We start from the raw sequence: 144,179 nt of genomic DNA on the forward strand, positions 1-144,179 counted from the left end.
TAAGAAACTTGCTTGCTCTGGGCTACAAGATTCTGAAAAATGAGCCCTCAAGCAGGAAGAGACAAAAGTCTGACTTATAGAGGGTAGAAACCTCCTGGGTAGGGAAAGGCCTCAGCCCATCTGTCAGCCTGGGAGGGAAGAAGGGCTGGCAGGGCGGGGCAGGGCGGGGCTTCCCTTGGAGGCTTTGGGCTGAGTCCCTCCTCCCTGGTCCCCCATTGGGTCAGTGGCTCCTACAGCCCTGCCAGTGAGGGACAAATGAGAAGAGCTGTTGATTTTTTCCCCCTTGGCCATTCAGCATTTCCCAACATAAATACTGAGAAAGATCCTGCCCTCTCCTCACTTCTCTGGACTTGGCCCTGGGCTAGACTTGGTCCCCTGGGGGTGGGAAGGGCCATGGGGGACTTGTTTATGCTCAGGGTGGCTGTGGGCATATGCTATGCAACCTTCAGTGCCTCTGCCTGGTAAGTCCTTCCCTCTCCCTCCCCCCCACCCCCCCTCCTCACCAAGGAAGCTTCTACTACCTCATCCCCATTCACCATTACCTCACTTTTTTCTCTTTTTGGTAGGTCAGTGAACAATTTCCTGATAACAGGTCCCAAGGTAGGATGATCTCCTGCTCCTGTTTTTACCCATCCAGGTTCCTAAGGGAACTCTTTTGGGGAAGGAAAAAAGGGGAAGGGAGATAGTGCCAGAAGTCACCCACCCAGAGGAACCTATGATTGATTATTCCCTAATGGAGAGCTAACCCATTTGAGTCTTGCTTGCACCCTCTGACCCAGATGACCTGACTAGAGCCAGGGTTGAAGCTCACATCCTTTTCCCTCTGCCAGGCCTATCTGACCTACACCACCAGTGTGGCCCTGGGTGCCCAGAGTGGCGTTGAGGAGTGTAAGTTCCAATTTGCTTGGGAACGCTGGAACTGCCCTGAAAATGCTCTCCAGCTTTCCACTCACAACAGGCTGAGAAGTGGTAAGTTTGTGCACCTGTACAAGGGGGTATATGTCCATGAAGTTGGGCTTGAAGTATATATGTATGTGTAACATGTATGTGTACAGTGCAATGAAAAAGTTAGCAGTGAGCTGCCACTTCCTTGTTGTGTGACCTCAAGTGAGTTACTTCTCCCTCTCTCAACCTCAGTGCTGTCATTTGGGTCAATAAGGTCAGCTGTTTAGCTCACCAGGAGTGTTGTGAGGGTTGAATGAGGTGAATACAAAGGTATCTCTATAGAAATGTAATAACTCTATTTTTTAATGCATGTCTGTATTTGTGTTTGTACACACTTATCTTGTACTGATTTGCATGAAACAAAAGTGGGGAAAGGGCTCTGTGTTTGCAGCCCCTAAGGGAGTTTCAACTGTCATAAAATCCCAACAACAGAGAAACTGAGAGATCACACATTGAGCTATGCTTCAACTTGAGTGTATGTGTGTGTGTGTGTGTGTGTGTGTGTGTCTGTGTGTGTGAGCAGTTGTTTGTAACTATGTATAGTAGTTTGCATGAAAGTTGTTTATGTAGAAACTATTAATGAAGAGTTGCCTGAGAAAACTAGGGGGAAGGAAGTAAAGAAGATAGGAAAAAAAGTATCTTCCTGTGGGGTATACAAATAGGATGAGAAGTAAAATGGGACAACGTTTATAAAGAGTTAGGAAGATACAAGCTCAGTAAGTGGTAGGTATTATCATGATGATTATTACATGGCTCCAACTCCATGTCAGAGAGAAGAAAATACCCTTCTCACTTTCATAAGCCAGCCTCATAGCTCTGAGTCCTCACTGCCTAAGGACAAGAAGCAATGGCTAATGAACAGAGGCCTAGGCTGGATATCAGGGGGATAGTGTCCTGGTCCCAACACCATAACTGGTGAGGAGAGTGGCCTTGGTCTCATCACTCTACCTCTGGGTTTTACTTTCCCCGTCTGTAGCATGGGGATGCTCGTTCTTGCCTGGATGAAGTAAGGATGCTGGAAAGGCATGCACTGTTCTCTCAAGTAGAAGAGCATTCTCTTAATAAACCCAAAGAGGGAGGGGGACAGGAGAGAGAAATGAAATGGCATTTCTTTTCCAAAAACTCTTCTTTGGGTCATCAGGGTCCTAGTTTCCAGCCCCCTCTTTCTTTCCAAAGCCACCAGGGAGACTTCCTTCATTCATGCTATCAGCTCTGCTGGAGTCATGTACACCATCACCAAGAACTGTAGCATGGGCGACTTTGAAAACTGTGGCTGTGATGAGTCAAAAAATGGAAAAACAGGTAAGTTGTGCTCTCTGATGGGGGTGGGAAGAGGTGAAGGGTATAGAGCTGAGCATAGGCTAAACTCTTCCAGGGAAAGGCTGAGGGACACAGCTTCTTCAAACCCTTAGACTCTAGCAGCAGCTTCATTGGTGGGAGCTCCTAGATCTAGACCCTCGTAAGAACTGAGCTGGATCCATGATTCCGGGACCAGCAAGTAGCACCAAGCTCTAAAGCCAACAAGGCATCTAGGAAGGAGGAGGCCAAAGAGAGTTTAAAGCTAACCCTTGTATTTCAGGCTTAGAATGACTTGTGCATAATCCAGAGCTACCCAATTATCTGCAGACAGCCTAAGAGACTTAGATTTGTCACTAATGAGGGAGGAGGTGGCTCTAACAAGACTACTGTAGCATAATGGTACAGAATTCTAGAATGTTTGAACTGCAGTGAACATTTGAGATCCTCTAGGCCAGCCCCAGCGTGCCTACCTTTACTTTGGGTATAGAGTTGAACTGTCTAGAGTTGGGGAGTACCTGAAGGGTGGGCAGTTGGCTTTGGGAATAGGACTCCCCCCGACCCCCACCCAAAATACCTCCATTTCCCTGTTTCACCTTTTTCCTTTTTTTTTTGGCCGCCCTGCGTGGCTTGCAGGATCTCAGTTCCCTGACCAGGGATTGAACCCCGGCCTTGGCACTGAGAGTGCGGAGTCCTAACCACTGGACTACCAGGGAATTCCCTCCCTGTCTCACCTTTAGCTATAGCTATACACACTTCTAGGACTCTTGGGGATGGTCTGTCTATGTCAGCTAAAATGACCTTGACTCTTCTCCAGGGACTTAGCAGGAAGCCATACACAGAACTTATTCTTTCCTTATGTGTAGGAGGCCATGGCTGGATCTGGGGAGGCTGCAGCGACAATGTAGAGTTTGGGGAAAGAATCTCCAAACTCTTCGTGGACAGTCTGGAGAAGGGGAAGGATGCCAGAGCCCTGATGAATCTTCATAACAACAGGGCAGGCAGGCTGGTACGTATAAGAGTTGACCAATGAGCCAACAGGCTCAGTATTTACAAAAGCCTCACATCCATACAGACCTTCACAACTTACCAAGAGCTGTCTCATACATGTTTCATCCTCACACCATCCAGCAGGACTGGGATAGCTACCCCCATTCTCTGGATGACAAAGCCAGTTAAGGCAGAGCCGTGGCTTGGCCAAGGCAATACAACTAACAAGTATCAGAACCAGGCAATGAACACAGATCTTTTAGTCTAGTCCTTTTATCACTAAACCTTATATGCTAACTCCTTCTACAGGCAGGTTTCTGAGAACACAGAACAAAGGCCTTGCTTTCATGACTTAAAATTTTAACCATTTCAACTGCATTTCTAGGAAATTAACAGGGGTTTATCATACAACCTATGTCCTAATGTCTTTCTGGGCTTAGAGGGGTTGGGACTGATCTAAGCTTCTCTGGAAGGTCTAATCTCCCTCAAGACTTTTGGTGGGGTAGCAATCCTTGGAATGTCCTGAACTGAAATCTGGAGTCTAGTTGTATTAGAAGCTAAGAGCATAGAAATTTCCCTTTGAACCTATACCTAGATGTCCTGGTTGCCCATGGCAAAGGGAAGAGGTTTTCAAGACAATTACAACCATGGGTAATCACCTTGGGGGTAGGGGTTCAGAGCTTCCTTCCCTCCGGGAGAGGGCCCAAAAGACAAATCCAAATACCCACAAATACTCTAGCCCCCAGCTTCAACACAATAACAGTGCCAATGATCATGTTTTTCATTTTTAATTTACAAATTACTTTCTTGATCATTCTTATTCTTATGGGCAGAAAGAGAAACAAGCTCACAAGTGATGAAGTTAGGCCTTCAGCCTAGGTTACCTGACTTCAGTAACCTTCTCAACACTTGCCTCACTTCTTCCATAAGAATCACTCAGGGGAACGTTAAAATCACCAATACCATGGCCTTTAAACCTCTGAACTTCCTAATTGAGAAGATATGAGGTAGGGCCCAGATCTTCTTACGGGCCTCCCTCATAATTCTAATGTACTCTAAAGTTAAGAAGCACAACTCTAAAATATTCCATTAATTACTAGCCTTTGGTCTTCTCTACCCAGAGCCAATCTCCTTTTGTCCTCCCTCTCTCTTTCTCTCTGTGAAGGCAGTGAGAGCCACCATGAAAAGGACTTGCAAATGTCATGGCATCTCAGGGAGCTGTAGCATCCAGACATGCTGGCTGCAGCTGGCTAACTTCCGGGAGATGGGCAACTACCTAAAGGCCAAGTATGACCAGGCACTGAAAATTGAGATGGATAAGCGGCGGCTAAGGGCTGGGAACAGTGCCGAGGGCCACTGGGCACCCACTGAGGCCTTCCTTCCTAGTGCAGAAGCTGAGCTGATCTTTTTAGAGGAATCGCCTGATTACTGTACCCGCAACTCCAGCTTGGGCATCTATGGCACAGAGGGTCGGGAGTGTCTGCAGAACAGCCACAATACATCCAGGTGGGAGCAATGCAGCTGCGGGCGCTTGTGTACAGAGTGTGGCCTGCAGGTGGAAGAGAAGAGAACTGAGGCTATAAGCAGCTGTAACTGCAAATTCCAGTGGTGCTGCACGGTCAAGTGTGACCAGTGTAGGCATGTGGTGAGCAAGTACTACTGCACGCGCTCCCCAGGCAGTGCTTGGTCCCAGGGCAAGGGCAGCACACGATAGCACCCCACAGGAACTTACTTGCTCAGTTGCATGACAATGGAGGGGGGACACAGCTTTTCTCTGGGAGAGAAGAGATAAGAAAAACAATTGGAAAGTCACAGGGTTGATCTGTAGTCCTCTTGATATCTGCTGTACATGGGAAAACGGAGGCCTAAGATTATACAGCATGTTCCTGACAGAGCTGAAATGGGAATCTGGGCCTCCTAACTTGGGTAGACCCCATTTCATCTTTCCTACAAGTTACTTCCTGGTCTTTCTGCCTGTAATTTTGCAGTTTGCTGAAGGGGGAGTTTTGGTTTGGGGTCCATATCCAAAAAGACCTTCAAAGTACTTGCCCCTGGAGTTTCAGACCACGTCCAACCCAGCTGTATGGCTGAGAATCAGAGAATGGAAGCCAAAAATGAGAGTTCTGTCCAGAGTCCTGAAGGAGCAACCTTCCCCTACTCTGGCAAGCTCCAGAAAGACCAACTACAAGTTCATACAGATAAGTGGGGCAGAGGCTACATACCTGCCTAGAGAGAGGTATATAAAGTGTTGGGTTTTTTACCTCAATATGCACTTTTGAAAAGTTCACCCCACCCAACCCTGGGGAAACCAGTACCCAATATAACCTCATGACTTTTCCAGCTCAGAAACTATCTCTGGAGCCATGGAGAAGGGATGGTTACAGTAAGTGGACAGATGACTACAACTTACCTGCTCAAGGCCCCCCAAGAGGGATTTTCCCCCAAAGAGCTGTAGAACAACTCTCTTTTGTTATTTTCCCAGATTGGGAACTCATCTTCATTCTGCAATAAATGCTTCTAGAATATATATTTAATTGAGACCTTTTATTTCTCTCCTTGGAAACCTTAGGATCAGAAAGGGAATGAGAAACCCTGCCTCTATATCCCAATTATACACAAGGCTAAAAGGAGAAACTGGAAATATCCAACCCCCTTGATATCAGTGTTTGACAGATAATAAAATTGAGACCCAAGAACTGGCCTATAGGAAAAGAATCCAGATTTCTGAATTTGTAAAGTATTATTTTAATGCAACCTAAGCAACTTGAGGAACAAGCAAGCCCTTCGAACTTGAATCATATTCAAAGTGTGTTTGCTCTCTTAACTTGGGCTTCCTGGGGTGTCTGTACACCAAGGACCTGGGCCCCAAGGCAAGAGACTAGGAAAGTTGTGGATTCTACCTTCCTCATTTACACTTCTACATCTTCTACTGGTAAGCTTTGGGGGAGGAGTAGTTTCCCATAAAGAGAGCCCTAGGGGCTCAACCACTGGTCTCCTAAATCTGAGCATCCTGGCCTTTGGAGTCTCCCCTCTCTGCAAAGGTCAAACACCCTGCAGGGGGGACGTATTTCAAATATGTTGAATAAACAAGTAAAATGACTGGTCACCAAGAGTGGGGAAACATTCTTAGCTTAATGTTTTAAATTGAAAAACAATTTAAATGTTCAACATCAGGGCAAACAAGTTAAGTCATGGCTATACAATGGAATATTAGCCATTAAAATAATATTCTGAAAAATATTTAGTAACATGAAAAACATGCATGATATAATTAAGTGAATAAAGTAAATTACAAAACAGCATGTTCAGGATGAACCCAATTTCGTTTTAAAAATAGGAAAATATTAGCTATCATGTAATACCAAAGTTGAGTGGTTTGTTTTCCTTTTTGTGTTTTTCTGTATTTTTATATTTGTCTACAATAAACAAATATTTTTGTCATCAAAAAAATTAATAGTAAGTTATTTTTTTAATGTCAGCAGGGAATAACTAATCCATTTTTTTGTTTGTTTGAGTGAAAAGAAAGGTGAAATGTTCATTAAGGAAGTTGGCATCTCAGGAGAAAACATAAGCAGGCGCCTTGAAAGTCTACCCTGGTATCTATTACTTCTGTGCATTTAAAACTATCACAGATGCCAGAAGCCAGAGATAAAGAGAAATCCATAAAAATGCAGCCTATGTCAAGGAAATGGAAGATTTCCTCTACCTCCCTCCTTCTAAGGAAGGTTAAAAAAAAAACACTACAGTTAGCAACGAAGAAGTGTGTGTGTGTGTGTGTGTGTGTGTGTGTGTGTGTGTGTGTGTGTGTGTGTGATGGTGGTGGTGGTGGCAGTGGTAGAAGGGAGAATGGAAGAGATATCATCCAAGCACAAAAATTGTGGTGAAGCAATAGGCAACCAAAAGAAAAGATTATTTCCCTGGGGCTCAGACAAAAAAAAAAAAAATTATCTAGCTTGATGTTGAACCCTCAAAACCCTCAATAAACATAGACAATAAACACAGATGCCAAATTACTCATGAAACCTGAGTTGTAACACTGCCAAGGAACTGAACAAACTAGACTTTTCTCTTTATTCATAACTGAATCTCCATCCAAAGACCCCAGGTATCTGATGCTTTGACATTTTCCCCAGGACCTTGTTGACATTCCCAAATAATCTTATGGGAGAACAATTGGGAATTCCATGAAAAGTTTGCCTACTTCCCCAAAAAGCTCATAGTCCCACTCCTCCCAAGCCTCTTCCAACCTCATTCATTTTACCCTCATGGCAATCAATCACATCAACCAATCTTCCCACATGGACCCTGGGCCAGAAACTAAAGGAATTTGGATTTCTCTGCATCCATCACCTTCCTGTCAAGGACTCATTCCAAGGCATTACAGTGGCATTCAGATTCATTAGTTACAACCCTACACTCCTTCCCTTTTGGCTCATCCTTAACAAGCTGGCTATCATTAAGGTGACAAAACAGTAAAAACCCCGTGTTTGATAGGTCCAGGGCCCAAGACAGGCAGGTTGGCAGCCACAATCTGATAGTAGATCTTGAAAAGCTGCTGAAAAAGGAATTGACTCAATGAGAGAAACCTGTCCATGAGCCTAGTCCCACTTCAGTAAATCCAGGCACTGATTCACATTGCCTGGAGAACAGAAGTCTGTATTTTCTCAGTCTATGCTTGCCAGGCCCCTACAAAACTTTTTCTCCTCCTCCTCCACCTCATCTTCCTTCTCCTTTTTCTTCCTGTCTGATCTTTGCCGTGGGCAGAATTAAGAAAACCCTAAGGCCTATTCCCAGAGTTTCCCATGGTCCCCTGCCAGTCTCCTCAGGGCTTGCTGGTGGGTGATCACAAGGGTGGAAAGGGAGTAACTGAGGACCTACTAAGTGTCAGATGCTTAATATATACTATCTCCTTCAATCCTCAGAACAATCCAGTTAGAGTTACAATTATTCCCCTCTTACTACTGTGGAAACTGTGGCTCAGAGAAGTTAAGCACCCAACCTAAAATTAAACACATGGAGGTAGATTTGAATTCGGACCTATTACCACATAAATCTATACTCTTCCTTTATACCACTTACACTCTGGGACCCCAGGGGTCTCTTGCGACATTCTCCAGCTGTCATGACAGCTTTGTAGAATGACTCCATTTATATGCAGTGAAAGGTGTCCTTTTCCTCCCTCTTCTACAAGTAGAAGAGTCACATTTCTCAGCCCTTCTCCAGAAAGAAGAAACCTAACTTTTGACTTGCAAAGGCCTTCCTTAGAATGATAAAGCAGATAGCCTGGCTCCTGCTGACTTGGGAGGGCAGAATCCTGGTTCTCCAGGGGGTACTCAAAGAAAAAGGCTAACCATTGTGGTCTACATTAGAGGTCAAAGTTTCAAAGGAATGTCAAAAGAGGGGTGTTTATTTTAGAGGCTAGAGGAAAAAAATACAGGAAAGACAGAAAGACAAATTTCTAGCCCCAGATCACAAACTACTCATATCATTGATCACAAAAGACAGTGACCAAAGGCCCAGATAAAGAGGTTTGAGGTGTGGGGGATGAAATGAAAAGAAAGACCAGAGCAAAGACTTCCAGAAGAAGTTAAAGACCTTTGGGTAGGACTAGTGCTCTACACCATTTTAATTCGGTTGCATTCCCTACCAGAGGAGGTAATCTAGGTTTAGAGGAGGAAAGTTCCCCCGCACCCAGTATCACCAAGTGAGATAGCTGAACGTTAGACTCCAGGGCCCTGCACACTCTCCATGGCTGGTGCCCTGCCAACCCTGCCAGGCTGCCCTTTTTATCAGGAAATGAATGTATGATGACCAATGAAAGCACTGAAGAAATTAGGCCCAGGCTCTGGGAAGCCTCAGACTGCACTTGGTCAGTGAGGGAGGAAGGAGGCTGTGGGTAAGAGAAGTGGAATATGGGTAGGGGGTGGGTGGGATGTGGGTAAGGGAAAGGTGATGCGCATTCCTCTCAGATTCTCAGATACCTGCCTAGGCCTATGATAGGACTAGGGGATCCTAAAATGGCCACTTCTTCATCAGGAGCTTCTTGCAATCTATAAGAGATCACTTGATTCAGCTACCTGCTTCTTAATAGGAGAGCTCCTAATCTAAGGCCTAAGGAAGAGAAGCACATTTTACACTCTGTGTTGAAAGACCATCAGAGAGGGAGGGAGAAGCTAGTACTTCCCTCCCTGGGATAAAGTGCCTATTAGGACATTTGCTGCATGCCTAACCTGAATCAGCACTGCTATATTTTATTTTATTATTTATTTATTTATTACATCTTTACTGGAATATAATTGCTTCACAATGGTGTGTTAGTTTCTGCTGTACAACCAAGTGAATCAGCTATATGTATACATATACCCCCATATTCCCTCCCTCTTGAGCCTCCCTCCCACCCTCCCTTTCCCACCCCTCTAGGTCGCCACAAAGCACTGGGCTGATCTCCCTGTGCTATGTGGCTGCTTCCCACTAGCCATCCATTTTACATTTGGTAGTGTGTATATGTCAGTGCTACTCTCTCACTTCGTCCCAGCTTTCCCTTCCCCACCCCACCCCCGTGTCCTCAAGTCCATTCTCTATGTCTGCATCTTTATTCGTGTCCTGTCACTAGGTTCATCAGTACCGTTTTTTTAGATTCCATATACAGGCATTAGCGTACGGTATTTGTTTTTCTCTTTCTGACTTACTTCACTCTGTATGACAGACTCTAGGTCCATCCACCTCATTACAAACAACTCAATTTCGTTGCTTTTTATGGCTGAGTAAGCACTGCTATATTTTAAGTCTACGAAATCTTCTAGGACCTCTCATTATGGATTGAGGCCTTCAAAATACTCCTTTTCTCAAAGCCAAATAACCCTAATTACTTCAGTTTTTCACTAATTCTCTCTCACACACTTTTTCTTAGACCGTCTTCAAATGCACACCAGCTTTGGGTTTCTGTGAGGGGTTAGGTGAGGGTGTGAGCCAGAAACCCTTGTCAAACCTCAATTGCCATCACCTCTTTGCCCTCAAGTATCTGAAGAATCTGCCTATGCTTGGCTGTCACAGAGCTTTGATTGCCCCATCAGGCCCCACTTGCATTTCTCCATGGCCCAAGTTCATTTCTAACCCCTTCATTTCAGCCAAGTAGCCTTGATTCCCAGCTGCATCAGCTGGAACCTCAGTCATCAGGGTCCTCCTGTGCTAGAGGCTTGCAGGCAGTGCAGGGCAAGAACATGAAACTGACAGGACACACTTCCTTCTCTGCTCTCACCCGTGAAGCATTTAGCTACTTTAAAAGTCCAGTTTTATTTCTGTGCTGATGATTCCAAAATCCCCACTTCTGTGCAAGGTCTAGGCACCACAGCTCTAATATTCCACGGGATGTTTCAACTTGAGTGACAGAATTGATTTTCTCTATGATTCCTCTGCTTCCATCAGTAATCCAATGAAACTTTGAGTGACTAAGGCCTACTAATGAGTCACCCCTCACTTGTCCCTCTGCTCAACTCTTCATATTGTACCAGAATTTTGCACCAACTCAATAACTGATATTTTGCCCCTCAACTCTCCACCTAACACAATGCTACCATACTTATCTTACTAGTACACTACATTCAATTCATCATTACCTGATTAAAAACAAAAAACCTGCAATGTCCTAGAGAATACAATTCCAGTTCTTTGGCCTGACATTTCAAGTCTCCTAAACTTGACACTATCTTATTGTAAACATTAAAATTTTTTTTCTATGAATATAATCTCATAAAAATCCAAAAAATTTAGAAGTAAACAGATCAAAAAGTGAATAATACCTTCACTCCCTTCTTCCCCCAGCTCACTGCCCTCCCCAGAGGTAACTGTTCCTATTTTGCTTTTCCAGTTTTATTCCTTGCTTCCTCAGTTCCAGCTAGACCAGGTTATGACAATTCTCTGTATATGCCGTTCCCATGCAATTTCTGTATCCCAGTTGAGACCATTTCCCTCCCTGAGATACCTTTGCCTCCTCAACTTCAAATACTCCCTCCTTAAGGTCTATCTGCTCTTTGAAATGACCTGCCATGTATCTGAAAGAATCTAAATTTCACTGCCTATGCTATCTAGGCATTATGTGTTTCTCTATGCCTCAACAATAGAGCTGACAAGTCTCCTCCTTGGAGGTAGGGCCATGTTACCCACCCTGGTGCCTCTGCAAGCCTCTCATGACACTCTGCATTTGGTGGGTGATTACTGCTCTCCAGACACTAGCCAGTCTTGCCCAAAGGTGGTGTTAAGTGTACAGGTCATGGAATTTCAGAGATGGAAGAGACCTTAGAATTCATCTCCTACAAACCTCTCACTTTACAGAAGAGGAAAGACATTTGCCCAAGGTCATTTGCCTAGTTAAAGGTCAAGTTGAGGATAGACATCAGGTCTCCTAATTCCAAGTTCAAGCAATTGCTAGGACCTCTGCTCTTGGGGGTGGGGGGAGTGGCCCAAAATACTCTCAGGACCAATCAGCTAGGCAGTAACTCAGACAGGTAACAGATGGGGGAGGTCTTGTATATGGTATGTGATATTAAAAAATTTTTAAGTTTAAAGAGAACACTTGAGGTTCCCAAACATACCATTACCACTTGAGCCCAAAGCAAAGGAAAAAGCCAGCCCATTCATTCCCCCTGCTACACTACACTTCATGGCATGTACCCCTTTTCCCCCTCCTTGGTATTCACCTTAAATCGGCTTCACCTGAATAAAAATGTTGACGGGCACAAAATCAGAGTCATCTTCGATGCTGATATTTCTAGAAATCCACTGCTCTTCCTATTGCTTCATGGTTTATGCCTGCTGTCCCAAGTATAATTGTAATTGCGCCTCCTTTCACTCTGAAAAGTGTACTGTTTGATGGCAATTATATAGCCCTCCTATTTATAACCCACTTCATCCATTCAATAAACATTTCTTGACCACATACTCTGTTATAGGCATAGCACTAATGCGAGAGATGAAGAAGTTCATGACATTGACAAGGCCTCTGCCCTCATGGAACTAGCATTTTCATGGAGGACACATACAATGAACAAGTTAAAAAACATATTATTACAGATTGAGTTAAGTGTCATGATGGAAATAGTAGGGTTCTTATAACAAGGTGGCAACATCTTAAGAAAAAGTGGTCAGAGAAGGTTCTCTGTGAAGTTGACATTTAAAGTTATACCAAAGGAACTAGTTATAAGAGCTTCAAGAAAACATATTTCAGAGAGAAGCATTAACAAGCAATAAGGCCCAAAGCAGAAAAGAGCTTGGAAAATTCCAGGAACTGATAAAAGTTTGATATGACTGGAGAATGCTTTGCGTGTGGTGGCATGAGATGAACTTAGAGAAGTAAGCAGGGGTCAGATCATTGAAGACCCAATCGGTCACAGTAAAATGTCTGAATTTTGTTCCAGAGAAATGGAAAACCATTAAAAGATTTTAAGCTAGGGGATGATAGGATCCTATTTACCTTGTAAGAAAACTGGCTGTTATCTGGAGATAGTCAAGCGTGGAAGGCTGAAGACAAGGAGGCAGTTGTATTAAGACAGGCAAGAGCTGATAGTGACTTGCACTAAGGTAGGGATAAAGTGAACAGAGGGAAGAAGGAAGATGGGCAGTATGTATAAAAGAGGTAGAACCAATAAAATTTGCTGATGGATTGGATGTGATGGGTGAGAGAAGGGGAAGGATCTAGGGTGACTTCCAGTTTCCTAACTTTAGTAACTGAGTGGCAGGTGGTGCTGTTTACGGACATAGGCAAAATGAGAGGACCAGGTTAGGGCTAATGGGAAGATGGGGATCAAGAGTTCCATTTCAAGCACATTAACTTTGAAATTTTTCTGAGACATTCAAGTGGAAATATCAAGCAGGCAATTGGCTATTAAGTCTGGGAAAGATACTAAATAAACTAGAAAAGAAAATTGAGATGGAGATGCAAACTTAAGAGTTGCCAATACAGAGAGAGTTTCTGAAGCCATGGGAGTAAATGAGATTTCCTAAAAGGAGTAGGAAGTGAAGGGAAGAGGGCACAGGTCCAAAGAAGCACCACACCTCTCCCACTGACGTCCACAAGTGCCTATTGAATAACCTGAGCAACTGAGCCTCTTTTTGATTTTAGGAACAGATGGGTACAGATTTGCCGGCAGGTAGGGAAATATAAGAGCTAACCTTTGTGGGGGGCCTCCATCAATCTATTCAATCAGTAAATGTCTTTTATGGGTCATGATGGACTGTGCTAGGTGCCTGTCTGGGAGGTAAACACGAAGGGACACGTTTCCTCCCAATCAAGAAGGAAAGCACACCTATGCCCATAAAAACGTGGTGTGATAAATATTCTAATAAAAGTGTGTGTACAAGGGGGCTTCCCTGGTGGCGCAGTGGTTGAAAGTCCGCCTGCCGATGCAGGGGACACGGGTTCGTGCCCCGGTCCAGGAAGATCCCACATGCTGTGGAGCGGCTGGGCCCGTGAGCCATAGCCGCTGAGCCTGCGCGGGAGAGGCCAAAACAGTGAGAGGCCTGCTTACCGCAAAAAAAAAAAAAAAGTGTGTACAGGGGCAGTAGGAACATAGGGATGAAAGCAGCCAATCTCTGCCTGGCCCAAAACTGAGGCAAACTCATCCAAGTAGTGAGAGGAGCTGAACATTAAAAGGGTGCTCTGAAGCCAGAAAGGCTTCCTTGCACCCTGTTTGTTTCTGTTTTGCTTTAAAACAAATCTCGTACTTCCTAGAATCAAGGTAAAATCATGACAGGTTGGTAGGGGTAAAAAAGGAGGCTTTGGCTCTCTGTCCTTTGACGACAGAGACTAGCCCTTTCCAATGAGCCTTAATCAGGTGTAGGGTGGGGGTAGGGGTTAGAGGAAAAAGTAGAAGAGAGTGGTTTATGGTTGTACACACACACACACACACACACACACACACACACACACACACACAAAGCAATAAAATACTTTGCCCTGAGCTGCAGAAGGGTCATAATTGGTATGATAAGCTATCATTTAACATGAGGAGGAAATTGAAGTTTCATTTCCTTGCTTTTGTGGCACCCCTTGAATTGGGTTGATGACACCATTCAGTCAGTCAGCATGAGGCCTGCCTTACCAATTTTGTTTTGCAAAACAAAGCCAGTCACGGTCAAACTCAGTTGGTCAATTCCACAGATTAACATGAGAGACCCCTGGAAAGCAAGACAGCTGGGCTAGCTCTGGCTGGGAAACGACAGGTTAATCCTAGGCCAGCTAGGCAGGGCGCTTTCATAAGATCTTTCAGGCTCCTGGCACCCTCCCACTCCTCACCCCTCCAAGAGCTTCCCACACTCACCAGTGTCCTGCGATTGACTCTAAATAATCTCCAGAGTTTGAAGGACAGGGCTGAGCTGAGAGTATGGATGCATTTCCCCATTGTGCCATATGTTGATTGTCATCTTCTCGTCTTGATTTTTTAGACGCAGACTGGGTAGTATGGTGTGACAGAAAAAAAGCAGGCAGGAATCTATATGAGCACAAACTGGGAAGAATGAAATTTTCTTTAAAAATTGACAATACTACAAAATTTCTCTCAAATTCTGGGCTCCAATAGGTGTACCTACTCATTCCACAACCTAAAGAAAACAGCAAGGACGAAAATTTTGTTAAAGTTCTACTGAACAGCCAGACAGTTTTGCTGTCTCTATGGCTAAGACATTAGAAAAGAATCGTTGATTCTCTTAGAGAATGATTCCCATTCTGATTCTTCTCCATGTCCAGAAAGTTGCTGAAAAATCGAGGCCACTTTAGAATAGATCACAATCTGGAGAATTTCAAAGCTGCCATTTAGGTGAATAATTCCATTTTTCTCTCTTTCTGAAGTCTGATGTTTCTGGTGAAAAAACAATTCTGCCAGTAACACATAAGGACTATCAAAAAGCCAAGAAAATCTGCACATGCAATGAAGTTGCCTGAATAATAATGGGGTTCATGTTCCAAAAGGAGATTAAGGTAATGTTTAATTTTAGTTCCCTGAAGGTTGTCTTACATTCTTCCAAAAGGATTTATTCCTGCAATCTTCTGTGACAATCAACACAATTTAATTTTGAGGTAATCAAGAGAGGTAATTTAGTATTGTGGGAAAAGTGCTGCTGATTTTGCCACAGATTTTACTGTAAAGCCATGCAAATCACTTTCTGTGCTTCAAAATCTTTACTATAAAAAAGAAGGGAATTTGATTAGATTACATTAGATATTCACAACATTTTTTTCAAATTCTAAAATTCTATTCTGAGCCTCTAAATTTTTCTATCCTGACAGTTCTGGCCTTTATAAGATGTCCCATGCCAATTGCCATACAGAATAAATTAGAACCCCTTCTGGTTTCATGAAACATATAGCCTGTAAAATAGCAATAGTCAGATGTTCTTCATGTACACAGAGTCTTATGATTAGATTTTACTCATTTGAACTTAGTGCAGAAGGAAGCTTCTTTGTACATTATATTTTACAAGGATTTACTATTAAATTACCACCACAAGTAAGATGGCAGGTGGAGGTTTTTAACTGCTTATGACAATAATATTTTCAAGTGCTTCTTCTCAAGGGGTTCCTGGTATAATGAATAGCACTCTGGTTATGAGCCAAGAACATGGATCATCAGCCATTAGCTTTATTGTGACCTTGGGCATGTCTCTTAGCTACCCTGAGCCTTGTTTGCTTCAATTATAAATAAAGGGGTTGGATTAGGTGGTTTAAAATTAATTAGTGGGTTTCCCTGGTGGCACAGTGGTTAAGAATCCGCCTGTCAATGCAGAGGACATGGGTTCAAGCTCTGGTCCAGGAAGATCCCACATGCCGCGGAGCAACTAAACCCATGTGCCCCAACTACTGAGCCTGCACTCTAGAGCCTGGGAGCCACAACTACTGAGCCCTCGTGCCACAACAACTGAAGCCTGCATGCCTAGAGCCCATGCTCTGCAACAAGAGAATCCACTGTTATGAGAAGCCCATGCACCGCAATGAAGAGTAGCCCTTGCTCACTGCACTAGAGAAAGCCCACACAGCAGTGAAGACCAAATGCAGCCAAAAATAAATAAATAAAGTTCCCTTTAAAAAAATAAATAAAATTAGCAAAGCTTTTTTTTTTTTTTATAAAGTTGATGTGCAAGAGCATGTAGTGGTTAAGTGTAAATAAAGGTATCAGTGCCTTTAGTAATACGGAGAATGAAAAGGGGTTTGGAAGCACTTTCTGAGTGAAGAAGGAAGAAAACCTATGACTGTCAGCCACAAAAAGCAATAGCATAAATGGAGTAAAGCCCCAAGTCCCACTTCATTAATTTATACACAATAAATCCATTAAATGAATGAACTTGGTTTATACACAACACTCAGTTGGCCCTATGAGAAAAACAAGAAGTTTCCCATGTCTATGAAGAACCACCATTAAGTAATGGAAAGGCTTTAGAGCCAAATATAATTAAGTTCAAAACCCCAGCTCTAATAATTCCCAGATATGGCCTCTACATCAAATCGTTTTAACTTCAAGATTGTTGTGAGGATTAAGATAACATAAGTGAAAGTGCTTAGCACAGTGCTTGGCACATAATAGGTAACGACAGATAGTAATCCTTCCATTAATGATGCGAAGAGAGTCCATATATAAGTTTAAAGAAAAAGACCTGAGGTAAAAAATAATAGCTAACTTTAACTGAGTGCTTACTCTGTGTCACAAGGCACTGTTAGGTACTTTTACACATTTAATCCTTAAAACAACCCTGTAAGGTGGGTATTATCATTATCCCCAGTAGAGAGATGAGGAAACAGACTCAGAGAGGTTAAGCAAATTTTCCCACAGTCACAGAGCTAGGAAGTCATGGAGTTATGATAGAAAACTGCTTTGCTGTTTCCAAAGGCCAAATGCTAAACCATTTCACCATATGTCCAGTACATTATGTCAAAGGAGTATATTATTAAGTGCCAGATAAGTCAGCAAGTAAGCTCTATTAGAGCAAAACTATATGAAATTGTCTCCTAGGCTAGGAATTATACAAGCATAAAAGAATAGGAGAATCTTCAGTGTTTGTGATGTAGGATGGCAGAGTAAAGCAAAGAATGGCTTTAGCAAATGAACAGAATTAGGAATGGGCAAGGTGAGCAAACTGAATACTCCAGCTAGAACAGTGTCCATACGGCAAGTTCTGAGGATATATGTTTGGAAAGATAAGCATTGACCAGTCTATGGGAGCCCTGAATGCCAGATTAACAAATATAAAATATTTTTCCAGCATATTATGTATATACAAGATAATAAGTATTTGTTGATTGTCACAAAGTAGTGAACATTAATTTCAAACAGCTACCCATGGAAATAGGAAACCTGTTTTCTATACGGACAATGTCTATTCAACTTGGGTTCCCCTGACCAAACTGAATAGGAAGAAAACATGTTGGCACACTCTTTTTAACTCTTTCACTCTGTGATGTTCTTCATAATTTCAAAATCTTTTTAAAAATCATATTGCAATATAACTGACATATTAAGATCTTTATAGCAGCTTATGGTCAAGAATACTGAACTCACTGATAAAGATAAAGGGAAATGATCAAGATGAGGACAGGAAAAAAGATAAGGAGACTTTTAAAATAATAGAGCTCTAAAAAGGAAGAAGAGTATTCTAAGAAGATACCAGGGCATGGAATCCAGTGAAAAGGTCAGCTCAGATGGCATAGGAGATCCCAGGGTCAGGCCTCAGACCTAGGTAACTACTGAAGAGCTGAGGACAGGTTGAGGGCACCCAGACCTACAGGAAGCTAGACAAAGGGTCTGGCTTCCTAAATACAAGAGTGTGTTCAGGTTGGACGTACAATATTAGCAACAGAAAGAGGAATATAACAACGTGATTTTACTAATGTGCCTAAAAATATTACATTTTGACTTAATTTAGTATATTGTGTTTTTTACCACAAAGATTACAATGGTTTCAAATAATCCATTTTCTCAAACCATCCCTGAGAGGCACGAAGGAACTCATAATGGTTTGCTACTTAAGTGTTGAACTTGTATCTCTGAAATGTGCAAACAAGTTAGACTAGAACTTGGGGGTCCTAGTAAATATTTTATTTTAATTGAACTTTGAAAGACTGAAGCTTTAAAATCTAAAAATTTTCATCTGGGATGTTTAGTCTGTAGCTAGTCATCGGATGGTTAGAAGTTTGGCATGACTAATTCTTCACAGTCCATTTGCTAAATGACACATTATAAAAGCAAGCACCACTGAAAAGGATGTGCTTGTTTCCAAAGCTTCAACCTCATTGTAGACTGACTGTTTTATGTGGGTCCGTGGCTAACCGTTTTATGGTGCAAGAGGCTCTAACCACATATATATGTTAAAGACGCCTTGAAATGTTCTCACATTGGCAAGGACTACGAACACTAGATAAAGACCGGAGAGGCTGTCATTCTGGCCCCAAAATAAAGGCCACCCAGAAGGATTAGGATTTTATAATCCTGATTAAAATAAGATTTATTAACCCCTGAGATGCTTATTCTTAAAAAATAGCTTTACCCTCTCTATCCCAAAATTAGAAAACTTGAGCTGAAAAGTAACTAGATCTCAGTAGAACAGTTGAGAATGCTTACTAAGTAAGTTCAGTAGGGCTGCTTCAAAACTAAAAAGTTGAGCACTGAGAGATCCAAACAATGATGACAGAAAGTTTAAAGAAGGATCCAGAAATTGTAGTTTAGGTTGATACATTGTTGGTAGCTGTGTCTTTAAAGGACTTTGTCTATTTCACCTAATTTGTCAAATTTATAAGCATAAAGTTGTTCCTACTATTCCCTTATTGTCCTTTTACTACTGGTAAGGTCTGTAGTGATTTGACAATATTGGGCTAAGTAGAATTGTTTGAGAAAGAAAAAAAAGGGAGGGAAATTTGAGATTGCTTTATGTGAAGCCATAACTTTTCCAAGGAGCATTCCATCGCCGTCTCAGCCAAGAAATGCAGATGAGGCAAGTGGGGGAAAAAAGGAATTTTTTTTTTATGGTTCTAGTGATGGGCTGTTGGTTGGATTAGCTGCCCATTTGTCTGCAAGCTGCTTTCTCCTCCCATTCCGAGCTCCCTGCCATCACAGTGCAGCTGCTGGCCAGGAAGCCTGAGGAAGGGGCTCCCTCTGGAGCTGATGGCAGTGGCACTTTGGAAAGTGCTGGCAGGGGGTGGGCTATAAAAAACAATTTGGTCTGGGAACAAAAGGCATCAATCACAGCAGTGTCATCAACCCTTGATTTGGATGAGGGGAGAGAACTTTCTGGGTCATCCTGGAAGCAGGAAAGGAACAGACATCATATTTAGTAATCTCCTCTTTCCAATGGACTAAAGTATGTAGTTAATTTAATAGGAAAACTATGCTGGACTGGTCCACAAAGATTTTTTTCTTTAGTCATGTCCTTCAATGAGGTGGGAGAAAGCTATCTCCCTTACGGTATTTATCTGAAATTGCCAAAAATCATTGGACTCTACATTTAGAAGTGAACTTCTCTACTAAAGGCTCTCATAAGCCAGGGAGTTTCTGAGATTTAGTTATAACTTCTGTAAAGTAAATGAAAGGTGCAAAGTTAGTACAGTGAATGTTATTAGTAAGGGGACTAACAAAAATAAAGAACCCAAGATAAGCACCTAAAGTCAAAGAAGTAGCAAACAAAGAAGAACTGAGCCATCTCTGAATGAAAATTCAAAGCTTAATCTAAATAGTTCCTACATAGAGTTAACAACAAGAGAGAAGTGGCAGTATTTCTGAGATGGAAAAGTACTTCTAGAAAGTATCTGTGACACTTTCAAATCAAGCTAATCTGTGGCACCCTTAAGCCAGGGCAGATAAACTATTGCCCTGGGTTCTCCAAATGGGGGGAGGGGGGGCTTCTACATGTCATCCCAGATCTAAACTTCTAAAGAAGTAAAGAAAAATCTAAACTTCTGTTTAGTCCCAAGTCATAAGAGCTGCATGCTTGCTTGCTTTTTTCTATGATCTCTTTGAGTCCTAGAGAAAGAAACCAAATGAAGTGGTATATCTTTTTTAACCAGAATACCACACTATCATTCAGTGCAAGAGAAATGCATTAAACCACCACTACTTAACAATAACAGATGTGTACACAGGACTTTGATACCACCTGACAGGTTATGTCAGAAGGCAGTCTTCTCATTTTCTTATTCATTCTATGCTATACTTTCCAGTTCTGGCCCATGAAATAATGACCTCAAATGTGTCCCAAGTTTAAAAATCCTATGGCTAACTACATTGTTTTCCATCTGCATGTATTTTTATCTATTTTTCCTCCAAAATGTATCTCAAATTAGTCTGTTTTCTCTATTTTTTCTTCCACTTAAAAAAAAACCCAAAAACAAATGGCAGGTCTGGCGACTGAAGCTGACTTCCAGTATAGAAGTTTTCTGCCATACACAGTGCTGCCTCTTTTTTGCACAAGAGGAGGCTCTTGTGGTGGAAATGACCTCCTGAAGCTGGAATCTCATTGTAAAAACGATTTGCTTTTTCCTATATGCTCTTGACCATTGCTCAAAATATAGCCATCCACTATTTATCTTTGTTTTTAAGATTTTAGTTTGTCTTCCCAACATGATGTTAAAGGTGTTTTGAAATACAGTGGGCACACCAGTCCCAGGAGGAATATGTCCAAAAATTCATATAAACACCATGACTGAGAACTTGTAAAACATCATGGCTCTAGATAGCTTAAAGATAGTCTATTAATAAGGAAGTGTTGCTAACCCTTTTAATGTTGACAACCATTAAAACATTTATCTTTTTAAACCCTTAAAAAATGACAAAAGCAGTAATAGGAACACTGTAGAAAAATTAAAATACAGCTAAGCAAAAATAAGAAAAAAAAATCAGTGTATTCCCACCATCCAGAGATTACATAATAACATTTGAGTGGGCGCCCTTCTACATCTTATTCCACACATATACACATATATGTATTTCTTTATCAAAGTAAGATCTCACTGGGCTTCCCTGGTGGCACAGTGGTTAAGGATCCACCTGCCAGGGCTTCCCTGGTGGCGCAGTGGTTGAGAATCTGCCTGCCAATGCAGGGGACACGGGTTCGAGCCCTGGTCTGGGAAGATCCCACATCCCGCGGAGCAACTAGGCCTGTGAACCACAACTACTGAGCTTGCGCGTCTGGAGCCTGTGCTTCACAACAAGAGAGGCTGCGATAGTGAGAGGCCTGTGCACCACGATGAAGAGTGGCCCCCACTCGCCACAACTAGAGAAAGCCCATGCACAGAAACAAAGACCCAACACAGCCAAAAAATAATAATAATAAATTAATTCTTTAAAACTTTATTAAAAAAAGAATCCACCTGCCAATGCAGGGGACGCAGGTTCAAGCTCTGGTCCAGGAAGATCCCACACGCCACGGAGCAACTAAGCCCGTGCGCCACAACTACTGAGCCTGCACTCTAGAGCCCGTGAGCCACAACTACTGAGCCCATGAACCACAGCTGAAGCCTGCGCACCTAGAGCCTGTGCTCCGCAACAAGAGAAGCCATGGCAAGGAGAAGCCTGTGCACTGCAGCAAAGAGTAGCCCCCGCTTGCCACAACTAGTGAAAGCCCACACACAGGAATAAAGACCCAGTGCAGCCAAAAATAAAATAAATAAAATAAAATTATTTTAAAAAAAGTAAGATCTCACTGTACATATTGCTTCGTAACATGTCTTTTTCGTTAACAATCTTTACCTTCCAAGACAACACATTTTCATTGTATCTAATACTCAGTCTAGATTCAAATCTTCCCAGTTATCTCAAAAATGTCCTTTGCAGGGCTTCCCTGGTGGCGCAGTGGTTGAGAGTCTGCCTGCCAGTGCAGGGGATACAGGTTCGAGCCCTGGTCTGGGAAGATCCCACATGCCGTGGAGCAACTAGGCCCGTGAGCCACAACTGCTGAGCCTGCGCGTCTGGAGCTTGTGCTCCGCAACAAGAGGGGCCGCGACAGTGAGAGGCCTGTGCACCGCAATGAAGAGTGGCCCCCACTCGCCGCAACTAGAGAAAGCCCACACACAGAAACAAAGACCCAACACAGCCAAATATAAATAAACAAATAAATAAAAATTTTTTTAAAATGTCCTTTGCAGCTTGTCTGCATAAATGTGGGTTCAATCTAGAAACTAGTGTTGATTCTGATTATGTATCTCACATCTCTGTTAATCTAAAAGAGTCCCTTTTCTCATAATACCAATTTGTTGAAAGACCAAGGCAGCTGTCCTACAGAACATCACATCTTGTAAATTTTTGCTTCTTTATGGTATCATTCAGATGGCCACATTATTTCCTACTACTGTAAGCAGGAAGGTGGGCCTAAAGGCTTGATAATTTTAAGGTACACATGTTTGGCTAAAACACATCATAGATGATTAGTATATGTCATTTTTATATCAAATCAAGAGCTATATAGTATCTGAATGTTTCCCTATCAACAATGTGAAAAACTGATCACCAGCTTTTTTTTTTTTTTTTTTTTTTTTTGTGGTATGCGGGCCTCTCACTGTTGTGGCCTCTCCCGTTGCGGAGCACAGGCTCCGGATGCGTAGGCTCGGCGGCCATGGCTCACGGGCCCAGCCGCTCCGCGGCATGTGGGATCTTCCCGGACCAGGGCACGAACCCGTGTCCCCTGCATCGGCAGGCGGACTCTCAACCACTGCGCCACCAGGGAAGCCCTGATCACCAGCTTTTGATAATAACATACAGATCTTTTTTCCCCAACTTCATTTGTGAATAGTTTTAAAGCACAGAAAAGTTGAAAGAATAGTACACTAGAGTGCCCACCACCTAGACTGAACAATTGTTAATATTTTGTTAACTTTGTTTTATCTTTACATGTATAAAAATATTTCTTGCTGAACCATTTGAAAATAAGTTGCAAACATCAAAAAAATTTCCCCTAGAAATTTCAGAATGCATAACCTAAACATGATATTCTCCTTTTATGGCCATATCATTTTGACCCTTTGAAATTTAGCAATTATTCCCTAATATCACCTAATATTTAGTCCATATCTAAATCTCCTTAATTGTCCCCCCAAAGGTCTTCTATAGATGTTTTTTTAGGCAAGAGCTACTCATTGCTTTTGGTTAAGGTGTTTCTTTGGTCTTCCCCATTTCCATTTTTTGTTTTATAATGACATTGCCTTTCTGAAGAGATGAGGCCAGTTTAATTATTTACTCTTAAAAAAGTCTTTTACAACTTGGATCTTTTTTTAAGTAAATTAGGGGCCTCACAGGATGCAGGACTTTCAGTGATACAACCAGAAATTAGTTGTCATGCTACTGTCGGTCACCCTTGTAGGACACTTATTAATGTTGAGGAAATAATTATATATGACTGGTTAAAACTATAATTGAGTTCTAACCATTTTCATTTTACTAAATATAGGTAGCCCCCCTTTCTGAAAGTTCACTTGATGCCACTTTGCTCTTACGAAAGACCTGCATTCGTATCTGTTTTCACTAACCAAAAGAAATCTGAAGAGGATTTTTGCTTTTATGATAAAAGGCAAAAAGGGAAAACAGAACTATTTGTTTTGCAATGAGCCAATTCAGAGGCAGTGCGCTCACTGAGCGACAAGAGTAGCACCACGAATGTCATTCCTAGGGAACTACACTCAGCATCCCAGCATCAAGCCGTGATAGCTTTGAACTGTCAGTGAACACCTGGCCTTTATCCCAATTGATTCTGTGAATCTGTTAGCAACTTGTGAACTAAGGTAATTGATTCTTCACATTACACCCTTTCAGCTTACGAAAGGTTTCATAGGAACACTCTACTATTGGATACCGGAAAAAACCCGTAATTATTTATATACTTATACTTTTTAAACTCAGCTGTCTGAACTATGCATTAATTATGCATGTAGATATAGGCTAGGGAAAATATAACGAAAATTCCATATCTTCTCGAAATTAAAAAATAATAAGCAATATCCTACATCAGCCTTCTATTACTTAATGCTTACATCATTGTTAAAATCATATCCTAAATCGACAGCCATTGCAACACAATGAGCTCCTCCTCACCAGGGCAAGTGAGAGCCAGATGGGCACTGGATGACTGTGACTCACGGAGGAAAAATAACTAAATATGGGAAAGGATATCCTAAGAGACCGAGAAGCACCATCATATGCATTCTTCGGGCAAACTTGCCAGAAGGAGCACAAGAAGTACCCAGTCACCTTCTCAGAGTTTTCCAAAAGTCCTCAGAGAGATGGAGGACCATGTCTTGCACTGTAAAGCTGTGCAAAACTTGTTTTTAAACTGTATAGTGTCTTTTGTGTATAGTTAACATACTACCAAATGTGTCTTTAGCTATCCCTGTCCTGGTGGTATTTTCAATAGCTACTAACCTTGCCTAGTACATTATGGAGGTTGTAAATTGGCAGAGAAATTTAAAGTAGGTTCTTGTTGGTGCACAGCAAAAATCAGTTATATATAGAAATGGTATCTTATTATCTTTGGTTGTCTCTGTTGCATCCTATATGAATTGTTGTTCTCTTAACTGAATACCACTTTGTAACTGTAAAAATAAAAAGTTGCAGTTACTTTGTTGACATTCTAAATCCTGCTAATACAATTTTCTTATTAAAAAAATCATACTCTAAACCAATATTTTACTTTAGATAATGTTATCTGCTGCATGAAATAGTTATTCTTTTAAAATTTATTTTTAAGAAATAATTTATGTCACATGTAGTTACTTAAACCCTTAGGAGTTACTTCTTTCTTAAGTAGAAGCATGCCTTTTACAGTGAGATAGTTCGTGATTTGTTCTTTGAGAGCTTTATTTTAATAAGGTTCTTCTGCAACTGGATGATGACAAAGTTTGGGTTTGTTGGGATTATTTTTCAGCAACCAATCAGCCAGCCAAATCTATGGAAAAAAGAAAAAAAAAACCCTTACGTTAATTAATGATTACATATTTCTTCAATATATACTATTTCAATTCAAAAACAGTTTCCAAAATCACTTTAAGAATAATAAGAAAATGAGCATTAAAAATTGAAACAGGGGGTTTCCCTGGTGGTGCAGTGGGTAAGAATCCACCTGCTAATGCAGGGGACACGGGTTTGAGCCCTGGTCTGAGAAGATCCCACATGCTGTGGAGCAACTAAGCTTGTGTGCCACAACTACTGAGCCTGTACTCTAGAGCCCGTGAGCCACAACTACTGAGCCTGTGTGTGACACAGCTACTGAAGCCCATGTGCCTAGAGCCTGTGCTCTGTAAAAAGAGAAGCCACCACAATGAGAAGCCCGCCCACCACAAGGAAGAGTAGCCCCCACTTGCCACAACTAGAGAAAGCCTGTGCGCAACAACAAAGAGCCAACACAGCCAAAAATAAATAAATTAATTAATTAAAAAAAAATTGAAACAATAAGTTTTACATTATGCAATATTGTCAAGTATAGATCCAAACTGGAAAGGAAGGTAAAACTATGTCCATTCACAAATGACATGACCCTATTATATATAGGCAGATCTCCATCAGTTTATTGCATTTTGCAGATAGTGCATTTTTTTGTACAAATTGAAGATTTTTAATCACTCTGCACTGAGCAAGAGCAAGATTATTGGCACCATTTTTCCAACAGTATTTGCTCACTTTGTGTCTCCATGTCATATTTTGCTAATTCTCACAATATTTCAAACATTTCCATTATTATTATATTTGTTATAGTGGTCTATGATCAGGGATCTTTAATGTTACTATTGCAAAAAAATTATGACTCACTGAAGGTTCAGATGATGGTTAGCATTTTTTAGCAATAAAGTATTATTGCACACTTAACTGACTACAGAATAGTGTAACCATAACTTTTATACCCATTGGGAAACCAAAAAATTGGTATGACTTGCTTTACTGCAATACTTGCTTAATTGTGGTGGTCTGGAACCTAACCCACAACATCTCCATGGTATGCCTGTATTAAAAAATCCCAAAGAAAGCTTCTAGTGTTAATAAATTAATATGGCAAAGTTGTAGGTTACAAGATCAATACACAAAAATCAGTTGTGTTTCCATATATCAGCAATGAATGATTCAAAAAGGAAATTAGGAAATCACATTCATTTATAATGGATTTGAAAAAAATATCTAGGAATAAATTTAACCAACTTGTGTCCTGAAAATTATAAAACATTGCCAAAAGAAATTTAAAAACCTAAATAAATGGAAAGACATCCCATGTCCATGGATAGATTTAATAACATTCAGATGCTAAGATGTCAATATTACTCAAAGTGATCTATAGATTCAACACAATCCCCATCAAATTTCCAACAGTTGTTTTTGCAGAAAAGGAAAAGACAATCCTCAAATTCATATGGAATTTCAAGGAGCTCCAAACAGCCAAAACAATCATGAAAAAAGAAAAAAATCTAGTTGTAGAATTTGTTCTTCCCAATTTCAAAATCTTCTATAAAGCTACAGTAATCAAAACAGTGTGGCATATAGATATACCTATAGATCAATGGAATAGAATTGAGAGTCAGAAATAAACCCATATATATATGGTCAACTGATTTTTGACAATCGTATCAAGTCCATTCAGTGGAGAAGATATAGTTTCTTCAACAGATGGTACTAAGAAACTGGATTTCCACATGCAAAAGAATGAAGTTGGACCCCCTATCTCGCACCATACATGCCGTGCAGCATGGTCAAAAAAGATAAAATAAAAAAATAAAATGTATGGTACTGGCACAAAAACAGACACATAGATCAATGGAAAAGAACAGAGAGCCCAGAAATAAACCCACACTTATATGGTCAATCAATCTATGCCAAAGGAGACAGGAAATACAATGGGGAAAAGACAGTCTCTTCAATAAATGGTTTTAGGAAAACTGAAAAGCTACATGCAAAAGAATCAAACTGGACTACTCTCTCACACCATATACAAAAACAAACTAAAAGTGGAATAAAGACTTAAATGCAGACAGGAAACCATAAAATTCCTAGAAGAAAACACAGGCATTATGCACTTTGAAATCAATCTTAGCAATATATTTTTGAAAAATTTTATTGAACTACAGTTGATTCACAATGTTGTATTTTTAGAAATATATTTTTGAATATATCTCCTCAGTCAAGGGAAACAAAAGCAAAAATACCCAAATGGGATGACATAAAACTAAACAGCTTCTGAACAGTGAAGGAACCTATCAACAAAATGAAAAGGCAGCCTACTGAATGGGAGGAGGTATTTGCAAACAATATACCTGATAAGAGGTTAATATTCAATATATACAAGTGACTCATACAACTCAACATCAAAAAAACAAAAAATGAATTTAAAAATGGGCAGAGAACCTGAATAGACATTTTTCCGAGGAAGACAAACAGATGGCCAACAGACACATGCAAAGATGCTCAACATCGCTAATCATCAAGGAAATGCAAATCAAAACCACAAGGAGATATTACCTCACATCAATTAGAATGGCTATCATCAAAAAGAAAAAATAACAAATGTTGGCAAGGATATGGAGAAAAGGGAACCCTGGTGCACTGTTGGTGGGAATATAAATACTTGATACAGCCACTACAGAAAGCAATATGGAGGTTCCTCAAAAAGTTAGAATCAGAACTACCATATGATCTAGCAATTCCGCTTCTGGGTACTTTTCTGAAGAAAACAAAAACACTAATTTGAAAACATATATGCACCCCTATGTTCACTGCAGTATTATTTACAATAGTCAAGATTTGGAAGCAACCTAAGTCAATATATGAACAGATTAAAAAGATGTGATAGAGGGCAGACAGCAGAAGCATGAAGAACTACAATCCTTTAGCCTGTGGAACAAAAACCACATTCACAAAAATATACACAAGATGAAAAGGCAGAGGGCTACGTACCAGATACAGGAACAAGATAAAACCCCCAAAAAACAACTAAATGGAGATAGGCAACCTTCCAGAAAAAGAATTCAGAATAATGATAGTGAAGATGATCCAGGACCTTAGAAAAAGAATGGAGGCAGATATCGAGAATATGCAAGAAATGTTTAACAAAAATCTAGAAGAATTAAAGTACAAACAAACACAGATGAACAATACAAAAACTGAAATGAAAACTAAACTAGGGCTTCCCTGGTGGCACAGTGGTTGAGAGACCTCCTGCCGATGCAGAGGACACAGGATCGTGCCCCAGTCCAGGAAGATCCCACATGCCGTGGAGCGGCTGGGTCCGTGAGCCATGGCCGCTGAGCCTGTGCATGCGGAGCCTGTGCTCCGCAACAGGAGAGGCCACAACATTGAGAGGCCCGCATACTGCCAAAAAATAAAAATTAAAAAAACTACACTAGAAGGAATCAATAGCAGAATAACTGAGGCAGAAGAACGAATAAGTGACCTGAAAGACAGAATGGTGGAATTCACTGCTGCGCAACAGAAGAAAGAAGAAAGAATGAAAAGAAATGAAGACAGCCTAAGAGACTTCTGGGACAACATTAAACGCAACAACATTTGCATTATACGGGTCCCAGAAGGAGAAGAGAGAGAGAAAGGACCCGAGAAAATATTTGAAGAGATTATAGTCGAAAACTTCCCTAACACGGGAAAGGAAATAGCCACCCAAGTTCAGGAACCACAGAGAGTCCCATAAAGGATAAACCCAAGGAGAAACACGCAGAGACACGTAGTAATCAAATTGGCAAAAATTAAAGACAATGAAAAATTATTGAAAGCAGCAAGGGAAAAACAACAAATAACATACAAGGGAACTCCCATAAGGTTAAGGTGATTTCGCAGCAGAAACCCTACAAGCCAGAATGGAGTGGCATGATATACTTAAAGTGATGAAAGGGAAGAACCTACAACCAAGATTACTCTACCTGGCAAGGATCTCATTCATATTCTATGGAGAAATCAAAAGCTTTACGACAAGCAAAAGCTAAGAGGATTCAGCATCACCAAACCAGCTCTACAACAAATGCTAAAGGAACTTCTCTAAGTGGGAAACCCAAGAGAAGAAAAGGACCTACAAAAACAAACCCAAAACAATTAAGAAAATGGTAATAAAAACATACATATTGATAATTACCTTAAACGTAAATGGATTAAATGCTCCGACCAAAAGATACAGGCTTGGGGCTTCCCTGGTGGCGCAGTGGTTGAGAGTCCGCCTGCCGATGCAGGGGACGCGGGTTCGTGCCCTGGTCTGGGAAGATCCCACATGCCGTGGAGCGGCTGGGCATGTGAGCCAAAAAAAAAAAAAAGGAAAAGATACAGGCTTGCTGAATGGATACAAAAACAAGACCCATATATATGCTGTCTACAAGAGACCCACTTCAGACCTAGGGACACATACAGTCTGAAAGTGAGGGGATGGAAAAAGATATTCCATGCAAATGGAAATCAAAAGAAAGCTGGAGTAGCAATACTCATATCAGATAAAATAGACTGTAAAATAAAGAATGTTACAAGAGACAAGAAAGGACACTATATAATGATCAAGGGATCAACCCAAGAAGAAGATATAACAATTATAAATGTATATGCACCCAACATAGGAGCACCTCAATACATAAGGCAACTGCTAACAGCTATAAAAGAGGAAATCGACAGTAACACAATAATAGTGGGGGACTTTAACACCTCACTTACACCAATGGACAGATCATCCAAACAGAAAATTAATAAGGAAACACAAGCTTTAAATGACACAATAGACCAAATAGACTTAATTGATATTTATGGGACATTCCATCCAAAACCAGCAGATTACACTTTCTTCTCAAGTGCACACGGAACATTCTCCAGGAGGGATCACATCTTGGGTCACAAATCAAGCCTCAGCAAATTAAGAAAACTGAAATCATATCAAGCATCTTTTCTGACCACAACGCTATCATATTAGAAATCACTTACAGGAAAAATATGTAAAAACCACAAACACATGGAGGCTAAATGATACGTTACTAAACAACCAAGAGATCACTGAAGAAATCAAAGAGGAAATCAAAAAATACCTAGAGACAAATGAGAATGAAAACACAATGATCTAAAACCTATGGGATGCAGCAAAAGCAGTTCTAAGAGGGAAGTTTATAGCTATACAAGCCTACCTCAAGAAACAAGAAACATCTCAAATAAACAATCTAACCTTATACCTAAAGGAACTAGAGAAAGAAGAACAAACAAAACCCAAAGTTAGCAGAAGCAGAGAAACCATAAAGATCAGAGCAGGGCTTCCCTGGTGATGCAGTGGTTGAGAGTCCGCCTGCCGATGCAGGGGACATGGGTTCGTGCCCCGGTCTGGGAAGATCCCACATGCCGTGGAGCAGCTGGGCCTGTGAGCCATGGCCGCTGAGCCTGCTCGTCCGGAGCCTGTGCTCCGCAACGAGAGGGCCATAATAGTGAGAGACCTGCATACCGCAGAAAAAAAAAAAAAAAAGAAAAGTCTTCCAACAAACAGAAGTCCAGGACCAAATGGTTTCACAGGTGAATTCTATCAAACATTTAGAGAAGAGCTAACACCCATCCTTCTCAAACTCTTCCAAAAAATTGCAGAGGAAGGAACACTCCCGAACTCATTCTATGAGGCCACCATCACCCTGATACCAAAACCAGACAAAGATAGTACAAAAAAAATTACAGACCAATATTACTCCTGAATATAGATGCAAAAATCCTCAACAAAATACTAGCAAACAGAATCCAACAACTCATTAAAAGAACCATACACCATGTTCAAGTGGGATTTTTCCCAGGGATAAAAGGATTTTTCAATATACGCAAATCAGTCATTGTGATACACCATATTAACAAATGGAAGAAGAAATACCATATGATCATCTCAATAGATGCAGAAAAAGCTTTTGACAAAATTCAACACCGATTTATGATAAAAAACTCTCCAGAAAGTGGGCATAGAGGGAACCCACCTCAACGTAATAAAGGCCATATACAGCAAACCCACAGCAAACATCATTCTCAATGCTGAAAAACTGAAAGCATTTCCTCTAAGATCAGGAACAAGACAAGGATGTCCAATCTCACACTCTTATTCAACATTGTTTTGGAAGTCCTAACCACGGCAATCAGAGAAGAAAATGAAATAAATACAAATTGGAAAAGAAGAAGTAAAACAGATGACATGATACTATACAAATAGAATCCTAGAGATGCCACCAGAAAACTACTAGAGCTGATCAATGAATTTGGTAAAGTTGTAGGATACAAAATTAATGCACAGGAATCTCTTCCATTCCTATACACTAATGTTAAAAAAAATCTAAAAGAGAAATTAAGGAAGCACTGCTATTCACCATTGCAACAAAAAGAATAAAATACCTAGGAAGAAACCTACCTAGGGAGACAAAAGACCTGTATGCAGAAAACTATAAGACACTGATGAAAGAAATTAAAGATGATACAAACAGATGGAGAGATATACCATGTTCTTGGATTGGAAGAATCAATATTGTGAAAATGACTGTACTACCCAAAGCAATCTGCAGATTCAATGCAATCCCTATCAAATTACCAGTGGCATTTTTCACAGAACTAGAACAAAAAATCTTAAAATTTATATGGAGACAGGAAAGACCCCGAATAGCCAAAGCGGTCTTGAGGGAAAAAAACGGAGCTGGAGGAATCAGACTCCCTGACTTCAGACTATACTACAAAGCTACAGTAATCAAGACAATATGGTACTGGCACAAAACCAGAAATATAGATCAATGGAACAGGATAGAAAGCCCAGAGATAAACCCACGCACTTATGGTCAACTAATCTATGACAAAGGAGCCAAGGATATACAATGAAGAAAAGACAGTCTCTTCAATAAGTGGTGCTGTGAAAACTGGACAGCTACATGTAAAAGAATGAAATTAGAACACTCCCTAACACCATACACAAAAATAAACTCAAAATGGATTAGAGACCTAAATGTAAGACCAGACACTATAAAACTCTTAGATGAAAACATAGGAAGAACTTTCTTTGACATAAATCACAGCAAGACCTCTTTTGATCCACTTCCTAGAGGAACGGAAATAAAATAAAAAATAAACAAATGGGACCTAATGTAACTTCAAAGCCTTTGCACAGCAAAGGAAACCATAAACAAGACGAAAGACAGCCCTCATAATGGGAGAAAATACTTGAAAACGAATCAATGGAAAATACTTGCAAATGAATCAATGGAATCAATCAGTCTCCAAAATTTATAAACAGCTCATGCAGCTCAATATTAAAAAAACAAACAACCCAATCCCAAAATGGGCAGAAGACCTAAATAGACATTTCTCCAAAGAAGACATACAGATGGCCAAGAAGCACATGAAAAGCTGCTCAACATCACTAATTATTAGAGAAATTCAAATCAAAACTACAATGAGGTATCACCTCACACCAGTTAGAATGGGCATCATAAGAAAATCTACAGACAACAAATGCTGGACAGGGTGTGGAGTAAAAGGAACCCTCGGGCTGCACTGGTGGCGCAGTGGTTGACAGTCCACCTTCCGATGCAGGGGACACGGGTTCATGCCCGTCTGGGAGGATCCCACATGCAACAGAGCGGCAGGGCCTGTGAGCCATGGCCACTGAGCCTGCGCGTCCCGAGCCTATGCTCTACAACGGGAGAGGCCACAGCAGTGAGAGGCCTGTATACAGCAAAAAAAAAAAAAAAAAAAAAAAAGGAACCCTGTTGTACTGTTGGTGGGAAAGTAAATTGATATAGCCACTACAGAGAACAGTATGGAGGTTCCTTAAAAAACTAAAAATAGAATTACCATGTGATCCAGCAATGCCACTAATGGGCATATACCCAGAGAAAACCGTAATTCAAAAAGACACGTGCACCCCAATGTTCACTGCAGCACTATTTACAATAGCCAGGTCATGGAAGCAACCTAAATGCCCATCAACAGATGAATGGATAAAGAAGATGTGGTACATATATACAATGGAATATTACTCAGCCATAAAAAGAACAAAATTGGGTCATTTGTTGAGACGTGGATGAATCTAGCGACTGTCAGAGTGAAGTAAGTCAGAAAAACAAATATCATATATTAACGCATATATGTGGAAGCTAGAAAAATGGTACAGTTGAACTGGTTTGCAGGGAAGAAATTGAGACACAGATGTAGAGAACAAACGTATGGACACCAAGGCGGGAAAGCGGCAGGTGGTGGGAGTGGGGGTGTGCTGAATTGGGTGATTGAGATTGACATGTATACACTGATGTGTATAAAACTGATGAATAATAAGAACATGCTGTATAAAAAATTAATAAAATAAAATTCAAAAAAAATGATGTGACCTATGTACACACACACACACACACAATGGAATATTACTCAACCGTAAAAAAAAGAAAATTTGTCATTTGCAACAAGATGGATAAACCTAGAAGGTATTACACTAGTGAAATAAATCAGAGAAAGACAAATACCATATGATTTCACTTATGTGTGGAGTCTAAAAACAAAACAAATGAATAAATATAACAAAACAGAGTCATAGATAGAACAAAGAGGTGATTGCCGGAGAGAAGTGGGGTTGGGGATAAGTGAAAGAGGACAGGGATATTAAGAGATATAAACTTCTAGTTACAAAATAAATGTCACAGGGATGACATGTACCACATGGGGAATATAGTCAACAACATTTCAATAACTTTGTATGGTGACAGGTGGTAACTAGACTTAATCATAGTGATCATTCTGTAGTGTACAGAAATATCAAATCACTATGTCATGCACCTGGAACTAATATAGTGTTGTAGATTAATTATAATTCAGTAATAAAAAAGGAATTCATACAAAACTCCAACAGATAACTGGACAAAAGATAAACAGACAATTCACAAAGGAGGAAATACAACTAAACATAGGGGGAAATGTTTAACCTCACCATTGTGTGAGGTTAAAACAACTGAATGGAAGTTAAAACAATTGAATTACCATCTTTAATCTATTTTTCCTCTCATCAAATCAGTCCCACTCCCACTCCAGTGTTTTTAACTTAATAAATTTATTTTAAAAAAAGAAAGCAATGTGAGAGTATGTATTGTGACTGAAAATATTCACATTAGAAATAATAATGCAAAACAAAATTAAGAAAATTCTGAGAAAAGAGTAATTGAAAGGTTTAGAACTGACTTTGAAATATATTACAAACCTATAAGACTTAAAGCAATGTGGTACTTACAAATGAACAGATGAAATTAACAAACAAAAAAAGAGAGAAACCCACTAAATGCATGTAAGAACTTAGTATATATTAACAGTGCGTTTTTAAATCGATGAAGAAAATACATACTGTTCAATAAATGGTTTTTGTCAATTGAGTAACCAAGTGGAAAATAAAATAAAATGTGGCTCTCTACCTCACTCCCTATAGCAAAAAAATATTCCAGATGATCAAAGACATATACGTGGGGGGAGAAAAAGGAAATATTAAAAAGTACTAGAAGGCAGAATGAGAGAATGTTACTTATAATCTTGAAACAGAAAATGTTCTTCAAATAGAACAGAAACCTGGAAGGCATAAAAGAGCTCAACAAATATAGTACAAAAAATTAAAATATATCATGGAAATAGTGATAAACTGAGAAAATCTACTAACCAACAAAATATGTTGGTTAAAATATGTTTAATTTCTTAAACATAGGGAGTACCAATACAGTAAAAAAAGACCTAGATGATCAAGCGCTGGCAAATGGACAAAGGCCTGGGGTAGGAAGTTCACAGAAAAGGAAATGCAAATGGCTTTAAGTAGCATATACTAAAAGATAATCAAACTCACTCATAACAAAAGAAATACAAATTAAGTTACTAGATAACCGTTTTTCACCTGAGATTGGTAAAAAAAAAAACAAACAAAAAACCCACAAAACTTGAAAAAACATCAGGTACTCTCATTCACTTTTTAAAATTTAATTAATTTATTTTTGGCTACATTGGGTCTTTGTTGCTGCACGTGGTCTTCTCATTGTGGTGGCTTCTCTTATTGCGGAGCTTAGGCTCTAGGCACGCAGGCTTCAGTAGTTGTAGCTCACGGGCTCTAGAGTGCAGGCTTCAGTAATGGTGGCACATGGGCTCAGCAGTTGTGGCTCACGGGCTGTAGAGTGCAGGCTCAGTAGTTGTGGCTCTTGGGCTTAGTTGCTCCATAGCATGTAGGATCTTCCTGGACCAGGGCTCGAACCTGTGTCCCCTGCATTGGCAGGTGGATTCTTAACCACTGCGCCACCAGGGAAGTCCCCTCTCATTCATTTTTGATCAGAGTATAAAATGGTACAACCACTACAAAAGGTAATTTGGCAATATTTATCCAAATTAAAAATGCACATATCGGGCTTCCCTGGTGGCGCAGTGGTTGAGAGTCCGCCTGCCGATGCAGGGGACACGGGTTCGTGCCGCGGTCCGGGAGGATCCCACATGCCGCAGAGCGGCTGGGCCCATGAGCCATGGCCGCTGAGCCTGCGGGTCTGGAGCCTGTGCTCCGCAGTGGGAAAGGCCCCAACAGTGAGAGGCCCGCGTACTGAAAAAAAAAAAATGCACATATCAAAAACATCAAAATAACATTCTTTTTGACTTAGTATTTTCATTTGTAGGAATTTATTCTACAAATAAATGGTATGCTGACAAATGAATGAAGATATTCACTGTAGCAGTTTATAATAACAAAAGAGTGGAAACAACCTGAACAACCATCCATATGTGACTAATTAATAAATTGTAGGGAATTCCCTGGCGGTCCAGTGGTTAGGACTCCGCCCTTCCACTGAAGGGGGCATAGGTTCAATCCCTGGTCAGGGAACTAAGATCCCACAAGCTGCGCGGCCAAAAAAAAATTTAAAAATTTGTAGAAAATCCATAAAACAGAATGCTATAAGTTGTTCTTTTAAAATGGGGCAATTTTGTTTATGGTGCTATTTAATAATTTATAATACATATTAAGTATATAAGGTAAAAAGTGTCAAATAGTGTGTTTAGTAGCTAGCATTTGTATCTATATGTGTTTTTAAGTACATATAAATAATAAGTATTTTATTTTATGCTTATATATGTATAGAGTTTCTCTGAAAGGATATACTAGAAGCTGGTAACAATAATCAACTCCAAGGAACAACTGGGTAGTTGAGGAAGAGGAATGGAATGGAGAGTTACTTTTCACTATATATCCTTTTGGAACTTTTTAATTTTATACCATATTCCAACATTGCTTATTCAAAAAATTAAACAGCTTAAAAAATGTTTTTTAAGGGATAAAAATTTTTTTTAATTTCATGTTTTGAATTAAATTTGACTTTTTGATCTCTTTCCAAATGAAATAATCTCAATGTGTGAAAAGTGTTATACTCAGAGATGTTTATTGTTACAGTATTTATAATAGCAAACAACTCAAACAGCAAAAGAATGGTAAAGGTAACAGAAGAAACATCATGTAACTATTAAAATAATCTCTACAAAATATATACTTAAATATAGCAATATTTATGGGATATGTGTTTATATGTAGTGATATAAAAAAATAAAATCTGGGCAAAGAAAAAAAAACAGGACTAGTTTTTTTGAAACTAAACAGGATTAGTTTCATTGGAGATATAGGCTTTAAAAACCAAACCAAACAAAACCAAAACAAAACAAGACCAGTAATAGCAGCAGCTAATGTTTGAGCACTTACGCACCAAGCACCTTAAGAATTTTACATGCACTAATACATTTAATCCTAACAATATCCCTACTAGGTAGACAGTTGCCAATATACCTACATCTTATTGATGAGAATAAAGAGACTCAGAGAGAGGTTAGGTGTCTGGAGTCAGAGCTGAATCTAAGCAAGATGACTTGGGAGACCATGTTTAGGAAATGGAACCAGGAGTATCTTTTTCTTCTCTTCTTTACATTTTTCAGTAGTTTCAGGTTTCTTACTAAATGAAAATATACTATTTTCACAATGAAAAAAGACATATTAAAGAAATAACCTGTCAATCTTTTTCTTTTTGGTAAAAGTGGTAATGTTAGTGGGAAAGATTAAATCTTTTGTCTTCCAAAGGGGATTCCCTTTGAGAATGCTAACAAAGGCTAGAGATATTATTTTGGTACGGCTGGTATTAAAATAACCTTCCTTGATTATCTCAGATGGGTGGGAGTATCTATAAAGAAGGACCCCGGCTGACACTTGGCCCTGGACAATCATCCTAGGTCCTCATGCTCAACCATTCTTCCCCCTGAATGAGCAATGTTGAGGCCTCTAGGTATGTGAATAAATGTTTTCTGTTAAAAAAATTTAGATAGCATGAGAAACAAAAATGTTGAACACAATTCAAGTAAATAATTTTATCATTTGATTATATAAATTATATACAAAAACAATGCTCAGCAATGAAAGGATGCAATGACTGAAAATGTACTTAGGAAGAATTTTTTTTTAAGAGTTAAAACACAGCAAGAAAATAAGTACAACTGACCCTTGAGCAACATAGGTTTGAACTGCGGGGGGTCCACTTACACGCAGACTTTTTCCAATAGTAAAAATCTGGCTGAACTCAGGATGCAGAATCACAGATACAGAGGAAATGAGGATACGAGGGTCTGCTATAAGTTTTATGTCAGATTTTTGACTGCACAAAGGGTCAGTGCCCCTAACCCCGACTCTCAAGGGTCAACTATAATCAAAAGTTATATAAAATGAAGTATCTAAAATGTATATAAAGTTTTTTTAAATGACTCTCAATATGTTTCAAAGAATATAATATTTTAACTATGAAAACTATAGACAATATTGTTTAGTATGAATAAGAAGATTTCTTACAAAAGGATCTGCTGGTTTTTGCTTACAAAGCTCTGCAAGTCCATTAAGCAGAGTTGGCATTACATGCACATTTAAATAGTCCTTAGCAGCTTGTCCAACTGGAATGGGCTCAACAATCACTGCAAATACAAATGATTAAAGCTAATATAAATGATGAAATATTACACAATCATTAAAAAGGACACCTTCAAATAAATTTTAATGGCATGAGAAATACTTAAGAGTTATTTTTTTTTAAAAAGGAAACAGAACTATATACCTAATATTTTGTTCAAAAACACACAAGCACACACATATAGAAAATAATAAGACTCATAAGACTGGCAAAAAAAACCATTAAAATGCTGACAGTGTTCATACATAAGATTCCGATGATATTTTCAACAATCTCCTCTTCTGCATTTACATTTCCATGTTGTTTACAGTAAATACATAATGGACAATGTTATGAAAAAGAAAAATATGAAGAATGTGTATAATCTAGGAGATTAATTCATCACAAAAATTAACTCCTGTCAACAAAATGGTAGGCATTTTGCAAAGTGTTACAGATACAACAGTGAATAATACATGCTTCTTGCTCTCTTACAGACTACTGAATATACACATAAAACCTATTTCTATAATAGTCTGAATATTCCTGCTCTTATTTTTCAGGTTTTAAAATAAATAATGTAAGATTTAGGGAAATTTTAGTGTGCTTTTTTGAACACTATGTAGGTGAACCAGACTTGCAGTACAACAAAAAATATATTTCTACCAGAAAGAAATGTATAACTCTTCATAGGTCTTTTGAGGTTGATCTCCATCAATGTGCTTATTTTTTTTTAAATAAATTTTTTAATTTATTTTTTGCTGAGCTAGGTTTTCGTTGCTGCACACAGGCCTTTTCCAGTTGTGGCAAGTGGAACTACTCTTCGTTGTGGTGAACGGGCTTCTCACTGTGGTGGCCTCTCTTGTTGCAGAGCATGGGCTCTAGGTGCGCGGGCTTCAGTAGTTGTGGCTCGCAGGCTCAGTAGTTGTGGCTCACGGGCTTAGTTGCTCCGTGGCATGTGGGATCTTCCCAGACCAGGGCTTGAACCCATGTCCCTTGCATTGGCAGGCAGATTCTTAACCACTGCGCCACGAAGGAAGTCCCAATGTGCTACTTTTGATAAAGATAAGAAAGCAAAGCAACTAGTCTCATGTGTTCAGATCTAAATCCTCATTGACTGAAGGCAAAGGAAGGTGGGAGGATAATTTCTGTATGACTGTATGTATATGTGTATAGGCTCAGTCTCAATGAGACAAAGACTAACAATGGGAGTCATTTGCCAGGATGCCATGAAGAACTGGGAGAAGTCTCACAGGTATTGGGTAACAGGCTCCTTTCCTATTAGTCTCATGATACTACCCTTTATTACACTGATTACTGTAATAATTCTGTTTTATTTTGATGATATAAATATTTGTCATCTGTCTCTTCTACTCTGTAAGATCATGTTAAGACAACGATTATCATGTTCACTGGCCCCAGGTCCTTTTATATTATTTTAAAAATGAAAATCTGAAAAAAAATAAAAATGAAAATCTGATTATGTCGCTTTCATCCTTAAAATGCTTCACTGATTCCTTCTTTTTCTGTTTTTTTTCTTTTTTTTTTGCAGTACGCGGGCCTCTCACTGTTGTGGCCTCTCCCGTTGTGGAGCACAGGCTCCAGACCCGCAGGCTCAGCGGCCATGGCTCATGGGCCCAGCAGCTCCGCGGCATGTGGGATCCTCCTGGACCAGGGCACGAACCCACGTCCCCTTCATCGGCAGGCGGACTCTCAACCACTGCGCCACCAGGGAAGCCCCTGGGGTTTTTTTAATACATCAGGTTCTTATTAGGTATCCATTTTATACATAGTAGTGTATACATGTCAATCCCAATCGCCCAATTCATCACACCACCACACCCCCCGCCACTTTCCTCCCTTGGTGTCCATACATTTGTGCTCTACATCTGTGTCTCAATTTCTGCCCTGCAAACCAGTTCATCTGTACCATTTTTCTAGGTCCCACATATATGCGTTAATATACGATATTTGTTTTTCTCTTCCTGACTTACTTCACTCTGTGTGACAGTCTCTAGATGCATCCACGTCTCAACAAATGACTCAATTTCGTTCCTTTTTATGGCTGAGTAATATTCCATTGTATATATGTACCACATCTTCTTTATCCATTCATCTGTCAATGGGCATTTAGGTTGCTTCCATGACCTGGCTATTGTAAATAGTGCTGCAGTGAACATTGGGGTGCATGTGTCTTTTTGAATTACGGTTTTCTCTGGGTATATGCACAGTAGTGGGATTGCTGGATCATATGGTAATTCTATTTTTAGGTTTTGAAGGAACCTCCATAATGTTCTCCATAGTGGCCATATCAATTTACATTCCCACCAAGAGTGCAAGAGGGTTCCCTTTCCTCCACACCCTCTCCAGCATTTGTTGTTTGTAGATTTTCTGATGGTGCCCATTCTAACTGGTGTGAGGTGTTACCTCATTGTAGTTTTGATTTGCATTTCGCTAATAACTAGTAATGCTGAGCAGCTTTTCATGTGCTTCTTGGCCATCTGTATGTCTTCTTTAGAGAAATGTATATTTAGGTCTTCTGCCCATTTTTGGATTGGGTTGTTTTTTTAATATTGAGCTGCATGAGCTGTTTATATATTTTGGAGATTAATCCTTTGTCCATTGATTCATTTGCAAATATTTTCTGCCATTCTGAGGGTTGTCTTTTCATCTTGTTTGTAGTTTACTTTGCTGTGCAAAAGGTTTGAAGTTTCATTAGGTCCCATTTGTTTATTTTTGTTTTTATTTCCATTACTCTAGGAGGTGGATCAAAAAAGGTCTTGCTGTGATTTATGTCAAAGAGTGTTCTTCCTATGTTTTCTTCTAAGAGTTTTATAGTGTCCAGTCTTACATTTAGGCCGCGAATCCATTTTGAGTTTATTTTTGTGTATGGTGTTAGGGAGTGTTCTAATTTCATTCTTTTACATGTAGCTGTCCAGTTTTCGCAGCACCACTTATTGAGGAGACTGTCTTTTCTCCATTGTATACCCTTGGCTCCTTTGTCATAGATTAGTTGACCATAAGTGCGTGGGTTTATCTCTGGGCTTTCTATCCTGTTCCATTGATCTATATTTCTGTTTTTGTGCCAGTACCATATTGTCTTGATTACTGTAGCTTTGTAGTATAGTCTGAAGTCAGGGAGTCTGATTCCTCCAGCTCCGTTTTTTTCCCTCAAGACCGCTTTGGCTATTCGGGGTCTTTCCTGTCTCCATATAAATTTTAAGATTTTTTTGTTCTAGTTCTGTGAAAAATGCCATTGGTAATTTGATAGGGATTGCATTGAATCTGCAGATTGCTTTGGGTAGTACAGTCATTTTCACAATATTGATTCTTCCAATCCAAGAACATGGTATATCTCTCCATCTGTTTGTATCATCTTTAATTTCTTTCATCAGTGTCTTATAGTTTTCTGCATACAGGTCTTTTGTCTCCCAAGGTAGGTTTCTTCCTAGGTATTTTATTCTTTTTGTTGCAATGGTGAATAGCAGTGCTTCCTTAATTTCTCTTTCAGATTTTTTTTAACATTAGTGTATAGGAATGGAAGAGATTCCTGTGCATTAATTTTGTATCCTACAACTTTACCAAATTCATTGATCAGCTCTAGTAGTTTTCTGGTGGCATCTCTAGGATTCTATTTGTATAGTATTATGTCATCTGTTTTACTTCTTCTTTTCCAATTTGTATTTATTTCTTTTTCTTCTCTGATTGCCGTGGTTAGGACTTCCAAAACTATGTTGAATAAGAGTGTGAGATTGGACATCCTTGTCTTGTTCCTGATCTTAGAGGAAATGCTTTCAGTTTTTCAGCATTGAGAATGATGTTTGCTGTGGGTTTGCTGTATATGGCCTTTATTACATTGAGGTGGGTTCCCTCTATGCCCACTTTCTGGAGAGTTTTTATCATAAATCAGTGTTGAATTTTGTCAAAAGCTTTTTCTGCATCTATTGAGATGATCATATGGTATTTCTTCTTCCATTTGTTAATATGGTGTATCACAATGACTGATTTGCGTATATTGAAAAATCCTTTTATCCCTGGGAAAAATCCCACTTGAACATGGTGTATGGTTCTTTTAATGAGTTGTTGGATTCTGTTTGCTAGTATTTTGTTGAGGATTTTTGCATCTATATTCATGAGTAATATTGGTCTGTAATTTTTTTTGTACTATCTTTGTCTGGTTTTGGTATCAGGGTGATGGTGGCCTCATAGAATGAGTTCGGGAGTGTTCCTTCCTCTGCAATTTTTTGGAAGAGTTTGAGAAGGATGGGTGTTAGCTCTTCTCTAAATGTTTGATAGAATTCACCTAAGAAGCCATTTGGTCCTGGACTTCTGTTTGTTGGAAGACTTTTTTTTTTTTTTGCGGTATGCAGGTCTCTCACTATTGTGGCCCTCCCGTTGTGGAGCACAGGCTCCAGACGAGCAGGCTCAGCGGCCATGGCTCACACGCCCAGCTGCTCCACGGCATGTGGGATCTTCCCAGACCGGGGCATGAACCCGTGTCCCCTGCATCGGCAGGCAGACTCTCAACCACTGTGCCACCAGGGAAGCCCTGTTGGAAGATTTTTAATCACAGTTTCTATTTCATTATTTGTGATTGGTCTGTTCATGTTTTCTATTTCTTCCTGGTTCAGTCTTGGAAGGTTATACCTTTCTAAGAATTTGTCCATTTCTTCCGGGTTGTCCATTTTATTGCCATAGAGTTGCTTGCAGTAGTCTCTTAGGATGCTTTGTATTTCTGTGGTGTCTGTTGTAATCTCCTTTTTCATTTCTAATTTTATTTTATTTTATTTTTTTTTTTTTTTTCTCATTTCTAATTTTATTGATTTGAGTCCTCGCCCTCTTTTTCTTGATGAGTCTGGCTAATGGCTTGTCAATTTTGTTTATCTTCTCAAGAACCAGCTTTTAGTTTTATTGATCTTTGCTATTGTTTTCTTTGTTTCTATTTCATTTACTTCTGCTCTGATTTTTTTTTTTTTTTTTTTTTGCCGGCCTCTCACTTTTGTGGCCTCTCCTGCTGCGGAGAACAGGTTCCAGATGCACAGGCTCAGCGGCCATGGCTCACAGGCCCAGCCAGTCCGCGGCATGTGGGATCTTCCCGGACTGGGTCACGAACCCGTGTCCCCTGCATCGGCAGGCGGACTCTCAACCACTGCACCACCAGGGAAGCCCTGCTCTGATCTTTATGATTTCTCTGCTTCTGCTAACTTTGGGTTTTGTTTGTTCTTCTTTCTCTAGTTCCTTTAGGTATAAGGTTAGATTGTTTATTTGAGATGTTTCTTGTTTCTTGAGGCAGGCTTGTACAGCTATAAAATTCCCTCTTAGAACTGCTTTTGCTGCATCCCATAGGTTTTAGATCATTGTGTTTTCATTCTCATTTGTCTCTAGGTATTTTTTGATTTCCTCTTTGATTTCTTCAGTGATCTCTTGGTTGTTTAGTAACGTATTGTTTAGCCTCCATGTGTTTGTGTTTTTTACATTTTTTTTCCTGTAATTGATTTCTAATATGATAGCGTTGTGGTCAGAAAAGATGCTTGACACGATTTCAATTTTCTTAATTTGCTGAGGCTTGATTTGTGACCCAAGATGTGATCCCTCCTGGAGAATGTTCCGTGTGCACTTGAGAAGAAAGTGTAATCTGCTGGTTTTGGATGGAATGTCCCATAAATATCAATTAAATCTATCTGGTCTATTGTGTCATTTAAAGCTTGTGTTTCCTTATTAATTTTCTGTTTGGATGATCTGTCCATTGGTGTAAGTGAGGTGTTAAAGTCCCCCACTATTATTGTGTTACTGTCGATTTCCTCTTTTATAGCTGTTAGCAGTTGCCTTATGTATTGAGGTGCTCCTATGTTGGGTGCATATACATTTATAATTGTTATATCTTCTTCTTGGGTTGATCCCTTGATCATTATATAGTGTCCTTCCTTGTCTCTTGTAACATTCTTTATTTTAAAGTCTATTTTATCTGATATGAGTATTGCTACTCCAGCTTTCTTTTGATTTCCATTTGCATGGAATATCCTTTTCCATCCCCTCACTTTCAGTCTGTATGTGTACCTAGGTCTGAAGTGGGTCTCTTGTAGACAGCATATATATGGGTCTTGTTTTTGTATCCATTCAGCAAGCCTGTATCTTTTGGTTGGAGCATTTAATCCATTCACGTTTAAGGTGATTATCAATATGTATGTTCCTATTACCATTTTCTTGTTTTGGGTTTGTTTTTGTAGGTCCTTTTCTTCTCTTGGGTTTCCCACTTAGAGAAGTTCCTTTAGCATTTGTTGTAGAGCTGGTTTGGTGATGCTGAATCCTCTTAGCTTTTGCTTGTCGTAAAGCTTTTGATTTCTCCATAGAATATGAATGAGATCCTTGCCAGGTAGAGTAATCTTGGTTGTAGGTTCTTCCCTTTCATCACTTTAAGTATATCATGCCACTCCATTCTGGCTTGTAGGGTTTCTGCTGCGAAATCACCTTAACCTTATGGGAGTTCCCTTGTATGTTATTTGTTGTTTTTCCCTTGCTGCTTTCAATAATTTTTCATTGTCTTTAATTTTTGCCAATTTGATTACTACGTGTCTCTGCGTGTTTCTCCTTGGGTTTATCCTTTATGGGACTCTCTGCGGTTCCTGTACTTGGGTGGCTATTTCTTTTCCCGTGTTAGGGAAGTTTTCGACTATAATCTCTTCAAATATTTTCTCGGGTCCTTTCTCTCTCTCTTCTCCTTCTGGTACCCCTATAATGCAAATGTTGTTGTGTTTAATGTTGTCCCAGAAGTCTCTTAGGCTGTCTTCATTTCTTTTCATTCTTTCTTCTTTCTTCTGTTGCGCAGCAGTGAATTCCACTATTCTGTCTTCCAGGTCACTTATCCGTTCTTCTGCCTCAGTTATTCTGCTATTGATTCCTTCTACTGTAGTTTTCATTTCAGTTATTGTGTTGTTCATCTGTGTTTGTTTGTACTTTAATTCTTCTAGGTCTTTGTTAAACATTTCTTGTGTCTTCTTGATCTTTGCCTCCATTCTTTTTCCGAGGTCCTGGATCATCTTCACTATTATTATTCTGAATTCTTTTTCTGGAACGTTGCCTAACTCCACTTCATTTAGTTGCTTTTCTGGGGTGTTATCTTGTTTCTTTATCTGGTACATAGCCCTCTGCATTTTCATCTTTCCTTTCTGTGAATGTGTTTTTTGTTCCACAGGCTGCAGGACTGTAGTTCTTGCTTCTTGCTTTATTGATTCCTTACTGCACTTATATTCAGGACAGAATTCCATACATTGGCCCACTGACTACACTATGTGTCCTCTATTTACCTCTTCAACCTCATCTTAGTGTCTCTTCCTTCAGATCTTTCAGTTTATATATGTGCCATGTACCATATTCTTTCCTGCTCATCACTTGAGCACTTGCTGTTCTTCTGCTAGAATGTTCTTCCCTTTCTCTGGTTAACCACTATTTATCCTTTGGATCTCAACTAAAATGTCACTCCTCAGTCGGGCCTGTCTTGTTACCAGTCTCTCATGATACCCTCTAATTGCCATATAGTACTTACCACACAATAACTATGCAACTGTTAGATAATAACTATGCAATTATATAGGTAATTATTGTTTAGTGGCTATCTTTTGAACACTAAACTATAAACTCCAAGAAAGCAGAAACCTCATCTATTTTTTATAATTTTATTTTTTAAAGTTTTATTGAGGTATAATTCCCTTATCATGAAATTCTTCCACTGAAGTATACAACTTATTTAATAAACTTATAATTGTGTGATCCTAACCGCAGTCCAGCTTTAGAAAACTTCCATCATCGCAAAAATGTTTCCTTGTATTCATTTGCAATTCACCACTACCACTCCCACCCCCAGCCCTTGGCAACCATGAAGCTTCTTTCTGTTTCTAAAAACATCTTTACTGGACATTTCCGATAAATGGATCATATAATATATGGTCTTTTGTGCCTGGATTCTTCTACTTTGCATAATGTTTTGAGGTTCACCCATGTTGTAGCATGTATCAGGAGTCTGTTCCTTTTAATTGTTGAGTAGTATTCCATTGTATGGCTGTATGGCTATACTAAATGCTGTTTATCCATTGGTGAACAGTTGGATTGTTTCCAGTTTGGTGCTGTAGTAAATAATGCTACCATGAATATTCACATGTGTTTAAGTAGAGTTATGTTTTCATATCTCTTGTGTGGGTACATGCTGCCAGGAGTAGAACTGGTAGTGGAGTTACATGTTACGTGGATGTGTTAACATTTTAAGAAATCACCAAACTGTTTCCCAAAGTGGCTGTACCATTTTACAATAATGTATGGAGAATGCCAGTATCTCTATACCCTTGCCATTGATTATAGCCATTCTAGTGGGTATGCAGGTGGTATCTCATTGTTTCAATTTGCATTTCCCCAATGATTAATTATGTTGAGCACTTTTTCATGTGCTTATTAGCCATTCATCTTCTTTTGTGAAATGCCTATTCAATTCTTTTGCCCAGTTTTTAATTCAGTTGTTTGTCTTAGTATTGAATTGTAAAAGTTCTTTATATATTCTGGATACAAGTGCTTTACCTGATATATCATTTGCAAATATCTTCTCCCAGTCTGTCGTTATCTTTTCATACTTTAAAAAAATATTTATTTATTTATTTTTGGCTGCATTGGGTCTTTGTTGCCACGTGTGGGTTTTCTTTAGTTGTGGTGAGCGGGGGAGCTACTCTTCACTGCGGTGCGCATGCTTCTCATTGCAGTGGCTTCTGTTGTTGCAGAGCACGGGCTCTAGGCATGTGGGCTTCCATGGGCTCAGTATTTGTAGTTTGCAGGCTATAGCGTGCAGGCTCAGTAGTTGTGGTGCACGGGGTTAGTTGCTCCATGGCATGTGGGATCTTCCTGGACCAGGGATAGAACCCATGTCCCCTGCATTGGCAGGTGGATTCTTAACCACTGTGCCACTAGGGAAGTCCCCTTTTCATACTCTTTTTTTAATTTTTATTATTATTTTTTTTTTGCGGTACGCGGGCCTCTCACTGTTGTGGCTTCTCCTGTTGCGGAGCACAGGCTCCGGACGCGCAGGCTCAGCGGCCGTGGCTCACGGGCCCAGCCGCTCCGCGGCATGTGGGATCTTCCCGGACCGGGGCACGATCCCGTGTCCCCTGCATCGGCAGGTGGACTCTCAACCACTGCGCCACCAGGGAAGCCCCCTTTTTCATACTCTTAATGATGGCTTTTAAAGAAGAAAAGCTTTGAATTTTGATGTAGTCCAATTTATCAATATTTTCCTTTATAGATCATACTTTTGATGTCATATTTAAGAGCTTTGTCCAACTCAAGGTAATGAAGATTTTTTATATTTTCTTCTAGACGTTTTTAGCTCTTATGTTTAGGTTGATGATCCATGTTGACTTAAATTTTGTGTGTGGTGTGAACCAAGGGTCTAAGTTGTTTTGTTTGTTTTTGCATGTGGGTATCCAGTTGTCTCTGCACCATTCGTTGAAGAGCCCACCCTCTCCCCATCAAATTTTCTACATACTTTTGTCGAACATCAATTGTACATAAATGTAAGAATCTAATTCTAGATTCTCATTTCTGCTTCATTGATCTTTATGTCTACCCTTATGTCAGGACCATACTGCCTTAATTATTGTGGTTTGATAATAGGTTTTGAAATCAGGTTAGTGGAGGTCCTCCAACTTTGTTCTTTGTTTTCAGAATTGTTTTAGCTCTTCTAGATCCTTTGCAATTCCATATAAATTTTAGAATCAGCTTGTCAATTTCTACATAAAAGCATTCATAGACTTTTATAGGGACTGTATTAAATTTATCAATTTGGAGAGAACTGCCATCTTGACAATATTGACTCTTCCAGGAACAAGGGATGTCTATTTATTTAGATATTCTTGAATTTCTCTCAGCAACATGTTGTGCTTTTCAGTGCACAAGAATTTCAATTCTTTTGTTAAATTTATTATTAAATATCTTATTTTTGATGCTATTGTGAATAAAACTGTTTCCTTAACTTCAATTTTGGATTGTTTGTTTCTCTGTTTTTGCTGACCATTTATTATTTGTCTCTGACCACTTATTATTTGGAAGTTGGAGGACTTCCACTAACCTGATTTCAAAACCTATTATGAAACCACAATAATTAAGACTGTATGGTACTGATATTAAGGATAGACAATAAAGATCAATGAAGCAGAAGTGAGAATCTAGAATTAGATTCTTACATTTATGGCCAACTGATTTTTGACAATAGGGCTGGATGAATTAATGAGAAACTAAAAAGTGTTTTCATGTTTCTTACATAGATAAACTTTCAATGTACTTTTTTTTTTTTTTTTTTGCGGTACGCGGGCCTCTCACTGTTGTGGCCTCTCCCGTTGTGGAGCACAGGCTCCAGACGCGCTAGCTCAGCGGCCATGGCTCACGGGCCCAGCCGCTCCGCGGCATGTGGGATCCTCCCGGACGGGGGCACGAACCCGCGTCCCCAGAATCGGCAGGCGGACTCTCAACCACTGCGCCACCAGGGAAGCCCTCAATGTACTTTTAAAAGCTTTTTCATGGCATAATTTATATACTGCATTGTATATTTATTTTTATAGACTTTTAAAATACAGTCTTCTTGAAAAGAGCAGAGACATCTTATTCATCTTTGTATTTCTGGCACACAGTAGTTAACTCAATAAATTTGTTGAATGAATGGAATATAGCAAAGCTTTGAATCAGCCATCCCTATTAAAAGGGAAGGGAAGAGCACTAGCTTTTTCAAGGATTAGGAATATATTTTAGAATATCTTTGTAACTTGTTTTAGTGACTCCTCATCATATAGGCTTTTGCATATAGTTCCTGATTGACTGCTAAGCAAGAGGGAGTTCATATCATAAACTCTGAGACCTTTCTCTCAAGAACTTCACATTCTCATAGCAAGAGATCTGCAAGGTAGTAGGTAATAAATCATTTATCTTTATCCTACAACTGCTGCTTCTCAAATGTCTAACTGTATCTAGAGGATTAACTCATGGTAAAATCAATCTAAAATAACAGTTTAGGGATATAACCCTATGAGTAAGAAGTGCTTCCAAAAATATCTTCTACTTAAGATAAATTAGCTTTTAACTCTATTTTAGTTAAAAGCTAAAGAGGAAAAGTCTAATTCACTAGTAGGACTAAATCTAAAGATCTACCACATTAAAAAGACATCTCATGTTTAAGATGTGCTCCAAAATAATACGGAAGCAGGAAAAGTAGGAGCAGGGGTTATAGATGAAATAATACTGAACTAAACCAATTATACTTCAATTAGAAAAAAAAAAGACTGACCAAAATTGTTGAAGCTGGGTGATGGGTTCATTAGGGGTTTATTATACCATGCTATCTACTTTTGTGTAAATATTCCACAATAAACAGTTCCAACAAAAAAAATATCTTAATGGGATGGATACGACAGAAATTTCTGTCACAGAAATAAAGTATGTAGTAGGCAAATCCTTTTTGTGTATAGATATCTTTAAAACAATTTTTGTTCAAAAATCTGAACTTTTAAATCTCCAAGACAATTTTCAATTTTCTTTGAATAAATCTTCAGCAGAAAATACTGAGGAACAGGTCTAAATTACTTAGAGAAAAAAAAAAAGCCAAAAAAAATTCAAAATTGCCCAATGCTTTGACTTTTCTTTATAATGAAAATCACCAAAATTCCTTTCTGCTCTAAAAATATTACTGAAAATAAACTAAAAACTTATTGCTGCTCCTTATTATACCCACTTATAAAAGGTTTACAACTTTCATAACAGGTTGGAAACAAAAAGAGGGCCTGAGAACTATTAATTTCATAAAGCCATGAGTTTGTTAACAAACAGTAAACTGTTAGAGAAAATGGCAAATCAGTCATAATTTCCAAAGAAGATTCTTTTTTCAAGTGTAACAAATTTGACTGATGCATTTAGGGATAACTAAAAGGAATTACAACACAGAAGAAGAAAAACCCAAGAGAAAAGAAAGAAAAAAAAGTAAACTCTTCTCAAAATATTCCCTAGAGGTCACAATTTAGTTGTGAGAAAAATGTTTTCTACTCTTGGCTTCAAGTTAAGTAACTACAACTTGAAAATATGACAGAATATACTGGAGAAAAACCCTGTTATCTTCCTTCCCAGCTTCATCTCCAAAATAAAAGAGAAAGCAAACAAGCAGATGCAACTAATTACTCATCTGTAACTCACCTGCAGGAAACATGAATCGCATTTCTCTTTCTGCTGCAGCAAAATCATTACTTCCATGAAGTGCATTCCTTAGCTCATCTGTGCCATAAATTGCCCTTAGACTAAAAGCAAGTTAGAGATGATGACCATCCAATCTGACATACCTTCTTTACTTTTTACATATGCATTCTATTTAGGAATTTTACAGAAGCATCGCCACTTCTCACATATGGAGGTCTTAATCTATTTTGAATTTAAGCATAAATCTATCTACATGAGGGTCAAATATATTTAAATCTGTGGGAGGGATACACTGGAAAAATAAGAGTTACCTGGGTGAAAAAGAGGTGTTGTTTTGTGACAACTGAAAAAGCAATGCATTTTCAAAGTGCAAGAACTCAATGCCCTCTGGTTTCCAGACATTAATGATAATGCTGAAAATCTGAGTTTCTGGTCCTGCATTACCAATATTCTATAAAATACCATACCAATTTTCCCATGAAAAATCCTACACCAGTGGCAGTATAGTTCAAGGATGAGAGAAAAATAAGGCTAGTCAACCATAAATCAAAATTCTCTGAGACCTTTTGTGGTATTTGATATTAAAATACACATTTAAGTAGTTAAAACACAAAATGGACCTCCCCCACCCAGCCCTCCACCACCACCAAAAAAAATCAGGTTATTTAGGAAAACTTTCAAATTAAAGGAAATTCCTATTACAGTGAAATCAGATTTTTTTTTTCACTTTCATAGTTGGATTCCATTTTTCCCCCAGGAAAGTTACCTGTCTGGGTGTGTCTCCTTAGCTACTAAGCTATTACTTGGTCCCAAGAGTTCTTTCCAGTAAGAGATAGCTTTAAGTCTAGCTAATATCATGGCAACAAGTGGTCCAGAACTCATGTAAGCTGTTAAATTGGGGAAAAACATTTTCCCATACTGTTCCACATAAAAGTTACTACAGTGCTCAGGGCTGAGATGCAGTTTTCTTCTCTAAAAGAGAAACAAAATCAACAAAAGCTTTATTGACAGTTCAATAATACCTCATTAAGTCATTAATAACTTGAAATTAGTACCAATCTGACCACAAATTTGAGATTTATTTTTGTATTATGAACAAAGGGCAAGATAAGAAAGTTAAATGTAGGCTGTAAATAAGAATTATTTAACCTACTTAAGAAAAACTATTCCTGTTGGGCAGCCTCTTTCAACATATGGTATGTTAATGACAAATTCATCATATCTCCTTCTTAAAGTAAAAACACGCCAATCATCAATATTCTGTTAATACATACTTTGTACAAAGCAACAAAATTGAGGGGCTTCCCTGGTGGCACAGTGGTTGAGAGTCCGCCTGCCGATGCAGGGGACACGGGTTCGTGCCCCGGTCCGGGAAGATCCCACATGCCACGGAGCGGCTGGGCTCGTGAGCCATGGCTGCTGAGCCTGCGCATGCGGAGCCTGTGCTCTGCAACGGGAGAGGCCACAATAGTGAGAGACCCACGTACCGCAAAAAAAGTAACAAAATTGGACTTTAGAATATTCCAAATTCATCTTTCCCTATTTGTGATATTTTCCTATTCATTGTGAAATTTTCCTACATATTTTAGGGAGCGGGTCTCATTATGGTATTTAGAAATAGTATGCAGTATAATGATGCAGTAAACAAGTTTCTCACTTGAACATGAAAGTTGTATATTCTTTATTCCGGTTCTGCCATAAATATGTTGATTCACTATGATCTTAAGAATAATTAGTTAGCATTAAGTTTGTTAATTTGAAAGAATATGAAATGTTTGGGACAAATAAATGTTAAGTTTGTTCACAAATGAGAAACTATATGAATTATTAAATTTTAAAAACCATAGAAGCTGAGTCAGTCATTCTTCCAATTAGAAAGCATCACATTTTCCCTAAGAGCAACTATTTGAGTATATCTTATTTATTTATTTATTTTTGGCTGCGTTGGGTCTTCGTTGCTGCGCACGGGCTTTTCTCTAGTTGTGGCAAGAGGGGGCTACTCTTTGTCGCCACGCACGGGCTTCTCGTTGCGGTGGCTTCTCTTGTTGAGGAGCACAGGCTCTAGGCACATGGGCTTCAGGAGTTGTGGCAGGTGGGCTCAGTAGTTGTGGCTCTAGAGTGCGGGCTCAGTAGTTGTGGTGCACAGGCTTAGTTGCTCCGTGGCATGTGGGATCTTCCCGGACCAGGGCTCGAACCCGTGTCCCCTGCATCGGCAGGCGGGTTCTTAACCACTGCGCCACCAGGGAGGTCCCTTGAGTACATTTTTTAAAAAATCACTCCATTACTACTGTTTATCAAATCCACTAAAGGTGGATCAGGAGGGAAAGGGCTCAAAATAGAATAGAGGGATTCAAGGTAGACATCAAGGAAAACTTGCTGGAGTAAGGATGATGAGACATGGAGATAAATTACTAGGGGAAGGCTAAAAATCTCCAAGATTAAGGCAGATATCTATCTTTCTAAAATGGGTTAGAGGGCTTCCCTGGTGGCGCAGTGGTTAAGAATCTGCCTGCCGATGCAGGAGACATGGGTTTGAGCCCTGGTCTGGGAAGATCCCACGTGCCGCGGAGCAACGAAGCCCGTGCGCCACAACTACTGAGCCTGCGCTCTAGAGTCCGTGAGCCACAACTACTGAGCCTGTGTGCCACAACTACTGAAGCCCACGTGCCTAGAGCCCATGCTCCGCAATGAGAAACCACTGCAATGAGAAACCCGTGTACTGCAACAAAGAGCAGCCCCCGCTCGCCGCAACTAAAGAATAGCCCAAGCGCAGCAATGAAGGCCCAATGCAGCCAAAAATAAATAAATATATTTATTTAACTAACTAAATAAAATAAAATGGGTTAGATTTTCCTGAAAGTACAGTGTGAATTTTACCAAGTGACCTACCTCTTAAAGTCCCTTCCAAAACTATCATGTGTCTTCAAGTTTCAGAAACTTGATAAAATTGCTTGGTTTGTAGAGAGGGATCTAAACTGCCCAGAGCAAGAATCTTGTAGAGATGCTTACTAGGTAGGTCAGCAATGCTATGAACAGGCTCTACTGGACAAACATAACATTCTCACTAGTCAAGGATGAGTTACAGTACTTAAAAAAAAAAAAAAAAAAAAGGTGCTGACATCTATTCACATATTAAAATTCATATAGTCAAGAAATAGAAGAAATTTGAGAAGTTATAACAGTGCCTGATTTAGTATAATCCTTGATTCTATTATTCAAAATTAAGATATGCCAGTATTTGTGATTCTTATGCATATTGATTTGAGTGCTTTTTTTTCTGCATTGTAAGCCCTTATCTGCCATTATACCCCTTAACAAGCAAGGGGAGCTATATTCTGCAGGTATGCTAGCTAATGCAGCGTAATTTTAAAAATTAACGGCTCATCTTAAACTAAAGTTGATACTGAATCAGTGATTCCATCAGTTGCTTTAAAATTAGATCAGATAAACTTTTTTGGAATTTAGATTAATATTTTCACAAAGAGGGAATTCCCTGGCAGTCCAGTGGTTAGGAGTCTGTGCTTTCACTGCCAAGGGCATGGGTTCAGTCCCTGGTAGGGGAACTAAGATCCCGCAGCCGCGGCCAAAAAATAAATAGAAATCAACAACAACAAATATTTTCACAAAGAGGAGTCATTAGTTTGTAACACAGGAAAGGCTGCCACCTACTGAAAGAATACATCATATTTTAGGAGTTTTTTCCTAGATGGGACAAGAAAGCCTCAAGTTCAAGGAACTCCCACCTATAATAGAGCCTACTTTTAAAGCATACAATACAAAGGACAAATGATTCCACTGACATGAGACACCTGGAATAGCAAAGTCATAGAGACAGAAAGTAGAATAGTAGTTACCAGGGGTAGGGAGAGGGCTAAACGGGTAGCTAGTGTTTAATGTGTACAGAGTTTCAGTTTGAGATGACGAAAAAGTTCTAGAGATGGATAGTGGTGATGGCTGCACAACAGTGTGAAGGTACTTAATTCCCCTGAAATATACGCTTAAAAATGGTTAAAAAGGTAAATTTTATGTTGTGTATATTTTATCACAATTAAAACAAAAAAGAAGCATACAATATACCAAGGAGTTCTTTGGTTTGAAACTTCTTGCTGACTAGGGAAAAGTGTTAAATATTAGCATTTACACTAAGTTGGTTTTTTTCTTATTTGTTTTTTTTTTTTTTTTTTTTTTTTGCGGTACGCGGGCCTCTCACTGATGTGGCCTCTCCCGTTGCAGAGCACAGGCTCTGCACGCGCAGGCTCAGCGGCCATGGCTCACGGGCCCAGCCGCTCTGCGGCATGTGGGATCTTCCCGGACCGGGGCACGAACCCGTGTCCCCTGCATCGGCAGGCGGACTCTCAACCACTGCGCCACCAGGGAAGCCCGGTTTTTTTCTTAACACTGTTTTAATTTATAGTTATCATTAACTCCTTAATTATTAAGTTTTTCACTAATTCTTTTCAAAATATGGACTTAAAAGACAAATTGGAAACTTTATATTATTTGTATACTTTGTTTCTTTCTCAAATTAATGAGTAATATACTTACAGGGCTAAAAAATTCAAAGCAATATAAAAAGGTTTATATGAAAAATCTCATTCCCATCCCTGTCCTAACCCAGCCTGTTCTTCCTCACCCTCAATATGCAACCATTTTTTAATGGTTATTTATCTCCTAGTTTCATTTTGCAAATACCGGCAAACATGTATATTACTTTTTCTCTTTCTATCATAGAAAGTAGCCACACATTGTACTGCATCTTGCTTTTTTCCATAAAAGGACACAGAGAGGTTTATAATTAGTTGCATAGTATTCAATTTGGTGGATCGCCAGGGTCAATTTAACCAATCTTCTAATGCTGGGTTGTTTTCAATCTTTTGCTTGTAAATAAATCATGTTGCAAAAAATAACCTAGATATAGGTCACTTCATATTAATACATGGGTTATAGGAGAGATTCCCAGAAGAGTACTGCTGGGTTTAAGGGTATATGCATCTGTAATACTGATAGATAATTGCCAGATCCCCTTCCATAGGGGTTATGTCATTTACTTTTATATTCTTGCCAGATGGTATCTCAGTGTCATTTTAATTTGCTTTTTTCCTGCTTAGAGATTGAGCATCTTTTCCTATGTTTCAGAAGCATTTGTTTTTCTTTTTCTGTGACCATCCACATGTACTGCCCATTTTCAAGCGAATTTTTATCCTGTTCCAGCAGCTTTTTATATACTAGGGAGATTAGCCTTTGTGATATGAATTACAAATCTTCTTCCCAAGTCTTGCCATTTGTGTTTTGACTTTGCTTATTATGTTTATTTGGCCATGTGCAAGTTTTTTATATTTATATATATATATATTTTTTTTTTTTTTTTTGCGGTACGCAGGCCTCTCACTGTTGTGGCCTCTCCCGTTGCGGAGCAACAGGCTCTGGACGCACAGGCTCAGCGGCCATGGCTCACGGGCCCAGCCGCTCTGCGGCATGTGGGATCTTCCTGGACCGGGACACAAACCCGTGTCCCCTGCATCGGCAGGCGGACTCTCAACCACTGCACCACCAGGGAAGCCCCTATATTTATACTTTTATCAATCTTTTCCTTTACAGTACCTAGACTTTATTTTTTTTTTAAGTAAATTTATTTATTTATTTATTTATGTCTGTGTTGGGTCTTCATTGCTGCACATGGGCTTTCTCTAGCTGCGGCGAGTGGGGGCTACGCTTCGTTGCAGTGCATGGGCTTCTCACTGTGGTGGCTTCTCTTGTTGCGGAGCACAGGCTCTAGGCACACGGACTTCAGTAGTTGTGGCGTGTGGGCTCAGTAGTTGGGGCTCGCAGGCTCTAGAGTGCAGGCTCAATAGTTGTGTCACATGGGTTTAGTGGCTCCGCAGCACGTGGGATCTTCCCGGACCAGGGCTCAAACCCACGTCCCCTGCATTGGCAGGTGGATTCTTAACCACTGTGCCACCAGGGAAGCCCGAGTTTTCTCCTTTTTCTATTTTTTAAAAGATTCAATAGGCAATATGACACTGTATATTTATTAGAGAATAAAAAACTGAAATTTCAAATAAGGATGGTAGAGAAAAAAGGAAGATTAAAAATATTCCATTCTAAAGACGCAGACATAGAGAATGGACTTGAGGACATGGTGAGGGGAAAGGGTAAGTTGGGTCGAAGTGAGAGAGTGGCATGGACATATATACACTACCAAATGTAAAATAGATAGCTAGTGGGAAGCAGCTGCATAGGACAGGGAGGTCAGCTCGGTGCTTTGTGACCACCTAGAGGGGTGGGATAGGGAGGATGGGAGGAAGATGCAAGAGGGAGGAGATATGGAGATATATGTATATGTATAGCTGATTCACTTTGTTATAAAGCAGACACTAACACACCCTTGTAAAGCAATTATACTCCAATAAAGATGTTCAAAAAAATTCCATTCTATTTGTTAAGTTTTTTTAAATATGATAATGTTTAACAACACTCTATATTCATTTTCAAAACTACCAACTGCAGAACAAGTATAAGGCTTAAAACATTAAAAGTTTGTAAATAACTGGAAAAAAAAAAAAAACCAACCAAAAAAACACCCAACAGGGGCTTCCCTGGTGGCACAGTGTTTGAGAGTCTGCCTGCCGATGCAGGGGACATGGGTTCGTGCCCCAGTCTGGGAAGATCCCACATGCCGCGGAGCGGCTGGGCCTGTGAGCCATGGCCGCTGAGCCTGCACATAAAAACACCCAACAGTCAAGAGAAGACCAAGTAAATAGACTGTGACTCATCTGTACAGAAGAGTATTACACAGAAGTTAGGAAGAATGAGATAGATTCAGATGTAATGATCTGGAATGCTATCTGAGGGACTCTGTGAAGAGGGTCAAGGGAAGGGGACTGCCCTACTTTATGGGGGAAAAATGTTTGTAAATGCATAAAAAAAATCCTGGAAGAACAGGGAAGTATTAAGTGGTTGCCTCTCTCTGGAGTTTAGGACTTGAGCTGGGAGAGGAGAGATGGAAGAAAAAGAAATTTTACTTCTCATTTTATATCCTTTTGAAATGTGAAAAAACTTTTGTAATATTATCACATATAACTTTTATACTTACAAGAATAAACCTAAATTTCATGCTAAATACTAAGGATCTAAATGGGCTGACACATTTACATAAACATTTTTAAAAGGTAAAATCAAAGGTAATCTTGGACTTCCCTGGTGGCGCAGTGGTTAAGAATCTGCCTGCTAAGGCAGGGGTCACAGGTTCGAGCCCTGGTCGGGGAAGATCCCACATGCCGCGGAGCAACTAGGCCCGTGCGCCACAACTAATGAGCCTGTGCTCTAGAGCCCACAAGCCACAACTACTGAAGCCTGCGTGCCCAGAGCCTGTGCTCCGCAACAAGAGGAGCCACCGCAATGAGAAGCCCACGCACTGCGACGAAGAGTAGCCCCTGCTCACTGCAACTAGAGAAAACCCGTGTGCAGCAATGAAGACCCAATGCAGCCCAAAATAAAAATAAATAATAATAAATTAATTTTAAAAAATAAGGTAATCTAAAATAACAGTTTAGGGATATAACCCTATGCCTAAGAAGAGTTTCCAAATATATCTTCTACTTAAGTGAATTTTAAATTCTATTTTAGTTAAAAGCTAAGGAGGAAAAGCCTAATTCACTAGAGAGAAAAAAAACATGATGATCCTGCCCAGAAGTTACCTGAACAATGGTGAATCCAGATCTGAGAATAATATCTTGTATCTCCTCCTCTTTGTCAACAATATCTGGTTTGATAATGGCCAGAGTCTTTTCTACATAGATCTGAGGTGGGGGCATTGACAGCTCCATTCTGGCTTTTCAGTGTACAATTTAAGAGATTCTTGACTGGTATCAACTGTAATGACAGGCACCCCCCCAACCCAAATTTAATGTAATTGTGACTAAAGAGCATTATCAGGTGCTTAATTTTATTAATTTATAAAGCTGGAAACTGTCATACCTTTTTCAACAAGCAGCGTCTCAATAATACGATTTCTACTCTGCGTCTAAGTCTCCTGCGGTGAGTTTTCCTAAGCACTTTCATGGAGGTGGAGAGACCAAGGAGCAAGGCGAAAGCTTAGGACCCTGGGGACCCAGGAGGAGACTAGGTCTGCAACCCTCCGCGCCGCTCAGCGGCCCGCGCCCCGCCCCGGGGAAGCTTAGCATCAGGCCCGGTTGGAAAGCAGAATCCCTGACCCTCTGTGGGCTGCACCCCCAGATTCCTTCCGAATCCGACCCTCATCTGGGCACTCACCTCAGCCCGGGCTCCTGGAGAGTCACCACATGTTGTTGCTAGGAGACCGGAAACCCAGCTTAGAGACGGTGGCTGCAGAGGCCCAATTCCAGCAGAGCGCTTGGCAGCCTTTGGCTAGCTCAAGAAAGGGAACCAGCCACAGGCATTTTTATTCCCCTTGCACATCTTAAAAGCAATAGACGTTTTCTAACATTTTCCTCATAATTTATCTTACTTCATCCTCCTAGCCATTCGAAGGACACTTCAATTATCTCCACTTTATAAATGATGAGACAAATCATACACTTTCCCTCGTCCTACCCCAGCCCCTTCCAGACAGTGTATGTAAGAAAACCCATGTTAAATACCTTCCTTATTTCACCAGATAATGCTATCCCCTCTATTCCAAGCTTCTGTAAACATTAAAAGGCAATCTTTGACTTGTGAAATAACATTTATTTAAAGAGCAGTAAAAGAAGTTTCATCTGTTTACCTCTAAATTAAGCCTATGAAACAAAGACATGGGCAACATATATGGCATAACCCCAAATTTCAGCTTTCTGTGTTTTCTTTATATTATGTCCACGGGCACCTTTAATTCTTTGGTTGTAAGTTAAGGCATTATTCTTATTGGAAAAGAAAACAGAGAAGTGGTAAACAAGTACTGGGATCTTCTCTAGGTCAGAGTCTCAATGAAAGATCCAAATTCCAGAAAAGTTCAGGGTAGCAGCTCCAAGTTAGCAAAACAGGTTTTCCATCATCCATGGGGTTGGTTAGTTCTCATTCCAGACTATTTAAGACTCTTCTTTCATCTAACCAAATACTCAGCACCTACAGGGTCAAGGCAGACAACAAGCTATGAATCTTTATGGAGGTTTGAAAGCAGTTTTATTTCTTTCTCCGCAGAGATTCAACTACACTTTTTTTCTTTAAAGTAAGAAGCTGCCCAGAAAAGAAACCCTCAAATGTCTTCTTCTGGCTACCATATCTTATCTCCTATAGATGGGACAATGTGAACATATATTAATACCAACAGGTACAGCAACCAAAAAATGGACAGTGACTCCAGCCTCTGGTTTGCATGTTTAGCCCTCTGACTTGAGGCTCTGGAAGCAGATGTGCCCATTATTTATCTATCCCCAGGTCTCTTAAGAGCTCTTCACTGCTGCCTGCCTTCCTAGACTATTTTACTTCACTATCTATTAAAGCTGGTCCCACAGAGGCTCAGAGTTTTCCAAACCAGCAGGTACAATGTCAGTCCTTCAGGTCCTTGAATCACCTCTGAACATAAACTCTGGGAACGCAAGGTCACTTCAACACCACCCTTATTCTCACAGAATAAAATCAGATTCCAGAAACTACATTCCTTTTTCTTGCAGCTCTCTACCTACAGTACCTGAATCTGTTCCAAGACTTCTCGCTGCATCTCCACAGCCATACGGTACACCTGATGATCAGAGTCATTGTACATCACAGCGTTCTGGAACATCAGCATCAGGTCCCTCTGGAACTGAGCCACGGTGCGAATACGTCCCTTAGACAGGTTCCTTTTCAGGCTAGTTAAGTCCATGGGTCTACAGGTGGCCAAGAGAAACCAGAGGAAATCAAACCTTCATGTGGAACATGTGGTGACCTAACATGCTCTCCTGAAGAACTAACCAGCTCTTAATGAAAACAGTAGTAAAGATAACAATCCCCATCAGATAATAAAATAGCAATAGCAGCTAACATACGACTGCTTACAATAAGCCAAGTGCTATGCTAGATACTTTCTATATGAACTCACTTGATCCTCTCAATAAACCTATATGGTAGGTACCATTGTCACAATTGGCAATGAGGAAACTGAAATCAAAGAAGTTAGGTACTTGACCAAAGTCACACAGCTTAGTTTCCAATTCAGAAACAGCCTGACTCCAGAACCCACAGGCCCAGCCATTTCACTTTACAATTGGAGGTATCAAAGTTATAAAGAGCTCCAATGATCAGTTTGTCACAGGGTAGTTACTGACCGATTGTTTACAATGTGTAGTCATATACTAGGTATTTAATCAACTGTTTTTACTGTATCATCAAAAGCTCAGAGGTTTTTTTCTTCTTTCATGGAGATGAAAAGAGAATCAAGTGAATATTAAGGTAAATATTATATAATGCGACACAGAGAGTGGGTATATAAAAGGCAGCATAGCAGCGTAGAAAGAGGACTGAACTGGGAGGTAAGACTCTGGGGTTTAGTTCTAGCTCTGCTATTCACTGTTGATCACAGACAAGTCATGACCACCTCTGAGTCTTAGTTTCCTCATCTACAGAATTAAGGAGTCTGTCTCCAAAGGTTCTTTTCTGATCTTTTATACACTACTAACACACACTGGTTTATGAGAGCATTTTAGATGAACTATGCTATAAAAATCCAAAGTACTGCAATCAACCAGTGTTTATAATCCATTTGGATTACCATCTTTGCCTTAGCATACCTATAACTGCCTGAATGAATACAGTGTTCCTTTTAAAGTTGTGCTCTGAAATAACAGTGCCAAAAACTACCAAAGGCAAATGTAAGATTATATATAAGATTATAATAAATGGATATTACTTAAAAGTCAATACTGATAAAAGCCTCTTTATCCTTTTGTTCCCTATATTCTCAAATGAGGACTGAGCTTACCTTACCATAACTTTATAAACTTGTTCAGCTGTAAAATATATCTTGAGCTTAAGTAATGTAAATGAAATAAAGTAATGTAATAAAATAAATATAAATAAATATAAATAAATAAAATAAAATACTGTAAATGAAATAAACAGATGTGAAATAAAGTATGAAAAGACAGATATAAAAGCAACCAACCTTTCTTGACCCCTTTGCCACTGACCTTTTCACCACATCCTTGTATCCTGGGGCCTGCCTTTCTGACACAGGCTTCAGAAACAGACTGCTGAACCTGTTAAGGGACAAACCCAGAGAGGATGAAGAAACCCTGGAAAGTCACCCTAAATGAGAAGAGTGGCTGTGAATACCAAGAGTGGCTTGGAGTCCTACCTGTGACTGGCTATCATCTTCCAGACTGGCAGGAGAGTCTTCTTAAATAGCAAGTGATCCTGAACAGGGTCACTATGGCCTAGATCAGGCCTATAGGATAAAGCAGAGCAGAAAACAAACAGTAACTTCACAAATGGTATTCTGTTCCCCCTAGATGCTTGATAAGGTTTCCTCAACACATAGTGCTCCTAGTTAACATCTGAAGGAAATAACACCACAGGAATGAAAACATGCTTTCATAAAGGACCCTAGACTCTATAAATATTCTCTTACTGATCAGTATTATCAAATGAAGTGGTTAAATTCTTGTAAAGTGTACTAAAAATAGGCAACTGCCTTTGCCTTTTGGAATCTTGCTGATTTGCCCTTTAGCACCTGTGACTTTAAAGAAGTGGTCTACAAAAGTAGTCTTTGTTCACTGATGTCTCCCAAGTTCCTGGTACATACTAGGTGCTCAAATAAGTATTTGATAAATGAATCTGGTCCTGTTTTTTTATGCAGAAATATGCCACATTAAGAAGTATCTCTCCCATACTTCCAGAGGAAAAAATACTTGGTTTCATATCCCAAGGAATTCTCTTACACTTCATCTGAATGCTATACAATTTAAATATTTTTCCTTTTCACTCTCCTCTGTATAGTAATCTTTAAAATACCAAGAAAAATCCATTTCTCCTCATGGTCCTTCCTTCTCTGGGCTAAACTGCCTAATTTATTTAGTTTTTCTTTAGAGGTGCAACTGCTCAATGTTTTATTTCATTTTATAATTTTCCCAGTTGGCAAGTTTTCTACTTACCCCAAAGTTAAACATCATGTTACACTTCACACTTTATACACTGCATTATTCTCTCTAAATAGACTCTCTTCACACCTAAGGTTTCACACCCTCATTTTGCTTTATGTACCACATTGTGTGCATCCATTTGAGCACAACTCATACCTTATCATTCTCCAATTTGAACAGCTCCACATAACTATTCATTTTCATGATGCACTATCTCACTTGTATCTAAATTACATACCACAAAAATCAATTTTTCCTTAAGCCCAGAACCCTATAAGAACAAGGGACTTAAAGCCCAAAGCAAACCTCTTCCTTTGTCTCTGATCAGTCAGTCAGAATAAACAATAGGTCCTTGGTACTGATGCAATTTTGTTCATATAGCCACAGAACAGGTATTTATTGTTTCCATTACGTGAAAGGTACTACAATAGGTTTTGTAACTTCATAATCAATCACCTTTGCAATATTTTAAGAAACAATCCCTTGCTTACCTTTATTTCCATCTATTTGGAAATGCATGCCAAGCAACTACACGTGAAAGTGTGTGAGTGGAAAGGATATGCACTTAGACTGGTACTCCAAAGGTTCTACTTTACTCCTGAGAGTCAGTACAGACTAAGGAAGAAGCCAGAAAAGAGGGGCCTAGGGAATGTCTATCTTTCAAAGTAGTTTTAAGGTTCCCTAGTGATAGCACAAGAACTCAAATGCCTATCTCCCCTTAAGCTATCTAGCCAAGCAGACTCAATTACTAATATCTACTGCTTTCTAATAAAGATTTCATGTTTAACCTAAATTCTAAGAGTGTGGTGTTTGCGTTTCAAGATGCTGAAATGTCATGAGATAAAACATCCCAGATTATTAAAGATTTCCCGTTTTGGGGATAGTCATCATATGCCATCTGCTCATACTCACAAACGGAGTTATAGAAAAGCAAAGGAAGCAATTCTTCAACAAGCTAGGTTTTTAGCTGTATTCTATTTGTGTAACAAAAATTTGTAATCTGCTATTTACAAAAATATATATGCACGGTTCAGTTGTATACCTTAAACAAAAGAAGGCTAAAATAATTACTGGTTTGCCTCCCCACAGATAATGTGGGTGGATCTGGGATACATCAAAGAAAAAAAAACAGTTCATACTATCTTCTCTCAATACTTAGACACAAAACTAGGCCCAGAAGATGAACTATTTGTTACATAACAAAAATAACTTTGTTTTTCTGATTTAAAAAGAAATTCACTTTACTGAAAAAAATTAAGATTCTAAAATGTGACCTCTGGCCCCATAGTTATTTATGTTAAAATCAGACAATTATATAAACAATTTCCCAAGATGTGTGAAAAAGGAACAAGGGTGATAATAACTTGAAAATAATTTTTAATTTCAAGTTAATAGGAAATGTTTTAGTATTTTTAAAAGTATAGTTTGTATAATATTAGACTTGAGTGACAATCTGACTCAGCAACGTTTCCTGAATAAATACAGAGAGAAGGATTACTTATGAAAGAGATTCTTAATGTTGATAAAACAGTCTTGTTTTATAAGATGAAAGCATATAGACTTCTATTTATACAGTAAAATTATATTTAATTATATTTCTAGTGTTTTCGAGCTCTAATTCTCTACTTTTCAATTTACAAAAGTAATCAATGTCCGTGGCAACAAATTCAAGTAGGCGTAAACAGATGTAAAAGTATTAATCCTAACAACATGGGATAAAAGTCTATACTTACAGCTTTGAGGAGGTAGCATGGCTGAAAAGGATATCCACCAGAGGAGTCTCCTGGATGCTGAAGCTATCATCACACTCACCTGAAGAACGCTGGTCTTCCATCTCTGACACATACCCTTCACTCTGGTCCTGCTCTTTGGATTCTTGCTGAACCTCCCCCTGGGAATGCCAGGAAACAAAGGAAAGTTTAGAGAGAGATTTACTATCTTCAAGGTAATTTTTCTTGTATGGGGTAAACGAAGGCTGACCTTAAGGTAAGAATAGGCCAGTTATATAAAGTTATAGAATAAGTTGGAGAAAGGTGACTTAACTAGACCTAAGACAAAGAATTCTTAGAGAACTCTGACTCTGTATCCCAAGAAAAAATGAAAAAGCAATATACTCTATTCTAGATAGATGTTGTTTTCTTTTAAAACTGTCATTATTACTTGTGGCCCTGGACCTAACTAGTCTAGCTGGCCAGATAATATTAATGATAATGGTATTCTAAATTTTACTGATTGCTTACTATGAGCCAGGGACTATGCTAAGTGCTGCACGTGAATTATCTCATTTAAAACTCACAGTACACCTGTAAGGTAGAGCACTATTATTCCATTTCAGCAGAGAAAACTGAGGTTCTAAAATGTTCACTAGGGCTTCCCTGGTGGCGCAGTGGTTGAGAGTCCGCCTGCCGATGCAGAGGACACAGGTTCGTGCCCCGGTTCAGGAAGATCCCACAAGCCGCGGAGCGGCTGGGCCCGTGAGCCATGGCCGATAGGCCTGCACGTCCGGAGCCTGTGCTCCACAACGGGAGAGGACACAACAGTGAGAGGTCCACATACCGCAAAGAAAAAAAAAAAAAGTTCACTAACCTGCCTAAGCCTACACAGCTAACTGATGCTAAAACCAGGATTTAGACCCAGGTAACTGAACTCTCTGGAGTTAGCCTATGTTCTCTAACCATTCTGCCTGCCTCTTTGTGCAGAGGACTGATCAGACAGCTGGTTTAAGTTATTCACTTACCTCTTCACTCGCTGTGGGTTGTTCCTGAAGTGCCCAAATATCTGAGGGAGGTGGAGTCACCTCTGGCCTTCCATTTTCTCCCAGTAATGACTTCTCAGTTACCAAGGGGTCTACCTTGGCTGAAAGCTCTTCAGGCTCTTTGCAGGGCTCCCCCTCTCCTTCAGTAGCTTCAATTCCCCTCGCCTCTTGTTGTCTGGTGCCAGATGAAGGGCAGCAGCCTTCACCTGGTTCTTTGCTGCTAATGCACAACGGCTCCATTAAATAGACTACCTGCAATCATAGTTTACTGTTAGATGTATAAGAACACCAGTGGAAATCATCATCTACGTATCAATAATGCCACATCATTACACTACCACTGTGACTAAGTTTGAGATGGTAAGGGTTAATTGATTCATTCAGTCATTTTAAATTTATCAAATATCTTATATACACAGGTACTGGGCTAATTGGTTGGGACCTAACAGTAAACAAGATAGACATGATTCTTGCCTCAAGGAGCTTATGTTCTAATTTTTCATCTCAAGTGTCAACTCGAATCAACTGGTAACGACTGTCTAAAAAACTGCTGAAAACTTCGTCTGCCACAAACAATGCAGATAGAATTGGCAATATGTGAACAACTGGCAAGACCAGATTCTTGCTGGTCTTGACCTAGGTTCTACTGAATATGTAGAGTTGCCACATAAATATAAACTCTCTGTCCAACTCTCTTTATTTCTGGTCCTCAGCCCTTCACTAGGGAAATACGAACACTGCAAAATATTGCCTAGAAGTGTTAACATTATAAGCTTCAAGGGGAGTTTGGGCAAGTGTCACCTCCCATGACTCTGAAAGAATGAATTACAAGGATACTCCTAAAGACAGGCCTATATACAGAAATACCACTTCCTCTGATCAGGCTCCTAATGACTGGGATCTTAGAACATTCAGTCAAAAAGTACATATTTGGCACATGTTTTGTATCAGCACCAAGTGCTGGAGACACAGAAATGAACTCAGTTCCCGCCTATGTGGACCTTATATTTTAGTAAACAATAATGAGAGCAGTAGATATATGGGTAAACATTCTCTTAGGAAGTTGAGATTCTTCCCACCTTTGGAAATAATGGCTCCCCATTACCTCAGAGAGAAAGTGGTGGAGGTTCTGGCGGCTGACTTGCTCCGCCTCTTCCTGAGATTCCTCACTGCCACTGTCCCCCACAAGCAGCTCACGAGGTTCTCTCCCTGGGCTGCTTTCCTCTAGTTCCTCAGCCCCTGGCTCCTCAGTTTCCCTCCAGCTGCCCAAATCAAGATCCAAACTGGAGTCCCATGAGCTGAAGAGTGACCTGCAATCGTTGCTCAACTCAGAGTCATTGGGATAGTCTTGTTCAGAATCCAACCAAACCCATTCATGCCCCATCTGTAAATACACAGAAAAAAATGCATTAAATTCACTCAAATCAATATTCCTAAGGCATTTCCATCTCCCAATTTTGGGAGAAAGATAAGGGGTCAGAAATTTTTTTCGACTCAACATTAGGAAGAGTAAAAACTAGCTGAAGGGAGACATCAAGAGAAAAAGTGATCCGTCATTGGGAATAAAGAAAAAGCCCTATGTCAAGCAGTATAATAGAATTATCACCCAATAATTATTTGTTGTTAGATTTCCTCATACTCTAAAAGAGAAAAAACTGGAGCATTGCTAGCTGAAATGAATGCCTCTATCCCAAACCACCCTTAAACTCAACTGCAAGGCAACAATTTTGATGGACAAGGGATCTTTTCCTCAGCATACAGACATTTTTAACCTATCAACCATTAAATCCTCAATGCATACTAAGATACCTGTGGCATCCTTCTGGTCATATCCAGCTCTCACTTCTCAGAAAGAGAACTGCAAATCAAGTTTTAAAAATATCTTTCCTTGCTTTCAGTACATTGCACTCCTGGTTTTCTTAGTCCTTCATCCTCTCCCTTTTACTACTTTAATACATCCATCTTCTATGTTCTTGTTTGGGCCTCTGCTTCCTTAATATGTCCTTAAAAAAATGCAGCTACTTTGAGGTTTCAACTTTGATCTTTATTAAGGTGGCTTCCAAATCTCTCCACCTTTACTTTTTATATGCATTCTGGTCTCATTTCTCCATGTACCCAAAGGTCAACTCCCTTAGGTGCCCTACCATCTCCTTCAACTCAACACTTGTAAAACTAAAATCACTTTTCTTTCTGAACATCTCCCAATAATTTGCTCTCCCAAAATTCCTTATGCCGATCATCAACACCATTTTCTTAGTCCTGTTTTGACTCTTTCTTCTCTTATATTCAGTAAACAAGTCCACTTGCCAATTTTCTTCCACAATAATTTTTCTTAATGCCCATCCTTTACATCTGAATAAATGTGATAGCCTCCTGGTCAGTTTCTCTATTCTTAATCCAACCTGCTCTGAATAGTCTCCCTATTCAATGCTTTACAATAGCTATCACCTCAAACTTCTCAATCTGTCACTCAAAGCCCTCCATAAATCAAGCTCTGTTTCGGCCCCTTAGCCTGGTACCTGTAATTCACTATTCTTTAATATGATTCCTAATTACATTAGTCTCCTTATTTCCCCCACCTCAGATGCCTATACCTTAATTTAGCTTGCTAAGCTTGTAAATCACGTTCTCTACCAACCCAAAATCTACGTCCTTTAATGGACCTCTTCCTCCACAAACTTCTCCAACTTTTAGGGCTCCGCTGCTTATATCACATGCATGTTTGCAGACTGCTTTGGGAATGTACTGTAATTATATTTAATTTTCTAACTCCTGGATTGATTGAACTACCACTCACAAAGACGGTATCTTCTACTTCCTTAGGATCCTAGCAAGCTTTATAGTTTTACTTAAGCCAAAAAGATCCGTGACTTCCAATCATAAAGTTCTATATCTTTCTCAAGAAGGCTCAAAATACTAGACAATACCCTATTAATCTCCATCTCTTTTTAATAAAAAGCTCACTAGCTCACTTCACTGATTTACTTTTTATTTAGTAACAGAAGTTGGAATAAACTCAGGTGATAAACTTGATAACTGAGTTTAGCCTTCAAACAGTAATGTTATGAATTCTAAAATACACAAGAACCCTACACATAGAAAGGAATAACAATATACTATTCAAGAAATACCATGTGCAAAGACAGTATAAGTAAAACAAATGCCAAGGATAAAGATGCTTCCTATATCCATGCTTTAATCTTCTTTAAGCAATGACATGAACAGAGAACTCTGAAAACCTTAAGTTTTACCAAACATTGAAGAAAGGCTGAATAAGGCAGTACTTATAGCACAATGCAGTACTTTTAAACATTATAAACTCAATCTTGGTTACTTACCTTCTCTGACCTGTAGTAGAACAGTTCATATTATAAGACCACTTTCCCCCCAACAATCTCATTCCCACAAATGACGAAAGTTTCTATACAGAAGAAATCACAAGTTTCACACACACATTCACACACTCAAAGAACACACCAAAGGCTAGAGTTTTCTTTTCTTTCAGAGTTTATTGTATACACATACACTTCACAGGTTTTGTTTTTTTTTAAGTCTGTACACTTCACAAGACAGTACAAACTAGCTACAATCTGCTAGCAACACATCAGGACATTAACACATCCCATAATTTTTGCCCTAAAACAGGCAATTGTGCTACTCCAGCTCTCTGAGAGAGATTTTTCCAGCTCATGTCATGTGGCCCAGACACCTCCTCTTCTGTAACTTCCACTTCTGGAACTTCCACAAGCCCAAGCTCTATCTTTACTTCTATTTCATGTTCAGCTCAATGCAGATACTCTGAGGCTTCACTTTTTCATCTTCATATCTGCTTCAATGGCACAGCGGCGCCCCCTGGTTCCCCCATCCTAGATGACAGGCAGACAAAGAAAGGGAGCATGAGTGAGTTAGCTATCCGGTAAGAGAAAAGGTGCAACAAGAATGCTGGGGATTTGGTTTTTGGGGGGAAGAGGGGGGAGAATCAGCAGAAAAATCCAGGAAATGAGGGGCATTTATCTGTCTTCCCACAGAGTGGGCTAAAAAGCACCTGGTAGTAGTGTGTGAGAGGAAATGTAGGACAGAGTACCTTGCTTCTGCCCACCATAGAGGTCACTGGAGTTCACCTGGGGTCCCACAGAATGACTATCAGTCATCCCACCCGGGCCCCAAATCATATGCAAAGAAACAGGAAGAGTAAAAGATGGGTGGGAGAGTCAGAAAGGGCAGTGGATAGTGAGATTCTTGGCTAACATACCTGTCCAGCTGTTGATCCCTATAAGAAAGGCCTTTCCTGCAGACTGACCCTGGCACTAGTTCCCTAGCACCTCCTGAGTTGTTTTCCGTGAGATCAGGACAATCAGAAGGCTTCTTTCCATCTGCTGCTCTCTCCCTGCAGCCCAGCTCCTTCCTCTTGTGCAATACTTTGCTGTCTTCAATAGATAAAAGATTCTATTAACCAGCCTTGCAACAACCAGCCAATTGCTTGGGGATTCAGAGTCACTGTTGCAGGCCGGTAGGAAAGAATGGAGATTACGGACTGTGGTACGGACTAAGGCCTGTAGGTAAGATGAGCTAGTGAACACTTTTGCTGGGCCAGGCCATTTTTACATTTCTAACATGCAAGGACTCTAAAATTCTTAGATCTCATGAACACAAGTTGCCTTTGAGGCAACAGTAAGTATAAAAATACCACCCTTGCATTTGTATAACACTTCCTTTTTTTTTTCAAGCCATTTTATCCTCACAACATCCCTGTGAGGTACGCTGGACAGGCACCTCATTATATTACCTCCAGCACACAGATGAGGAAAACAAAGCTCCAAGAGATAATCCAGAGTTTTAAGATCATGTGGTTTTCTAGGCTGATATCCTTCCATTACATCACGACTTAGTGCCTCATAATGAACAACAGAGAGTCAGAGTATTGTTCAAATCACAGAGGAAAAGATTAGAAGTCTTTAGGCTAGCTTTACTAAGCTTATCTCTAATTCCACCAGCCACTACTGTTATGTAGTGGTCACTGTTACTGAGATCTTTATCTTAAATTTTACTGAATGTTTGTGTATCAGTCATCACTCTTGCAACTTAGTATTAGAGGAAAAGAAAAAACCCATGTGCTGAGTATCTGTAGGTATGAGGAACACTTTTTAAAAGCCAGCTAGCAGTTGCTGCTCTGAGCAATCTTCTATTTGTAAGAAAAGAACTGTCAAAAGGTGCAGTCAAGAAATGAGGAGAAGGTGCATCCTAGATCCTTACCAATAATACCTCATTTCAGCTCAGTGAAGTCATAAATGGTCCCTACCCAGCCCACACACACACACATGCAGAAAGACAGAAGTGCAGAAGAGAGAGTTTCTTATTCGATGACTTGAATAAGCAGAAGTTTAAGACATTGCCACAGTCTGCATGTTCGATTTCCCTCTGCCACCCACCCCCAGCAAGAGCTGAGAAACTTTGTGGCAACACCACCCCTTGCAGCCATTCAATACTTACAAAGAGAGAGAGAAGGAAGGCAGGAGAGCCCATGGGGACACTGTCCTGTTAGAGGACAAACAAACACTGATCAGGTTCCACGGAAACTCTCAGCTGCAAGCACCCCAAACCTCAGGACAGAGACACAAGCACCACACACACAAAGACAAAAATTTTTAAACTCAAGAATAAGAGGAAAGAGATCCAAAAGCAATCTGGCCATTATGCCTCTGGAATAGGAACTGATGGTCCCCAAATGCTGCAAGCTATGTCATTTCTCCCACCTTGTGAGCACTCTCCGAGAGGAGATAATAATTCATGCACTCAGCTCACAATTTCTCCCATGTGACTGGGTCTTCCAGTCACAGCAGGTTTCTTCAATGTTTGGATGGGAGCAAACAACTACCATTTTAAAACCTTTATGTCTGTATACCATTGGAATGTAGAAACCTGGAAGTACCAAGTAGTAACATAAGGTTCCTTGGATGCTTCAAACTTCTATCACTGGAACACTGGCACACAGGCTCTTCCTTGGTCTCCTCACCTTCTCTGAAGAATCCTGTTTGCGGGTAGAATCTCTCCCTCGAAGACTTTTAGCACTGATCCCAGACTCAGATGTCTGCATAATCAACTGTGTGGCCAGGAATTGCTGTAGGGAGAAGAAACAGAGTTGGCCCTAGAGACCTGATCCATCAAGGAAGAATGAAGACACCTTAGGCTTTGTAAATAGGAGTACAGTACTGTTCTGCAAACAACATTCAAATACGTCTTGAATGATTAGGAGTTTTAGCACATTAGGTTTAAATTCTAGTTGTGCATGCTAAGGAATCGGAAAAATGCCAAATAGCTCTAATTTTTTGTTGTTGTTATAATATAGCATCAAAATCTCTATGCTCGGGCTTCCCTGGTGGCGCAGTGGTTGAGAGTCTGCCTGCCGATGAAGAGGACATGGGTTCGTGCCCCGGTCTGGGAGGATCCCACATGCCGCGGAGCGGCTGGGCCGGTGAGACGTGGCCACTGAGCCTGTGCGTCCGGAGCCTGTTCTCCACAACGGGAGAGGCCACAACAGTGAAAGGCCCGCGTACCGCAAAAAAGAAAAAAAAAAAAAATCTCTATGCTCTTACTCTATAGCACAGGGAATTATACTCAGTATCTTGTAATAATCTATAATGGAAAAGAATCTGAAAAGAATATACATAAAAAGTTGGGGTGGCCAAAAAGTTCGTTAGGATTTTTTTCTGTAAAATGTTATCTGAAAAACCTGAACTTTTTAGCCAACCCCATAGATATAAAACTGAATCACTTTGCTGTCCACTTGAGACTAACACAACACTGTAAATTAACTATATTTCAATTTTTAAAAAAATCCTAAAAAACAAATTTCTATGCTCTAAGAATGAGAGAAAATAAAACTAGATGAACCAAAGCAATTTAAGTAATCAGTAAGCAATTTAAGTAGTTCAATATCCCAAAGGGTGCCTGGTAATGTAACTACAGGATAGAAGTAGGTTCCCTGCAATGAAAAGGATCGTCTACCATGTACATAATTCATATCACTTAAAAATATACATTCACCATTTCACAAAAATTTTATTAAAAAACTTCAGGAAACAAGATATTTGCCCAAGAAAGGCAGAATATTCTCTCACAACTCTTTTACCAAACCAGCATGAGAAAATCATCATGAATCCAGCAAGAACAAAATTGTATCTTCCTGTGTCCCTGATGGCTATTCCAAGCAAAAACCACAACACCCCTTCCTAACATCAGTACAAATCCTTCTCTTGAGTATTTTAAAATTCTCAGGATCCTCAAAGTACCTGGATCTGCTCCAAGACATCTCGCTGCATTTCTACTGCCATGTGATAGACATCGTGGTCTGAGCTATTATACATCACAGCATTCTGGAACATCAGCATGATGTCACGCTGAAATTCAGCTGTGCTGCGGATCAGTCCATTTTCAATGTTTTTCTTAATAGTTGACAAATCCATAGGCCTAAAAAACAAAGCAGGAGGAAATGGGAGCATAGAAGGGAAAAGGACTCCACTGGATCTCTGAATATATTATTACCGTATGCATTTCCTCACATATACCATTAGTCCCAGCTGCCAGGACTCAAACACCAAGCCCTAAAACAAGTACTTAACCCCAAAACCAAATTCAGCCTATATAATAAGTACTGAGAAAGGTAATAAAGGGGGTTAATTCTTTTAGACTCAGTCAGTGATCCAGTCAGTGAAAAAATTAGTTTAGCACTTGGTCATACTTACATCAAAAACATCTGCTTTAAACTTTCTGTGTAAAGCAAAAGTCCACTAAGGGGCTTCCCTGGTGGCACAGTGGTTGGGAGTCCGCCTGCTGATATGGGGGACACGGGTTCATGCCCCGGTCCGGGAGGATCCCACATGCCGCGGAGCGGCTGGGCCCGTGGGCCATGGCCGCTGGGCCTGTGCATCCGGAGCCTGTGCTCCGCGGCGGGAGAGGCCACGGCGGTGAGAGGCCCGCGTACCACAAAAAAAAAAAAAAAAAAAAAGTCCACTAAGACTGGACAACTTACAATTCAGGCCTAGTCAGCGTGCTGAATGGATCATGGCTTACCTCTGTACAATGCTGTGGTAGCCAGGTGCTATGTCATCTGTAACAGGCTGGAGGAAGACATTAGCATACCTGTCCAAAAAGAATATGGTGCAATTACTGACTTATCCTCCAAGAAGCACAGGTGAGGGAACTTGATCTAAGCGGCTGAAGGTTTAAAAGCCAATGCCATCAGTCCTGTATAAGCATACTCAGACGTTTTTCTAATTACCAACAATGAAGAGGAGCAGCAGAAAATGTTCCTACTACTTGGTAAAGCCCACTCACCTATGATTAGCTGCGGCTCTCCATACAAGCATGATGGCTTTCTTCCAGATTTTCTGTGCCTGAATAGCTTCCTGATCCTCACTACAGACAGAGCTGAAATAAAAGAAATATGGGAGTCCCACTTGGCATAAGTCCAAAAAAAAAGTGTCTTAATTACTTCTTGTCAGATGTTTGTTCCAGACCAAGAAACAGAAGATGAAAAAGTAAGACTAAAGAAAAGATCCTCTCCTACTTCTCACCTTCACTGTCTTGACCTCAAAGAAAGAATCACAGATACTCACAATTGTGAAGAAGCAGGGCTGCTGGGGATGGAGTCTGCCAGTGTGTGGGACTGCAGCGTAGCATTGTGTATGCTAAAGCCATCGTCACTCTCACTCACAGGGGGCTCATTATCCATTTCTGACAAATAGCCTTCTCCTTGATCTTCTTCCTTAGGCTCCTCTAGGCTGGCCGCTTCACTGACTCCATCTTCCTCCTCATCCTCACCTGGGGCATCCTTAGACATAGTGTGCTCCAGTCAACAAATGGAAAGGAGAGCAAAGCTATCCAGCAAAGCATCATTAAACATGATCTGTCTTTTGGGTTAGATCAGTTCTAGAAAATGACCTCACACTGTTTCCTGACTGAGCCCTCTATCACTTATACTATCATCTACTTAAAGATACTGACTGATCAAGTAACTTAGAACCTGGACAAAGAATAAGACCCAGGATCTTTTTAAAAGGAAGAAAAAAAAAGCTACTTACTTAAGACTAAGCTAAGAGGCGTTCCTTCTTTCCCCTTGCTCTTGAGAGGAACTCTGACCCTGGGTACAAAGTTATCAAAAATAGTTTTTATTTTGCGTCTCATCTGATGGAGCAAGCTCACATCGCATTAAGTCTGTTTGTTACTACTGCTTTAGTAATTCTAATAAGAAAACTTTGGATGACTTTCTCTGAATAGTATAATTAATAATCTGATTTCTATATGCTCTCCCTGGCTCTGATATCCCTACTCACTCCAAATCACTCTGGATGTATCAAAACTTCTTTGTGCATTATATGCAAAGAAAGGTCTGTGTGATATTCACAAACTCTTTCAATTAGGAAGCACCTGTTGCCATAGTACTCCCACTATGCCTAACTGTCCACTGCAGCTTTTCCCCATGCAACTCCTTAACCAGTCTCATCTCAGAGAATAATGATGCGAGTTTACTGAAATTCATTAAAAGGTAGTGCTATAGGGAAATCTAGTCACACAGCAAGAGGAATAAAGAAAAGTCTGAAATACCTTTATCTGGCTTCCAAAAATAGTCCCTGATTCTTCTTTCAATGAGTCTGCAGAGGAGAGAAAGACTACCTGAAGATTTTTCCACCTTAGCCTTCCCCTTCCTATGGACAATAGTCCCCTGCAGCTCTCCTTTCCATGCTGACCTATTCTACCTCCTCTACTTGCCCACAACCCACAAATCCCTCAGAAGCCAAAGCAAATGATTTAAAGTTAGTTATAGAGTACATATTTCCTGGCTTTATTATTTACCTGACATTTCAAACTTGTGCTGAGTCTCTGACTCTAAAGGATCTTCAATGGGATTTGAGCCATGTGATGGAGACAACATGCTTTCAGGGGATGCCTGAAGACCAAAAAGAACAAATACCTTAAGTCCTGGTAAATCACTACACCTTATACATTATTCTTCAATGATAATGAGACTATACAAGAAATTCTAAGTCCTCCTACCCATGTAATATGATTCTAATGGTCACCTTAATAGAACAGGGTAAGTATATATAGCACTGATCATACCTATGGGCTTTGGACACATCAACATGTCAGAACTCAGGCATGCAACAGGAAAACCAAAGGCCTAAAATGTCACTTCTTACCTAAGATATAACCCTCCACCCCCTGTCCCCATCCCCCAAGCCCCTGATGTTAAAATACCTCTGTCTTCACTGTTGTAATTGGAGTTTCATCGCCTCTCCTACTGGAAGCATCTGCTTCAGTAATTTCTCCAGTTGCAGTACTTCTGGGTTCCTCATCTAAGTCCTGACTCCTGAGTTCTGGTGGCTCCATACTCGTGGCTGGAACAACTCCAGATACTATTTCAGCACCTGAAATGCCTTGCTCTGGTTCTGCAGGTTCCATTTTGATCTCAACACTGGGTTCCCTGATGTCCACCAGTTCATGGATTCCTTTGCTTTCTGTTTCTTCAAAGTCCAGCCTCTCTTGCTTGACCGTCATCTCTGGTGCAGGGAGAGGTACTGGCTTGTCCCGTTCCTGCTGCATAGGGTGCTCCCAGGGGCCAGGCAGGGATTGGGGATCATCATTCTCTTCACAGAATGACAGTGCTGCTTCCACTGCTGCCACATCCAGCACTTCAGGATGATCATCTACCTGTCCCATAATACAAACACTGTTGAAGTCACAAAAAGAAGCCCAAGTCCCTCAATTCATTAGCACCAAATGAGATGGCCTGAATCTGAAGCTTCTCTCTCCATGTAGCAGAAGTAACCAATGGACAGGTACCTGTCTGGTGCAAACCAGTAACATAGGAAAGGCTGGGTAGATGACTAGTATGTCAGCATCAAAGGGCTTTGGGACTACAGAGATAGAGATGGGAAGAAGCAGGAGAGTTGTTTATGTAATTCTTACTACAAGAAGCAAGGAGAGGCTGAGGAGAGAAGCCTATGTAGGACCCATGAGACATTCTTTGGGGCTTTGCTGAATAGTTACCTTGTCCTCAATGATGGCAATGATGTCCCCAACAGTCTCAAAGTCCAGTTCTTCACCTGTGTAAGACACAGCAATATCCATCTTCTCAGCCAGATCTAAATCTTCCTTCCCATCAATGCTAGGAGCCTTTGATCCTCCAGAGGCCTCTGCTACCCCTGACCGGAAGCACTCTTCTTTGATAGAATTGATGATCATGGAGATTTCACTGCTATCCATGGAGACAGTCACAGTATGTGGATCCCCCACAGCCTCCATGGGAACACAGGTGTCAGGCTGACTCACTGAATAACAGGAAAAGAAAACCATCTCAGAAGCTTATTTGGTACCAACTGCCCACCTGGAGATCACACCAAAGCTGTGGACAGATGTCAAGCACCCATACACTTAAACTCAGTAAAAGTTATCTTACACCTGCCCATGTTTTCTTCTCCTCAATTTTATCTAGAAAGATGAAAACACATTCTCAAGCCCATTCATATATGTACACTTAGCCCTTTTGCCCCAACACATAAATGCCCACCCACTTCTTCTCACATCCTTGTTTTTGTAAGAATAAAGATGCACATGTCCACAGAGAACAGAAGCTGATGCTCTTGGTCGCCTTTCTCTAACTGAAGCTCAAAATTAAATTTTGGATCTAGTTGCTGCTCAGGGCGTGGGTCAAGGACGCACCTGGAGCTACACTCTCAGGAGTGGAGACAGCCGGAGCAGAGGATGGTGCTGGCAGCGCAGGCATCATGACAATGGTAGCTTGGGACACAGACTCTACAGGGGGTGGCACAATTTTAACTGGAGGTTCACTGGCAACAGTAGTGAAGGAAGCAAGAGGTGTGGTGAACTGTGTAGGACCAGCTTCTAAAAGCCGGGAAAGAGTGGGAGCACCTAACAGACAAAGAGGTACACAAACGAGGTAAGAAGAAAGCACATGAGCAAGAAGCAAACAATAGCCACTTTAAGACTCAAACCAAGAAAATTTTTAGTCTCAAAGGATGAAAGTAACTCCTCTGTTAAATAAGCTCATTATCTATAGCCTTATTTTTTCAAACCTTACTTAAGATCTTCTGCCAAGTTAGGAATGACTCAAAGCACTAGAATACATAACTCACATGAAAAATGAGTGGTAATTAAAAAAAAAAAAGGTATGAATAAATCTGTCCCTCCTGCTGAAGTTAAGCATGCTATAAACCACCCAAATTTAACACCACTCAAATACTAAAATCAAATGTTTGGCAATTTTTAAAACTCTTTTTTGCTTTACATTTTCTACCTCATTTAATTCTCACTACATCCTTGTGAAGTATATATATTGCAATTAATTAAGAGGAAACTGAGGCTTAAGAATTAAGTTACCTATCCAAGGTCACGAAACCAGTGTGTGGCAGGCCTGAGACTCTTTAAGTCTAGTGTTCTAGTTCCAAATCTTATCTGCCTATGCTATAGTCTCAGGTATCCCTAGCACCCTTTTGTGATTTTTGCACCTTCACCATTAACTTCACTATTCCTCTCATTCAGTATCTATGCTGTGGTCATCCAGGACAATCAGTATTTTGAAGATGACATGGATTTACAATTTCGAGCACCATGTGGTTTAACAGGTAAAGTAGCTCCAAGGTTGGGCTTTAAATCTAGGATTCACAGTTGATTAATAACAAAGGCTAGAAACCAAGGGCAGTCAATGCCATGTTCAACATCTCTAAAATAAAGTCGACAACGGAAAAGTAGTGACTTACCTGAGGCAGCTGGGGAGGCTGCAACAGTGTTGGGTGTTTGCTGCATCTCCCCACCATGTATCATGGGAAGGACCCCGCCTACCTCCAGGAGAACACCTGTACTGTTCAGGTGGCCAGAAGCCACAGCCATTTCACTCTCATTGACCTACCAGGGAAGAATAGAGGTGAAGGCTACACTCAAGCTTTCCTTTATTACCACTTCCCAAAAAAGCTCCAGCAGTTGGCCAAACTTCATGAAACTAAAAGTTAATATCCAAAGAAAATGATTTCAGACCCAAGGGAAACTCTGATTTTCAAAACTTATTGACAAGAGTTCTCTGGAGAAGAGAACCAAAATAATTATGGCTTCAGATACCTCAGGACCCAAGGATACTATCAACTATTTTGTTTTGTTGTGTTTTTAAATTAACATTTAACTAGGAGATCTCTTCCTCTTTTGAACTTTTTTTCCATGTTATATTTTAGGTCCCAGGCACTCCCTTCCAAATTACTTAATCACCACAGCTCTCAAACACCCACAGAAGTCTCCATACCAGTCTGGGGCTAGTAGGCAGGAGGCTGCCCTTCTTCAAGAGCTCTGACAGCAGAGGGGAGGGGGGTGGAGTTGCTTTCTGTCCAAGCATCTTTTTCTGGGGTGAATCATCTGTTACTGGGGTCATGGGGGCTTCTAAGGGTGCAGAGCCTGGAGGAAGGGTGTCAGGAATTCCAGGAAACGAGGTGACTGGGGTACTCGGCAAAGTCCCAGGGGTTACCTAAGAGACAACAGAGAACCTTTATCTGACTTCTCAAACTCAGGAAGGTTCCCTACTCATCTGGATGGGTTAGTGTGTCTACCTATTACTTTATTAGTCCTGAGTGGAACTGCCCAGAAACCCTCTACCTGTCTTGCTCTCAACCACACCTTTCTTCCCCACAATTTTTTCTCTTCTACTCACTCAAACCCAAAGTGACTCAATCATTCCACCCAACTTGCCTTTTATAAACTCCTTACCCACTACCAATATTATATTTACATAGAAATCAGCCTATATTTCAGCAGGAATTTCGTAAGACCAGTACACTTACAAGTAATTCCTTAAGTTAGTCTTTTACCTATCTCTAAAAATGTCAAAAGCCTCAATGTTTTTAGGTCCATTCTTATCTTAGAGCACAGAACATGGTAAATTATGTCTTTAGAATTCAGACCAAGAGAGGAAACTGCCTCTAAGCCAAAAGTGGTTTCCTCATCACTCAGCTCTCTGCTGGCTTACTGCCCCTTTGCTGATCAATTCCTGTGGATGGAAATATACTCACCCCAGAGGTGGCCTCTTCCATAGTGGTTGCAGTCAAGTCGGCAAGTGGATAATCACCTCCTGGGGAGGCAGAATCTATAGGAGAGCGAACCATCACAGTAGGTAACCTCCGAGGGGGTGTTTTTACTGCTTGACGGGCTAGAACATACAAAAGAACAATTTCTGTCTTCAAGATTAAATAAATAAAGCTAGACTCTGCTATTATATAATAAAGGACAAATAGGGATGTTGCATTACTAAGGCAGCATTAAGAATCTGGATTAGAAAGTTTTCTTTACAAGTTTTTAGCCTAATTTTTCCTATGAGCAATTCTCACCCTAAGCAAACTTGTGGACCCTAAAGGTCCTTGGAGTAGGAAAGTAGTTTAAACATCCCTCAATATCCTCTTCAACAACTTAAGATTCTACTTTTAACAAGAGGGAAAGACCTCAATGGCTCAAAGCATGTATTCCTAGAATTACAAATGCTGAAGTTCCTCCCCTTATCCAATGACTAAGTTATTCTCAATCTTTTTACAGGCTTTGACTTCTAAAACCTTGTTTATGTTCAATATATTATTATCAGGCTTTTGTGTCTTAAAAGAACACAAGGTCTAGTGAGATCTCATCAGAGCTCACTTTCTAAGAGTTTCTTCCTGGACATAAAGGGACGTTTTTATTCTAGTAAAAGAGAAGATGACAGAGAAAAGCATGCAATTGGAATTAGCAGATTCTGTGTTAACAAACAGTCTTCAACTGTCATCGTCAGGCAGTAGTGTACAGTCAAATTGTTAAACAGTCACTAGGTTCACCTTACTTACCCTGATAAGCCGCATCCGTAGCCTTCCTCTTTACTTCAGCCTCCTCCTCCTCCAATTTCTTTTTCCTAAAGCAGAAATTAAGGGTTAGATCCTAGCCGGCTGTAGCTCCTTCACAGTGCCCTCACAGGGAAGTTTTTTTGCCAGGCTAGCACTTTCTAGAGGAAAAACCTAAAAAATAAATCTTTATCAGCAAAATAGGGAATTTTGAGTATACTGCCTAACTACCAGTTCTTTACCCAGGCAAACTAGAGCCACTTTTAAGTTAGAACTAAGTTATGTTCTCACACTGAAATATTCTATCACATTACCTTCTAGGACTCACTACCCCCTCCCAGCCACCAGGCCACTCTGCAGCTTTCCCTTTCCAGAATCTCTCAAGTCTAAAGGGATGACAGATATAGGAAATAAGCCAGATTACTTAAGAAGAGGATAAAAAGAGAAAAAGGAGTACAGATGGAAGAACAGTATAATATAACCCACATCGCAATGTCATTGCAAAGCTCATCCAGTCTGCTGTCCATGTGCCCAGCTTGAATTAGTTCTGCATCTCTTTTCAGCCGTCTGTAGGATGAGAGGTAGGTAGACTGCGTTTTTTAATCTATTTTAAAAATTCTGACTAGTATAAGCCAGCCCGATTTGTCTCTCCCAACCATTTTGCATTCTCTGATAAGTACCTATATTTTTCCTGGGTTTCCTTTATCACTTTCTTTAGTTCCTCAACTCGCTCAGCAGTCAGTTTCCGAACAATGACATCTTCAACGGTTTCTACCACTTCTCCCTTTTCACCCCGTTTCCGTCTATGGAAAAATTTAAAAAACAAACAAAAACCAAAAAAAACACACTTGAATAAGAGAACATTTTTTCCTACTCCCACTTGCTTTCTTTGAGCCTTCTCCAACATCTAACCAGAGATAATTTCTAACTTTTATCACACCATGATATAAACATAAAAAAACCAGACTTCCACAGTAAATATTCTCCACTAAAGAGATTTGGCTCAAGTGCCTGGCTTTGTACTCACTTTGGGGTCTCAGTGGTCTCTAGGAGCTCTGAGTACTGGGAAGCACAATGCTATGGAAAAAAGTGAAAATATGATGAGCAAGCCTAAAAAGGAATGACCTTTCAAAGTTTCAACATATTAGACTAAGGTTTAGACAGGAGAGCTATATTTAAGGTAGGAGTAGCTTCTAGGAGGACAAATTACTTTGCAATCAAATTAGTTCAAAATAATCAATACCGTAACACAGAAAAGGGAGTCTTCTGGCCGGGAGTTTGTCTATTTGAGGAAAGACAAGCCAAGAGCCAATATTTATACTTAATATCCACTGAGTAGTTACCGTATGCAAGGCACTGTGCTAAATGCTTTCTAGGTATTAACTCAACTAAATACTTTCAACAATCCTGAATCAACTTTTATCCCGATTTTACAAATCAGAAAACTGAGGCTCATGGTTCAAAGTTTTCAAGTAGAGTCATATTAAACCCAGATCCATCTAATGTACAAGACTGGTCTTTTAACTGTTATGCTACACTGACAAGAATAGTTTGTAATAGTGTGGGCATATATGGATGGATCTGCAAATATTGAGAAAAAGGAAAAGTATTCTCAAACTATTCATGGTACAAAAGCCTTGTGATTAAAATGGTAGGACCTGGTCACACTGGTCAGAATGGCCATCATTAAAAAGTCTACAAATAATAAATGTTGGAGAGGGTGTGGAGAAAAAGAGAACCCTCTAACACTATTGGTGGGAATGTAAATTGGTGCGGCCACTGAAGAAAACAGCACAGAGATTCCTCAAAAAACAAAAAATAAAACTACTATATGATCCAGCAATCCCACTCCAGAGCATATATCCAGACAAAACTATAATTTGAAAAGATACATGCAACCCTATGTTCATAGCATCACTATTTACAATAGCCAAGCTAAGACATGGAAACAACCTAAATATCCATCGACAAGTGAATGGATAAAGAAGATATTCACAGACATAGAGAACAGACTTGTGGTTACCAAGGAGAAGGGGGTGTGGGGGAGGAAAGGATGGGGAGTTTGGGATTAGCAGATGCAAACTATTATATACAGGATGGATAAACAAGGTGCTTTTGTATAGCACAGGGAACAATATTCAATATCCTGTGATAAACCATAATGGAAAAGAATATGAAAAAGAATATATGCATGTATAACTGAATCACTTTGCTGTACAGCAGAAATTAACACAACATTGTAAGTCAACTATACTTCAATAAAATTTAAAAAAGAAATAAACATAAGAACAAATAAATAAGATACTTAAAGACCAAAAAGAAAAAAGGCAGGACCTGGAAGGGAACCCACTTCACATCTCAAAAAGTGCTCTAAAATAACATTTACTTGGGAACTTACTTTTTGAGAGAACCAGTCTGGAGGGCGGCCAGGTTCTGCAAAGGGCTTGATTGCTCTGCTAACTGATACCCTACAAAATTAGAAAAGCCTTATCACATACCAAATTGAAAAAAAAGAGAGAAGGTGTACTGAGAGTTCAAGGTTTAGAGTACAAACTTTGGAGTAAAAAATTGTCACTAGGAAATATTCTGCAATATGTGACTATGGAAAATGCCACAGCTACTGAAAAGTCATTTTAGAGGGAAAGCATCATTGCTGAACAGTTTTCCTACATGATGTATTTCCTGAGTGAAGTGAAGCTATCAGGACCTAGTAAAGTATCATTTCTGTTCATTTGGGAAAATATTTTTATGTTGATCTTGGTTCTTTCAGAAAACATCTGTCATTTGGGAAGCAATCTGTAAAATATTCCAGCCCCCCAAAAGTTATCTTTTGATCTATTAATACAACCCTTAGGAATATAAGAAAATAACAAAAGAAGCAAGCACCAGGAAGAAAGCACCATGTAGACTTGACCAGACTGATGAACAGTTAGGTTTTTCCTAATGCCTGCAAGAGGATATTTAACTTATGGCACTTCATCTCTAGAAAATATTAAACAACCCATAAAAATAACTATGAAATATAAAATATATGGTAATACAGAATGTATTTATAACATAATATTAACTGAAAAAAGGTGACACAATTTTCTGCTATGATGCACTCATGTGACTTTTTAAAAAGTTACAGGTATAAAGACAAAGGAAGAAACAGGCAAAAATGAAAATAGACTGAAATGGTTTGATGCAAGAGCGTGAAGGGGCTTCAACTGTGTCTATTTCTTTAAAAAGATCTGAAGGAAACATGACAAAATATTAAGATTTCTTAAATGCAGGTACCAGATACATGGGCACTCTGTATTACTCTCCCTACTTTTCCATGTGGCTGAAGTATTTCACAACTTTAAAAACAAAAAAGTTTTGAATTTTGTGTTGGGATAATGGTTTCAGAGTTTTTTCTTTTATAAAAAATTTACTTTAGGGGCTTCCCTGGTGGCGCAGTGGTTGGGAGTCCGCCTGCCGATGCAGGGGACGCGGGTTCGTGCCCCGGTCTGGGAGGATCCCATATGCCGCGGAGCGGCTGGGCCCGTGGGCCATGGCTGCTGGGCCTGCGTGTCCGGAGCTTGTGCTCCGCAGCGGGAGAGGCCACGGCAGTGAGAGGCCCACGTACCAAAAAATAAAAAAAAAAAAAAAAAAAAAAATTTACTTTATCCCTGGTGGCGCAGTGGTTGAGAGTTCGCCTGCTGATGCAGGGGACACGGGTTCGTGCCCCGGTCCGGGAAGATCCCACATGCCGCAGAGCGGCTGGGCCCATGAGCCATGGCCGCTAAGCCTGAGCATCCGGAGCCTGTGCGCCGCAACGGGAGAGGCCGCAACAGTGAGAGGCCCGCGTACCACAAAAAAAAAAAAAAAAAAAATTTACTTTAACATTGTTATGTGGATAGCTATCAGCAAAAAATAAAGTTTGATCCGTAAATTACACCTTTCTTTATACCAAGAAAAGCCCCCAAATCGATCAAAGATTTATATATTTTAAAAAATATAACCATAAAAGTACTAGAAGAAATCAAAGGAGATTTTATAACCTCACACTAGAGAAGAACTTTCTAATTATGTCACAAAATCCAGGAGGTATAAGAGAAAATTATTAAGACTACATTTTAAAACTCTTCATGTAAAAATATTACATTAAGCAAAGCCAAATAGCAAAGTGGTTTAAAAAAATGCACCTCAAAATAGACAAATGGCTAATCTCCCTAATATATAAGGAGCCACCCCACCCCCCCCACCCCCAGTCAAAGAGAAAGACTAATAGTCAAATAGAAAAACAGGAAAAAGCAGTTTACAGAAAAGGAAATAAAAGTGGCTCTTCAACACAAGAAGATATTTAACTTCACTCATCATAGGATAGATGCAAATGAAAGATATGAGAACTATTTCAAAGTTTGATCTCATACTGTCAAAGATCAAAAATACATACCACCACATTCTATGAACCAGGCCATAGAAAAACAAGTACTATGACATATTACCAATGGGAGTATAAATTGAAACAAATCTCTGAGTAGGGCAATTTGAAATACTTATCAAATTTTATAAACATATATATTCTTTGACTCAATAATTCTACTTTCAGTTTATCTTAGATACAATTCATACATAACTACTCAAGGCTATATTTATATTAGCAAATGCCCATCAACAGAGTTCTAGTTAAATAAATTATGGTACTGCATAAAATATCATGCAGCTGTTAAAAAAAATGAGCTAGATCTTCATATGAAGATATACAAGGGTCTATAAGATACAGTACTAAGTTAAAGAAAAAGTAGCAGTGACAAGGTAAAGAACACTGTGCATAATATATAACCAGTTGTGTTTAAAAAAGAGAGGGGAAAAGAAAATATTTATTTGTTCATGTATACAAATTTAATGGCAGAGAAACACAAGAAACTGCTAACCCTGGGAGATAAGATACAGTGATGGGAGGAAAACACTGTGTACCATTTTAATTTTTATTTATTTCTTCACTTATTTTTGGCTTCTTTGGGTCTTCATTGCTGCGCGCGGGCTTTCTCTAGCTGCGGCGAGTGGGGGCTACTCTGCGTTGCAGTGCACAGGCTTCTCACTGCAGTGGCTTCTCTTGTTGCGGAGCATGGGCTCTAGGTGCGCGGTTTTCAGTAGTTGTGGCACACGGTCTCAGTAGTTGTGGCTCACGGGCTCTAGAGCACAGGCTCAGTAGTTGTGGTGCACAGGCTTAGTTGCTCCGCGCCATGTGGGATCTTCCCAGACCAGGGCTCAAACCCGTGTCCCCTGCATTGGCAGGCGGATTCTTAACCAGTGAGCCACCAGGGAAGTCCCAACCATTTTGAATTTTGAACCTTATGACTTAAGTACCTCCTCAAAATATAAATACAATTTAAAATTTTAAAGTTTTACTTAAGTGTTCTACTATTTTTTATATAAAAATGTAAGAAAATATAGAGATTAGATTCTATTTCAATTCAGTTTACTTGGTATTTCGTTTAAAAATGAGTTCAGTTTATATTTGAGTTATATTTAAGTTCAATCTGAGATTTACCAAATTAGTGTGCTTCGTTTTGTCGCAGGATTTACCAGCTCGAGAACAGCTGCTACCTGGAAGATCCTGGTTTCATCTTTGACAACTTATTTGAAAAATACATAAAGGGGCTTCCCTGGTGGCGCAGTGGTTGAGAGTCCGCCTGCCGATGCAGGGAACACGGGTTTGTGCCCCGGTCTGGGAAGATCCCACATGCCGCGGAGTGGCTCGACCCGTGAGCCATGGCCGCTGAGCCTGAGCGTCCGGACCCTGTACTCCGCTATGGGAGAGGCCACAACAGTGAGAGGCCCACATACCGAAAAAGCAAACAAACAAAAAACATAAAATTGTTTAAGTGTTAAGTGTGACCAGCAATGGTGCTTTGGTAAACTCATTTGAATGGTTAAAGTAGTAGAGATATACCATACAAATGCAAATTTGTGTATTAAGTAATCTGAACACTTAAGACAATTAAAAGGTGTCCTTAGATCCTGAGGGAAAAAAGAGGGGGGAAAAAAAGGACTAATGTTAAAAATGAAAGCGTATGTCCTGGTAGCAAAAAAGATTGGAAACCACACACAGTCCTATTTTCTGGTACTTAAAAGAAATACTGAGTGCTAAGACAATTCAATAGGGAAAGAATAATGTTTTCAACAAATACTGAGTCCTGGGACAGTTGCATACCTACATGCAAAAGAGGCTCCTGCTTTACAACCTACACAAAAATTAACTCAAAATGGATCAAAGACCTAAATGTGGAGAGTTGAAAGTTGTTAGAAGAAAATATAGACGTAAACAGTTTCTTAGCTACGACACTAAAAGCACAAGCAACAGAAGAAAAAATAAACTCGTATCAAAACTAACAACTTTTGTGCTGTAGGCAATACCAACAGATATCAACAATACCTAAGAAAGGCAACACACAAAACAGGAGAAATGTTTGCAAATCATCTATCTAACAAGGGATTTGTGTCCAGAATATATAAAGAATCTTAAAACTCAATAATGAAAAATAATCCAAGGGATCTGAACAGACATTTTTACAAAAAAGACATACAAATGGCCAATAAGAACATGAAAACATTCTCAACAACACTACTGATCATCAGGGAAATGCAAATCAAAACCACAATGAGATACCATTTCATACTCATTAGTACAGCTATAACGAAAAAAGACAACAATAAATGTTGTCAAGCATGCAGAGAAATTGGGGCCCTCATTTATTGCTGGTGGGAATGTCAAACAGTGGGGCCACTTCCTAGTTTGGCAGTTCCTCAAGAAGTTGAATAGAGAATTACAATATGATCTAGCAATTCCACTCTTTCAAGACAACTGGAAACATATCTGCACAAAATCTTGTACACAAATGTTCATAGCAGCATTAATTATAATAGTCAGAAAAATGGAAACAACCCAAATGTTCATCAACTGACAAATGGTAAACAAAATGTGGCATACCCACACACGGACTATTATTTAATCAAAACAAGGAATAAAGGGGACTTCTCTGGTGGTCCAGTGGCTAAGAATCTGCCTTCCAATGCAGGGGACGAGGGTGTGATCCCTGGTCAGGGAACTAAGATCCCATGTGTTGCAGGGGAACTAAGATCCCATGTGCTGCGGGACAACTAAGCCCGCGAGCCACAACGAAAGATCCCACATGCAGCAACTAAGACCTAATGCAGCCAAATAATATTAAAAAAAAAAAAAAAAAGGAATAAAGTACTGATACATACTCCAACATGAATGAACCTTGAAAGCACTATGCTAAGTGAAAAAAGCCAGTCACAGACAACCACAAACTATATGATTCTATCTACATGAAATGTCCAAAGTTAGTTATCTATAGAGAGACAAAGTAGATGAGTGGTTGGTGGGGGTGGAGGAGGGGAGATGTTAGAGAGGTAAAGAGGAGACTGTAGAATAACTGCTAAGGGATAAGAGACTTCTTTCAGGGGTATTTAAAATGTTCTAAAATTAGACTCTAGTGACGGTCTTACAATTCCAAATATACTAAATTCTGTGAATATACTTGGTTAATTTTATGGTAAGTGAACTATATCTCAATAAAGCTGTTAAAAAACAAATGCTGCTTAAAGGTTAACTTATGGAATCCACCGGTATAAAAAAAAAATACCCGACAGTTTCTAATAGCCAAGAAAGCAGATACCTTACCAATTTTGATCTCCACTCCTCATAACGGAAGACGCTAAACACAGCTTCTCTCGGATGGACCATGGCTCTGTAGGGCCAGTACTCAGCAGTTTATGTTCTGAAAGGAGAGAAGACTTGGAGACAACCACTGAGACACTAATTCTAAGCCCCAAAGGGAGGACTAAAAGCCTAACACAGAACATCCCAACCTGTAAGGACAAAGTGAGCCACTATCACCAAATCTTCATTTTCACCTCTCTAGTAAACACCACCACTAGGGTGATGCCTATTCATTGCATGAGAACTGCACTGAGTATATGGCAAAACATTTTTTCTTCAAATACCACGGTTACTCTATGTTTTTTTATAAAAAAAGAGTCATTAATTTATCGCAGTTCTCCCCAGAGACCCAGTTTTAAGAATGCTTTACTCCAGGGACTTCCCTGGCGGTCCAGTGGTTAAGACTCTGTACTTCCACTGCAGGAGACACGGGTTGGATCCCGGAAGAGGGGAACCAAGACTCTGCATGCCCCGCGGCGTAGCCAAACAAGAATGCTTTATTCCAATTTGGATGCAAGGGCTATTTCCCAGGATTCCGAGCGGCCAGCCCCCACACCCCACCCTGCATTGCCCCACCTCCTTCTTAGCATAAACTTGTTTACTTCTCTCAGGAACACCCACTACCCTTTAGCTGCTGGGCCTAAAAAACCTTTTCACTCCGTGAAACAGGGGGAAATGGCTGAGATGCACGAAATGCAATTTTCCCCCAGTGGCAGAAAAAGCTCACGATTAAGATACCCCATTTCTCTGTAAGTACAGGCCTCACAAACGTTCGTCAGAAAACGACTCTTTGAGACGCCAGCCATTCCATATAGCTGTTGTGTGGACAACATGTCTGCCCACACGCCCGAGCCTCTGAGGAACCTTTTCTCCTCTCACTCCGCGGAGCGCCCAAACATACAAGAACTCCCTGAGGTGCTTCTCTCAAAAACTCCGCGGCCTTACTGAAACACAAGACTCTACGCTTCTAGGCCCCCAACCGTTGGCCTTCACAACGCCGGTCGAGCGCAGGTCTTTGACGGCCCTGGGCCCTCAGGCAAATCATTGTTCCTACTCTCTAAAAGCGTGACAGAAATCTGTTGCCTGGCCTTGGCGCTTCAAACACCTTCCACACAAGAGCAGCGCAATTACTTACTGCCCGTCCCGGTCGCCATCTTGGCCCCGAAGTCTCCAACCCCTGAAGGAAGACCGTCTGGTAGGGCTAAAGCCCGCGGGATTCTGGGAAATCGAGTTCCGGTGTTTGTTCGCGGTGCGTCATGGGAAATGTAGTCCCCTCCCCACCCCACCCCCACCCCACCCCACCCCCCAACCCCAGGATGAACAAGCGCCCTAAACTAGGTCTCCTGTGAGAGGATGGCGACTGGAGCCTAAGGATTGCCTTTAGGCTTCTTAGAAAAGAAATGCCTAGGGTTCAAGAAAAACTGATAAACCGGAGTTCCAGTGGGCCCAACTCCAAACTCCGACAGTTGGTAACCCGTCTTGCATTAGAGCAGAGAGGTCAAGCCTTAGCAGTTTCCCGGTCTCGCCCGCCCCCTTGCGCCGATTGGTAGGTGCAGATTTCGCTATCTGATTCGCTGAACGAAAGCAGCGCGTAATTTAAAACATTGTATCAGTAACAAAGGTGCACCTCGTGGGCGGAGTTGTGCTTAGGCTAGGAAAGTCCAGGTTCGGCCGCGGAGTGAGAGTGAGCCGGTACCGTAGAAGTGTGGCGTCTTCGGGTGAGTGTGCGGCTGTGCTTGAGCCCAGCTGAGGTACTTGCTTTTGCCCTGGCGGATTCGGCTTTCAGAAAGCGGAACTGCCGCCATCCCTTTTTTTCTTAATACCACTGTCCTCACTGTGGGCCTGGGGGGCGAGGTTGGAGCAGGAGCCTAGGGCTACTGACACCGCCTCCACGACACCGTTGAGCGAGGCACCCTACTTGGAGCGTGGCCTTATGCTTTCGGAGCCGGATATCTGTTCATTCCTGTTCGCAGTCCGAAATGCTGCCTCAGATTGGATTAAATTATTAACTCTTTCTCTCATTCCCTTCCCCTTTGCTGGTAGTTTAAGGGAAAAGGGAGTAAGAATTCAGGCAGCGAGACTAGATTGTCCTGGGGCCAGGGAATTGTTTCTTACCCAGAATTTGCCGCCCCTTTTATCCCTTAAGGTTCTCCTCTCTACCCACTCTTGTCTCTTTTTAGACCTAAACTGCCCCTGCTGAAATGTCGCAAGGGATCCTTTCTCCACCAGCCGGCTTGCTGTCGGATGAGGAGGTCGTAGTCTCCCCCATGTTTGAGTCCACAGCTGCAGATTTGGGATCTGTGGTACGCAAGGACCTGCTGTCAGACTGCTCTGTCATCTCCACCTCCCTGGAAGACAAGCAGCAGGTAAAGGAGTTGAACAGTGGCTTGGGGACAGAAAGTGATATCCTTAGCCTACTAGTTGTCCATACAGAGTAGCATGAGGTAAAAAATCCAGCAATCTTAGGGTTTGAGGGATCAACTCAAAATTAAGAGCATGACAAGTAAAACATGTACAGTTGTGTGTCCATAAGAAAACTATTAATTGCATTGCATTAATGAAACATCCTCAATTGCATACTCTCAGTTAATCCTATGAGGGAAGGCAATTGTTGTGTCTCCTTTGCCATGAGTCCCAGACATTTTAAATAATTTGCACAAGGTCATATTGCCATTAAGTAGGTGGAATGTACATTCAGGTTTTAATATCAACCACAGCTTCCATTTAAGGAGCTTTTCTTTCTGCTGAGCTGAGGTTTCTCAGCTGCAGCATTATTGATATTTGGGGCCAGATAATTCTTTGTCATACAGGGCCGTCCTGTGCGTTGTAAGACGTTAAGCAGCATTCCTGGCCTCTACCCACTAGATGTCAGTAGCTGCTTACCGTTTGTGACAACCGGGAAACCTGTCCCCACATTACTAAATGTCCCTTGAAAGGGACATGGCCATGGTTGAGAACAACTCTACTCAGAAGTCTCCCCTTTTGTAGAAGTTTCATGAGAGCAGGAGCCTTGTTAATGTTCTTCACTGTGGACTACCAGAGCTCTTAGAATTTCTGGGCCAGAGTAGACAGATCTCTAAATATCTGTTGAATGAACGTGGTGGGTGCTATTATTAACCCCACTCTACAGATGAGGAAACTGAGGTGAAAAGAATTTAAAGAACTTGTTCAAGATCTCATAGTTACTAAATGATGAAATTGGGACTCAAATTCAGGTATGTCTGCCTCCAGGGTGCTTAACTACTGTCTTTTGCTATATCACATGCTGATTTTCATACCAGTCAACTAGTTCTGACTCAGATAATCTGTGGTAAGCCAAGTTTTCAGGATAGTGAAGAGACAAGGAAGGGTGATTAAGTACTGAAAAACTCCATGTGGGTTGGAATGATTATGGAACCCAAGTAATGGCACAGAGTCATTTGAGGTGGAATAGAGGTAGTGTTAGCATGATTCCCAGGAAATATGCTATATTTGCCCATCTGCTCAGAAGTAACTGTTGAGATTAATCTGTGATATTGGCCTGGAATTCTGCCACAGGTTCCATCTGAAGATAGTACAGAGAAGGTGAAAGTATACCTGAGGGTCAGGCCCTTGTTATCTTCAGAGTTAGAACGACAGGAGGATCAGGTAAGTTTCTGAGGAGGGAGGATTCAAGGTGGAATGATATAGTACAGTAGAGGTTCCCAGGAATGTTTCCTTCTGTGACAACTGTGTTTTCCCCCTTCTCAGGGTTGTGTCCGTATTGAGAATATAGAGACCCTTGCCCTACAGGCACCCAAGGACTCTTTTGCCCAGAAGAGCAATGAGCGAGGAATTGGACAGGCCACCCACAGATTCACCTTTTCCCAGGTATGGAGTTACTGACATGTGAACAAGGGACCAACACCTAGGGGCAACTTTATTCCCTCTTTAGAAGGAAAGCTTTTTACTTGACTGTGACTCCTTATATATGCAGGTCTACAATCTGGGGGATGCTTGTTATGTGCTAGTCAGTGTGTCGAGCACTTTATGTGCATTAATTCCCAACAACTCTATTGTTATTATTATCATCATTGTCCCTAATTTCCTGGTAAGGATACTGTGGCTTGGTGAGTATAATGTTGCTGAAGTCATGTAGCTAATCATTGGTAGAGTTAGGACTTGAGTCTAGATCCATCTATCTCCCAAGCCCATGCTTGTGACCATTATGTTGTTCCATTTTGTGTGCAGCATTGGACTTAGTGGATAAATTCCATAAGTATTTGTTGATTTGGATGAAAAATGGACTAGCAGAGAGTATTTAGGCAGCAGCTGGCAGCAATGCAGGAAGAAGTTGCTTGAGTAGTCTCCAGAGCCAACCACCCAGGAAGGGATGTATCTCTACTGGCTCTGCACAGAGAAAAGTGGGAAACGAAGGATGGGCCTCTGAGAAATTGGGTGTGTCTCTAGATCTTTGGGCCAGAAGTGGGCCAGGAATGTTTCTTCAACCTGACTGTGAAGGAGATGGTCAAGGATGTACTTAAAGGACAGAACTGGCTCATCTATACATATGGAGTCACCAACTCAGGGAAAACCCACACAATTCAAGGTGAGTAATAGGCCTCACAGAACTGCTGACTGTCTTTGCCTTTTGATACTCTGAGTTGGGGAACAGCACTTACTACAGCTGTCCACCTTTCACATGCCTCCAGGTACCATCAAGGATGGTGGGATCCTGCCCCGGTCCCTGGCTCTGATTTTCAATAGTCTCCAAGGCCAACTTCATCCAACACCTGATCTGAAGCCTGTGCTCTCCAACGAGGTAATGTGGCTAGACAGCAAGCAGATCCGGCAGGAGGAATTGAAGAAACTGGCCCTGCTAAATGGAGGCCTCCAAGAGGTAAAGTGTTGGTGTTCACAGAGGCAGGGATGGGGGACAAAATCTCCAGAAAGTTTTGTGCTTATGTTATCCCTGGACTCCTCCAGGAGGAGCTGTCCACCTCCTTGAAGAAGAGTGTCTACATTGAAAGTCGGATGGGTACCAGCACCAGCTTTGACAGTGGCATTGCTGGGCTCTCCTCCACCAGTCAGTTTACCAGCAGTAGCCAGCTGGATGGTATGTACCATGACTGGGCTCTGTGCCAAGTAACAGTAGGAACTTATTCTCTACTCCCCAAAACTTCCAGGGGTACAGACCAGAGGTTGCAACCTGAGCTTCACCTTCTGAGGCCCCTGCAGGCCAAAGGGGAGATGGACTACTCTTGAGTTGATGCTCTGTACATTGGCTTCTTCCCCAGAAACGAGTCACCAATGGGCACAGCCAGACACTGCCCCAGTAAGTGTCCCTGCAGATGTTCGCTTCTCCATCTGGATCTCCTTCTTTGAGATCTACAATGAACTGCTTTATGACCTGTTAGAACTACATAGCCAGCAGCGCAAGAGGCAGACGCTGCGGCTGTGTGAGGATCAGAATGGCAATCCCTACGTGAAAGGTATGGGAAAGCAGGGAGGCTGGCATGAACCCTGGAGGGGACCTTGGGAGAGACTAGGAAAAGAGTTAGGTGCTTCCCTCTTATGTATGCCCTTCTTTCCTTGGCCTCTCAGATCTCAATTGGATTCATGTTCAGGATGCTGAGGAGGCCTGGAAACTCCTGAAAGTGGGTCGTAAAAACCAGAGCTTTGCCAGCACCCACCTGAACCAGAACTCCAGCCGCAGGTTGGTGGGTTATGAGTCAGCCTTTCTTTCAATGTGTTCCAGGAAACATTAGTCCTCCACCTGGTCATAGAAGATATGCAGTGACTTTTCTCTCTTTCTTAACTTCCAGTCATAGCATCTTCTCAGTCCGGATCCTGCACCTTCAGGGGGAAGGGGATATAATCCCCAAGATTAGCGAGTAAGTTTTTCCATTTAGAAATTTGGGTTCTTGGCCATAAATGGTAATTGGGGGAGGGGACGAGAGTGGTCCTCAGGGGAATTACTTCCGTTAGATTCATGCTCTTCTTCCTTGGGTACAGAGATTCTTCATGGGTCCTCCCCTCCCTAAAACTATACAAAGGGCTAGAAAGCTCATAACATGTGGGATCCTTATGTCAGATCCTGTCCATCATTCAAGGTTATCACTCTGTGATTTGGCTGGTTCTGAGCGCTGCAAAGATCAAAAGAGTGGTGAGCGCCTGAAGGAAGCAGGAAACATTAACACTTCTCTGCACACCTTGGGCCGCTGTATTACTGCCCTGCGCCAAAACCAGCAGAACCGGTAAGCTTTTCACTGCAAGCCAGGATGGCCTGGAGCTCTGCAGTTTGCTAAGAGACTTCCTGGTCATCACTGGGGCTAGTGCTAGGATACCCCCAAGGGCTGGAGTTCTGCTCACAGCTCTATTCTCTGATTCCCTGCCAGGTCAAAGCAGAACCTGGTTCCCTTCCGTGACAGCAAGTTGACTCGAGTGTTCCAAGGCTTCTTCACAGGCCGAGGCCGCTCCTGCATGATTGTCAATGTGAATCCCTGTGCATCTACCTATGATGAGACCCTTCATGTGGCCAAGTTCTCAGCCATTACTAGCCAGGTGAGAAGCTATAGGTGTGATGACTGTGCTCACTTTGGGCTGGTACCTGTACTTAAGGAAGCTACTAGGGACTAGTAATGAATTCAGTTAAGATTTTTCCCCCTCACTAGCTTGTGCATGCTCCACCTGTGCAACTGGGATTCCCATCGCTACATTCATTCATCAAGGAACACAGTCTGCGGGCATCTCCCAGCTTAGAGACTGGAGCTAAAACAGACCCATGCCTTGATAATGATATTGAAAATGAAGTTGACATCTCCACATATGGCAAGGAGGTGAGAATGCAAGAAAGCTTTGGTGCAGCAGCTTGATGGCTATACATTTTCCATGCTACCTTCCAGGTGGGCCTGTGCCTTTTTTTTTTTTTTTTTTCCCTCCTAGGAGCTTCTACAGGTGGTGGGAGCCATGAAAGCACTGCTTTTGAAAGAACGGCAGGAAAAGTTGAGGCTGGAGATGCAGCTCCGTGATGAAATTTGCAATGAGATGGTGGAGCAGATGCAACAACGGGAACAGTGGTGCAGGTACCAGCTGAGTAACCCCTCTTGTTCTGTCACTTAGACCTGACGGTGGGAAGCAGAGACTAGGATGGAGTAGTGCCTCAAGATCTGCTCTCCAAGCTCACTCCTCAGAATCTTCACTCACTTCTCTCTTCTCCTCTGACAGTGAACATTTGGACACCCAAAAGGAACTACTAGAGGAAATGTATGAAGAGAAACTAACGATCCTCAAGGAATCACTGACAAGTTTTTACCAAGAAGAACTTCAGGTGAGTTGCCCTAAACCAGTCCCAACTAGCTGCTCAGATTCCCATCGCTACTTGCCTGAGATATAAACAGATTATATAAACTCTCATAGGGGTAGGAATATGTAATTCACCTTTCTATAGTCTCCTTAGTGCTTTGTACTTGTCAGTCTATGTTTGATTAATTGATTAAGAGTTTGATTGGCCAGGAAATGGTGTAAGTGCCAACAAACAGGATTTTGAGGCCCATGTATCACGGAAATTTTTGTTCATTGTTCAGTCATCTATTCCTGTAGGGTTCGTCTGACTCTGAATGGAATTGTGCTCTCTGCTTCCTTCTTAGGAGCGGGATGAGAAGATTGAAGAGCTAGAAGCTCTCTTGAAGGAAGCCAGACAGCAGCCAGTGGCCCATCAACAATCAGTGTCAGAACTGTCCCTACGGCGGTCACAAAGGTTGGTGGCTTCTGCCTCCACCCAGCAGCTCCAGGAGATTAAAGCTAAACTGGAACAATGCAAAGCAGAGCTAAACTCCACCACTGAAGGTGAGGAAGGAGACAGGGCAGGAAGCATAAGTTTCAGGGAAGAGCTGTTCTTCAAACTTGGGCCTTCTGGTGCCAGCTCCAACATAATTTCCTTAACTCCAAGCTACATCCCCCTGACCTTTCATCCTAGGATGCACATAGCATCACTTGTTATGTTTGCCGCAAGCTACTGTTAATTCAGTTAAAGAGATAAGTCCAAGGCTAGAAAGCCTACACATGTAAGGTTATTGTTTCCTTCTCTCAGAGCTGCAGAAATATCAGAAAATGTTAGAACCACCACCCTCAGCCAAGCCCTTCATCGTTGATGTGGACAAGAAGTTAGAGGAGGGCCAGAAGGTAATTACCTTTCTCTGTTACCAAAGCTCTCACCTAAGGCAATTTCCAACACTATATCCCTGGTTCATATGAGGACAAGATGTTTTCTCTGCAGTCCTAGAGAATGGCTACCTCATTCAAATGACTAGCCTTTCTAGTTTTACTTCTCTTCAAATGGTTCTCCGACTCCTCCAGATCACTGGTTGATCTTGGCCACAATTTGGTTCCTACTCCTCCTTTTCCAGAATATAAGGCTGCTGCGGACAGAGCTTCAGAAACTTGGTGAGTCTCTCCAGTCAGCAGAAAGAGCCTGTTGCCACAGCACTGGAGCAGGAAAACTTCGCCAAGCCTTGGCCACATGTGATGACATCTTAATCAAACAGGTTAGGGAAGCCTATATACCACTTTCTCCCATCAGCCCACTTCAGAGTATACATGAGAAAGAGAAAGGTAAAGATTTTTAGGCTAATCTTATAGTGAGGGGAGTTTCTCTTCCTTGCAAAATAACCATTCACTAAGTACAAGGCATTATGTTAAGTAATTTGTAGGCTTTTTCTGTTATAACAACCCTAGGGAGGTAGATACTATCATATTTCATCCAAGATGCTTAGATTATAAGAAACAATTAATTGTAAGACAAAACACTAACAATTAAGCTATGACACTGTCATCAGTAAATGCATCCTGTTTCCAGATGTATTCAAATGTTAAAAAAAAAAAACCATCCTAGGCTAATTTGATACCTAGGAACTGAGGCTCTTGGAGCTTAAGTAAAATCATTCAAGCTCATACTACCTGATGTGTTAGAAGAGGTCCTTCTATTCAGTGCTGTTTGTTTGGGTCTTAAAATACCCTCCTATTCAGTTAAAAGCTCTGGCCATAAAGAGTTAATCTTTGTAAAAAGCAGTTTTAGTAACTAGTAGTGGATAGTGTGTATTACCTTGCCCTCCTGTTTCTATAATAGATTAGACAGAAATGTTTTCTATAACTTTGTTGATCTTCCTTAGGATCAGACCCTGGCTGAGCTGCAGAATAACATGATGCTGGTAAAACTGGACCTTCGGAAGAAGGCAGCATGCATCGCAGAGCAGTATCATACTGTGCTGAAACTCCAAGGCCAGGCTTCTACCAAAAAGCGCCTCGGTGCCAACCAGGAAAACCAGCAACCAAACCAACAGCCCCCAGGGAAGAAACCCTTTCTTCGTAACTTACTGCCCCGAACACCCACCTGCCAAAGCTCAACAGACTGCAGTCCTTATGCCCGGATCCTGCGCTCACGGTGCTCCCCTTTACTCAAATCTGGGCCTTTTGGCAAAAAATACTAAGGTTGTGAGGAGAGAGCATTGCCCTGAGGTGGGTCAGCTGCTCAGCTTAAGAAATAGGTCTCTTTAAAGCTTTACTATATATATACCTGGAACTCTATCCAGAATGCAATATTCAGACACTAGTTTTTCTCCCTTTTGTAATATAATCACCTATGTAATCTTACACTTTTTTACTTATATGGTTTCTATGCACACAAAAGTTATATTAAAATAAAGATATTGTTCACATTTTAAATTTGAATTCTAAATTTAGCATAATCATTGAAGTAAATTATAAAAGGGGCAGAAAAATTGAAAATCAAGTATCATTCGGGCCCCTGGGAACTTTGCACAGGAATGGCAGTGCAGACCAGCAACTGGTGCACAACTAACCCAAGAAAGCTTGGTAAGAAATTAATTCAAGGGACATTAGATATTCTAAACCTTCCTTAATATAAAATGAAGTGTCACCAATAAAGATGTTAAAAAAACCAAAAAACAAAAATAGGTTAATTAAATGATTAAAAGGTTAATAAAAAAGTTATTCATATAAAATAAAATAAAATGAAGTGTCATACATTAGGAGATGAATGGGTAACAAACTTGTTTTGGAACAAAAATAAAGGAAGGCTGGGCCCTGAGCTCAGAATAACCCATAGCATCTACTGTACAAATTCATTACAGCAGGCATTATAGTCATAGCATATTACCTCCTACTGAATGCACAAGCACAGGCCTGAAACTCTCCCAAGAGCATAGCAAGAATGATTACTTTTACCTTGTCTAATAGATGAAGGCTAGAAAAAAAACATTCTTGTGGAGATGGGGGGGCATGTGGGGGGGAGACAATTATGGCAAAATATTTATTAAAACAGACCGACTCTAAGAGTTTATTTTTATCTGTATAATCACAGAAGTTATCACACCCAAATGTCCATGAAACTCTGTAACCCTGCCTCCTTGCTCTGCTTTAGTAGGTGTATAGCTAACTCTATAGACATCTTTTCCCCTTAGTAGGAGCCATCAGCAGTTCCACACTCAGTGAGAGTCCTTTTGCCCCTTCTTTTGTTCAACTCTAGTAAGTTACTTCCAATTTGAAAGCTTCTAAGAGACGCCTCAAAACCAAAACGCCAGGGCTTCCCTGGTGGCGCAGTGGTTGAGAGTCCGCCTGTCGATGCAGGGGACACGGATTCGTGCCCCGGTCCGGGAAGATCCCGCATGCCGCAGAGCGGCTGGGCCCGTGAGCCATGGCCACTGAGCCTGCGCGTCTGGAGCCTGTGCTCCACAACAGGAGAGGCCACAACAGTGAGAGGCCTGCGTCCCGCCAAAAAAAAAAAAAAAAAAAAACGGCAGAAGAACAAAAGTATACCTTCACCCCATTTAAACCTAATCTCTGATATCAGAATAGTCATGCTCAGCAAATCAAAGAATGATGAGTCATGTCTATCCAGTGCCCTGACCTTCCTAGGGTATCCAGTGCCCTACTATCAGCAGAGGGTAGAGTTGCAAGCTATTCTCCCTTCTTTCTTCCTTGCCTCTCTAAAGAAATCTCCCACTCCCAGCAGCATTTAAACTTTGTCCCTGTAGCCTTGCCTGTGCTAAAGTGCTGTTAAAGGGATGTTTTGGGGGGGCAAAAAGGTCTGGGGAAAAAGGCCAAGATCTATAGCCACTCTGAACAGAAGGGAGATAGAAGTGCTTCAAACTGGCAAAGACAGTATCTGTTCCTGCCAGGATTCTTCTGTCAGTCTACTGTGCAGGTGATTCTATAAACTCCCCAAGGAGCTGTTTCCATGTGTACAAACAAAAAGAACTAAGGTCCTTGGAAGAATAGACGTGGCTGTTCTTTACATGGAGGTAAGGCTTAATATGGGTCTGGCAATGCGCTGGCTTGAAAGTAGCCAACTATGGTGTGACTGAAGACAGGTTGAGTGGAGAAACTCTGCGTGTAGGAGTGTTGTTAGCAGACAGTGAAGCAGGGAGGAAAAAGGGAGCAGGCATCTCGGTGGAGGGAGTCTCGCCTTGGTTCCGAAGCTGTAGGATTTGCCGGAGCAAGGCCTTACCTTCTTCCCGGGTCTGAAACAAAGTCAGGCAAATGTGTCAAAATATGTCCAAGGCTTTTCTCAAAAACAGTTTCTAAAATACTGACATACCAAGTTCCACAGAACAAGGTAGCCTTTCCAGTCACCCTGTTTTATTTTTTTTTTAATCTTTATTGGAGTATAATTGTTTCACAATACTGTGTTAGTTTCTATTGCACACCAAAGTGAGTCAGCCATATGCATACATATGTCCCCATATCCCCTCCCTCTTGAGCCATGGCAATCAGAGAAGAAGAAGAAATAAAAGGAATACAAATTGGAAGAGAAGAAGTAAAACTGTCACTGTTTGCAGATGACGTGATACTATACATAGAAAATCCTAAAGATGCCCCCAGAAAACTACTAGAACTAATCAATTAATTTGGTAAGGTTGCAGGATACAAAATTAATGCACAGAAATCTCTGGCATTCCAATACACCAACAATGAAAAATCAGAGAAATTAAGGAAACAACCCCATTTGCCATCACACAAAAAGAATAAAATACCTAGGAATAAACCTGCCTAAGGAGGTGAAAGACCTGTACTCAGAAAACTATTAAACACTGAGGAAAGAAATCAAAGATGACTTAAACAGATGGAGAAATAGACCATGTTCTTGGATTGGAAGAATCAATATTGTGAAAATGACTATACTACCCAAAGCAATCTACAGATTGAATGCAAACCACTCACCCTCTTAATCACCTTCCACTTTCCACCCCCAGATCATAGTAAAGTCATGTGCTAGAACCTAAAATCCAAACCTTTTACTAAAGAACTGATACTCACATCATTGAATGCACAGCACTTTTGGGCACAAGCTGAAGCTTCATCCCACAGCTTGCACTTAAAATAATACTGGGCCAGATAGCGGAAAGCAGTGCTCTCCTCCAAGTGTTCCACTATTTCCTAGATAAGGAAATCAAGAATGACTGAGGTGACAAGAATAAGATCAGCAACCCAATTCTCATGCTCATGACACATACCCCACACGAATAGATATCTTGGATATATTTGATGTAACATTGGGCTGCCTGTTCTGACTCAGTCAACTGTTCATGAAGCCTACAAAAGAAATTGGTCTTTAAGTATAAATCATATCTCAAAGCAAGCTAGTGATAAAAAGTAAAAGCACACAGTTAAGATAAAAAAATGATAATACATAGACAAGTATAAATTTTGACATAAATGACACAGTGGGACCCAGAATAGTATTAGTGCCCAGAGGTGGTGGTTACTTCATCAAAGCTTAGAATCATTACTCTGCTACTGGTGATGGAGGGAAAGTTAGTAAACACTTAAGCTGGATAATATACCATTGCAAAAATTCCCTGGTAATACCCTGAGTGAGATTAAAAAAGATACCAAGCAATTCAGATTTTTTGTAAGAATCCAGAAAAGAACTGGCAGGAATGAAATTGCATTTAAGAACCTCTTTCCTTATCATTTCTGAGTTATTCCTTATTTTCCTGGGCCTTATCAGGAGGAGATTAGTACCTAAAGTAGTTTTCCTAGACTGCTCTGACATAAAAATTTCATTTCTTTCAATTCATTCTTGAATTTTCCAAATAGGAAAATAATTCCTCTTCAAAGAGAAGTAGCATTCTCTTGAGTCAAGATGGCTAAATTTCCAGACCAGTAATCATACACTGTGCTACACCCCCTCATTCATGTAGATGATGGATGGGAAGCTCTAGAATGTGCAGGACCCACCTCACCAGAGAAGCCAACAGAAATATCACTAGTGTGTCACTCTTTCACTCACTTTGCCAGTTTCACCAGAGCCATCTTTTCCACATCTCCCACGGCATAAGCTCTCCAATAGCACTGTCAAAAAAATAAATAAACTGGTCACTTCAACCACTGCCCCATGTGCCATGACTAATCACACAGAGACTCAGGTCCTGCAAGCCTCCCAGAAGTTCAGACTTGAAGAATACAAAGCATTTTTACCAGATCTGATAGGTCCAGGCTACATACTAACATTCCCACTAATGATGTCAGCCCCACTTTGCTTTATACACCCTATGTGCCTATAAATATTCAGACTTCCCTATGTAGATAGATCTACATGAAGGAAAATTAAGCACAGATAGCTCAACCCCTCATCCAAACAGCAGATTTCCACACAAACTCTTCAGGACCCAATTTCAGATACCTTTTTGGCTTCCACTAGTTGATTGAGTTTCTCATAACATTCTCCTAAAGCGACCAGCATACGAGAATCATTGGGCCTGAGAGGGAAGAGAAATAGGAAATCCAAGCAAAAACTGAAGTCCTCCCTTGAGGAACCACCACCACTATTTCAAAGCTATGAAGGGAATGGGCTTTAATCCAATACTTCATGTAATTATATTATTTTGTGTTCACAATTATACTATTAACACGTTAGTAGAATACACTACATAAAAATGACTAAACAACATATGGCATGTTTAAATTTAGGTCTCTAAGAGTCAAAACCATTCACTGTGATTCTTTAATATCTATCAAAAGAGAAAGAAGAGTGTCAGTCCTTCCCACAACAAACACATCATCAAGTGGCCCGACTTACCGAAGCTGGTGGGCCCGTCTATAATAATAAAGGCAATAAAATGGCATCTTAAGGATTTCATAGGTCTGCCCAAGGCCATACCAGGCTCTGTAGTCCCGCTTATTGACCTCAATAGCATGCCTAAGAAATGGAAGAGAGACTGGTAAGAGAGCAGAATCAAAGTTAGCGACTTGCAGGCTCAATAGAGACTCCTAAAATCACAACAATCTGCTCCATCTCCCCCTCCAACTAAATGCTCACCTATAAGCCTGAATAGCAGCAGATGTGTTCTTCATTTCCATGTACTCATGTCCCATCAGCGTCCAGGCACCAAGATACCGAGGATTCAATTTCAGTGCCCTCTGGAAATACAAGGCTGCTTTCTCATGCTGAGAACGCAAACTATAATAATTGCCTAATTGAAAGACAAACAAACAAAATATATAAATAACTAGAAAGGCAAAAATAAGTCACTAAAATAGGCAGCATTCCACAGAGTAGGCATGAACCATAACCCATTCCCCCAAAGTCCTTGCAGAAAAGCCAAATTCTACATATGGGCAACATCATCATTCCCTTGGAAAATATATTTTATCTATCACACATTCTGGTTTTTTTAAAAAAAAAATGTTTCCTAACACCACAAAGATTTTCTTCATTTTATTTCCTCTCAATATAGCATTTATACATATATTTCCTTAATAAAGGGTAGGAAATTCCTAGAGTATGCTTTAGATTGGTGGTTTTCCAACTATCTTCCTAGGTTTCTAAGGAGGTACCTAAAGGATTAAAAAGGTAGCACTCTGAACTCCCCTCTTCCACAAGAATCAAGGAAGTTCTATTATAATTGGTCTTAAAAAGAATATATGAAAGATTTTAAGATTCTATAAAAAATTTTCTTTGAAGAAAGGGAATAAAGGCCATCTTTCTTATACTAACTAGTAAATGGATAAACGAAATGTAGTATATATCCAGACAACGAAACACTTTTCAGCAGTAAAAAGAGAAGAACTACTGACATATGTTGCAACATGGACAAACCTCGAAAAAGAGCTCAGTGAAAAAAGCTAGACAATAAGACTAAATATTCCAAGATTCCACTTATATGAAATTTCCAGAAAATGCAAAACTATACAGAGAGAAGGCAGATCTGCTGGGGATTGGGAGTAGGGCTGACTGCAAATAGACCCAAGGGAACTTTTTGGGATGATGGAGTGTTCTAAACTGGATTATGATTATGGTTACACAACTGTATAAATTAGCAAAAACTCAGTGAACTGTAAACTTAAAATAAGTAAATTTTATGTTATGTAAATTATCCCTCAATAAAGCTATTTTTAATATATACCAATAAAATGGACAACCTAGAAGAAATGGACATATTCCTAGAAATGTATAAGCTCCCAAGATTAAACCAGGAATAAGTAGAAAATATGAACAGACCAATTACCAGTAATGAAATTGAATCAGTAATAAAACAACATCCAACAAAAAAAGTCCAGAACCAGATGGCTTCACAGGTGAATTTTACCAAACATTTAGATAAGAGCTAACACTTATCTTTTCCAAATTATTCCAAAAAATTGCAGAGGAAGAAATGTTTCCAAACTCATTCTACAAAGCCAGCATCACCCTGACACCAAAACCAAAGATACCACAAAAAAAGAAAATTACAGGCCAATATCACTAATGAACATAGATGAAAAGATCCTCAATAAAGTATTAGCAAACTGAATCCAACAATACATTAAAAGGATCATACATCATGATCAAGTGGGATTTATCCCAGGGATGCAAGGATGGTTCAATATCTGCAAATCAATCAATGTGATACACCACACTAACAAAATGAAGAATAAAAATTATATGATCGTCTTGATACAGAAAAAGCTTTTGACAAAATTCAACATGCATTTATGATAAAAACTCTCCACAAAGTAGGTATAGAGGGAACATCAACATAATAAAGGCCATATATGATAACATCTACTCAACTCACATCATACTCAAAGGTGAAAAGCTAAAAACTTTTCCTCTAAGATCAGGAAAAAAATCAAGGATGCCCACTTTTGTGACTTTTTTCAATGTAGTACTCGAAGTCTTAGCCACAGCAATCAGATAAGAAAAAGAAATAAAAGGAATCCAAATTAGAAAGAAAGAAGTAAAACTGCCACTGTTTACAGATGACATGATTCTATACATAGAAAATCCTAAAGATGTCACCAAAAAATTACTAGAGCTCATCAATGAATTCAGTAAAGTTGCACACTACAAAATTAATACAGAAATCTGTTGCATTTCTATACACTAATGACAAACTACCAGAAAGAGAAATTAATGAAACAATCCCATTTACAATCACATCCAAAAAAATAAAATACCTAGGAGTAAATCTAATTAAGGAGTTAAAAGACTTGTACTCAGAAAACTATAATACACTGATGAAAGAAAATTAAGACACAAACAGAAAGATATACTTTGTTTATGGATTTGAACCATTAATATTATTAAAATGACCATACTACCCAAGTCAATCTACAGATTCAATGCAATCCCTAACAAAATACCAACGGTGGAACTTCCCTGGTGGTACAGTGGTTAAGACTCTGGGCTCCCATTGCAGGGGGCCCGGATTTAATCCCTGGTCAGGGAACAAGATCCCGCATGCCACAACTAAAGATCCCACATGCCACAACTAAAGATCCTGCATGCTGCAACAAAGACGCCACACGCAGCAATGAATATTCCATGTGCTGCAACTAAGACCCAGCGCAGCCAAATAAATAAATAAATATTTTTTAAAAAAATACCAATGGGATTTTTCACAGAACCAGAACAAATAATCCCAAAATTTGTATGGGAACACAAAAGACCTTGAACAGCCAAAACAATCTTGAGAAAGAAGAACAAAACAGGAAGCATCACATTCCCTGACTTCAGACTATACTACTAAGCTACAGTGATCAAAACAGTATGGTACTGGTCCAGAAACTCACACACTTATGGTCAATTAATCATGACAAAGGAGGCAAGAATATACAATGGGGAAAAGACCATCTCCAATAAGTGATGCTGGGAAAACTAGACAGCTACATGTAAAAGAATGAAATTAGAACACTTTCTCATACCATATAAAAAAATAAACTCAAAATGGATTAAAGATCTAAATGTAAGAACAGAAACCATTAAAACTCCTAGGAGAAAACAGAGGCAAAACACTCTTTGACAGGAATCATAGCAATACTTTTTTGGATCCATCACCTAAGGCAAAGGAAACAAAAGCAAAAATAAACAAATGTGACCTAATTAGACTGAAAAGCTTTTGCACAGCAAACAAAACAATCAACAAAACGAAAAGACAGGGACTTCCCTGGTGGCACAGTGGTTAAGAATCCGCCCGCCAATGCAGGGGACATGGGTTTGATCCTACATGCCGTGGAGCAACTAAGCCCATGCACCACAACAACTGAGTCCATGCTCTAGAGCCCACGAGCCCAAGTACTGAAGCCTGCGCGCCTAGAGCCCATGCTCCACAACAAGAGAAGCCACCACAATGAGAAGCCTGTGAACCACAACAAAGAGTAGCCCCTGCTTGTCACAACTAGAGAAAGCCTGTGCACAGCAACAAAAACCCAATGCAGCCAAAATAAATAAATTAATTAAAACAAAACAAAAAGACAACTTACTGAATGGGAGAAAATATTTGCAAATGATATCCAAAATATATAAACAGTTCATACAACTTAATATCAAAAAAACAAACAACCCAGTCAAGAAATGGTCAGAAGACTTGATAGACATTTTTCCAAAGAAGACGTACAGATGGCCAATAGGCACATGAAAAGATGCTCAATATCATTAATCATCAGAAAAGCAAATCATGGGGCTTCCCTGGTGGCGCAGTGGTTAAGAATCCGCCTGCCAATGCAGGGGACACGGGTTTGAGCCTTGGTCCAGGAAGATCCCACATGCCGCAGAGCAACTAAGCCCGTGTGCCACAACTATTGACCCTGCACTCTAGAGTCCATAAGCCACAACTACTGAGACCATGCACCACAATTACTGAAGCCCGCGTGCCTAGAGCCCGTGCTCCGCAACAAGAGAAGCCACCGCAATAAGAAGTCCACACACCACAACGAAGAGTAGCCCCCAACTAAAAGAAAGCCCATGTGCAGCAACTCCTAGAAGAAAACCGCAACTAAAAGAAAGCCCACGTGCAGCAACAAGGACCCTACGCAGCCAAAAATAAATAAATAATTTTTTTTTTTTTTTAAAAAGGAAAGCAAATCAAAACCACAATGAGATATCACCTCACAACTGTCAGAATGGCTATCATCAAAAAGACCACAAATAACAAATGTTAGTGAGGATGTGGAGAGAAGGGAACATTTGTACACTGTTGGTAGGAATGTTAATTGGTGCAGCCACTAGGGAGAACAGTATGGAGGTTCCTCAAAAACCTGAAAACAGAACTACGATATGATCTAGCAATTCCACTTCTGGGTATATATTCAAGGAAAACAAAAACACAAATTTGAAAAGATACATGTACCCCAATGTTCACAGCAGCATTACTTACAATAGCCAAGATATGGAAGCAACCTAAGTGTCCATCAACAGAGGAATGGATAAAGAAGATGTGGTATACATACATAATGGACTACTACTCAGCCATTAAAAAGAATGAAAATTTGCCATTTGCAACAACATGGATGGATCTGGAAGGTATTATGCTTAGTGAAATGTCAATTTGATAAAGACAAACTATCTATTATCACTTATACATGGAATCTAAAAAATAAAACAAATGAATGAATATAACAGAACAGAAACAGACTCACAGATAAAGAGAACAAACTAGTGGTTACCTATCGGGAGAGGGAAGTGGAGAGGGCAAAATAGGCATAGGGGATTAAGACGTACAAACTACTACGTGTAAAATAAATAAGCTACAAGGAAATACTGTACAGCACAGGGAATATAGCCCATATTTTATAGAACTTTAAACGGAGTATAATCTATAAAAAACTTGAATCACTATGTTGTACACCTGAAACTAATACTATAAATCAACTATACCTCAATTTTTAAAAAAAGAAGAGGGCTTCCCTGGTGGCGCAGTGGTTAAGAATCCGCCTGCCAATGCAGGGGACACGGGTTCGAGCCCTGGTCCGGGAAGATCCCACATGTCATGGAGCAACTAAGCCCATAAGCCACAACTACTGAGCCTGCGTGCCTAGAGCCCATGCTCCACAACAAGAGAAGCGAGCGCACCACAACAGAGTAGCCCCCGCTCGCCACAACTAGAGAAAACCCGCGTGCAGCAGGAAAGACCCAGTGCAGCCAAAAATTAAATAAATGAATAAATTCATTTAAATAAATAAAAATAAAAAAGAAGAAAAGAAGAAAAAACAATTTGAGATATACCAAGACTCTGAGGGATTTTTCATGAGATATTGTTGAGTGAGAAAAGTAAAATACAGAGAAATGTGTGTAATATGATCCTATTTTTGTAAGCAAACAGCCCATTAAACCCTGCATATGTGTATGTTTCATGTGGTATGGGACATGCTAACACAAGTATGTTAAAGGAGGAAAGGTGCAGTGAGGGAAAAAAACCCTGCACTTTAAAAAAATCTCCTTTATGTATAAATTGCATGTGCAATTTAGATAAAAAGATGGATTTAAATGTATATATACTAATTTACAGAGATAATGATATACTGTCAAACGGAGAGAGCAAATTGCAGAGAAATTATACAATTCCACTTTGGTAAAAAACAAGTAATAAGATTTCTATATATGCGTTTGTCTTTGCTTTTAATTTGTCTAGATTCAGCTGTCAGTTTGCTTCAGGAGAAATTATTTATAACAATTGTCTGTATCACTTAAGATCATTCAAGTTCACATTCACCTGGGAAAAAAGCAAGATGGAGGCTTTTATGTCCTATAAATGGATACCTTTGCTTCTGCCACTGACTCAGACCCAGAGACAGAGGAATAAGCAAACTCTAGGCAGATTGTCCAAAGGTTAACTTCTGTAATAGAACAGGAGAAGTGAAGTAGTGGTAGCAAGGGTATAAGCTTTAGCTGCTAAAGGAGTCAGGATGACAAAGGAGGTGTTAAGGAAGTCAGAACAGGCAAGTTCTGGGCAAAGATTAAGTAGATGAGATTTTCTGACCAGTTGGAACAGCTAAAATGTACTGAATGATTACAATGTGCTGGGCAACTTACATTGTTATAAGTGCTTTTTATATGTTAATTTACTTACTCCTCACAATGAATACATGGGAGAATGTTCTACTGTTATTATCCCTTTATGGATGAGGAAAGTATAGTGCACAGAAGTTAAATCCAATGTCACACAGCTAGTTAGTAACAAAACCAAGATTTAAACTTGGGCAGTTTTGTTCCAGAGTCCAAATCTTAACCATGCTATACTGTAATATATACATATATAAATACACATACATATACGTATTTGTGTGTGTGTGTGTGTGTGTGTGTGTGTGTGTGTGTGTGTGTGTAAAGAGACTGGGACTCCAGAAAAGATGCAGAGGAAGCATTCAATTCACATCAAGATATAACTGCAGAAGCAAGGACTAAACAAGTAGGAGATTCTTGCCATCACTCTATTCTTAAGTGGTTTCATTCTCTTTCAGGTCTTCAGTTTCTTCTCTTCTCTCTCCACCCTTCTTTCTCCTTTGTGAAAGCTGAAATATATTTTTTGTCATATCTAATGTTCCTTTTTCTTGATTTTTAAGATAGGTGGGCTGAATTCAACAAACATTTATTGACCATAAGTCAGGAACTTCGCTAGGCATTACAGATACACTGAAGAAAAAACAGTTCATTAAGAAGTTTACCAATCAAACGATTATTTAAAAAACCAGATGGGAATTCCCTGGCAGTCCAGTGGTTAGGACTCCGCACTCTCACTGCCGAGGGCCCGGGTTCAAACCCTGGTCTGGGAAATAAGATCCTGCAAGCCACAAGGCATGGCCAAAAAATAAATAAATACATAAAATAAAAAAAAAGAAACTCCTAAAGCATTACTCTTCGTATGTACGTATCCTTTGATTTTGTTCTGCTTGGTTTTTTTTTGCGGTACGCGGGCCTCTCACTGCTGTGGCCTCTCCTGTTGTGGAGCACAGGCTCCGGATGCGCAGGCTCAGCGGCCATGGCTCACGGGCCCAGCCACCCCGCGGCATGTGGGATTTTCCTGGACCGGGGCACGAACCCGTGTCCCCTGTATCGCCAGGTGGACTCTCAACCACTGCACCACCAGGGAAGCCCATATCCTTTGATTTTAACTGGCTTTAAGTTAGTATGCTAAAAAAGGAACAGTTATTATCTCCCCTACCTCTATTTCTTTTCTTCAGGTGAAGGACACTGTTATCAATCTGGTTACCCATTCACCAATTCCTCTAAGTTCTACTTCCTAAATATCTTCTAAATCTAATCGCTTCTCTTCATTCCTCCTGCCAATACCTCAGCTTGGGCTCTCATCATCTCTAGACTGGATTATTGCAAAAGCCTCCTTGTTGGTCTTGCCCTTTTTCTAATCCTCCCAGCACACTGTCTCCAGTTATCATTTGAAAATGAAAATCTAAAAACATTTATCATTCTCTGGTTTAAAATCCTTCAGAAGACTTCTCCTGCCTTAAGAATAAAATCCAAACTTTTAGTAAGGCACAAAAGGCTCTTCAAGATCTGGCCCCGTTCATACATTCCCTCCTCCCACACCATGCTTCAGGACACTAAACTATTTCAGGATCACTGTCTGTTTCACACTTCAATGCCTCTGCACTGCAATACCCTTCCCAAGTCAATCCATTTCCTCCTTTAGTGAACTCTTTCACTCCTGCCCATCCTTCAGGTATCACCTTCTCAAGAAGCCTTCCCTAACTAGACTGGATTAGCTACCTTTCCTATGTACTCTCTTAGCATCCTATGTTTACTTCAATCATAATCCTCAACCCACTATATTACAGTTGTTTCTTACTGGTCTTCCTCAGTAGGTAATGGGGTAGGTACTGCAACACAAACCACCATATCTGGCACTCAGAAGATGTTCAAAAGATGTTTTCTGAATAAACTGGAGTTCCATCCTCACTTTAACAGACGTTATACTTCATTCACAATGCTCTGATATTGAAAAGATTATTTGTTCCTCTTACCTATGTTGCCATAGGATTTTTCTTTTTTTTTTTTTTTTTTTTTTTTTTTTGGTACGCGGCCTCTCACTGCTGTGGCCTCTCCCGTTGCGGAGCACAGGCTCCGCGGCCATGGCTCACGGGCCCAGCCGCTCCACGGCATGTGGGATCTTCCCAGACCGGGGCATGAACCCGCGTCCCCCGCATCGGCAGGCGGACTCTCAACCACTGCGCCACCAGGGAAGCCCGGATTTTTCTTTTTTTAATATTTATTTCCCATACTATACTACAACTTCCTAAAGGTCTGGAAATATTTATTGAATGACTGAATTGAAATTCTATCAGTTTACTAACAACATCCTAACATACAAATGTATGTTCTCAATGCAGTGTCACCAAAGACCCAGGAACAGGGTCTTTCATCTCCAGGAAACTTAGGCTTTCAATCACAACCAACCAAGCTTACTTTTATCCAAGAGTGGCCATTCATCTACTTATGTCAACTGATTATCAGGTCACAGTAGTGTGGCCAAGTACATAGGGCCATGGTTCTCAACCAAGGATGATTCTGACCCCAAGAGGTTATTTGGCTTTATCTGCACAACTGGGGGAAGGAGGTTACTGACATCTAGTGGGTAGAGCTGGGTATATTTCTAACACCCTGCAATGTATAGGACAGACCCCCACAAAAGAAATTATCAGCCAAAAATGTCAATAGAGCCAAGAGTGAGACACCCTGATACAGAAAAAGATACACTCCCATCTCTTTTCATAGGATTGGAAATTCTTACAAACATTTTAGTAATATTAGTACGTTTAAAATACACAGGCTTTGGGACCTCCCTGGTGGTCCAGTGGTAAAGAATCTGCCTTCCAATGCAGGGGATGTGGGTTCGATCCCTGGTCAGGGAACTAAGATCCCACATGACATGGGGCAACTAGGCTGTGCGCCACAACTACTGAGCCTGCATGCTGCAAACTAGAGTCCACGTGCTCTGGAGCCCGCACGCCACAACTACAGAGCCCATGCACTCTGGAGCCCACGCACCACAGCTAGAGAGAAGCCCGTGTGCCACAACAAAGAGCCCACGCCACAACAGAAGATCCTGCATGCCTCAACAAAGACCCCGCTTGTCGCACTAAGACCCGACACAGCTAAAAAATAAATAAATAGGGGCTTCCTTGGTGGCGCAGTGGTTAAGAATCCGCCTGCCAATGCAGGGGACACGGGTTCGTGCCCCAGTCCGGGAGGATCCCACATGCCGCAGAGCGGCTGGGCCCGTGGGCCATGGCCGCTGAGCCTATGCATCCGGAGCCTGTGCTCTGCAACGGGAGAGGCCACAACAGTGAGAGGCCCACATACCGCAAAAAATAATAATAATAATAAACAAATAAAATAATAATTTAAAAATACAGGGACTTCCCTGGTGGCGCAGTGGTTAAGAATCCGCCTGCCAATGAATGGGACACAGGTTCGAGCCCTGGTCCAGGAAGATCCCACATCCGCCGAGCAACTAAGCCTGTGCGCCACAACTACTGAAGCCCACGTGCCTAGAGCCCGTGCTCTGCAACAAGAGAAGCCACCACAATGGGAAGCCCACGCACCACAACGAAGAGTAGCCCCCGCTCACCACAACTAGAGAAAGCCCGCGTGCAGCAACAAAGACCCAACGCAGCCAAAAATAAAATAGATAAAATAAATTTACTAAAATAAAAAACCCACATATATATATAAAAAATACACACGTTTTTGATCCAGCCTTTCAAGGAACTAATTATACAGAAATAGTTGCATAAACATGCAAAAATAAATATATACATACAAAGATGTTTCCTGAAGCAATTTTTATGTTAACAAACACTAGCCACAACTTATACAACAGAAAATGATTAAATAAAAATAATGGCACATCTATATAATAAAATACTAAATAGCCATCAAAAATAATACAATACAACTCTACATGTACTAGCATGGAAAGATGGAAAAGATATATTGTTAGGTTAAAAAAAAGGACATTACATGTGGCACATATACACAATGGAATATTACTCAGCCTTAAAAAGAAATGAAATTGAGCTATTTGTAATGAGATGGATAGACCTAGAGTCTGTCATACAGAGTGAAGTAAGTCAGAAAGAAAAAGACAAATACCGTATGCTAACACATATATATGGAATTTAAGGGAAAAAAATGTCATGAAGAACCTAGGGGTAAGACAGGAATAGAGACGCAGACCTACTGGAGAACGGACTTGAGGATATGGGGAGGGGGAAGGGTGAGTTTTGACAGGGCGAGAGAGAGTCATGGACATATACACACTAACAAACGTAGTAAGGTAGATAGCTAGGGGGAAGCAGCCGCAAGGCACAGGGATATTAGCTCAGGGCTTTGTGACAGCCTGGAGAGGTGGGATGGGGAGAGTGGGAGGGAGGGAGACGCAAGAGGGAAGACATATGGGAACATATGTATATGTATAGCTGATTCACTTTGTTATAAAGCAGAAACTAACACACCATTGTAAAGCAATTATACCCCAATAAAGATGTTAAAAAAAAAAAAAGGACATTACAAAGCAGTGTGTATAGTGATACAGTTTTTGCAAGCAAACCATACACACACACATACACCATTTTTAGTACTCACACAGAAAAATATTCTGGAGTCATATCCACCAATATTGGGGGTGGGATTACAGTGATCCTTCACATTCTATTGTATATAATTTTGTTACCTTTTTTTTTTTTTAAATAAACTTATTTTATTTATTTTTGGCTGCGTTGAGTCTTCGTTGCTGCGCACGGCATTTCTCTAGTTGTGGTGAGTGGGGGCTACTCTTTGTTGTGGTGCGTGGGCTCCTCATTACAGTGGCTTCTCTGTTGTGGAGCACGGACTCTAGGCACGTGGGCTCAGTAGTTGTGGCACACAGGCTCAGTAGTTGTGGCACATGGGCTCTAGAGCACAGGCTCAGTAGTTATGGAGCAAGGGCCCAGTTGCTCCGCGGCATGTGGGATCTTCCTGGACCAGGGCTCGAACCCCTGTCCCCTGCATTGGCAGGCGGATTCTTAACCACTGCGCCACCAGGGAAGTCCGAATTTTGTTACCTTTGACACTTATTTTTTTTGGCTGTGCTGTGAGGCATGCAGGAATGCAGGATCCCAGTTCCCCGACCAGGCATCGAACCCATGTCCCCTGCAGTGGATGCACGGAGTCCTAACCACTGGACCGCCAGGGAATTCCCTTTTTTTCTTTTGACACTTTTATATTATTGTTATTTTTACATTTGGATTACTCACAATAAAGATGAAAAAAGGTGGTGACTCTTACCAATTACACAGCATGTTTCTACACGATATTTATCAATCTCACAAAGGTTGTGAGCCAGATAACTCAACTCAGATTTCATGCTCTGAAAGAAAAGAAAGACGATCTAAGCATGAAAAAGGAACCCCTACATAATTTTTCTTGTAGCTAATGCTACTAGGTGACAATCCAACCCAGGAGATCAAAGCACAAAAGAGCTTAAGTCCAAGCAAAGGAAGGAGCTCACTCTGACATAAAGAAGGTTGGAGAATGTGTCCATATTTTCAATCCTGTAAGGGTCTTGTTTCCTTAGTTCATTAAAAATAGAGAGGGCTTTGTCGATATCTGCAGAAAGAAGACAGAGAATTCAGAAAACAACACAGCACTACCTTCAGGGTTTGATGGTATTTCGTTGTCCTTATTCACTCACCTCTGATATTGTGATAGGCAACTGCAATTTGGGAAACAATATATGAGCTCTTAGAGAAGCCCACATCAATGAGATTCTGATACTTTTGCAGGGCCTCCTCTATCAACTGCAACTCTGTGTATATATGAGCCAGAAAAAACTCTTTCATCCAGGTGTCTGGCAAAGACAGGAACTTCAGCTGGCAGCAGGAGAGAGAGGAACACACTTAATATACTTTGACCTCTCTCCCAAATGAACATCTAGGAACTATATTGTCTAAAAGAATTTATCACCAAAATTTTATTAGAGTACCTAATAATGAACACAGGGCAGTTCAATTAAGTGAACAGGACTCAAAGCACAATAGGAAGGAATAGGGAGGAATGGTCTAGCTGGGGACAGCTTCAAAGAAACGACAGGATTTGAGGCGAGCCTTGGAGGATGGGTAGAAACTGAAGAGAAAAAGGGAGAGGAAGAGAAAAAAGACAACATTCTAGGTAAGGACAACAAAAATAGAGGAAAAACAGTCATAATGAGTGTGGGTAAATAGAATGAGGCAACTAGCTCAGTTTGAGGGGAGGCTATGAGTTGGGAAGAAGTGGAAAAATAAGACTGAACTGATAGGGTGGGTCCTATGCTGCAACAGGAAATGGGATGCAACAGGAAACCACTGCAATTTTTGACAGGAGAATGACATGATGACATGGGTACTTTAAGAATAAGTTTGGAAACAGTATGCCAGATGGCTTGGAAATGGGAGTATAAAAATGGGAAAGCTAAGATAGAAAGTATTTATTACTTTTAAGTAATCCAAATTTGAGATGATAACCAAGACAGCAAAGGAAACCAAGAGAAAGAGATGCAGACAAGAAGGTAACCATGGCAATGTCTGGCGACCGACTAGATAAAGGGAAATAAGAGAAAGGGAAGAGACAAAATATGACTCTGAGGAGTCAAGACTGGGTGCATCCTGAGAAACAGAGATACAACTGAGAGTCCATCAAGTTGGGAGGAGGAAAGAGAATTTGGTAGGCAAGATGAGAAATCTGGTTTTCCATATTCTGAGTTCAGAGATAAAACAAACTTTCAATGAAAGTCTAGTAGGCAGTTAGAGATAGGTAAATACAAGTAAACCAAGATTGAGATTTCAGACACAAATGTAGTAGCGTGTATCACTACTGGGGAAAATCAACCAGCCCTTGGTCCTTTAGAGCCAACAAAAGGAAGTGTGTTGTTGCTTCTATTAACTATTGAATAACAGCAAAATAAACTTTGTAGACAATGTTCTCTAACAATGACTAATAAAACAATGCAGTTTATAAAGCAATTTCATATACATTATTTCATTAATTAACAAATCTCTAAATCTCAACAGAGACCTATGACAGCTCAGAAGAAACATTAAAAATGTTTTTAACTCAATTCTTGATATCAGAGAAATCGTTCCTATAGCATCTTTGGAATTAAGAAAGAAACTATAATAACATTTAGTCTATAAAACAAGTTACAGTAAAACTTGAATGTGAAAACATGAATATGAAAAGATACTCTAAGTCAACTGAATGCAAATGCAACTACCAAACAAGATCTAGACATCAGTCTTTCAAATAAAGACCTAAATCCCAACAGTGAAAGAGACTAGAGAAGGAGCAAAGAGGTAGCTATAATGAAAGGTTTAGCAAAACTTTCTCCCCCTACCCCATTATTAAAGAATTACATAAGACTTGAAGCAGAAGATTTTTCACATAGCTCATCTCAATTTACCATCTCCTTGTCTGTAATCAAGTTACAGAGCTCTAGCCAGGCTCCCCAATGCAAAGGCAAAACATGAGTAGCCTCCACAAACACGTCAATGGCCTCTTTCACCAAGTCCAGCTTTCGAAGCACCACACCATACCTAGGAAAGAAGGGAATGATCACAGAAGTTAACAACATCTCCCCTCTACTCAGGAGAATATCTCACATAAGTTCCAAATTACTATAACACTTACAGATAAAGGCCAAATCCATCAAGTTCCCGAGCCTGGTGTTTTTTGCTGAGCTCCACTCTCAATTCTCTGAGAGCCTCATTTTTCACTTGACCTTTCTCCAGTGGGCCTAGGAAAGAAACAGAGTTTCTGATCTAAGGGTAGACTGCTGTTTTTCATTTCATAGACCTAGATATTCCCTTTGGCATCAACCAAAGTTACACCTGGAACTTCCAGCAAACACTCACAAGTGGCCAATGACATCTTTTTTTTTTTTTTTTTTTTTTTTGCGGTACACGGGCCTCTCACTGTTGTGGCCTCTCACGTTGCGGAGCACAGGCTCCAGACACGCAGCCTCAGTGGCCATGGCTAACGGGCCTAGCCGCTTCGCGGCATGTGGGATCTTCCCGGACCAGGGCACGAACCCATGTCCCCTGCACTGGCAGGCGGACTCCCAACCACTGCACCACCAGGGAAGCCCCCTCCAATGACATCTTACACAGTCCACTTACTTTATTATAGAAACTGCAACTTATAAGTGGTCTGCAGTCATATTTTGTTAGGCCCACACAGGTTTTTAAAAATCTGAATTAATTATCAATGCTGAAAAATCAGAAGCCTCAACTAAAAATCTAAATTTCTAGGTTCAGGTTGCAGGGAACAGGTTAGGGCCAGCGGAAGAAAGCCCCTGACAACACCAGGCCCACATTCCCACAGGGCAACCCTCAGAGGGAGTTGGGTGACAACCAGCCAGTTGTGCTCTCCAATTTGCAAACTCCTCCTCCGTCCACTTCCCATGTTTATATTACCTGCCTGGCTCCTATAGGCATTATAGAGTTTGCAACCTCTGTTTTAGTCCAAAAGGTAAGAGAAAGAAATTCATACCTAGGCTATCAACTGTTTCATCATCCTTCTTCTTTTCTCCAGACTGTAAGAGAAAATCAATAAATAGGTCTTTTTTTCCGCTTATTCTGAAACCTGTAGCAGCCTGATTCGACCAAAAAGTCCAACCAAAATGACATCTACTATTGGTCACTAATTTTAAACAACTATTCGGGGGCTCCCACTGGCCAAATCTGGAATAATCTGAGTATCAAAATGATAAAGTGAAATAATGAATTATAAACAATTAAAAATATAGGAATTCTTGAGTCCATACTGATACTAGATAAATACATAAATAAGTGGAGAAGGGGAAGACAGGCTCTTGCTTAGAATTTACTACTCAAGAGAGTGCTGGAGTAGAAAATCATCATTTTGCAACATTATAATAAAGAATACTTCAGGCAAAAATTAACAATGAATTTCTTGACTAATGGTTATTTAGGTTTTTAATTTTTTTGTCTATTACAAAAAACCCTTCAATGAACAGCCCTGTACATATATATATCCTTGTGCACACACTGAAGTATTTCTATTGGACAAGTTAAGTTTCTTAAGGAAGAATTGTTTGGGCATAGTATTTCAAATTGACATAATCTGCCCAGAGCAGCGGCCCACTCATGTCGGGGCGTGGGTTTCATCTCCCCATACCAAGAAGTGGGTGGTGGGCTGAGGCCCCAATGGTTCTGGGTGCCAAATCTCACCCACAGGCACGCCAACCAAACCAACGCCAAACTACTTTTACTCCTGAAACAGAGTGTCTACTGCCCCATACCTTTGTCAATAATGAATATTACCAATACTTTTATATTTTCTTTCGTACCATCATTTTTTTTACTTTACTTACGATGTCTTCTTTATTATTGCTAAGTATTTATAAAGTACATTCACCAAGTAGACTTTTCCTAAACTATTTGAAGATTAAACTTTTGCTACTGGGATTCTAAATATGGATACTTCACTGACAGCAGAACGACATCTTAAAATGGCCCTCACCAGATATCTAGAATACATGTACAGGAAATAGGCTTTCTTGCTATTGCAGCCATGCAGGAAATGTGCTGCCCGATCATACTCTTTAACGTCAAAGTAGGCCTTGGCCAGGGTGTAAGCATCCATATCCTGAGCATCCTCCTAAAAGAGAGACAAGTTAATGTAAGTGGTTAGGAACAGGATAACAAAAGTTCAAATCCAAGAATATTCATTAATTTCAAGATGTAAGAAAAGATAATTATTTTCCTCCTCCCAAAAACCTAATACTTATTTATTAGTTTATGAAGTAAGGTCACCGAACATGTTTTCAAAATAAAAGCTTGGGGAAAACATTAAAATTTAAAAAACTAAACCAATGCACTCAGAAACTTTTATTGTTTCTGCAAATGTTGTGGGAAATTGCATGTGCTTTAGTGTTAGGGACTTGGATTTAAATTCTGACTCCTTGATTTCCTGGTTTCAAGACATTAGTAGGGAACTTACTCAGCTTCTCTGAGTATTCACTTCTTCATCTGTAAAATGGAGCCAGTAATATGGATTTGATATGAGGAAAAAGTGAGAAAGTCATGAAAAATGTCTAGCATTAATATGTGACATGCCTTTCCTTCGGCAGACTTTTAAATTTCCACATAAATGCAACATGCTGTGGAATTACTTATACTTTTTGTATTTCAACAAAGTTTTGCATGTTAGTATTGTAAAAACCAAAAAAACACAGCTATAATTCTCTATGTAAAAAAAAAAAATGAAATGATGCACATTTGAGGTAAAAACATACAATCCCCCCAAATTCTAAGGATAAGTTGATTAAAACTTTAGTAATTTCATTCTCCTCATCCTTCATGTCCAAATATTACCAGCACAAAACTGGAACCAAAATTATGTTCAATATTTTCTTCATTGGATGAAAATGTCCTAAATATGGCCATTCAGCTTAGGATTGTGGTGGCCTTTTTCACGTACACTCACCATTTACTTATTTCTTCTCCTGCCTCTCTCACCTGCATTGTGTCTTTTGGATTAAGGAACATTCATTGTTTTTAAGTGTGTGTGTGTGTGTGTGTGTGTGTGTGTGTGTGTGTGTGGTTGGTGGGGGTGGTAATCAAGAAATGGCATCTTCAGGAAAAATAAAATGGATTATGATAAAGATCTTTCAGATGACACAGACTATGCAAACATATATACTATAGATCATACATAAAATGTATTCCTATCTCATTTAATTGTCTCAATATCCCCACAAAGTAAATACTATTATCCACAGATGGGGAAAACTGTGGCTCAGGAGGTTAATTAAGTTGCCAAAAGTCACTAGTATGGCTGAGATTTGAACCCAGAGCTGTCTGGATCCAAAATCAGTTTCATGCTGTTGTATTGGGCTGGCCAAAAAGTTCATTCGGTTTTTTTCCATTAGATGGCTCTAGTAGTGCTTAGTTGTTTTTAACTTCATTTGAAACAATTTTGTTAGAGTGTATTGTGACAGCTGTCACATCAGGGTTTTTTTTTTTAATATTTATTTATTATTTATTTTTGGCTGTGTTGGGTCTTCGTTTCTTTTTTTTTTTTTTTTTTTTTTTGCGGTACACGGGCCTCTCACTGTTGTGGCCTCTCCCATTGTGGAGCACAGGCTCCAGACGCGCAGGCTCAGCGGCCATGGCTCATGGGCCCAGCCGTTCCATGGCATGTGGGATCTTCCCAGACCAGGGCACGAACCCGTGTCCCCTACATCCGCAGGCAAACTCTCAAACACTGCGCCACCAGGGAAGCCCGGGTCTTCGTTTCTGTGCGAGGGCTTTCTCTAAATGCAGCAAGCAGGGACCACACTTCATCGCGGTGCATGGGCCTCTCACTAACGCGGCCTCTCTTGTTGCGGAACACAGGCTCCAGACCCGCAGGCTCAGTAGTTGTGGCTCACGGGCCTAGTTGCCCAGCAGCATGTGGGATCCTCCCAGACCAGGGCTCGAACCCGTGTCTCCTGCATTGGCAGGCAGACTCTCAACCACTGCGCCACCAGGGAAGCCCTCAGGGTTAACTTTTTTTAAAACTTATCAAAACTGGTGAACTTCTGTGTAGCCATTTTAATATTGAAGATAGAAGGAAAAAAGCAACATTTTCCGCATATTATGCTTTATTATTTCAAGAAAGGTAAAAATGCAACTGAAACGCAAAAAAAGATTTGTGCAGTGTATGCAGACGGTGCTGCGACTGATCGAACGTGTCAAAAGTGGTCTGCAAAGTTTCGTGCAGGAGATTTCTCACTGGATGAGGCTGCATGGTTGGGTAGACCAGTTGAAGTTGATAGCAATCAAATTGAGACGTTAATTGAGAACAAGCAACGTTATACCATGCAGGAGATAGCTGATATACTCAAAATATCCAAATCAAGAGTTGAAAATCATTTGCACCAGCCTGGTTATATGAATTGCTTTGATGTTTGGGTTACACGTAAGTTAAGCGGAAAAAAACCTTCTTGACCGTTTTTCCGCATGTGTTTTTCTCTCTTAAATGCAATGAAAACGTTCCGTTTTTAAAACAATTGTGACGGGCAATGAAAAGTGTATAGATACTGTACAATAATGTGGAACAGAAGAGATCGTGAAGCAAGCGAAATGAACCACCATCAACCACACCAAAGGCCGGTTTTCATCCAAAGAAGGTGATGTTGTGTATATGGCGCAATTGGAAAGGCGTCCTTTATTATGAGCTCCTTTCCGGAAAACCAAACAATTAATTCCAACGAGTACTGCTCCCAATTAGACCAACTGAAACAGCACTTGATGAAAAGCCTCCAGAACTAGTCAACAGAATACCCATAATCTCCCATCAGGATAACGCACGACTGCATGTTTCTTTGATGACCAGGCAAAAACTGTTACAGCTTGTCTGGGAAGTTCTGATTCAACTGCTGTATTCACCAGACATTGCACCTTTGGATTTCCATTTATTTAGGTCTTTACAAAATTCTCTTAATGGAAAAAATTTCAATTCCCTGGAAGACTGTAAAAGGCACCTGGAACAGTTCTTTGCTCAAAAAGATAAAAAGTTTTCGGGGCTTCCCTGGTGGCGCAATGGTTGAGAGTCCGCCTGCCGATGCAGGAGACACGAGTTCGTGCCCCGGTCCGGGAAGATCCCACATGCCGCGGAGCGACTGGGCCCGTGGGCCATGGCCGCTAAGCCTGCGCGTCCGGAGCCTGTGCTCCGCAACGGGAGAGGCCACAGCAGTGAGAGGCCCGCGTACCGCAAAAAAAAAAAAAAGAAAAAAAAAAGATAAAAACTTTTGGTAAGATGGAATTATGAAGTTGCCTGAAAAATGTGAGGAGGTAGTGAAACAGTGAATACATTGTTCAATAAACTTCTTGGTGAAAATGCGTGATTTGTAGTTTTATTTTAAAACCGAAGGAACTTTTTGGCCAACCCAATAAAAACCTTTGACGCTTCTCCCCGTTATGAATACTGTCTAGGTTGAGCTAGAAAACCTTAAAGGCTGAAATCTTAAGCAAGGATTGTTTACTAATCTCTCCAGCTTAAGTAAGAGCCCCACTAAGTCTTTCAAAACTCAGCAAAAACATACAGATAAAATCGCTTAAAACACCCAGCTCTTTGAATGCTTGCATTTCCCCTACAAACATCCCTGCTAAGCAGTATGCTCCCTTCCGGTGACAGAGCACTCAGTATCCCTTCTGATGATGGGGAGCACTCCATGTGAAGACGTGCTTACCTCTGTAATAGGCGGCGGCGGCTGCAGCTCGGACAGAGGCAACGCCGGGAGGGAGAAGGCCAACTCCGCAGACCTGGAACACCCACACAAACTGAATCAGCTAAAGACTCCCAAGGCCGAGGATCCAAGCCCGGTCCCCTCGGACTCCGACATCTTACCATTTGCTACTGTGCAGTAGGCCCCGCTCCCGGGTAAGGCCCGCGATAAGTAGCAGCTGCTTTTTAATTTCCCGCAAATTTGAGAAATCGCCGCTCGATGACAGGGCGGGGACCACAGCAGCCGACACTACCACCGGGACTACAGAAGAGCTGGCAGCCATTTTCCCGTCTTGGCCACCCCAGCCAATCACCAGCGAAAATACTAGCTGCCCCTCCGCACCAAAAAAGTCTGTCTGTTATTGGCACGCTCTTGCTCCAGAAAAACCAATCAGAAATCTTCCTTCTCGTAACGTCAGTAAGAGGCGGGGAGGGAAGAGGCAATTACTTCTCCGATTGGCGAAGAACTAGTGGGGCGCGAAAGTTAGAACAAGAAAGAGGGGGGATAGCCACGACTTCTGGGCGGGGCAGAGAGGAATGAGTGATTGGGAAAGTGGCTTGGGAAACTAGGGTTGGGAACAGGGGCAAGAGAGTGCAGAATGATGTGATTGGACGAAAGATAAGAGTGTAGTTCTTGGGCAGATTCTGTGCCGCTGGATGACATAGTGGTGTATGTGTGTAGCAAGGATGTCTGGTATCCTCTAGATTTTTTCTTAAAGAAGTAAATTGTATGGCCAAGGTGAATTCTTCCTCTTTACCCACCTTTTTCTTACCCCGGGGGAGTGGGGAGGGTAACTAACATTTATTGAGGGCTTACCTTATGACAGGTTCTGTACTTTTACATACATAATCGGGTTTAACCGTTAAAACAGCTCTATGATATTGTATCATCCCAGTTTTACAGATGAAGAAAACGAAAGCTCAGAGAGTTTGCATCACTCTTCCAAGGAGAGTGTTTAGATTATAACCCAGCTCTGACTCCAAAACCCAGAGTTCTTAAACACTACATGAACATTTTCAACCTGTTTTGTTTTTAACCCTTTCATAGTAATATATGGTTTTACCAACTCCCTTGGGAATGTTTTGAACCCATTCTTTGGGTGTTATATAGAAGTGATTTTAAGTAAATCATGTTGTTTAGATTAACATGTATTATTAAAGATTGTATTCTAAAGTCAACTTTATCGCAACATACTATACAGTGCATGAAGGCAAAATTCTACTTTTTTCTTGTTTCATAAGTGTTGCACACTTTGTATTTGTTTTAAATTTATAATTTAAGAAAAAATGATTTGTTAGCAAATACAAAAATTACAGTATATCATACATCTACTTATGTGTATCTATGTATATATATTTGTATATATATACTGAATATAAACTGAATACTGACACATAGAATGAAATGTAACTGTTTATGGCATTATAGATAGATAATGCTTTTATGACTTGTTTAGAATTCTTATATTTGCCCTTTAAAATGTTATTGTTTATTTTTATAATTGTCTTTAATTTTATAGTTTTTGTTTTGTTTTTAAATAACAAGAAAATAGAGATGATTTCAATATGCTTTTGGCAAGCACTTATTTACAAACAACACATTTTTAGTGTAGCCAGTCTTTTGTCCCAATGAATGAAAAGATAAATTGGATATAATTGTCACACAATTTTTTAAAATAAATTTATTTATTTATTTATCGCTATATTGGGCCTTTGTTGCTGTGCAAGGGATCTTCTCTAATTGCGTCGAGCGGGGGCTACTCCTCGTTGTAGTACACGGGCTGCTCGTTGTGGTGGCTTCTCTTGTTGCAGAGCACAGGCTCTAGGTGCATGGGCTTCAGTAGTTGTGGCACGTGGGCTCAGTAGTTGTGGTGCTCGGGCTTAATTGCTCCACGGCATGTGAGATCTTCCCAGACCAGGTATCAAACCCGTGTCCCCTGCCTTGGCAGGCGGATTCTGAACCACTGAGCCACCAGGGAAGCCCATTGTGGGTAAATTTTTAAAGTATATATGACTTAAAATAAAACACTACAACAGTCAAATCCACCACGGAGGCTTCCAGTGTTCAGCTGAGTAATACAGCTGACCCTTGAACAACATGGGTTAGAACTGTGTAGATCCACTTATATGCAGATTTTTTCAATAAATACGTATACGTGGGCTTCCCTGGTCTGGGAAGATCCCACATGCTGTGGAGCAACTAAGCCCGTGCACCACAACTACTGAGCCTGTGCTCTAGAGCCCGTGAGCCACAACTACTGAGCCCATGTGCCACAACTACTGAAGCTCGTGCGCCTAGAGCCCATGCTCCACAACAAGAGAAGCCACCGCAATGAGAAGCCTGCGCACCGTAACGAAGAGTAGCCCCTGCTCTCTGCAACTAGAGAAAGCCCGCGTGCAGCAATGAAGACCCAACGCAGCCAAATAAAAAAAGAAGTTATACTCAGATTTTTGACTGGGGGGCGGGGGCTGGCACTCCTAAATCCCATGTTGTTCAGATGTCAACTGTAAACTGTTTCATGTTCCTCTGATCACCAAGAACCACTTCACATTCATTCTTTCATTCACTCAAGACCCAAACTGTTTCCTTTTATCAGGAGAAAATATTTTAATAATTATCTTATTTGTTAAATGTTTAAAAAATGAAAGCCATAATCACCACCTTTAATGATGTGGACCACCCCCCCAACACCTTTGTGAACTCCTGATCTCTACTTCCTTGCCTTTCCAACACCACCAATCTCAGCCCAGTTCAAAGGTGTTTTATTTCCAAGCTGACATCAGTCCTCCTTTTACATTTCTTCTCTCTCCAGGGGTACAATGGTGGTAATAATGAGTTCTTTACTGGGAAGCAGTTGAGTGGAGAGCTGTAGAATGTGGGCCCTAAGCCATATTACCTAGGTTCAAGCCCTAACTCCACCATTACCAGTATTCCCAAGATCTTGAGAATATCATTTATTCTATGTCCTTTAAGTCATTCAATGATAAAATGAGGACCATAACAATAATTCCTGCTATTCAGTTGGGGTAAGAACTGAATGAGATAATCCATGTAATATAGTTAGAGCAATTGTTAACACAATGACACTGGATACATGTAAGATATTCTTGAACACTTACTCTCTGCTGGGATCTTTACATATCAGATCACTAATTTGCAGGACAACTCTGCAAAGCAGTTTACAGGTATGATACATTTATATCAGATAGAGTATATAAGTATGCTTATACATAACATACAGTATATAAGAACAGTTTAAAGAATAATACTAAGGGACTTCCTTGGTGGTCCAGTGGGTAAGACTCTGTGCTCCCAATGCAGAGACCCGAGTTCGATCCCTGGTCAGGGAACTAGATCCCACGTGCATGCCACAACTGAGAGTTTGCATGCCCCAACTAAAAGATCCAGCATGCTGCAATGAAGACCCAGCGCAGCCAAAAAAGAAAGGGAGGGAAGGAAGGAAGGAAGGAAGGAAGAAAGGGAGGGAGGGAGGGAGGAAGGGAGGAAATTAAAAGAGCACCCATGACCCACTACTTCGATTAAGAATAGAACAGGGCTTCCCTGGTGGCGCAGTGGTTGAGAGTCCCCCTTCTGATGCAGGGGACACGGGTTCATGCCCCGGTCCGGGAAGATCCCACATGCTGTGGAGCGACTGGGTTCGTGGGCCATGGCCGCTAAGCCTGTGCGTCCAGAGCCTGTGCTCCACAACGGGAGAGGCCACAACAGTGAGAGGCCCGTGTACCGCAAAAAAAAAAAGGAATAGAACATTACCAGTTCCTAAGCAACCTAAATGTTCATTGAAAGAGGAATGGATAAAGAGGATGTGGTACATATATACAATGGAATAAATTAGTCATAAAAAAGAACAAAATAATGCCATTTGCAGCAACATGGATGGACCTAGAGATTGTCATACTGAGTGAAGTAAGTCAGACACAGAAAGACAAATATCATATATCACTTATATGTGGAATCTAAAAAACGGATACAAAAATGAACTGACTTACAAAACAAAAGTAGAGTCACAAATGTAGAAAACAAACTTATGGTCACCAGGGGATAAGGGGAGAAGGGATAAGTTGGGAGATTGGGATTGACATATACACACTACTATATATAAAACAGATAGCTACTAATAAGAACCTGCCGTATAGCACAGGGAAGTCTACTCAATGCTCTGTAATGGCCTATACAGGAAAAGAATCTAAAAAAGTGGATATATGTATATGTATAACTGATTCACTTTGCTGTACACCTAAAACTAACACAACATTGTAAATCAACTATACACCAATAAAAAAAAATTTTAAAGAACATTACCAGTTTTTTATTTATTTATTTATAAAAAAAAATTTTTAAACCAGAACACTTAATGCATGACTAACCGTTGAAACCCATAAGATGAATTGTATGCTGCAACAGCTGCCCTCTTGGGTTTAGGTGTTGCTCCTTCACAGAATCCATGCCTGAATCCACAGCATACAATTTTTAGGTGCCTCATTCACTGGTCAAGGTGATATTTTGTCTTTTAGCCTTGCACTCCATTATACTTTCTCTTCCTCTTGGCCAGGTAGGCACATCTGCCACAGGTTGACTTCTGAAGGTGGGAGCGGCACAATGTATGCACCTTACTGTGACGCTTTCTCAGTGATGACATCCCCTTCCTCACCTCTTCTGTGGCCAAGACCAAAGAGATTACCAGTTCTTTAGAAGCCCCTCCAGTGACACTATCCTTCCTCCTCCCCTCCTTTCCCTTTGCTCTTTCTCTTTTCCTTTCCTCCCTCTGTACATTCTTTCTTCCATTCTCCTCCTTTTAAAGAATTCCCTCTTTTGTTTTCTTTCCGCACTCTGCTATTTCACAGCTATGAAACCTAGAGCAACATACTTAATTCTTATGGACTTCAGTATCCTTATCTATAAAATGGGAATAATAAGAACAATACCTACCTTACAGGCTTATGGTAAAATTTAATGAGATAGTGTTTGTGTGAGGGTTAAATGAGATAATCTATGTGAAACCTTAGCACAGACCTTGGCATATGGTTGGAAGTCAATAAATAGTTGTTTATATATTTATTATTATTTTAAAATCATTTCTTCTCTGATGGAAGATTTCTGTGGTATAATGGAAATAGGCCTTTGGAGTCATAGAGACCTGGGTTCAAATTGTGGTTCCATTATATACCAGCAGTGGCTTAATGAAAGTCACTAAACCTCTCCATCTATAAAATGGGGGTGATGATACTAATGGTCAGTAATTGACCACACAGGGTTGTTGTGAGGATCAGAAGAAATGACACATAAAGTACCCAGTAATCAGTTAAAACCTTTCCCTTCCTCTCTCCTTTTCTTCCTCTTTCTTTGATAAATTTTCTTCCCAACAGGGGTATTAAAAGCAGCTGTGTGCTTGTGCAGTTTCTCCTAAACTCTGGATTCAGTTCAGCAAGTGTTTAACAAGCACCCACTAGGTGGCTACAAACACCTTCCTGGCTGGTGTGCTGTTACGCCTAGGACACTAACCCCCTTTGAGAAAATGAAGTTCTAGGATCATCTCCATTCCTGGGTCTGGACCCCTGGGATAATTTTTTCAATAATTTCTAAAAAAGAAGAAAGAATAAGAAGTTGCTGAATACAACTCTAGGCCCTAACCCCAAGCTTGTCACACATGATAGCTTCAGTAACAACTTTATCCAGTCATGTGCTGTCCCAACTAACATTCTCCAGCTGCCCTAGGGGTTTGTAATACAGGGAAGGTTGACACACCTGAGGCCTTTCCCAGAATAAACTCCATTTGTCTTCTCCTGCTGTGATCCCAGCTCTGGCCAACAGATAGAGCCATTTCCTCCCTCCCTTCTCTTCAAACTGCCTAAGCAGAAAAGCTGTTGCTCAAAAGATGTGTGGTCCAGGAATGGGAGAACTGTGGCCATCACCAGACACCAGAGCTAAAGAAGGGTGAGGGCTGACTACTACCAGGAAGAATCTATTACATCTAAACTGGTGAGGACAGAAAGAACAGTCAGTTCCCATCAGGGTTTCAGCCCTACGGATATCTGGGACCGTTTAGTTTTTTGTTGGGGCTGGGAGAGGGCTGTCCTGTGCATTTTAAGATGTTTAACATCCCTAGCTGCTAGCCTCTAGATGCCAGTAGCATTCCCCTCCCCAACCAAAAATGCCTGTGACAACCAAAAATGTCTCAGACATTGCCAAACGTCCCCTGTGGGGCAGAATCACTCCTATTTGAGAACCACTGGTTTGCAGCCACTAATAGTGTTGGGGCAATGGTCTATATAGAATAGACTCCTGGGGACCTTCAGGGGATGTACTCTGAGGGCCACCTGCCCTGACAGCCCAGTTTCCAATGCTTGGGAGTTGGGGGAAGGCCCTTAAAACAAGGAAACTAGCCCTCACCTGTTGAGTAAGAAAAGCTAAGGGGGTCACAAAGAGAAGGGAAGAGAGCAAATGTGGAGTTGAAACCCTCATGGTTAGGATTAGACTGTGAGGTGTGGTTTATTTTTTTATTTTTAATTATTTAATTATTTATTTATTTATGGCTGCATTGGGTCTTCGTTGCTGCGCGCGGGCTTTCTCTAGATGCGGCGAGCAGGGGCTACTCTTTGTTGTGGTGCGAGGGCTTCTCCTTGCGGTGGCTTCTCTTGGTGCGGAGCACAGGCTCTAAGCGCACGGGCTTCAGTAGTTGTGGCACGTGGGCTCAGTAGCTGTGGCACACGGACTTAGTTGCTCCACGGCATGTGGGATCTTCCCAGACCAGGGCTCGAACCCGTGACCCCTGCATTGGCAGGCAGATTCTTAATCTCTGCGCCACCAGGGAAGTCCCTATTTTTAAAAAATATTTATTTGGCTGCGCCGGGTCTTAGTTGCGGCAGGTGAGCTCCTTAGTTGTGGCATGCAAACTCCTAGCTGCAGCATGCACGTGGGATCCATTTCCCTGACCAGGGATCGAAACCGGGCCCCCTACATTGGGAGCATGGAGTCCCAACCACTGCGCCACCAGGGAAGTCCCCAGGTGTGGTTTATTTTAATCTCTAAAGATAAAGAAACTGAGGCTCAGCGATCAAGCAACTTGCCTAAGGTCAAACACCTAGGAAGTGATAGAACTAGATTTCAAACCCAGGACTATCTCCAAAGCCTTATGCTGAAACTTTGGGACTCCTGGAGCCTTATTTATTCATTCATTCATCCATCTGTTCATTTAACAACTTCTTAGTTTCCACTATGTGCCAAGCTCTGGGAATAAAGTGATAAACAAGATAGTCAGTCCCTACATTCATGGACCGTGTTGTCTAGTGGGAGATAAAAATGACAAAGAAACAATCATACAAGGAATTAGTCAACAACAGTTATAAGAGCAGTGAAGGAAACACTTAGGGAACTAGACCTGTGCTAGACTATGGCCAAAGATGGCTGTAAGTCCTTCTATCCCTAGATACATGCCCTTTTACAAGGTGACTTTTCATCAAGAAGTGAGTCTATTTCTCTGCTGTTGAATTTGTGCTGGCCCTATGACTTTCTTTAACCTATTGGTAAAACAAATTGCAGTAGAAGTGACATTATATGACTTCTGGGGACCTTCAAGGGATGTACTCTGAGGGCCACCTGCCCTGAAAGCCCAGTTTCCAATGCTTGAGAGTTGGAGGAGGCATCAAGGGACCTTACAGCTTCTACTCTCACCCTCTTGCTGCCCTGAAGCCACCATGTAAGGAAGCCCCAGGTTAGCCTCCTAGCTGTCTCAGGCATTCTAGCTGTCCCAGCTGTTTCCACCATTTTGGCTGAGGCTCCTTACAATGAGCAAGGCTATCTAGGAACAGCTAGCAGCCAGTCAATCCAACAACTGACAGCGACTGCAGAGGTCACCCAGGCAAGACTGAGCCCAGTCAAACGGCAGAATCACGAGCAAATGGCTAAGGGCAGTTTGTTATCCAAAGACAGAAATCCAGTTGAAGGCCCTAACCTGGTCTGGGGGCAGGGAGTGGGTCAGGGGAGGCTTCCTTGAAGACATAGGTTCAAGCTGAGACCTGGAGAATAAGTGGGAGTCAGTCTGGTAGAGCATGGGGGAAGAGTATCCAGGCAGCAGAGACCACCATTTGAAGGCCTTGAGCTAAAAATGGAACTGTGTTTGTCTGAGGTCCTACGCAGGGAATGGTGGCACGAGATGGTCTAAAGAGAGAGGCAAGCCCAGCATTGCAGGCAATGACCAGTGAGTGAAGTGCTTTACTTACCACCCACCACCCATCTCCATCTCCATCCTGGACCGACTTTTTATCACATTCTGAATACATCCATGGGCTGTGTCAAGGATGTAAATTTCATCCACTGTGTATGTCAAAGAATTAAAAAGTTGAAAATACAGATGTACATTAACCTGCCTCCCAGAAGCTTGCAAAAGGTTGAGTCACAAAAAAAAAAAAAAAAGGTTGAGTCACAGTCTTCTGGGGATGAATGATATGAAGATGACAAGGCAGCCTGAGCACATGGTAAAAAATATATTTTTAATAGCTGCGATGACCGTCTAAGCTATTATGGCCCCATCTTCACTGATCTCAGCTCATACTTAAATGGAAATTTACTTGAAAAGCCCTTTCTTTGCATAATGGGAAGGCAGGCTTGTCCAATTCCATTTCCCCAAGGTAATAGCTCCAGGATGTAATGGGACGCCTCGCTACCAGCCCTGCTCATCGGGGGCTCAGAGCCTGGGTACTCCCCCTTCTCAGTGTTCTTTATCCCTATTACTCAATAAGGTCCCCCTAAGGATGCCTCACCTCCAAGGTCAATGCTGAGAACTGTTAGGAGGAGGGAGAATTGACTGGGCTGGTATCACTGTGTTGCTCATTCTCTTTGCGATGGGGGAAGATGATACAGCGGGAGCTCCTTCTGCAGGGGCAAAGAGCTAACTAAGCCTGACCACAGCAGGCTTCCCATCAGGCAGGCTTCCCTCAGGACAACCACAGGACCCCACACCCAGGCTGTTCATTGGTTCCAACCACCCGAGGGAGGAGGGCAGGAGTGGGGTGGCTCTGTCCTTATCCAACCTAGCAACTCCTGCTTTCTCTCCTATCCCAAGAGGGTCCCACTGCGAAGCACTACCGAAGAGGGGATCATTCACATTTTTTTTTTTTGCGGTACGCAGGCCTCTCACTGTTGTGGCCTCTCCCGTTGCGGAGCACAGGCTCCGGACGCACAGGCTCAGAGGCCATGGCTCACGGGCCCAGCCGCTTCGCGGCATGTGACATCCTCCCGGACCGGGGCATGAACCCGTGTCCCCTGCATTGGCAGGCAGACTCTCAACCACTGCGCCACCAGGGAAGCCCCAATTCACATTTTTTTCACTACAAAAGTGAATATTTACTTAGGATAATAAAAAAATCATACAAAATTACACATTTAAAAAAATGACAGGGATTTACTTGGCGATCCAGTGGTTTAAGACTCCACGCTGCCATTGCAGGGGGCGCTTGTTCGATCCCAGATTGGGGAACTAAGATCCGCGTGCCGCGTAGTGCGGCCAAAAAAAAAAACAACTGACAAATCCCATAAGCATTACAAAATCCGAGGGGGGAAAACATGTTTTTATTAATTAACTTCCTGACATACCTCCATAATACATTTTTTCCTACATTTTAGCCTGCAATTTTTTTTCTTTAAATTTGAACCCTTTCACTTTACCAACCCTGACTTACAAGAGCTTCCTTTTGTTTTTCTTGCTCTTGTTTTTTTTGTTAAGGTATAAGATACATACAATAAAATGTGAAAAGTACCCATTTTCACATGTGAAAAGTAATTTGATCTTAAGTGTACAATTCAAGGTTTGTTTTTTTACATATGCACACACTCATAAAACCACCACCCAGATCAAGGTAAAGAACATTTCTGACAGGTGTTTACTCTTAATCCAGTTCTATTACCAATACCTTTTTTTTTTAATTGACTGAGGTTCAGGTATTAGGCTATGAGCTTTATGAAACGTGATATCATTTGATCCTCATAACAAAGTACCACTATCATCTCCATTTTACAGATGAAGAAACTGAGGCTTCAAGAATTTAAATGCCTTGCAAAAGGTCACCCACAGAAGCAGGTGCCAATGTGGCACTCAAACCCGGATCTGCCAGACTCCAAGGCTCACGTGCCTAACCACTGCTATAGCAGGGGGCATCTACTGGCATCATTTCAAAGTAACCTACTGCCTCCCCCATCTTTGTTTTATTTTACTTATGTTCTCCAGGAACCTCTGGGCTTCCCTTTAAAACTTGGATGGAACAAGCTCCACTTTCAGCATACCCCCTCCTGTGAGCTCACTGCCTGGCTCCTGCCCCCTGAGGAAGACATCAGAGGACCCTCTACCAGCTCACTGTTTCTGGCGGCACAGTGACCACTCCACTGAGCTTGCGGCCCCTCCTGAGAAAACAGCTCCATTCTCACACTTCCCAGGGTCCATGAGTGTAGAAAGCACAGCTCAGACCCGAGAATGCTCTTTATCTGGAGTTGGAATGGAAAAGTCACTCATTCTTTGAACAAGTCCTGCTTCAGCCACTTCCTAGTCAAGTAACCATGAGCAAGTTTGTTTTATCTCATAGAATGAGAGTTTCCTCAACTGGAGTAGGAGGGTACTAAGAGAAGCTCGCTCATAAAGTTGTTCTGAGGATGAGATGAGATCATGCCATGCAGACAGTCATTACACAAAGATTGTTGCATTTCCAACAGGCAGGGGGTCCGGTGTCCCTTCACACTTGCCAGATTACCTGCTGGGTCCAGGTCAGGAAAGGATCAATCACAATAAAATTACGGAGTAGTGGCAAATAAAAATAAGAAGTAAGGGAGAAGAAGGGAGCCAGGAAGATGAAAGATCTGGGCAGAGAAAGGGTGAAGTACAAGCTGAGAGTCCTGAGCTGGCACCTCAGACTCAGGAAGGAGCCCTCCCTGGGGCAGCCTGGCGCTGAGCATTTAGGCCTTCCCTGTCTTTGGATAGCCTCCCAGACAGCTCACAGCTTGCACCTGCCTACTCCAAGGCCCACCTGGTTGTTGGAGGCTAATGAAATCCCCCTTTCTCCCTTCTTTCCTGCTTTGCCCTCCAAGCTGAGGCTGGTCCCAAGCTGACCCAAATCCGGTAAACATATCTCCACGGTGTTGACCTCATGCTGAGGAGGCATCTGGCTCAGTCCCAGCTCTTTCTGCCAGGGGACACACAGAGACATGCATCCCATCCTCTAACACCCTCCCCCTGCGCCCCCCCTCAACACTCGCAACCTGGGCAAGAGAAATGCATCTTCTCTGCTGCCTCTCTAATTTGAGAAGGTAGACAAGAAGGCTAAACCCACTCCCACCTACACGGTCTGAAGAAGACTCATGAGTGCTCATTCGTTGAGCAGCACTAGGGGCCAGGGGACGGAGGTACGCACTTGCCCTAGCGCACTTGCCTTAGTAAGTGCTAACTGCTATGCCTAAATTTCTCTAACCCGTACAACCCTGGGAGAGAAGTGTTATTTCCTCCTTTTTACCCATGAGGAAATAGGGTCTGAAAAGTTAACAGTGTGGCACAAGGTCAGTGGGTGGCCAAGCCAGAATCCAAACTCAGGTTTATCTCTAAAACCTAGTTGTTTTAACTCATACATTTCGATCTAAATTAACTTTTTGTAGTAAATGCTAATGTTCCCAGCTCAGAGTTGAAAAAACTAAGTCTCAGAGAAATTTAGCAACTCACCTGCAATCACACAATTATTCCTTTGCCCCATAACTCTGCAATTACATGATGATACCTTTACCCCATTAACTCTCATTTGCTAATCTCGTGCATCCCTGTTGACTGCCCTCATGGAGCCTGTCATTTCTTGCCTCAGGTTGGAGATGACTGGGTGAGCGTCCTTCCTCCCAGTCTACCACCCAAGGTGCCTAGTGAGTGCCTAGCTGTTGGCCTCCATGCTTAGTCAGTCCTTGCTACTTGAAATTGATCCCAAATGGCTGCCAGAGCCTCTCCTCAGCCTCTGCCTCTGAGGGTCCCTTGGGCCCAAAGAAGTGTGATGACCTCAGATTGGGCCAAAGGCAATAACAAGGAGCTGCCGGCATCAAGCCTGGGGTAGCAGACAGAAGGCCCCAGAACAAGTCTGATTTAATCCTGTAATGGAAGGTGACTCAGATAAGGCTTTTATCAACCCTTCCTAGGCTGTGGGGAAAAAAGGACCACCCCAGAGTCATGGAGAGATGCTTTCCACTGTCCTAGGGCTGCCCAAGGGTCCCTGAAGGCCTGGCCCCACTGGAAGGACCAGGGGAAAGCAGAGGTATCAAGGGGCCCTTGGAGGAATTTGTCTCAAATTTTCAGGACTGAGGGAACAGGAGGGAGAGGAGGAGACTTGGGAATTCATATGTTCAGGCAGAGAGGATATTAAACCCTAACACTTAAAATAACAATAACAATAATAACCGCTATAATTTATTAGGCATTGTACTAGGCTTTTAAATGCTTATGCAGTAGGTACCATTATCATCCTTATTATAGAAGAGAAAATCAGACTCAGGAAGGTAAGTCACACAGTTACTAAAATGGGAGAGCTGGGACTTCCACCTAAATCTGCCTGATTCCAATGCCCTCTGGCCTCACCATGAGGCAGATGGACGGTACACAATCGCTCTTACTCACACCCGTCTTCACCGCCGGAACCTTTGTTTGTCAGCACCTCAGGCACTTCTCCTCTTCCTGGAAGAATTCCAGGAAGCTTTCTGTAACCACAAGCTGCAGCCTCCCCAACACCGTAAAGGGGAGAAAATACAGGATAAAGCTAGGTGAGCTGACCAATCAGGAGCAGAAAGGCTATACAGCCCCCACCTCTGAACCCCCAGGGGCAGCCATACCAAAGGCAAAGTGGTATCTGGCCTTCTGCCAACTGCTTTCTCTGTCCCTTGCCCCCTCCCCCAGCCCTAAGCTCCCTACCCTCACTTCTCATTTTTTTTTCCTAGATCAACTTTACTTTCCAAGCCCCTACTCCACTCATCTTGTTCATTCAGGAACACTTCTAAGTACTCATTGTTAGCAATAGACTAGGGATTCACCTCCCTTGCCAGAGAGAAACACATACAATGCAATATTAATAGCAATAATAGCTAACACTTACTGAGCACTTACTATATGCCAGTCACTTTTCTTTCAATTTGAGCTTGAAAATGCAGGCAGAACAAGCAGTAGCTTTTGTGTCAATTTCAAGGAGACTAAGTCAGACAAGGGGAGGGATCTAATGTTCCATAAGCTTTCTCTGCATGGAGGTCCAGTACCCTTAGGAGACAGAGGAGCATGGTAACAAAGATCATGGACTCTGGGCTCAGGCCACCTCGGGTATGAGGTCAGCTCCATTACTGGCTAGCTATGGATTTGTAGACAAGCTAATTCTCTGAGTCTCAGTTTCTTCCTTGATAAAATGTAAATAATAGTACTTATCTCCTAAGGCTGTTGAGAGGACTAAAGAAAAGATGTTTGTAAAGTGTTTAGCAAACTCCCTAACCCATAATAATCAATCAATTTTTAGCAATTATTATTACTTATTAAAATAGTGTTAGGATGAAATAGCTAAATTGCCAACTTTTTAAAAACTCTTCAGACCTAAGCAGGATCTTTTTTTTAATTGCATGGTTGTAGTTGATTGGACTTAAAACTACCGTGCTCCTTGGGACTAAGAGGTCAAGGGCTTTCCACATCATTCTGCCTGCTGCTTGGAAGCATACTTGGCAGGAGCTGTTGTAACAGAAGTGGTTTGGGGCAAGCACCTATAGATCTAATTATCTGGGCTTGAGCAGAAATTACCACTGGGAGAGCCACAGGGGCAGCATTTTTGGATTTGTTTGCTTCATACATTAGTTTGCTAGAGCTGCCTAGCAAACTAATGTGGTAACAAAGTACCACAAAATGGGTGGCTTAACCAACAGAAATTCATTGCATCACAGTTCTGGAGGCTGGATGTCCAAAATCAAGGTTTGAGCAGAGCTGGTTCCCTCGACGGCTGTGAGAGAGAATCTGTTCCAGGCCTCTCCCCTAACTGGTGGTTTGCTGGCCATCTTTGGTGTTCTTGGCTTATAGTATCACCACCTTGATCTCTGCCTTCACCTTCACACAACATTCTCCCTGTGCGCTTGTCTATGTCCAGTTTTTGTCTTTTTATAAGGACACTAGAGGTACTGGATTCGAAGCCCACCCTTCTCCAGTTTGACCTCATCTTTTTTTTTTTAATTGAGGTGTAGTTGATTTACAATGTTTCTGTAACAGCAAAGTGTACAGCAAAGTGATTCCATAAGTTATTACAAGATATTGAATATAGGTCCCTGTGCTATACAGTAGGTCCTTGTTGCTTATCTATTTTATATTATATATAGTAGTGTAGATGTATTAATCCTAAATTCCTAATTTGTCCTTGCCCCCCCTTTCCCCTTCAGTAACCATAGGTTTGTTTTCTGTGTCTGAGTCTATTTCTGTTTTGTAAATAAGTTCACTTGTATCAATTTTTTAGATTACACATATAAGTGAGATCATATGATATTTGTCTTTCTCTGTCTGACTTACTTCACTTAGTATGATCATCTTTAGGTCCATCCATGTTGCTGCAAATACCATTACTTCATTCTTTTTTATGGCTGGATAAAAATCCACTGTGTGCATGTATATATATATATATATATATATATATATATATATATATATAACACATCTTCTTTAGCCATTCATCTGTAGATGGACATTTAGTTTGCTTCCATGTCTTGGCTATTGTAGTCCTCATCTTAACCATATCTGAAATGGCCCTGTTTCCAACTAAGGTCACATTCTGAGGTACTGGAGGTTAGGATTTCAACATATAAATTTGGGGGGATGGTGCAATTCAACCCATATCATGTTAGAATTTCTTGACTAAGCTCATGACTTAAAACTCTGGAAAAAAATTTAAGAATTTGTGGGTGTTCATGTTGACCTTCTAAGTCCATGAACACCTCCTCTCCACCCTTCTCATCTACCTACTTTTCAATACTTCTACCCCAGAATTAGAATCCTCTTCAAAATCACCATTTTACTTTCCAAAGCTTTCAAACTCCTTTTCAGTCTGTGATGACCATACTGAGGGCTCAGTAATTATCCAAAAATTACTTGTCGAATAGGCACTAAGCTCTATGAAAACCACAGCAATCAAGACCCAGTACCTACCCTCACAAAGCTACTGAGTAGATAGCAGAACATTTACTTTAATTTTAATTTAATTTTGGAGCATTTTCCTTTTTTAAAAAATAAATTTTATTTATTTATTTATGGCTGCTTTGGGTCTTTGCTGCTGCACGTGGGCTTTCTATAGTTGCAGCGAGCAGAGGCTACTCTTCATTGCAGTGCACAGGCTTCTCATTGTGGTGGCTTCTCTTGTTGCGGAGCACAGGCTCTAGGCGCATGGGCTCAGTAGTTGTGGCACACGGGCTTAGTTGCTCCGTGGCATGTGGGATCTTCCTGGACCAGGACTCGAACCTATGTCCCCTGCATTGGCAGGCGGATTCTTAACCACTGAACCACCAGTGAAGCCCAGAAAAGTAGACAAGGGGGCACCTGGATTTGAACAGGGGACCTCTTGATCTGCAGTCAAATGCTCTACCACTGAGCTATACCTCCTCTCATTTTCCTTTAAAATCTGGCTCCAGCACCAACTTTTGTCACATTTTCATAATCATTGTAGCTAATAAAACATTTATGGATTTTAATCTGTATGCCAGGCAGCAGGCAAAGAATTTGCATTCACTACTTCATTTAATACTTGGATCAATGATATGAAGTGGGTACATTATTATCCCCACTTTACTGATGGGGATAATAGACATTTATAATTATATACTCTCAGATAGCTTTTCCCTGTTTATTTTTTTTTACAATTTTCTTTTTTTTTTTTTTTTTTGGCCACACCATGCGGCTTAGTTCCCCAACCAGGGATTGAACCCAGGCCCTTAGCAGTGAAAGTGTGAAGTCCTAATGACTGGACCGCGAGGGAATTGCCTTCCCTGTTTCTTTAATTAGCTCAGTGTAAGTCCTCTAACCCCACCCATCCTTAGGTCCTCAATATCCCTTTAGACAAAGTGAGAGAGTGGCATGGACATATATACACTACCAAACGTAAAATAGATAGCTAGTGGGAAGCAGCCGCATAGCACAGGGAGATCAGCTCGGTGGTTTGTGACCACCTAGAGGGGTGGGATAGGGAGGGTGGGAGGGAGGGAGACGCAAGAGGGAAGAGATATGGGAACATATGTATATGTATAACTGATTCACTATGTTACAAAGCAGAAACTAACACACCATTGTAAAGCAATTATACTCCAATAAAGATGTAAAAAAAAAAATCCCTTTAGAAACTACATGATCATATAATACAATTTTTTTGAGAACTTCCAGGTGCTGTTGCAAATCAAACATTTTGAGCCTTTCCATATAATGACAAAATATTCAAGAAAACATGGGGGAAAAAAGTTTCTCAACTAGTTTGTTGATAATTTGATTCATAACTGGTTTTACTGATTTGTGCTTACTAGTTAACTGAGGTATGGGTGTGTTTTGAGTATATAAGCTCATTTGTAAGAAAACCAATCAAGTTTTTAAAGAAGTGTGTTTTACCTTATAAACGGACAACATTGCCCATATCCTAGAATAGTCTCTTTGGGCTGCAAGGAGGAGAGAGGCACTCGTGCTAGTGTTAAGAAAAGGTGAGTACTAATGGTTGGGTGTGTAGACTGCATAGACTTCAAGGACAGGAAATTAGCATGGCTAGGCCTTATGGAACTGAAAAAATCATCAGGAACAAGTCCATTTCCATCATTTTCACATAGACTAAAGCTAAATGGCTTCTTCTTTGTATATGTCTCTGTACTTCTCCGTATCAGTTTCCTCAGCTCATCCATCAGCTGTACTTGTTCTGGAGTCTACATGATGCCCCACAATTGACTGCTTCAGTTCCCAAAAGAGGAATCTGATTTGTCTAGCTTAGGTTAAGTGTTCACTTGTGGTCTAACCAACAAATGGCCAAGGGAACAGGGTCATATGGCACAAACATGGCTGCCCAGGTCTAGCTATTTGGCAAGAACTATGATTGGGAACAGTTCCTAGAGAAGTGGACCATAGATGACAAACCAAAGTATGAATACTAGAGAGTTCTGAAGACTATAATGACCTAGTTGACCAGACTCCCTATTTTGTTCCAAAATATTAGTTGGCAGATAAATTTGTGAACAATTCTAACATGGCTACCATTTCTTAAGCTCTCACCTTAGTATCTTATTTAACCTTCACAACCCTTCCAGATAGGCATTATCATTCCTGTCTTACAGATGAGAAATCTGAGGCTCAGCAAGATTAAGTGAGAAGTAGTCACGTCACGGTGAGCTAGGATTGGAACCTGGGTCTATTTGACTCCAAATCCTGTACTCTTAACTTCTAGGAGTAGGAGACTTATGCTATTACAGTAAAAAGCAGTTTTTTAGCTACTGTTCTAGCTTAAAACCATAACCTCAAATATATTTGTAAGGTCTACAAACTTCTTTAAATTGCATTTACATCAATGACTCATATGAGTCCCTAGCAACCTGTGCAGTAGTCAGGGCAAGCTCAAATGAAGTGCCTCAAATTCTTCTTATCACATTGTAGATTCACCTTGCCCATTGGACCAGTGAGTGAGAAGTAGTAATCAGACAGCTGACTTGGCAGCTACAATCCACAGAAGATGTGTACATCGAATGTTAGATGTGAGCAAATGCTTCTAAATCAATTGGACCGCCCTAGAGACTTGGCTGGCAATGAATGAGAGTGTGAGGTGCTTTTGACACACGCATCCAGCATCTGATTTGAGCGAAAATGTCCAAGGGCACAGGTGGGACTCCCAGCCCCAGGCTCTGGACTGTGGTAGCTGAAGACCTAATCTGCTGTCTGCAACTGGATTGCATCAAGGGCAGTTTCTGGTCTCCTGGTTCTCCCGAGTCATTGGGAGTTGTGTGGGTTAAGAAGCTCCTCTCCCCAACTCCCACCCCCACCTTTAAACACCCTTCTCTAGCAAAGTTTGGTCTCTGTAGCCCCTTTGCCGGTAATAGGAAATGGTACTTCTCCCCCACCCCCCAAGTTCAGAAAGGAAAGCACAACAAGATTTCTTGTTCACTGAGAAAACTACCTCCTTTACATTTGGCTTCTTTTCCATTGAGATCAAAAGTTGCAAATCAATCAGGAGAAAACTGCCCTCGGGACTGTTGAGCAGACATTTTCACTCAAATCAGATGCTGCATGTGTGTGTCAAAAGCATCTCATACTCTCATTCATTGCCAGCCAAGTCTCTAGGGAGGTCCAATTGATTTAGAAGCATTCACTCAGATCTAACATTCACTGCACACATCTGTGGATTGTAGCTGCCAGGCCAGCCGTCTGATTACTACTTCTCACTCACTGGTCCAATGGGCAAGGTGAATCTACAATGTGATAAGAAGAATTCGACGGAATGAAAGAGCAGCTGTCCTCCACACTCCAGGATCAGCAAGCTGAGAAAACTGAAGGTACTAAAAATTAACCAGGTTTTGAAGCTATCATTGAACATTTACCACATACCAAGGGTTTGGCATACATTAGTTCATTTAATCATCAAAACAACTCTGGTAACTAGATGTTATTAATGTCTTCATTTACAGGTATAAAGAATATTTTAGCTATGGAAAGCAGAATTTCTTAAACATAATAAATTATGAATAGGCTTTATGAGTGGATCATCATCTCTAAAACTAATTTCTCTCACAAAAGGGACCTGGGAAGAGCTCTCTGGGCAGGGTGGTTAAATGGTTATCACTTTTACTGCTTTGCCCCACTATCATCTTCTGTAAAAAAAAATAAGTGCACTTCTGTAGTCAGACAGATCTGGATTCCAATCACAGCTCTTAGAGTAATCAGGAAAGTGAACTCACTCTTAGTATTTCAAACAGGGGGGATTTATTTATTTATTTATTTAGAAAATAAAAAGAACTTTATTATTACCTGTTACGTCTCCTATATTCCCCTCCTACCCCCTCCAAACAGAGGGAATTTAATACTGTGGCCACTCAGGTAATGGAAGAACCGAGAAGCCAAACAGGGGAAAGTGAGGTGACCCAGAGATTAGCAAGAGCAGGAAACCGCTACCATCCCTGGTCTGGAGTCCAAAGTAAGGGAGATGGAGCCCAGAAGCTGCCAAGGCTGAGGGTCCCCTGTTTCCTCCTGTCCCCTAATCTCGAGCCAGTGGCTCCCATTAGCCAAACCCAAACAAAATTCAGCGACAAGGAAGCCTGGGAAATGTTGCCTGCTGGGAGGTGGGTTTGGGGTAGAGGGGTCAGGGGAACCCATTTGTGACACGGAGTATCATAAGGGGAGCAATGGATATGAGGGCCAACAGGCAAATGATGGACCCAGTTCTTGCTAGTATCAAATTCCACCTTTATAAAACAATTTCTGTCTTTCAGTGTTGTTGTGAGAATTAAAGGAGCAAATCTAAAAGAAGTGCACAGTCCCTGGCACATAGTTTGGAGGCAGCTCTAACTTATTTTCCCCAGACAGGAAAACAAGATTCAGACAGATGAGGTGATTTGCTTAAGGAAAGAGCTTGGGGTTTCTTTGGCGGAAACTGGTGTGATCTTGGGCCTGTCACTTTATTTCTTTGAGCCTCAATTTCCTTACTCTACCAACTCACTGGGTTGCTGAGGAGATTAATTCTGTCTGCAAATACTGATATTTACTAAGCACCTACCATGTGCCAGGCTCTGTGAGTGCAGATAAACAAGGCAGACTCACACAGTCCCTGCCCTCCTGCAGTTTACAGTCTGGTTGGGGGAAAGACATGATAAGAAAGTTGTACAGACTACCATGAAATGACACTGTGATAAAGGCCATGAAGAAGTCAGTACTGGAAGGGTGGGTTACATCGTGGCCTGGCCTAGTTTGGGAAGGTCAACTTGGCTTCCTTGTGACTAAAGTCAGTGGGAGGGGGCCTGGTGAGGAGCCAGCCACCGTGTCCCCAGCCTCCCCAGGGTCAGGCCACAAAACTCGCCTGAGAGGACATCCCGCATCCCACGTCCGGCATCCCCCCACCATTCGCAGGGGCTCCCGGCGGCGTAAGCCCTTCACAGCAAGGCACCGCGTCCCTCGCGGGGCCGCCCAACCTAGGCGCATCAGCTCCCGCTCTCGGCGGCCCCGCGTCCCGGGCTGCCGCTGATAGTGCGCTAATGCGTATCGAATTTTTGTTGAATTCGGCCTGCGGCCCGCGCAGAGAGCGTGGCAACAGCGCTGCCAGAGCCTCTTAATTCCCTTTGCTTCGATCCCGCCGTTAATGACATAACCTTCTCCTCTAATTAACTGACAACTGCATTAGGCGGCGCGCCTCCTCCGTACGCCGCCTGCGGCTTCCCCACCGCGGAGCCCGCGCCGGGGCAGAACCCGCGCCAGGTTTCACTCGAACTAAACGGGGAGACCTGCTATGGGGGTGGGTAGGTGGGGGGGGGATAGTGTTTCAGGGTAGGATGCCCCAGCCGCCCTTATCACTCAAAAACGTATGCTGTTGTTTATGTTGTTGTTTACTGTGTGCTAACATTGGGCCACACACTTAACATGCTTTAGCTTACTGATTCGCTACCACGACCCAGGAAGCAGATAAATTGGGGTTCACAGGTGAATGAACATAGGCGATAACCAAGGATTGTAGCAAGTGAGTGAGGGAGGCAGGACTCCCACCCCTCCTACCCAAGCTTGTGCCCTTAACTCCTAGGCTACCTACCCTCCAACATGTAATTTAGACTACACTAAATATGAAATATAGTAAAGGCGAAGTGCTGAGCAGACTAGCTGACACATAACAAGCACTCAATCAATTCTGGTGGCAGGATAACTTATTGAAATGCTAATTTCCGTCTATCCTCTTCTGCCTCCCCTCTCCTGGTTGGCCATTTCAATCAAGTGGTCCCGGCAGCCGAGGAAGCAGAGGCAGCTGCCTGTGGTCTCTTGCCAAACACAGGAGACCCAAACTTTGTACTCTGTATAATTTACAAAGGGTTTCTCCTCCCTATCCCTCATTCAGGTACATGCACATTATATGCTGGAACCAGAGCAGGACTTAACTTCAGTTTCATTTGTAAAACGGAAGTGTTACCTTTAGCTCTAAGATACATTTTCCAAGCCCTACTACCTGCAAGCATGATATACTAGGGGTTTTGTGGCAATGGTATTCATCTGGGCAGGACATGCTCACATGCATTACAGATTACTGAAATGATCCGGCTGTCATTCACTGTTCTCTCTTCCCCTTGGTTTCTGTGCCTTTATTTTCATTTTGTTGTATTGTGTATTTTTTATAAGCTACCTGAAATCTCTTCTGGGCTGAAGGAGAATATGAAATAAATACATTTAAAAATTAAACAGATGGTACTTCCCTGGTGGCACAGTGGTTAAGAATCGCCTGCCAATGCAGGGGACACGGGTTCAAGCCCTGGTCCAGGAAGATCCCACATGCCACAGAGCAGCTAAGCCCATGTGCCACAACTGCTAAGCCTGCGCTCTAGAGCCCATGCTCCGCAAAAAGACAGGCCACTGCAATGAGAAGCCCGCGCACTGCAACAAAGTGTATCCCTCACTTGCCACAACTAGAGAAAGCCCACGGGCAGCAAAGAAGACCCAATACAGCCAAAAATAAATTAATTAATTAAAAAAAATTAAACAGATGAAATAGCAATGTAAGTGTCTGGCCAATATTCATTAAGTTGAATTGGCATTTGAAAGTGAGGAAACTGAGGCTGGGAGAGGTTCACAGAATTGTTCCAGCATGGCAACAAGAGAAACGTCTCTGTCCATGCTTCATCTAGCACCTCCTCTCTTTCCTTCTACTTGCTGGGAGTCACCTTCCCACCTCAAGCTCCTGAGATCGCATACTGTCCACTTCCTGCAGGAGAAAACTGGATTTAACAAGTCCCTGACACCCAACACTGAAGTAAATATTAGATCAGTATATCCCCAGACAGCCATTTCTTCTCCCTCTCTGACAAACCTACCAGACACAGCTTTTTGGCAATAGGGCCCATGATTTTTTAGATCAAGAGACTGAAGCTTGGCAAGATCAAGCAATTTGCTTGAATTCATCCAGCTGATAAGTAGTTTTGCTGAGATGCAAAGGCTGAGTCCACTTTCCATTGTGCTCTTTTCACTACAACATGCTTCCATTGAACAGCTAGAGAGCTGCGTTCCCTAAAACACTCCTGGCATGTAATTCCTGAAGAATTAAGTGTATTTGATTTGGCCTAAGAGGGGGTTCATTTCTGGGCTCCTTCACCACATCTCCCTCTCTTCTCCTATGTGCGGGAGGGGAGCGGAGGGTAGGCAACCAGCCTGAATTAGATGGTCTCTTTCAGAAGACACAAGGAGGCTTTGTGATGGAGGCTCTTAAAGGGCACAGGCAGACTCTGCCTGGGGCAAAGTTGGGGAATGAGGCAAGTCTCTTAAATGCCAGGCCCACCACCACTAAGAGGGAGCCATGAGACGTGGAGAAATGAGACTGCCTCTCTTCTGATATCCCACAATATAATACGCTCATCTCTCAGGCTTTCCTCCCTTCCTAAGAAACACTTCTACGCCCATTTCTATCTGTTGAGCTTCTCTTTGTCCCTTGAGGTTTCTACTCAAACACTGCCTCCTCCATGAAGCACCCCACAATGAATTAACTGCCTCTTCCTCAGGAGTCTCACAGACCCTAGATCACATGCACTTTCACAACAAGCACAAATCCTGCTTCAAAAACACTTGCCAGTGATTAGCTGTGTGACGTTGGGCAATAATTCATTTCTGGACATCTGTTTCTCCATCTGTAAAATGGGGATAATAGTGTATGCCCTCAGAGGGCCGTGAGGAAGTT

At 41.0% G+C, this 144,179-nt stretch overlaps 5 protein-coding genes and 2 non-coding genes across 12 annotated transcripts; 2 read left to right on the forward strand and 5 right to left on the reverse strand.

The window, feature by feature from the left end:
* Positions 1–393: 393 nt before the first annotated feature.
* On the forward strand, positions 394–4,945 carry WNT8A (Wnt family member 8A). The gene is made up of 6 exons (XM_065873693.1): positions 394–461; positions 567–600; positions 831–969; positions 2,122–2,247; positions 3,108–3,250; positions 4,397–4,945. The coding sequence occupies exons 1-6, from the start codon at positions 394–396 to the stop codon at positions 4,943–4,945; spliced, it is 1,059 nt and encodes a 352-aa protein (XP_065729765.1).
* Positions 4,946–25,053: 20,108 nt separating this feature from the next.
* NME5 (NME/NM23 family member 5) lies at positions 25,054–58,176 on the reverse strand. The gene is made up of 5 exons (XM_065875388.1): positions 58,048–58,176; positions 51,117–51,322; positions 50,351–50,451; positions 38,044–38,162; positions 25,054–25,137 (listed from the first exon to the last, which is right to left on the reverse strand). Exons 1-5 carry the CDS (start codon positions 58,174–58,176, stop codon positions 25,054–25,056), a joined length of 639 nt encoding a protein of 212 aa, XP_065731460.1.
* A 1,204-nt stretch (positions 58,177–59,380) lies between these two features.
* Positions 59,381–88,947, reverse strand: BRD8 (bromodomain containing 8). 6 transcript variants are annotated; one of them, XM_065875652.1, is made up of 27 exons: positions 88,896–88,914; positions 87,722–87,818; positions 82,442–82,511; positions 81,071–81,120; positions 80,724–80,846; positions 80,530–80,610; positions 80,050–80,114; positions 79,252–79,388; positions 77,959–78,103; positions 76,901–77,110; positions 76,229–76,509; positions 75,437–75,889; positions 75,032–75,125; positions 74,783–74,829; positions 73,795–74,009; positions 73,514–73,606; positions 73,250–73,318; positions 72,469–72,646; positions 71,193–71,297; positions 70,670–70,714; positions 66,285–66,563; positions 65,162–65,431; positions 64,158–64,315; positions 61,641–61,730; positions 61,474–61,542; positions 59,997–60,174; positions 59,381–59,431 (listed from the first exon to the last, which is right to left on the reverse strand). In XM_065875652.1, the coding sequence occupies exons 1-27, from the start codon at positions 88,912–88,914 to the stop codon at positions 59,381–59,383; spliced, it is 3,672 nt and encodes a 1,223-aa protein (XP_065731724.1). The 6 variants fall into 6 exon arrangements, with proteins under 6 accessions (XP_065731724.1, XP_065731725.1, XP_065731727.1 ...); XM_065875653.1 differs by lacking the exons at positions 59,381–59,431; positions 59,997–60,174; positions 61,474–61,542; ... (2 more) ...; positions 65,162–65,431; positions 66,285–66,563 and adding exons at positions 68,669–69,045; positions 78,492–78,710 and having other exon boundaries at positions 88,896–88,947; XM_065875655.1 differs by lacking the exons at positions 59,381–59,431; positions 59,997–60,174; positions 61,474–61,542; ... (4 more) ...; positions 70,670–70,714; positions 76,901–77,110 and adding exons at positions 68,986–69,045; positions 78,492–78,710.
* A 1,014-nt stretch (positions 88,948–89,961) lies between these two features.
* On the forward strand, positions 89,962–97,206 carry KIF20A (kinesin family member 20A). Its single transcript, XM_065875090.1, has 18 exons — positions 89,962–90,126; positions 91,298–91,387; positions 91,490–91,609; positions 92,189–92,327; positions 92,431–92,618; positions 92,705–92,834; positions 93,016–93,210; positions 93,323–93,434; positions 93,544–93,612; positions 93,832–93,975; positions 94,117–94,282; positions 94,393–94,557; positions 94,664–94,803; positions 94,946–95,048; positions 95,368–95,566; positions 95,811–95,902; positions 96,127–96,264; positions 96,889–97,206. The coding sequence occupies exons 1-18, from the start codon at positions 89,962–89,964 to the stop codon at positions 97,204–97,206; spliced, it is 2,673 nt and encodes an 890-aa protein (XP_065731162.1).
* Positions 97,207–99,087: 1,881 nt separating this feature from the next.
* On the reverse strand, positions 99,088–121,546 carry CDC23 (cell division cycle 23). Its single transcript, XM_065874479.1, has 16 exons — positions 121,386–121,546; positions 121,228–121,300; positions 117,513–117,650; positions 116,520–116,562; positions 115,659–115,764; positions 115,432–115,564; positions 113,689–113,866; positions 113,506–113,603; positions 113,283–113,364; positions 102,060–102,213; positions 101,820–101,939; positions 101,424–101,499; positions 101,031–101,092; positions 100,252–100,330; positions 100,055–100,174; positions 99,088–99,258 (listed from the first exon to the last, which is right to left on the reverse strand). The coding sequence occupies exons 1-16, from the start codon at positions 121,544–121,546 to the stop codon at positions 99,088–99,090; spliced, it is 1,794 nt and encodes a 597-aa protein (XP_065730551.1).
* LOC136121794 (small nucleolar RNA ACA64) lies at positions 117,135–117,256 on the reverse strand. Its single transcript, XR_010655803.1, has one exon. It is a non-coding gene; the product is annotated as a small nucleolar RNA ACA64 (small nucleolar RNA).
* Positions 121,547–136,831: 15,285 nt separating the features above from the next.
* TRNAC-GCA (transfer RNA cysteine (anticodon GCA)) lies at positions 136,832–136,903 on the reverse strand. Its single transcript has one exon. It is a non-coding gene; the product is annotated as a tRNA-Cys (tRNA).
* Positions 136,904–144,179: the final 7,276 nt, after the last annotated feature.

This window comes from Phocoena phocoena, chromosome 3 (genome assembly GCF_963924675.1).
Source record: "Phocoena phocoena chromosome 3, mPhoPho1.1, whole genome shotgun sequence".
Lineage (NCBI taxonomy): Eukaryota > Metazoa > Chordata > Mammalia > Artiodactyla > Phocoenidae > Phocoena > Phocoena phocoena.

Excerpts from the sequence above, each read along its gene's own strand:
- WNT8A (XM_065873693.1), top strand. The coding sequence starts at position 394 with ATGGGGGACTTGTTTATGCTCAGGGTGGCTGTGGGCATATGCTATGCA. Across the intron at positions 462-566 it reads ACCTTCAGTGCCTCTGCCTG|GTCAGTGAACAATTTCCTGA; the intron begins GTAAGTCCTTCC and ends TCTTTTTGGTAG. Across the intron at positions 970-2,121 it reads TCACAACAGGCTGAGAAGTG|CCACCAGGGAGACTTCCTTC; the intron begins GTAAGTTTGTGC and ends TTCTTTCCAAAG.
- NME5 (XM_065875388.1), bottom strand. The coding sequence starts at position 58,176 with ATGGAGCTGTCAATGCCCCCACCTCAGATCTATGTAGAAAAGACTCTG. Across the intron at positions 50,452-51,116 it reads AAGGAGACACACCCAGACAG|TCTAAGGGCAATTTATGGCA; the intron begins GTAACTTTCCTG and ends ACTTGCTTTTAG. Across the intron at positions 38,163-50,350 it reads GCGATTCATGTTTCCTGCAG|TGATTGTTGAGCCCATTCCA; the intron begins GTGAGTTACAGA and ends TTGTATTTGCAG.
- BRD8 (XM_065875652.1), bottom strand. Across the intron at positions 78,104-79,251 it reads TGGAAGAGGCCACCTCTGGG|GTCAATGAGAGTGAAATGGC; the intron begins GTGAGTATATTT and ends CTTCCCTGGTAG. Across the intron at positions 64,316-65,161 it reads AACCCACAGCGAGTGAAGAG|GGGGAGGTTCAGCAAGAATC; the intron begins GTAAGTGAATAA and ends TGGCATTCCCAG.
- KIF20A (XM_065875090.1), top strand. The coding sequence starts at position 89,962 with ATGTCGCAAGGGATCCTTTCTCCACCAGCCGGCTTGCTGTCGGATGAG. Across the intron at positions 92,835-93,015 it reads CAGCAGTAGCCAGCTGGATG|AAACGAGTCACCAATGGGCA; the intron begins GTATGTACCATG and ends CTTCTTCCCCAG. Across the intron at positions 93,976-94,116 it reads CGCCAAAACCAGCAGAACCG|GTCAAAGCAGAACCTGGTTC; the intron begins GTAAGCTTTTCA and ends ATTCCCTGCCAG.
- CDC23 (XM_065874479.1), bottom strand. The coding sequence starts at position 121,546 with ATGGCTGCCAGCTCTTCTGTAGTCCCGGTGGTAGTGTCGGCTGCTGTG. Across the intron at positions 117,651-121,227 it reads CGCCGCCGCCTATTACAGAG|GAGGATGCTCAGGATATGGA; the intron begins GTAAGCACGTCT and ends TCTCTCTTTTAG. Across the intron at positions 101,093-101,423 it reads AACTAGTGGAAGCCAAAAAG|TGCTATTGGAGAGCTTATGC; the intron begins GTATCTGAAATT and ends TTTTTTTGACAG.